Source organism: Haematobia irritans, chromosome 3 (assembly GCF_050003625.1).
Source record: "Haematobia irritans isolate KBUSLIRL chromosome 3, ASM5000362v1, whole genome shotgun sequence".
In the NCBI taxonomy this organism is placed as follows: Eukaryota; Metazoa; Arthropoda; class Insecta; order Diptera; family Muscidae; genus Haematobia; species Haematobia irritans.
The window spans coordinates 57,135,747-57,260,027 of NC_134399.1; the positions used below are offsets into that span (position 1 = coordinate 57,135,747).

Sequence of the window (124,281 nt, forward strand, 5' to 3'; positions counted from 1 at the left end):
TTAAAAAATTCTGTGATATTTTGTCAAATAAATACATTTTATAATTTTTTATCATTTTCAATGGACTCTAACGCTTGTCTGAAACGTTTGACCTCAAATATTTTCAAAAATTCACAATTTTTTCAGATTAGATTTAGTATTTTTTCGACAAATTTTAAGTAATTTGTACCATTTTATGAATTCTTATTCTGTTTTTAACCTATTTGAAACAAAAAAGTTAACATTACCCATTAAAAATATGAAAAAAGCTAATTATAAAAAATTAAATTAACAGAACTTCCTGTGTAGTTAAAATAAAGAACATCACTGGGAGAACATCTTCTTGAAGTGCTTTTAAAGTTGTGCCTTTGGAAGAACTTCCAAATTTTTTTGCTGGGTACCTAGGTTAGGTTAGGTTATGTGGCAGCCCGATGTATCAGGCTCACTTAGACTATTCAGTCCATTGTGATACCACAGTGGTGAACTTCTCTCTTATCACTGAGTGCTGCCCGATTCCATGTTAAGCTCAATGACAAGGGACCTCCTTTTTATAGCCGAGTCCGAACGGCGTTCCACATTCCAGTGAAACCACTTAGAGAAGCTTTGAAACCCTCAGAAATGTCACCAGCATTACTGAGGTGGGATAATCCACCGCTGAAAAATTTCTTGGTGTTCGGTCGTAGCAGGAATCGAACCCACGACCTTGTGTATGCAAGGCGGGCATGCTAACCATTGCACCACGGTGGCTGGGTACCTAAACCTAACTATATATAGGAGTCTTGGATCTACTACAAACTATTTGATCTTTGGTGATATATTCAAGTTATACGTACTCTGAAAACAAAACTTCCGCAGAAGAAAGATTTTGCATTTATCCTGGAATCGTTTTAACGATGCATTTAAGATGGGAAACAGATTTGAATTTATTACCTTTTCTTCTTTCTTTATCATGTTGTAGTGTTAATTATGTTATGTTACAGTAAAAGGCATCTTTAAAATAAACTCTTCACAGACGTCTCCGGGTTTAGCATGAATATAATTCGGAATCAAACTACCAACTTTTCGACTTCGAATTCAATGCTGAATCCCTGGGCACTATTGGGTGATTATTGGAAACAGGGTTCATTTCAATATGTATATTATTTTCTTATTTTGGCAGTAATCACATAGACCCACCCACTCTGAATTGGGGTTTTCTACGGCTATACTTTCAGTGTAGCCACAACAATGGAGATATCCTGGTTCGTGCGGGTGTGTATTTGTGTCTGCTATTTTGTAACAGGATATCAAAGTTTTTGTAACGTTATCTATACCGTTGGCATAATTGAATCAAGAACAATTTTGTTGTCATTTTAAAGTTTTCGATTTGAGACTTAAATTCGGAGATGAAAGAAAAAGTGCCCGAACAGGCAACAGAAACGGAAAAAGTTAATAGTCGCACATGTCAACATCAGTAATATGATACGAAGGTATAATGCGACTTTAAAACAAACAAACAAAAAACTAAAGTACAACGTAACATTCAGGCTTAATGTGGGAGAAAACCTTATCTGTCCAATTCATTTTAAATCTCTGCTCTATGCTGGCATTTCCAATGTACATTTTTATATTTCTTAATTCTTATTTAAGCTAAATTAGAATTTGCAAAAAGTATACTTTCTTTAATTTTGAACTAAATTACCGCAGACAAATATTTGAAATCATTTGAGCACGTAAATTCAATGAAAGAGATACTAATTCGACTACACCATGTAACAACACGCACGAAAAAGCCTTTTTTTCATATGTTTCGGTGTAAAAATTATATGTTTAAAACTCACATTTTTAGCACATTATATTTAAGCAATATATGTTAATATGTTATAACTTATTATGACTGGGACATTAAATAATATAAAGGGTGTTTAATTATTAAAGTAGAAATTTCGTATAAACATGTATATGATACACAAAAAAAATTTGATTCAATCACAAAAATAATTGATTCAATTAAGTTTTTAAATGTAATGTCTTCAAAATGATAGTATCAATCACAGTTTTAATTGGGCATCAAAAACTACTTCATTAAAAAATTAATTGATTTCATTAGCATATTTCAATTAATTTTTTAATTGATTCAATCAAATTTTTAATTGATGTTGATTGCAAACCTTTTTAACTAAAAACGTAACTATTTTTAATCACTATTAGGGCTGTCACCCGGGATAAATCCCGTCCCGAACACAGTGTACGAAAACATCCTAATCTAATCAAAGTCCTTAAATGTTTTGCAGAGTAAGATAGCTAATATATTTGAGTAAGATAGTTTTAATATATTTATACCCACCACCATATAATGGTGACGGGGTTTTCATTCCGTTTGTAACACATCGAAATATCGATTTCCGACTATATAAAGTATATATATTCTTGATCAGGGAGAAATTCTAAGACGATATAAGACGGACATCTGTCTGTCTGGCTGTCTGTCTATTGTAATCACGCTACAATCTTCAATAATGAAGCAATCGTGCTGAAATTTTGCACAAACTCGTCTTTTGTCTGCAGGCAGGTAAGTTCGAAGATCGGCTATATCGGTCCAGGTTTTGATATAGTCCCCATATAAACCGACTTCCGGATTTGGGGGCTATCCAATTTGCCTGAAATTTGAAATCTATAGGTATTTTCGGACCATAAAGAGGTGTGCCAAAAATTGTGAGTATCGGGCCATGTTTTGGTATAGCCCCCATATAGGCCGATCTCCCGATTTTACTTATTGGGCTCTAGAATCCGCAGTTTTTATTCAATTTACCAGAAATTCGAAATCTAGAGGTATTTTAGCACCATAAAGAGGTGAACCAAAAATGGTGAGCATCGGTCCATGTTTTGGTATGGTCCCCATATGTTATAAACCAACCTCCCGATTTGGGGTCTTGGGCTTCTAGAATCCGAAGTTTTTATCCAATTTGTCTGAAATTGGAAATCTAGAGGTATTTTAGAACCGTAAAGAGGTGTACCGAAAATGGTGAGTATCGGTCCATGTTTTGGTATAGCCCCCATATAGACCGATTTCCCGATTTTACTTCTTGGGCTTCTAGAATCTGAAGTTTTTATCTAATTTGCCTGAAATTGGAAATCTAGAGGTATTTTCTGGTCATAAAGAGGTGTGCCGAAAACGGTGAGTATCGGTCCATATTTTAGTATAACCCCCATAAGAACAATTTCCCGATTTAACTCCTTGGGTTTCTATCGTTTCGTTTTTATCGGTCCATTTGGTAATGACTCCATTTAGACCGATTTCACTTGAAAATTGCTTGAAACTCAATGTAAAATTTCCAGATGTTTTTCTCGGGTGAAAATCTACAGATTTAAGATTTCAAATCAAGACGTTATTTTATAATTTTCTTGCACACTTACAAAAGATATTAATGATTCCTCTAAAACTCAAACAATAATGGTTCTTATAAATCCAGAATCTTACATAGTCTTCATAGGTAAAATCTTTAAATTTATCTTCGGGAAGTGTACTGGTTGAACTGCTCTGATTGATCTGTCCTCAAACCCCCTGCAATTTCAAAGGAAAACCTAATATTTAATTCATGGTGGTGGGTATTTAAGATACGGCCCGGCCGAACTTACTGCTGTATATACTTGTTTTGTCTAATTTTGTTTTTACTGAATTGAATTCATATATGGAATGATTTTATTGAACTTTTTTCATTCATTTGGACAAATCTTGCATATTTGTGGTAAATTATTTATTTATATAGGCAGTTTTTTCTTAAATAAAATACACGTTTTATTAATATATTAAATATATTTATTAATAATCAACAGCATCGACTGGCCTTGAAATATTAGTTTATTATTCCACTATTTCAATTTCCATGTAATGTTACCAACTGTAAAACGTAATGATTTTCTTCTTCTTGTTCCTTTCACTTTTAATAAGATGCTGCATAACGATTTTGTCCTCCTTATACAATTTCAATACTTACAAATATAAAAAATCATAAACCAATTTTTTTTTAAAAAGGTTAGCGTCACTGTATGAATGTTACCTGATAACTGAAGATTCCAAAATGAAGTCGAATGAAAGGTTGTTATTCTGTTGCTGTTTTATTTCTTTATACACACCCAGAAAAAAGTGACCCCTTCTTTAAGTTAAAATGAACGCATTGTGAAGAAAGTTGAACTTCGTATAGCGCCAAAGACATTTTTATTTGTTTGAACGATGTGATTTTCGTAGAAATTAGGAATAATGCATTCCATATATTAGTTAACATTTTCCTTTATTTATATACCACTATACTACAGAATGAAAAAATTTAACTAATTTGAATTCATATATGGAATGATTTTATTGAAATTTGTTCATTCATTTCGACAAATCTTACACATTTGTGGTAAAACTTTTACTTCATAATTAGAACTGCTTACCTTCGTTTTTAAATACAATTTTATTTATTTCTATAAGCAATTTTATCTTCAATAAAATACATGTTTTATTAATATATTGAATATATTTATTAAGAATCAACAGCATCGAATCTCTTTGAAATATTAATTTATTATTCCTCTATTTCCAATTTCCGTGTGATATTATCAACTGTAAAACGCACTTTTTCTTCTTCTTGTACTTTTCACTTTTAATAAGTTGCTGCCTAACGATTTTGTCCTCCTTTTACAATTTCAATACCTACAAATATAAAAAATTATAAAACATTTTTGTTGCAAAAGGTTAGCGTCACTGAATATTACCTGATAATTGAAAATTCCAAAATGAAGACAAATGAAAGGGTTGTTATTCTGCTGGTGTTTTCTTTCTTTATACACTATCACGAACATTGATAGATTTATTTAAAAAAACGAAAATTTTTCTCACTAATTTAAAATAACAAATATTTTATATATTTTATTTGTTATTTGTTATATTATTTTACCATATTATTTGTTAACAATCTCTCCGTATACCAAAACAACGCGATTCCAACTAAAAAAACAACCGACACGCAAATATATCGATTACACCCACGCGCAAACACATCGATTATGATGACAGGTATCGATTACAGGTAGACAATAGAAATGTAGGAAAATTTCCTATATTCTAACAAGTGTGTTTCCTTAAGTTTTGAAAGGATTGCATACTTCTTAGTACGAATGAACTAAAATATTTTTCTATGCCAAGTGTTGTTCGTATGTATGAAAAACTTTCTATTATAAAGGAATTCGCAATTATCATTTTATAAGAAATTTTACTAATTTTGAGGAAACTTGGTTTTTGTTCGGTTTTTGTTTATTTTTACGAATGCTTTGTTATCGGTGAATAAAATTTTCTTTTTCAGTAGTAAATTCTTATACCCAGCGAAGAAAATAGTATGAGTAAAATTCCATGCCTTATTCTAGTTAATGAACTAATCCTAACTGCTTACAGTTTAGGATTTTTTACTGAAACGAGTAAATTTTATTATTTTTCACAAAAATTTACCTTAATGGAAATAAAATGGATAAACTATATTGATGAAAATTTTTTCCTTTAGTTTCGAAGGCACTTTTTTCTGGGTGCACCATCACGAACACCGATAGACTTATTGTTTGTTATTTATGTTCAATAATTTTGAAAAAAACGACAAATTTTCTCACCAATTTAAAATAACAAATATTTTATTTGTTTTTTATTATATTATTTTACTATATTATTTTTTAACAATCTCTCTTTATACCATAACGACGCGATTCCAACTAAAAAAAACAACCCTCGCGCAAACATATCGATTACATCTATAACAGGTATCAATTACAGGTAGATAGACTAAATTGATAAAAATTTTTTCCTTTAGTTTATTTATTCAATAAAAAAAGTTATATTTTCTGACTTTAGGTCTTTAGTAAGACACATTTTACAGTTCAAAATTTAATATAGTACAATGTAATGTTGAACATTTTTTCGGAATCTTTCGAGCATATCTGGAATATATGTAAAAAAAAAGAAAAAACAAAAAAAAAATTGGGCGAAGCAGGGACGAACCCACGACCCTTGGCATGCAAGTCGGGCGTAGCAACCACTGCTCCACGGTCCCAAACTAAATGTTTGTTTCTGTTAAATAAACATTGTTTATTAGGTTCGTGGGCGCCGCAAGCTATGCTATATAAATATAACTTATATGGATAATTATCTATTGATGACCATAACAGGTACATAGCTCAGTGGTTAGTGTGTTGGCGTACAAAGTGCATGGTCCGCGGTTCGATTCTCCGTCCAGGCGAAAGGTAAACAAATTTTAAAAATTTATAAAAATCGTATAATTTCTACTACATTCTTGGTATTACAGGAAAAGGGGTTAAGAACTAAAAACCTCGTGGATGTGAGAAAGATGTAAGGGAAAATACAATTAGCAAGAAAACAATGGTTTTTCTCGAGTTAGTCTTTATGAAATTGTTTTTACATCCTGGAAAAGAATAAACGTTTATCACAAAAAGTATATACTTTTCTTCCAAATACACTTCCTTACAGCGAAAAGCAAATGAGAAACGAACTTTGTTTGTCTAAAATTTCGTTTGGGAGGAAAGAATTATTTTTTTTGCGTGTATGTTGCCGAGTACACGTTCGTAATTGCTTATCGACATACATATTTTTGTGTATAAATAAATATTTGAAGTGTAATATGTAGAATACAAATAAAAAAAATATGTTAAACCTCATACATATTACACTTTCAAAATCCACTTTAACTAGATTTCAACTGTCATTTGCCTTATAAAAAAGGGATTTCAAATCCACTTTTAGAAGATTTCGAACCTAATATGAATGGGCTATTATTGTTTGAATTCTTACACAGTTATATTTAAGACATTTTGCTGCAAGCACAAAAATGTTTAGAAACTGAAATAAACTCTTTAGGGTCTTTAAAAAATATATGCTCAGGGTGAAACATAATATGTTTACACTTTTAGCTTTTTTAATTCTTTACTCTTCAGAAAGTTTTTTTTTTAGTTCATAGGTTTTTGTTCGTGGCCTCGATTTTTTGTATTCAAGAGTCGTCTTTGTTATGCTCGGCTTGGTTTTCCTGGATATATTTTCCATAAAATTTGCAATCTTCTGAAGCTCGGTTTATTTTCGTTGTTATTGTGCATCATAATTGACAGGAGTTATCGACATGTTAATATCCTGGTTCTTGTAGCGCATTGTTTTCTATACGGGTATTGTTAACACACATACCCTTAGTTTTCTGGATGTTTATCTCAAGTTTGTCAAGGTCTTCTAATCCCACCTGTTTCTAATTCCCAAAACTGTTTCAAAAGCAAATAATCAGAAATGTTGTTTTTCGAGAAAATAACATGGTTCTTTTCGCTGTAAAAACTTTATTGAATGATAAACGAATATTTACGATATGCAAAAAAATAAAATAAAAACTATAAAAAATACTTTTTTAATTATCTGGCACTAAAGCCAATTTAAGTCTATTTTAGTTCATGGATGTATTATGTTTCGAGACAGTTTCCTTGACATTAATAATGTTTTCCGTAGGTTAAGTAAATTAACTAAAGAAGGGAAAAACATATACACAAATGAACCATAAAGATGTACTAAATTCGTGTCTGCCACAAAATAGTTCAGAATTTCTTAAAATTTGTAAATTTTACCAATAATGTGCACAACTTGAACTTCGTATGGAATAAAGAAATTTTTGCAGTTTTGAACTCCAATTTATTTAAGTCTAATAAACTTGATTTCCGGGGTTTTGTTTTGAAACGTACACGTACAAAAAAAAATCTTTCCTCCCAAACGAAATTTTAGACAAAAAAAAGTTCGTTTCTCATTTGCTTTTCGCTGTAAGGAAGTGTATTTGGAAGAAAAGTATATACTTTTTGTGATAAACGTTTATTCTTTTCCAGGATGTAAAAACAATTTCCTAAAGACAAAATCAAAAAAAAAAAAAAAAAAAAAAAAAAAACATTGTTTTCTTGCTAATTGCATTTTGCCTCACATCCACGAGGTTTTTTAGTTCTTAACACCTTTTCCTGTAATACCAACAATGTAGAAGAAATTATACGATTTTATAAATTTTTAAATTTTTTTTACCTTTCGCCTGGACGGAGAATCGAACCGCGGACCATGCACTTTGTAAGCCAACACACTAACCACTGAGCTAAGTACCTGTTATGGTCATCAATAGATAAATATCCATATAAGTTATATTTATATAGCATAGCTTGCGGCGCCCACGAACCGAATAAACGAAGATTATTTAACAGAAACAAACATTTAGTTTGGCACCGTGGAGCAGTGGTTGCTACGTCCGACTTGCATGCCAAGGGCCGTGGGTTCGATCCCTGCTTCGACCAAAGTTTTTTTTGTTAACATATATTCCAGATATGTTCGGAAGATTCCGAAAAAATGTTCAACATTACATTGTAGTATATTAAATTTTGAACTGTAAAATGTGTCTTATTAAAGACCTAAAGTCAGAAAAGAACAGTGTTTGATATAAACGAAATTGACTGTGTTGTTGTTTCAAAAATAACTTTTTTTATTGAAAAAATAAAAATTTTGTAACAAACGAATTTTTTGGTGATAAAAGCAATTCAAAAAACTCCAACAAAAGCAAAACGTTTTCGGTACACGTTTTCCAAACGTTTTTTTTTTTCTTTGTGTGTATTTTTACTTTACATGCAATTAAATACAATTCAATACAAAATTTTACATACATAAAAATCTCAAGTGGAAATAAGGCACAGTCAACATTTACTGATCCACAAATTTTACGACATTTTTCTTATATTACATATTTTCTTTTCAACAGGATTTCCGTAGTATTGATATATTTAAATAAAATGAAATTAATATCACAAGGAAGTTAAAGTAACAAACAAGTTAAAGTAAAATTGACAGTGCTTTTTCTGTTTATGACTATATAAGGCCAGTGATATCTATTACATATTGTGCTTTTAATAGTTACTCGGTATTTATATGAGTTTTAAAAATAACTATAAACATTATATTGATTGGTGTAATAATGAATAATATCCTTATACTTATAAGTAGGGTTTTCTTTTTCCCGGACTTTTTCCATTCCCGGGAACGCGGGAATTTTTTCGAATTTCCGGGGATCCCGGTCAAAGGGAAACCTGCTTTGATGTGGCATACATTTAGACATTTGAATAAATTAGAAATCGCCTAAAGCTATGGTTATAAGGCGGTACCTGGACAACTAACAATATGTTCTGTTGATCTCTTACATCAGCCATAAATCGTACTAACATGAAATATTTTGTAATACAACAAATTTTTACAACGGTTAAGATAGTATATTTGGGTATAGTTTTCGGAAGCACACTATTAGTATAGAGGGATTTTTTTTTTTGAACATTAAAGAACTGTTTTGAAATGAAAGAAACTTATTTCGATTTCACCTTCCTAAAACGGGGTCACTATGTACACATATTCGGTCAATATTCCCAAAAAGGAAACACTATCGCCTAATACCTCATTCACATTACACTTCCAAAATCCACTTTAAGTAGATTTTAACTGTCATTTGCCTTATAAATAAGGTATTTAAAATCAATTTTTAACAGATTTCGAGCCTAATGTGTATGAGGTATAAGCTTGAAATTAAAATAACTATCTTAATAAAGGTTAGAATTTTCATATTTCATTAAAACATCCTTGCAATAATTATGAAATTTTGAAATCATATAATTGCAAATGTGGGTTACATAAGGTACGGGACATTTTATCCTTATAAAGGTTTACTCAGTCTACCAGTTTACAGATATGCCGGTTTACAGATATATGACGGAATGCCGGTTTACAGATATATGACAATCATAAATTAGGAAGAGCAACCTTCTGTTTAACAATTGGGAGCCCGTTAGAATCTGGGCTAGAACCTACGACTATATATGTCCCACACGCAAAGAAAAAAAAAACGTTTGGAAAATGTGTACCGAAAACGTTTTTCTTTTGTTAGAGTTTTTTGAATTGTTTCGAAAAGTATACACTTTTATCATCCAAAAAAATCGTTTGTTACAAAATGTTTATTTTTTTAATAAAAAATGATATTTTTGAACCATTTCCATTTCGTTTATATCAAACACTGTTCTTTTCTGACTTTAGGTTTTTAATACGACACATTTTACAATTCATAGTAAAAATTTAATATAAGGTCTGTTTTCTTTTTGCACTGGATGCAACATTTGTATGGGCTATCCAGAACATCGTTGCACTGGTGTTCTATCCAGAACATCTCATCAGTGCAATTCGCGCCGATGTTGCCAGATTGTATTTGGATAAAGTGACGCTTCTTCGATTCACAATAGCAATTTATTGTGACTATTTTACCGAAAAAACATGAAATTCAAAGTGATACAGTGTCATAAATAATCGCAGCAGTAAATGTTTATTACTAATTGAAGCATTTCATACATTAAAAATGCAAGATTTCACTTCTTTTCTGTGATTGTTTTTAAACAGCTGATGACAGTGTTGCATATTTTTGGAGATGTCCTGGATAAAAGAGTACTCTGTTTTATTTTAGTCCTTAACGGCGTAGCATGTCCAGTGCTAAAAGAAAACAGCCCTATAGTAGAATGTAATATTGAAATTTTTTGGAATCTTCCGACCATATCTGGAATATATGTAAAAAAAAACTTTGGTCGAAGGAGGGATCGAACCCACGACACTTGGCATGCAAGTCGGACGTAGCAACCACTGATCCACGGTGCCCAACTAAATGTATTTTTCTGTTAAATAAACTTTGTTTAATCGGCTCGTGGGCGCCGCAAGCTATGCTATATAAATATAACTTATATGGGTAATTGTCTATTGATGACAATAACGGCTACATAGCTCAGTGGATAGTGTGTTGGCTTATAAATTGCATGGTCCGCGGTTCGATTCTCCATCCAGACGAAAGGTTAAAAAAAATTTTAAAAATTTTTAAAATCGTATAATTTCTTCTACATTGTTTGTATTACAGAAAAGAACTAAAAAACTTCGTGGAAAGATGTGAGGGAAATGCAATTAGCCAGTCTTTATGAAATTGTTTTTACATCCTGGAAAAGAATAAACGTTTATCCCAAAAAGTATATACTTTTCTTCCAAATACACTTCCTTTCAACGAAAAGCAAATGAGAAACGAACTTTGTTTGTCTAAAATTTCGTTTGAGAGGAAAGAATTATTTTTTTGCGTGCACAAGTCAACTACTACTACTTGGTACCATAGTCATTCACATTATAAAGGGTGATTTGTTAAGAGCTTGATAACTTTTTTTTTAAAAAAAACGCATAAAATTTGCAAAATCTCATCGGTTCTTTATTTGAAACGTTAGATTGGTCCATGACATTTACTTTTTGAAGATAATTTCATTTAAATGTTGACCGCGGCTGCGTCTTAGGTGGTCCATTCGGAAAGTCCAATTTTGGGCAACTTTTTCGAGCATTTCGGCCGGAATAGCCCGAATTTCTTCGGAAATGTTGTCTTCCAAAGCTGGAATAGTTGCTGGCTTATTTCTGTAGACTTTAGACTTGACGTAGCCCCACAAAAAATAGTCTAAAGGCGTCAAATCGCATGATCTTGGTGGCCGGTTGGATTCTGGATTAGAACCCACGACTATGTATGTTTCACAAGGCAACTACTACTTGGTACCATAGTTATTCACATTGCACTTCCAAAAACCACTTTAACTAGATTTCAACTGTCATTTGCCATATAAAACCCTCTATTATATATAAAATATTGTAAAAAAAATCCCGGGAATTCCCGCACTTATTTCGCGGGAAAGCAGGAACGAAAAATAGCAAATTCCCGGGAATTCCCGGTATCCCGTTCCCGGAAAAAACCCCTACTTATAAGGAACCCAGGGTGATTGCAATACACGTAAAATAAATACCTATAGGTCCTGCATATCATAAAGACACTTAATTATTTCTAGACCAAAAGTAAATATTGCATGGCTGTTTACTTTTCTCATTACTTTTTAAAGAGCTCACAACGACAACAAAAAATATTAAGGATAAGCTGAAACCAAGGCCACCCACACATATACACACAGCAAGTCACTCATACATATATACTATATATGGAAACACTTTAGCATTTTGCTTATTGCTAAAACATAATGGGCGTTTTGTAGCTTTTACCATTTTTTCTCCATCACTGGCATTCATTGACTATGGAGGACATATATTTCGACATGATGGAGCGGCTCGTTGAGGACCAACGACGGAAGAAAAAAGGACAGCCGCCATTGTAAAAAAATACATTCGATGGAAGATTTTCTGTTGTCATGGCAAGTGGTAAGGAAAGAAAGATGGGAAAGCAACAAAAAAAAAAAAACGACAAGTGAAAAAAACAAATGTTTTAAAAGATGCTTTTAGCGGTAAATAATGAAAAGTTAAAAAGCCACATCAATCTTATGCACATTGAAACCAAACACGCATACACACTGATACCTACATTTCCTCCTGCCATAAGTACTCTACTAATAGCACACACTTTTACATCAGTACACAAACACACACCGAGATACATTGTCACTCATACATACTTTATTATTTAAAAGTGAATGAGGATATCTATATAAAAAGGTGGGCCGACTTTTAGGGTAAAAATTGCTAAATATTTTATAATCTTACACAGAAAACAAAACGTAGTTAAACTAATAACGATAAATTTAACTTATTTGCATTGCAAAAAGCTATTTGTTTGTAGTTAGATTTTTATTATTTTTTCGAAAATGTCCACAGCTTAATGAAATCATACTTTTTTTTAAGTATGTATAAGCAGTCTGCTAATGTTTTTGGAACAATCTGGTTGGTTCAACAGAAGAAAATAATCGAGAAGGTTCAACGGTTAAAACTAGAAGTGCCCATATGAAATAGGTATGTACTTTTAGTTAATGTGGTATCACAATGGACTGAATAGTCTAAGTGAGCCTGAATCTTAATCGGGCTGCCACTTTAACCTAACCTAAGTATGTCTTAAACATTTTATGAACTAATCATGTGTATAAAGTTCAATGACCGTACACATAAGATCAATATGAACTAAAGCAAACGAAAAATTTTCGTACGATTCCCAAAAATCGTAAGCATGAACTACTGCACGCAAAGAAAAAAAACCTTTGGAAAACGTTTACCGAAAACGTTTTTCTTTTGTTAGAGATTTTTGAATTGCTTCGAAAATTATACACTTTTATCACCAAAAAAAATTCGTTTGGTACAAAATTTTTATTTTTTCAATAAAAAAAATATTTTTGAACCAACAACACAGTCCATTTCGTTTATATCAAACACTGTTCTTTTCTGACTTTAGGTCTTTAATAAGACACATTTTACAGTTCATAGTAAAAATGTAATATAGTAGAATATAATGTTGAACATTTTTTCAGAATCTTCCGACCATATCCGGAATATATGTAAAAAAAAACTTTGGTCTTAGCAGGGATCGAACCCACGACCCTTGGCATGCAAGTCGGACGTAGCAACCACTGCTCCACGGTGCCCAACTAAATGTTTTTTTTCTGTTAAATAAACTTTGTTTAATCGGCTCGTGGGCGCCGCAAGCTATGCTATATAAATATAACTTATATGGGTAATTATCTATTGATGACAATAACGGCTACATAGCTCAGTGGATAGCGTGTTGGCTTACAAATTGCATGGTCCGTGGTTCGATTCTCCGTCCAGGCGAAAGGTAAAAAAAAATTAAAAAATTTATAAAATCGTATAATTTCTTGTACATTGTTTGTATTACAGAAAAAAGTGCTAAGAACTAAAAAACTTCGTGGAAGTGAGAAAGATGTGAGGGAAAATGCAATTAGCCAGAAAAAATTTTTTGAGTTAGTCTTTATGAAATTATTTTTTTACATCCTGGAAAAGAATAAACGTTTATCACAAAAAGTATATACTTTTCTTCCAAATACACTTCCTTTCAACGAAAAGCAAATGAGAAACTAACTTTGTTTGTCTAAAATTTCGTTTGGGAGGAAAGAATTATTTTTTTGCGTGTGTATGGTTAAAATTGTCATGATTTGGCGTCTGTGGCTTTACTCTTAAGCTGAGTACTATGTTCACTTTTCAAGCTGAAAACCAGCTTGTTTTCACGGTTACATTTTTTAATTAATTAATTTAGAAATATAAAATTATTTGCAAACAATTCCTTGGATCTTTTCCATCCTATATTTTGCAAGACTTGATCAATATAATCGTCTTCATAAATATATTTGTACTTTTAATTTAGTGTTTTGGTGAAAAAGCCGAACATAGTACTCACCTTTAGTTAATTTTTTCTTCTATGAGAGGGTGTAATTTCGTTGACTGCACTTAAAAACAGGACATTACATTTTTCTGGTTTTAATAACGTTTTGTGGAAATCTCAAAATGTGGAGTACAATTTAGTCCAATTTTCGCAGTTCATTCTTCCATAAAACAGTTTCTCAAATTCTCAAATATATCGTGCGTGATAAATAAAATAGTTTCGTGAATGTGCGTGAATAAAATTTCTGCAAAATAACACTCACGAAAAAATCAAGATTTAATTCCTACCCTTATGTTAGCTGAAATTAATTTAGCTGTCGAACTATGTTATATTCTATTCATGAATTTTGTTATCTTTGCTCATTCCCGGTTGGAAAATGTCGTGATTATTGTGAATTTGTCGTGAGTCACGTGAATTGTCGTGAATAGTACGTGAATCTTTAAATCAAAATACAATTCGAATACAATAAAAACATGTGTGTAACATAATTTATTGTTATGAAGATACTTACTTATTAGCCTTAACTTTAACATCAAAAACACAATAATAGTTTTACGAAACGTTTTCCAAAATGACTAGAAAACTATTATTTCGGATTTTCATATCCTCGACAAAACAGCGGTTTCAGATTTTTACTTTCTCATCTGTTTTTGTTTTGTTTGACATATTGGAAAATACAATCTCCATTGTGATCAAAATAATTAAATTCAATAAAATGTAATTAGATTAAGTATATCCAATTCAAATTAAAGTCAATAAATATTTTCCATATTTTTGTTTGACTTCATTGTTTATTTTACACAGAAAATAAGTAAACTGCACTGAAAACAAAAGCTTGTCCGCTTTCAAAGATTTAGTTTTTACGCTAATGATTTTGGTATTGATTCTGAGCCAAAGAAGCGGAGAATTGAAGTAAGGGAACCGTTTTAAATGTAAGTTTTGTGTACTTGATATTAAGAAAGAACTTTGAATTCATTCGTTTTTCTGTGCGTTTCTTTGTGTGCACTCAAAGTCTTTTAAAAACATATTAACGACACCTTAAATTTCCAAATTCAGACTCGTCTTCAAGTAGAAATTATGCTATGTTTCAAGTAAAACGCGTTTTTAAAATGAAAAGTTTTGAAAACCATCTCCTATTTTGAATGGCTTTATTGATACAAAAAGTCAACAAAGCTGCAATCTCTTTCAGATGAGATATCCACAGAAAAAAGACCGTAGTTAAAATAATGCTAAATTTAACATTTCTTTTTTATTTTCCCCGAATATTTTCACAGTCTAACGAATTTTCCTTATCCCAAGTATGTCTCAAAAATTGTATGAACTAAACGTGAGTGCACCCAAAGAATTTTCTTCGTAAAAAGAACGAAAAAAATCTTTATGAAAAAGTTTCGTACGATTTATAAAAAAAATGTTCGTACTATTTGCTAAAAAAAAATTTGCCCATAATGCAAAAATGTTTGTTTTAACAATGCATTGTGAAAATCTCAATAAGTTCAATTATAGCTCGAGGTCGTTCACATTTCCCATAAAACAGTTTATTTTTTCTTGTCGAATATAGAGTTCCAGCAAAATAATTTGGAAGTTGCTCCAAACTTTCAAAGCACTTCCCAAAGATGTTTCTTTATTTTAAATACACATGAAGTTCTTTTAATTCAATTTTTTATAACTCGCTTTTTACGTATTTTTAATGGGTAATTTTAATTCTACTTTTTTGTTTCAAATGGGTTAAAAATAGAGTAAGAATTAACAAAATGGTACAAATTATAAAATTTTGTCGAAAAAAAAATGCTAAATCACATCTAGAAAAATTGCGAATTTTTAGAAAATATTTGAGGTCACGTTTCAAATAAGCGTTAGAATGCAAAAATCATAAAACATCAAAATATTACAAAATATTTTAATTCACATACAAAATACTGAATTCAAATCACATCTTAAGAAAAATAATGGACCTCCGTCCTATGACAATCCATGTAAAATTTATCGCTTCTGCACCAATTTTGAACTACTTCCGGATCCAAAAAGAACATTTTCACTACGTTTCTTGGCAACGCTTTTTTTGCTGGGGTGTTGGTGGTTAAAAAAAGAGATTTTATTCAGTTTATTTCTTACACTGAATTCACATTTTGAAGACTCGGATTGTCCTCGCATATGTAATAGGCATGAGCACACAAAGCATTAATTCCATTAAATAATTGACGTTGAAAACAGGACGAAAATGTAAATGGTCACCATAGATCATTACATACAGCCCTTTTTAGTGTGTTAACTTGCTTTATTGGTTTTTATATCGTTAATTGTAAATGTAACAAAGGTTATACCATTTTCAGCTCTGACGCCTGAACAAACTTCGACCCGACGTAATTTATATACATATGTATAATGTTAAGATATATCTGTATACACCGAAAGAATTTTCTTCGTAAAAAGAACGAAAAATTTCGTTAAAAGTACGAAATTTGTCATTGTTTTACAACCAAAGAAACTTTTCATTAAAAGTACGAAATATTTCGTACTTTTTACGAAGAAAAGTTCTTCCAAAATTTTCGTAGTTTGTAAGAAAAAAATTCGTACTTTTTATGAAGAATCTTCGTACTTTTTATGAAAAATCTTCGTACTTTTTATGAAACAATTTCGTTCTTTTTATGAAAATGTTTCGTACTTTTTATGAAAAATTTTCGTAGTTTTTATGAAAAATGTTCGTACTTTTTATGAAAAACTTTCGTACTTTTTTCTGAAAAATGTTCGAACTTTTAGAAAAAAATTTATAGTCGAAAGTGCATTTGGTTGTAGTTGCAAGTGTGAAAAATGATATCACTACTTTACATCTTAAGTTTTTGAATAATTTTTAGTTTTATTGCTTCACTCTTATTCATAGCGCGCTATCACCCAAATGAGAAGTAGCATAGACTTGCATAAAAAAATAGAATAAAGGAATGCACTCAAGCACATTATAAAAGACAATTTAATGCCGCGAACGGAAATTTTACAACTTCAATGAAACTTCTTCGTTATTTCAAAGAAAATGTTTCGTACTTTTTATGAAGAAATTTTAACGCAGAATGTTTCGTAAAATATTCGTAAAAACTTCTTCACAAAATTCATGAAATGTGAAGAAAGTTTCGTTAAAAGTACGAACTTTTTACGAAGAAAAGTTAATGTAGAATGTTTCGTAGAACAGTGACAGTCCATTTTATTGTTCACAAGCTTACAAAAGCATTTTGATCTATTACATTCAGAAATAAAGTTATTCGAGATGGAATTCAAGCGTGATAGTTTGCTTGCGTTGAATTTGACTAGCAAACTACAAGTGGCTATCGCCAGAGTACTCCAGTATTTGAATTGATTAAAAATGGGGACGAAAAAGCGGTAATAATACTAGAAATTACACGAAAAGTGAAGGCCAGATTTGATCTAATAATCGATCGTTGTGGTAGAGAACTCGCTGGTAAGCTGAAAATATCGTGAAACGGATGCAACACATATTGGAGAATTAACTAAAAGCCATTGAAGTTCCAAAAGCGTTTTATCCGATGAGAAGCCATTCCAAATTGAGCAGGTTTTGAACGAGCAAAATATTCGGATTTACTTTCCAAGAGGTCAGCTAAAAATTTACATCTTCTATTGGCCACCAGAACTAAATGTTGTGGACCGCCGCAAAACCCAATGGTCACTCGTCGTTCATATTAATCGACTGTGAGGTCTATACAAATGCAGATTATTATCCGGAAAATGCCCTAAAGATAGTATGAAGACCTGGGGAGTCAGCTCCATCGCACTCAGCACACGTCAACCAGAATGACTTAAAAAAGGAGGTTCCTAACTTCATTTTTACCGCACAATGACCACAAAAAAATTACTAACTCTGTCAAGACGGCGCTTCGCTGGGAATGTGATGGCTTTGTCGGAGGTTTGAAGGCCATAATTTGGCCCAAAGGTAGCCAACTCAAAAAAAAAAATTGTCTCAAAGGTATCAAATTCGAACAAAACTTATTCCAATATCTGGGACAATACTTTTGACAAAAAAAAATTAAATATAACGATTTACTTTGTTGCATTACATTTCAGCCACCCTGTAAATGCGTTCTGTTGTCCTTTTATTTTTTTTGTCTTTCCATGTTGTTTATTAGAAATTTACTTTGGTTGCTTTTTCATTGAGGTTCTTCCTCATTTTTTACAACTATTATTTGCATTTAGCCAACATTTCTGGGTTTCAGCTAACGCTACTGGTCTTGGCTAAAATTAGTCTGTTGGCATTTGCCCTAACCATAAGAGTTGGTTTTGTACGTTGACGTTTATTTTTTATTCAAAATTTCTACTCTGATGTAGCTGTGGCACAAAAGCTGTATTGATATTATCATCAGTAGGTATCTTTAATGTTGTAGCATAGTCCTTCGATTTTTTGTCTTATAACAGTTTTGGTCGGTTTACTGCTTGTTTTGGTCGGTTGCTTTACAATAAAAGGACAAAAGATGGGTTTACATGATGACGATGCTTGGATGCCTCATGCATTAAGTATCCTTGTCCTTGTCTTGAGTTGAAGGATATACAATGCTAAATTTGTGATATGCTCTACTACTTGGAGATCTTTCGATGCAGCAAACAAGTTATATATAGAAAAATATGTAATTAAATTCGAACCAACTAACGTTTAACATTGACATAACGAAATATGTTCACCGAGACCATGAAAATTATCATTAATAATAAAAAAGGCTTTAAGGATTTTGATATTTATTCCGAGCCAAAGATGCGACTTCTTTAAAATAAGCGGCATATCTGCCTTTAAATCTAGGATCAATAAAATTAAAATGGGGATGCAGAATTTCATTTAACGAATTAATAAAGCTATTCACAAATTATAACCGATATTTCAAAGATAAAAATGTTTTCTTAATTCCAATAAAAAACTTTAAACCAAAGATACTAAATCCTCAAAATAAGTCTTAACCTATATTTGAAGCGTTTTTATCTTAAATTTAAAGATTCAACATTTCAGACTATTTAATTTAATTTAATTTAACTTAATTTAGCATGAAGCGTCCAAAGTGTCAATTCAAATGTTTGTGACATGTTCGTAATATGATACCAAGGCATAACATTCAAACTACATCTCGAGATATTCTTTAGTAGTATGAACGAAAAAATAATGAACACAGGTTCAATTCTCACCAGCGTCAAATTTTTATCAAATATTTTTTCAAAATAATGTTTTTTTTTTATGTTCTACATCGCTTTTATTTTGTTTTTATATATTTTCATAGAAATATTCGTTTCGTTTGTCTAAAATTTCCTTCCAGAGGAAAGTATGTTTTCTTTGGATGTGGAAGTGAAAAAGTCAATAAGCACAGGTTCATATTATTTTTTTATTTTTTTTTTTTTGCGACATTTAATTGTCCAAAATTTAAATTTAAACCCAAATAGCTTATTTTCTAAGACTGGTCCATTTTGGTTGGTTAATTGAAAGATCTCTGCACGCAGAGAAGGAATATGATCACCCCAACCATGTTCCAAGAGCAAAATGTTACTTTTTCACGGAAAATATGTAGAATGTTTGCGGAAACCATGTTCTTTTCTCGGAAATTATGTTTTTGGTTTCGGAAAGCATGTTATGTTTGACGAGAAAAGAATATTTTTGCGACAAAAATGCTACATGGTCGCTGTGAAAAAGTAACATGGTGCTCTTGAAACATGTTTGAGGTGATCATATTCCTTCTCTGGGTGTGGAGTAATTATGATTAGTTCCGCGTGCATTACTCAGAAATCATATACTTTTTATGTTATACTCTTTGCCACTCTGTGGAACTCGAAAAAATATCGTCGGTATCGTTGAAAAAATAGTGTCCTTACAGTAATGATATTGGTATTGATTCCGAGCCAAAGATGAGGAGAATTGAAGTAAGGATACCTTAAAGAAACAATTCTCTTCTAAATTTGAGTTTTGTGTACTTGATTCTGGGAAAAAAATTTTAATTTATTCTTTTTTTCTTCATGTGCTATGTTTCAAGCAAAAAACTTCTTTAAAATAAAGTATTGAAAAATTTATACTATAAAGTCGCTTAAATTAAAGATTTTTTTTTTTGAATTATTAAAGCCAAGATGGCTTTAGTCGGACAGCATTTTATATCATGTAAAGTTACCCAGTTTGAAGTCGAATCACTTAACTATATCGACGAAATGAATTCATTGAAAAGTTCGTCGACTTTTGAACAAGGAAAGAAACGTTATATCAGAGAAATGCGTTTTCAATGCAAAGCAAAATTCGAATTTAAGGATTGACCAAAATCAAATTTTTCATTAAAGGCTTTAGGTCCTTACAAAGCTAAAAAGCATTCAAACATAGGAGACGCCTATCAAAACTGTATTTTAAAGACGCGTTCTACTTGAAAAAAATAATAAATTTAAAGAAAATCTTACATTTTTTTGACAGCTGATAAAGTATTGCAGGTTTACTACACAAATTCAAGAAAACGAAACAAGGAAATACGGCATAATCCAGTATATGTTGCAAATTCTCTTGTGGGTTTTGACTAAGTTTTGTTTTTGTTTTACACATTTGCTGTCCTTAGGTGTGTTTTACTAAAAGCTTGTCGTTTTATCGAAGACCACCTAAAGGCGGGTTTGGGAATTAGAGAGTGAAGTACGAAAAAACTTAATTTTAAAGGTGAATTGTGTCCTCGTTCCTTTGGCCTGGAATTAGTACCACAATAATTCAAGAAAAGACAAAATCTTTGGAAGTGGGTTAGCTATTTTCTGAGATCTTCCACATTCCGAAATAATCGTTTAGACTTATGAAGAATACTCATATTAAAATCTTAAATGATAACTTCTACAATTGATTAATCAGTTTGAGGAATCAATGAGTCAAATCGATCGAAAATGTTTGCAAAAACAATTACTGAATACGTCAAGTGTTCACATACTTAATCATTTCCGATGTTTACGCATTGCAATATTGAAAAAGTCTTCGTCAGAAGATACGTTGTCCGGAAATTGTTTTCATTTTTTGTCATTCGATCTCCAATGCTAATTTAAAAAAAATTAGACCTATTCAACAAATAGTGAAAATAATGACGAAATTCAGTATATTTTATTGTAAGGGTAGGATGTCAGTCAAGCCACCAATGAAATTTATAAAGTTTAGCACAACGGTTCTGGAAATTTCGATGTGAATGACGTACATATCTATTGCCACCAGAAATTTATTTTCACAAAGACAAAATACGTAGTTTTTGCTACAATTAATCGCTCTGAACGATTATTAAATGGTTGTGGTAAACATGTCCAAACAGTTGTTTTCTGTTCATTAGTGAGAACTTTCCAGCCAATGAGTTCATAACTTAGAATGTATTTTGTCGCTTACAAAATTGTTTCTTTGTTTTATGTGTATATGACTTTAGCTTCACACAAAAAGTTGAACTTAAACTCAAATTTACAAAAATAGTGTGTCACTTGCGAGAAAGAATTAAAAGAAAAGTCTTTAATGTTATTAGAAGAAAATTCCCCTAAAACGTAATACTTATTTGAGGCAATTGGAGACAATTTATTATGTACATCAACCATTTTCAACCGTCGAACGGAACGGACGTGTTTTTTAATAGCGGACTAACTCATCGTAATAAGTACCTACTACGAATTTCAAGTGTGGTGGAATATTAAGCCACCATGCAGCGAAATTCAAAGACATCCACTGGGTTGCTAACTTCAGGGCCCAGTGGACGGGTATCGACTGGAGTTATAAATTTCCAAGGTAACGGCTTCAAAAGGAGGTAATCCCTCACGAAAGAGATTCAAGGAACGCAGAAATGCTTTGTTTATCCTAAAGAAATTAGGATCAGTCGACCCAAGCACGTTGTCGGCTAAACAAAGCGATTTCTTAAAATGGGCTCAAGGAATTCTTGAGGCTGGAAAAAGGGAACGATCACCGGATGAGCTGCCATCCTCCAAAAGAGATCAACGATCGTTTGCCTCAGTTGCTAAAGACAGCATTGTGATGGCTATCATAAATAAAGGAGCATTGGACGGTATGGTTCCAAAGCAAAAATGGGGGGAAATTGAGAATGCTTTGTCTGGCGTCTACTCACAGGTGCTGGAAAAGTTTCCCGGCCCAGATCCTCGACACCAAAAGGCTGGTTGGAGGTTTCTACTGGTTATTGCGAGAGTCACCGAGATCTCTGAAGAGGACATTCTTGATGACTCGATTAAAACGGCTGATGTGACAGTTGTTTAAAATCTCGATGGTCCTACGGATCCTCCAGATAAATCTTCACCATTGTAAGGCTGCATGTGCTGCCTTAAAAGTTCTCCTGATGAAAGGGGACATAGATGTAGTTCTTATTCAAGAACCATATGTTTATACACGGATGAAAAAGACTGTTTTTCATATGTTTGGCTATAAACATTATATGTTTGGAACACAAATTTTTAAACACAATATTTTTGAGTGCAAGCATATAATGTTCATAAACTAGCATAACATGTTTGGGACATATATGTTAATATGTTAGAACATATTATGTTTGGGACATAAAATGTTTGTAAATATAATATGCTTGGATGCAAACATATATTAACTTAGAAATAGCCTATAAACATATATGTGTTTAGTAGCTTGGAGCGCTATTTAACAGGGAGCGATATTGAATTAAGTTGGTGGTTGTTGCTTGTTATTACAAAATTAACATTTTATTTTTCCTTGGGCAATTGATCAGCTACTTCTTTGATCCTTACAAACTGTGTGGTCCGCTGTTCGAATCCCCGTCCGGCAAAAGGTAAAATTAAAATAAAAAAAATCATAAAATTGAATAATTTCTTCTACAATGTTTTTATTACAGAAAAAGGTGCTAAGAACTAAAAAATCTCTTGGAAGTGAGAAAGATGTCGGGGAATATACAATTGTGCAGAAACAAAATTTTGAGCATTCAGGTTGAAAACCTATGTTGTTAGCACCTATATTAGCTGTTTATTTTCATAATTCATTATGATTGTAAATATATAAATAAATAAATAAAATTTTGAGTACAATATTGTTTGGGAGATTTTTTTTTAAGCATATAATATTTTTGGGTGCAAAATGCTTCCAAACATATTATATGGTCACATAATAACATATTGTTTTTTGGAAGACAACATTATTGAATTTGGATGCAAAAATACAAAATGTTTGGAACTTAGACTACCCAAACATATATTGTTTAGACCAATATGCTTTCAAACATATTATATATTGGTAGAGTTCAAACATATAAATGTTTGGGCAATACCCAAAAATGTATATGCTTGAAGCAAAATATGTTTGGGAGTATATGTTACAGAAGCGATTTTTTGTGAGGGTGTAGAAACAAAATATGCAAGTTATCGAACACGCAGTGGAGAGGATTACTAAGGCCTTCAACATTTCACTGAAAGCTGCCCTAGAGGGAAGCTAAGGGGGAAAAATCGACCACCATGGTGGTCTACGGAGTAAGGTAATATGAGGAAATCGTGCAGGAAGCTCTTTCACAAAGCAAAGTCCACCAGAGCTCCTGTGGATTGGGACGCTTACAAGAAGAGTCTGAGAGGATACAAGCGAGAACTGAGAAAGGCTCAGCATAACTCTTGGAATGTTTACTGCAGCAGTATTGAGAATACGTCCAGGCTTCCAGACTACGGAAGGTGCTGGCATCCACGAACTCCGCTCCAGGTTTCATTAAAACATCGGAGGGCAATTGGACAACGTCCAGTGAGGAGACGCTGGAGGTACTATGGGACACAAATTTTCCCGGAAATCAGACGGTTTAACCATGTACTGGCGGTGCCACAGTGGCTCAGCGATCGTTTCCTATCGATGAAATTGTATCGGAATCTAGAATAAAATGGGCGTTAAATAGCTTTGGATCATTCAAATCCCCGGACCTGAAGGAATTACTCCGGCGGAGTTACAAGCGGTGGCTGACAGAATTATCGCCTGGTTTTCGGCGATATATATAGGATGTATCAACTTAGCATATATTCCAGGAAAGTGGAGGGAAACAAAAGTCGTTTTCATACCTAAAGCGGGAAAAGCCTCTCACTCTAATGGGAAGGATTTCCGACCAATCAGCTTATCATCATTCCTACTTAAGACTCTGGAGAGGATGATAGATATTTATCTTAGAACTAGCGGCGATTCAAGTTTGCTCTTGAAACGACAGCATGCATACTCGAAGGGCAGGTCTACTGAGACCGCATTACATGAACTAGTCAGCTTTATTGAAAGCTCACTATCTGTCAAAGAATACACAATCGTGGTGTTTCTAGACATCGAAGGGGCGTTCAATAACGTCCATCCGAGCTCAATATTAAATGGACTGACAACTCTGAATGTTGATCCATGTATACTTAGGCTGTTAGACGAACTTCTAAAGAAGAGACGCTTTTCAGCCACACTAGGACAAGCAAACATACTAAGGTATGTGAATTGAGGCACTCCTCAAGGAGGAGTTCTATCACCTCTTGTTTGGAATATTGCTATAAACAACCTTCTGGTTTCCCTAGAAAAAGAAAGGATACAAGTGGTGGCATACGCAGATGATGTGGTGCTAGCAGTCAGGGGAAAATTCCCATCAACAGTTAGAGATATTATACTGAGAGCCCTCCGGATGACTGAGAAATGGGCGAGAGATAATGGTCTTGGGGTAAATCCTGCAAAGACAGAACTAGTCATGTGCTGCAAGGATCGCAAAACTCCCACGGTTAGGCCCATTTCCTTAGGGATATTGAAATTCCCTTTAGTGAGTGTGCAAAATACCTTGCCGTTATTTTGGACAGGAAGCTGAACTTTAAGCTTAATATTGAAGAAAGGGCGAGGAAAGCAACGGTAGCTTTATACTCGTGCAAAAAGGCAATAGGGAAAAATGGGGACTAAAACCAAACATTGTGCATTGGCTATACACGGCAGTGGTTAGACCTATAATGCTATAAGGTATTGTAGTCCGGTGGCCGGCACTTCACCAGCCGACAAGTTTAGACAAAGTTCAGCGTATGGCGTGCTTGTGTATCTCAGGTGCATTCAGCAAGACAGGAACAAATTCCCTTAATGTCATACTGCATCTATTGCCTTTAGACATTTTGGCCAAACAGTCAGTTGCAACAACGGCTGTGCGGTTGCGCGAGCTATCGCTGTGGTCGGAAAAAAGCTACGGTCACAGTTCGGTCTTCAAAATAATGCCCAACAGTGAGGCGTGGTGTACACGGACTCCGGGGAATAAAAGATATATAGATTTCTACACTGATGGCTCCAAATTGGACGGACAAGTGGGTTTCGGAGTATATTCTAAAGATCTGGAACTTCGAATAGCGAAAAGATTACCTGATCACTGTAGTGTTTTTCAGGCTGAAATATTAACAATAAGAGAAGTGGTGAATTGGCTGAGAAGTAATGCTCCAAGCAATATTGGCATTAATATATACTCAGACAGTCAACATGGACTCTGTGTTCCTCAACTCGAAAACGACCATAGACTGCCGCAAATCTCTCAATGAGTTGGCTGAGCTGCACAATATTCACCTAACATAATATGGGTGCCTGGCCATAGGAACATACCGGGAAACTGCGAAGCAGATGAGCTAGCAAGGCTAGGAACTACCTTACATATTCCAGGGGAACTGGAATCTGTTGGTATGCCTCTGGCTACCTGCAAGCTCTTACTGCGTGAGAAGACTGTCATGATGGCAAATGTTCGATGGGAAAATTGCAAGGGTTGTAACCAGGTCTGTGGAGTCGGAGTCTGGAGATTTTGCTGGAGTCGGAGCCGGAGTCGTATAAATTTTGCTCGACTCCGACTCCGGCGAAACGAAATGTGAAAAACACTTCATATCTTTTTAACTAAAAAATATTTCGACAAATTAGATTCGATTGCGGTTTTAATCGAACAACGAAAAACGAACTACTGGATATCAGGCCATTCAAAGTGTATTTATATGGGTGAAATTCCATGGTGATATAAAATGTAGGTTAGGTAGGGTCACGGCCTAAGGCAAAAAAAAAAGTTGATGCAGTCACCCCCCAGTTTTGTACCATATTTGAAGACAATTTCAGAACACGAAAACTTTTGTTTTTCCGTGCACCCTACGACCCCCCGAAATACAATTTACTGTGCTGTGTCGTCATTTGAAGTCCGATCGAAAAGAAACGCATATCGTTGTTCATGGTTGATCAGGGGCTATATTTCGTGCATTGGTCATTTTTGACTCCGACGTCAAATTTGATTTTTAATTTTTTTATTTCGCTTCGTATACCCCTATTATGCCCATTTCTTATAACCATTATAAAGATCTTATCAAAATATGAAACTTTTGCTTTGGAAGTATTTAATTATATTCATAAACAAAAAAGTTACAGAGATTTTAAAAAGTCAATAGGTCACCCTACACCATCAAATGGCTTTTGCTGTGTTGTCATGATATCCGATCGAAAGCACATGCACATCGTTATTCATATCTACGAAATTAATTTGAAAGGTATTTAATACACACAAACTGTTTATCTGTAAATTTCTAACCGTATCATTGTATACATACTCGTTGTGTGCACTATGGCATTTTCAGCGTTATGCAAAGTGCATGTGTTTTTGCTAGAACAATTTGAGAACAGTAGGCTCTCAAATTGTTCTAGCAAAAAATCTAACAAACACTTTCGCTACATGATTTCTTAAGTCTGTCCATATTTTTGTGAGAGAAGGCTGTTGATAGTATTTGAAAAAAGTGAAAACAAAATGAAATTCGAAGCTCGGGTTATCGACAAAACTAAATTACCAACAAATCATCAAGTTATTGAATTCCTTTTATATTTAAAGAAAGCAGGTTAAAAATGAATCTACTAGTCATGTTACAGACGATAAACGATTGCGTTATATAATATCCAAAATTAAAAGTCGCCAACAACATAGTAAACTTGATTCTAGACAGGATTTGTTATAAATTAATTCTAAAAAGTTGTTAGCCGCATAATAAAATTGTACAATTAATAAACATGAAATGTACTCAAATCAAATACAAATCTAATCTAATATTTTCTTGTTTAAAGTATTTACTCATGTGACAACATTGCTCACCATTGTGAAGATGACAAGAAAACGCAAAAAAAAATACGGCGTAGTCAGATGTTGAAAGGCAGAAATTTAACCAATGTGTAAGCAGCATAACGATCTTCGTAATTTTCCACAATTCCGTTACCACTTACTTTTATTGTTAGATTGATTGTTAGATTTTAAAACAGTAGGCTCTCAAGTTGTTCAAGCAAAAACACAAGAACTTTGCATAACGCAGAAAATGTCGTAGTGCACACAACGAGTATGTATACAATGATACGGTTAGAAATTTACAGATAAACAGTTTGTGTATATTAAATACCTTTCAAATTAATTTCGTAGATGTGAATAACGATGTGCATGTGGTTTCGATCGGATATCATGACAACACAGCAAAAGCTATTTGATGGTGTAGGGTGACCTATTGACTTTTTAAAATCTCTGTAACATTTTTGTTTATGAATATAATTAAATACTTCCAAAGCAAAAGTTTCATATTTTGATAAGATCTTTATAATGGTTATAAGAAATGGGCATCATAGGGGTATACGAAGCGAAATAAAAAAATTAAAAATCAAATTTGACGTCGGAGTCAAAAATGACCAATGCACGAAATATAGCCCCTGATCAACCATGAACAACGATATGCGTTTCTTTTCGATCGGACTTCAAATGACGACACAGTACAGTAAATTGCATTTCGGGGGGTCGTAGGGTGCACGGAAAAAAAAAAGTTTTAGTGTTCTGAAATTGTCTTCAAATATGCTACAAAACTGGGGGGTGACTGCATGAATTTTTTTTCGCGACCCTATCTAATGTAGGTTTTACTAGAATATGCACTAAAAAAATATTGACGTGATATTAAAGATTACGCAACCTAAATTTTGGGATGCGAAATTTACAAAATATTAAGGACAAATTTCTTTAAAATAATGAAATTTTAATTAAAATGAAGCTTATAATATTTGCTTAAAAAAAATTTTTTTTCATTAAATTTAGGACACAAATTTTGTAAATAAGCGTCCCTCCGTTAAAGTCCCATGTCTTTGAACTAATGCTAATTTTCCTTAAAGTAAAGAAACACATTTTTGATTTAAAGAAATTGAATTGAATTGAATCAATTGAAATATTGAAACCTAAATTTAAGATAAAAACGCTTCAAATATAGGCTAAGACTTAGTTTGAGGATTTAGCATCTTTGGTTTAAAGTTTTTTGGAAATAAGACAATATTTTCTATTTTCTTATTTGGATTTTTAAATTGGCATTTGTTTGTACGTGAGTACCTTTATTAATAAATCGCGAAAATAGAGTGACAATTTTATAAATGAGATCTGTATCCTAATTTTAATTTTATTGGTCCTAGATTTAAAGCCAGATAGGTCGCTAAAAAAATTCCTTATTTTAAAGAAGCTGCATCTTTGGCTTGGAATCAATACCAAAATCCTTAAGGAAAGGTCAAAATCTTTGGATCCAAGTAAACGTTTTTTTGAGTGTGGGCTGAATTGATCAATTGTATAGTCCATTTTTAACATATTAAACTGTGGAATTTTAACCCTATATATGCTCTTGATAATGGTACATTTTTAAGGCAATATAGCGGTAGAACCTAACGTTCTGAATTTTTGGCAGGCATGTCGAGTTCGAAGATGAGTCATACCGGACAATTTTGTAATGTAGCACCTACATATAAACCCATCTCCGATTTGTTTTAAGACATTTTTCTCAGTCTAAAATTTTCATAAGATTTGTCAAAAATTTTGAGTTATTTGAGATCCATAAATAAATGCGGAAATTTCCCGTCGGCCCATATTTTGTGTATGGAGATAATTACTTGAGAAATCTCCGTATACACCCGATGTCCTTGGAAGGTGTAATTTTAAATTAAACCTCTGCCAACGTGCCATATGAGACGGTCTTTTGGGAGAAAGTTTGTTTCATCAAAGCCACTTGAAATTCTTTACAATTTATGGCAGTTTATGTTTGATTTTTATATCCGACACATTACATTTTTTAAAATCTAAACTTTTTATTTGATTAGCTCGACATTTTGATTTTAGTGTATTTTTCGAGGCTAATAAGAAATCCTGGAGTCGGAGTCGAGCATAATTGACTCGACTCCACAGCCCTGGTTGTAACGACACCAAGCAAATATGGCCCCATTTAAACTTAAACCGCACACTAGATATGCTAGTGTTCTCGAGACGCCAGATATCACTCCTGATATCTGCTATAACGGGTCGCTGTCTGATAGGCGAGTTTGCAAAAACTATTGGCGCGAAGTATAATGACTATTGTATGAGCTGTCATGATGCGGAGGAAAAGGAATCAATAAAACAACTATTGTGTGAGCGTCCTGCATTTTGTGTAAGGCGTAAGCAAATTTTAGGAACATATAGCTTTAGATTACTGGCGGATCTGGAAAACGTTAACTTAAGCAGTCTGTTAATGTTTTTTTGAACAATCTGGTTGGTTCAACAGAGAAAAATAATCAAGAAGGTTCAGCGGTTAAAACTAGAAGTATCCATATGTAATAGGTACTTTTAGTTAATGTGGTATCACAATGGACTGAATAGTCTAAGTGAGCCTGAATCTTAATCGGGCTGCCACTTTAACCTAACCTAACCTAACCTATGTACATCAATCGATTTTGTTATTAATTAATTCACCAATGTCAACAGCCGAGCCGCACTGATAAACTAAATCGTTTATATCATTTCATCTATACCTTTTCATTCTATTCCTCATTAATATTTCGACATTGCGAAATATTAATGAGGAATCATTCAATTCTTTGTGAATATTTTAATTATATGGATGATTACACTATTTTCAGTTGGTTCCCTCAATATTTCATAGATTTAAGCACATTTGCTTCATGTATGTCTCCCATGCACTCATGTGCTCCATAATAGAATGTGTGAGAGCGGGCTATGCCCAGGGATCCGGAGCGGTCCATTTTTTCCGCTCCGCTCCCGCTCCGGAGAAAAAAAAACCGCTCCGCTCCTCGCTCCGCTCCGAGAAAAAAAAAATCGCTCCGCTCCACGCTCCGCTCCGCTCCTCTTCGAGAAAATTATAGTACAAACATTGTATTATTTGTTCAATTGAGTTTTATTTTATTTAGAAAAATCGGGCGGTACATATATGGGAGCTACACTCAAAAAAAAGTGAACTCTCTATTTCACTAAAGCCATATTAACTTTATATTAGTTCATAGAATCATTATGTTTGGAAAAAGTTTATTTTAGTCAAATAATTTTTTCCGTATGTTAGTTAATTGAACTAAAAAACGGGAAAAAGTTATACACAAATAAAGCATAAAGATTTCCTAATTTCGTATTTCTTACAAAATAGTTCATTATTTCTTTAAATTTGTAAATTTTACCAAAAATGTGTCCACCATGAACTTCGTATGTCACTAAAGACATTCTTGCAATTTTGAACTCCAAGATTTCTCTTAAAACTACAAAATTTTCTTTAACTACTGAAAAAATTTAGTTATGTCTAATAAATTTTCTTGAATTTGTCGAAAACTATTTACTTATTTTTGCCATATCGGAGTGATGCCAGCGCTTGTAATACCGTTTAGTTAAAAATTTATAAAAAAGTTCCAAATTTTCTAAAATTAATCGAAAGTTGTCTTTCCTGGTGGGTTCACTGTTTTTTCAGTGTATAGCTAAATCTGAACCGATTTCGATGATTTTTTGCACATATAGTTAGTGCTATAGAAGATTACATTTCACCAACTTTGAGTAAGATCGGTTGATAAATAAGGGTTTTATGACCTAATTTGACAAAATCGGGCGATACATATATATGGGACCTATATCTAAATCTGAACCGATTTCGATGAAATTTTCAGACTTAAAGGGTGATACAGAAGATTATTTTGTGCTAAATTTGACGACGATCGGTTAGTAAAAAAAGTGCAACGTGACCCCATTTGTCGAAATCGGGCAATACATATATATGGGAGCTATATCTAAATTTGATCCGATTTCTTCCAAATTCAATAACGTTCGTCCTTGTGCCCAAAAAAACTCCCTGTACCAAATTTCATCAAAATCGGTTAATAATTGCGACCGAAATCCTGTGAACAACAAATACATGGACAGACGGACGGACGCCAAGCGCTAGATCGACTCAGGAGGTGATTCTGAGTCGATCGGTATATATTTTATGGGGTCTAAAATCAATATTTCTTGTAGGCACATTTTTTGACAGATCAAACTTATTATACCCTAACCACTATGTGGTTTAGGGTATAATGACTTTAAAATAATGTGTTGAAATATTTTATTAATTTTGAAGATTTTTTCAGAAATATTAAATCCATTTTGACTTCATTAAAACGAAATTTGCATTCATGTTAGGATACACATTTTTATGTCGAATCACTTAGCTATAAGGACAAACAGACTTCATTGAAAAGTTTAGAGACTTTTAGACAAGGAAAAACTTTTTTTCAGAGAAATACAGTATGTCAAGAAAGTGTTTTGACAATACGATAAAAATTATGTTTTGTTCGAAAATTAAATATAATTTAATTTTAAAAAATATTTTATTATGTATTTTGCAAACTATACATATTTTATTTTTCTCAAAACGAATTAACAACTCGATTTTTACTTCAATTATTTCTGGAATTTGAAATATTTGGCAATGTCAAAAGACTTTCTTGACATACTGTACGTCTTCTATTCTAAGCAAAATTCGTATTCGTTTTTTAAGCATGTGAAATATTTGGCCTCCCGACAATATTCTTTGGGGTGCACCATCTACTATTTAATATGTGATAGAAACCAAATTTATGAAAATGGACCAAAATGGACCAAATTCTGTTTGGTCTGACCATCGGACTAAATTTAAAAATTAGAAATCTTTTGGACCAATTTTGGTCCGATCGGACCAAAACGGCAACGCTGATTGGAATTGAAAGTCTATACACAGAGTAGAAGTAACTACTCTCCGAAAGCTTTTTTGTTTTGCAACAGACGTAGAGAAGAGGTTTTGTTATATTTGTAATGTGTGTGTGTATGTTTATGTTTGCAACAACCTCCATCGACATCAGTCCGTGGTATACCTACGAATATTCTTACTCAGATCTAGTGTTACCTAATTTCGCTTTTTCCCCTTTATTGTATAATAAATGTATATGCGCACATTTTTCAACCAAAATTGAAACTATCCATAATTTTAATTAAATTTTCGAGAACTAATATCAGAAATAAGAGAATGCTAGGATATAGTACAATAGTAAAGCAAATGTAAATGAAAAAAAGCATGCCCGGTTCCAAAGATTTTGTCTTTACTTTAACAGTTTGGGTATTAATTCCGAGCCAAAGAAGCGGAGAATACAAGTAAGGATACTTTAAAGACGTAATTCTCTTTTAAATTTGGGGGTTATGTACTTGCTTCTAGGAAGCAAATGTTAATTTGTATTTTTTTTTAGATTTTTTTTCGTCAGTTGTTATCAAAATCCTTTAAAAACGAGTTAACGAGTTATTTTTTTCCATATTAAGACTCGACTTCCAGTAGAAATTATGCTATGTTTCAAGTAAAAAGCGTCTTTAAAATAAAGTGTTGAAAACATGTCTTATTTTTTAACGATTTTTTACTTTGTAGGCAACATGCAAAAAGGAAACAAATTTAAAGACAATTTTATTAATTTTAAAGAATTTTTCTTAATTATTAAAGTCATGTTGACCTTACCTCAAAAATTGTATCTTTCATGTTATGATACACATTTTTAAGTAAAATCACTTAATTATAAGGACATTACAACTTCATTCAAAAGTTTATTGCCTTTTGGACAAGAAAAAAAACTTTATTTTAGAGAAATGCGTCTTCCATGTTAAGCAAAATTTGCATTCTTATTCTAAGGACATGAAATCTTTGACTTCACGACAATATTTTTTTCAGTGTAGAAAACTAAAAAATTAAATATAAATAAGATCGTTTAATTGCATTTATTTGACGTTCATTACAAACATCTTTGTAGTAATACGGGATGAAATTGATCGAAAGTACTGTTGTTACTTTTACAACACATACTAGATATATATTTTGACATTTGCCGTTTGAAAACAATTACTAAAAAACACGTTGTGTTTTCCCCAATGTACGTACGTACAAAAATACATATCGTACATTTTAAACGTTTACTCACACTACGCTAAGTACTAGCTAAATTTGAAATTACCTACACAGTGTAATTTCAAAGTTACACATTTCACTCAAGTAATATTTTATTCGGAGCGGAGCGGTTTTTCATTTGGAAACCGCTCCGCTCCCGCTCCGCTCCGGATCTTAGAAATGCCGCTCCCGCTCCGCTCCCGCTCCGGCAAAAAAAGGGCTTGCTCCGCTCCGCTCCGCTCCGCTCCGGATCCCTGGCTATGCCTTTCTCTTTCCCACTCTGGAATTTGTATATTTGCCACAAATAAAACAATCATGTCCACCTACATAAAGTCATAGGTATAGTTTTTCTATTTGCATAAAAAAGTAACATTTCTGAAATGTGAGTTTAAGACAAAACTAAAAAAAGTGAGACCATTTATCGTTTTGGTGAATGTGCATCAATACCGTCATTTCTTTAGGCGTCCCTAAATTTTTATATTCGAATTCAACCGAAAAGATAGATACACATTTCTACCATCCACAAAGATGGAATACATGCATATGTATATAGCACGCTTGAATGTATGTGAAAACGTATGTACTCGTCGTACAATCATCATGTCACTATTAACAAACAACAACTCAATGCGGCAGTCAGCAATGAAACACAACAAAACGAATGACAAATTAAGATGGGGTACAAACGACCAAACAAAAAACGACCTCATACACCGATAAAATTGTATTGCAAAACTGTCTTACCATATGCATCCTACCGCCCCCATGCGCACACACACAAAGAAGAACACTCATACTGTGTTACAATAATGGTCTCGTATTGTTTTAAGGATTACATTAAATGCTCTTGCAAAACGTTTTTAGAGTTCCATCATAACCTTACTGCTACCCGCATCTTTCTCTACTCTCATCACTCCAATAGTAGTAAAAACAAAACCCAGCAAATCGGTACTATGACGACAGCGAGTCAAGTGAACTCACTTGCTTTCCTTTCATATCATCTGCAAAATCATCCTGTAGTCAATCAGATAAAGCGATTACACTCCATTATTTCATTACGCATACTCCATATTCTCTTCCAATATTTGGTTTTCTCATTACTGAAGCTGTGCTCCGATTGGTCCGCGGCATACTGTGATGGAAGAATGCGTATGTTAGAGCAGTAAAGCTATAGTCTGATACTGTCAAAGGGACATGAAAAGTACTGTATAAATTAAACCATTTACAGTAGCTCTCAAACTATGAAGTTGATTTCGTAGGGTAAGTGCTATTCAAATATTCCAGAACGAGATCAATATTGTGTTTACAATGACCATACGGCAATGGATATTACAGGAAAATGCTGTGTGGCCTTCGAAGGTGCCGGTTTCGACCATCGGTCAGGATGGCACCATCAAAAATAATTAAAAAAGACTAGAAAATGAAAGGAGATACAACGCTTTTCTAACACCAAAAAATAATCAATAAATACAACTAACCAGCAGCGCACCCAATACATAAAATTAAAAATATAAAATGTTATGCAATCAGTGCTCTGAATCTTTTAAGGGTTTGGTGGAAATCACTAATATAGTAAACACCGGGAGTCCCATGGCGCAATGGTAAGCATAGCCGCCTTGTATACAAGGGGTTGTGGGTTCAATTCCACACAGAAAAATATCACCAAATTATTTTCAATTAAAAAGTTAATTGAAGCAGAACATTTTTTCAATTAAAAAATTAATTGATACAATTAACTATTTAATTAAACTAGAAGCATTAATTAAGACAATTAAGTCAATAATTGCAAATTTTCCAATTTTAATTAAAAAATTAATTGACACAATTAACTTTTTAATCAACCTCGGGAAACTAAGCCATTTTTAAAATTGTTAATTAAAAGATTAAGCGATACAATCAATTTTTAGTCAAAATAAAAACACCAAGTCAGTTGAGAAAATGAGTTTTTCAATCGACATCAATTAAATTTTCTAATTTTCTAATGAAATCAATTAATTTTTTAATCAAATATTTTTTTTTATTCCCAAATAAACTGTGATTAATAGTATCATTTTCTTGATTGAAGACATTTCAATTAAAAAATTAATTGGACCAATTAATTACGTGATTGAATCAGAATTTTGTGTATGCAGTTACGACAGAATACCACATGGGTTTTCACCGTTGGTTGATCCCTACTCAGTAATGCTGGTAACATTTCTGAGTGTGCCAAAGCTTCTCTAAAGTGGTTTCACCGTAATGTGAAACGCCATTCGGATTCGGCTACAAGAATAAGGCCTATTTCCAGTGGGCTTATTATGGAATTGGGGAACATTCATTGATAAAAGGGAAGATCTCCACTTGTCTTATCAGGCTTCTTTTGAATAATCTCCTTTAGGATACTTATTATATATTTGAGTATAAAAAACAATATTTTTATGTATAATAAAAATAAATATTAAATATTGTACAAAACATGTTTTTTCTTCCACATGTCATTTCGTACTAATTAGATTTTGAAGCAGCCTATGTCGAGAGCTATACCCATACCCACCATGTCGTATCTTTGCATTTTGCTCAAAACCTGGCAATGTTCATACGAGTTAGAAGTGTGCACCTGAGTAATATCTTACTCACACTCACGCACGATATTGTTTGGCGTTTAATCTCTGTGGGCGGGATAATTTTCGTGAGGGTATTTTTCCAAATTCGTTAGTCACGCACATTCACGAAGAAAAAATTTTCGTGGCTCACACTCACGCACGACATTTGGTTTGTTAATCACGCACACTCACGCCGATTTGATCAGAGTCACGACTCACGTGTGAGTCACGAAAATTTTCGTGATTCTCGACAATTTCGTGTCACGTGCTCACCTCTAATATGAGCATTTGATACCATGACAAAAAGCGATCTCAAACGAGTTTAAAAAGTTTAACAATTTGGACATTAAACCAGCCTGCATTCATACATAAAAATAGAAAAAAGATAAAGATGGCGACGGAGATATATAACGAAAGAAATTAACGCTCTTCTTGAGAGGCACATTTTTTATGTGGATAAATGAGCAAAATTGAAATTTTGAAATGTTTAAGTATAAATGTTATTCAATTTACACTTACAATTATATATTCGAAGCCTTAAAAAAGATATACCTAGGGTGGAACATAATATGTTTGCACAGTACAAACATTTTTTATTTGCACAAATTCTGAAAATATATCTGCTTGAAGCAGAATATGTTTGGGAATATATGATTTTTTTAGGGTGTAGGAGTTAGGTTCTATGAGTGCTTGAACTGAACAACGAAAACTGAATTAAATGTGTTCCATATTCAACCCATTTAATGATTTTTTCGATTCTATATGGATGGCTGCTATACCCTAAAAGTGATATACTGAGGATGTGTTAAGTAAGTATCCGTCCATTTCTTACATAAATAATATGATTTCGTTTCCAGCATAAACTATCAATACAAAATAAAATTGAATGTACAATTGATAAACATTTACTATTATATTTTATTTAATTTTACATGGACCTAAGTCGTATGGGAAAAGTACTTTGCTACAATAATACACAGAAAAAAATTTCCGTAGTTAAACTAACGCTAAATGTAACTTATTTTTATTGGAAAAAAATTATTTGCTTGTAGTTAAATTTGATTATTTTTATCGAAATTTTCCACAGCTTAATGAAATCTTACTTTTTTATACCCTGCGCCACACTGTGGAACAGGGTATTATAAGTTAGTGCATATGTTTGCAACACCCAGAGGGAGACGAGATAGACACATGGTGTCTTTGCTCAGGGTGGGCTCCTGAGTCGATATAGCCATGTCCGTCTGTCCGTGAACACATTTTTGTAATCAAAGTCTAGGTCGCAGTTTTAGTCCAATCGACTTCAAATTTGGCACAAGTGTGTGTTTTGGCTCAGAATAGAACCCTATTGATTTTGGAAGAAATCGCTTCAGATTTAGATATAGCCCCCATATATATCTTTCGCCCGATATGGACTAATACGGTCCCAGAAGCCAGAGTTTTACCCCAATTTGGTTGAAATTTTGCACTAGGAGTACAATTAGTAGTGTAGTCAAGTGTGCCAAATAATATTGAAATCGGTTCAGATTTAGATATAGCTCCCATATATATCGTTCGCCCGGTTTACACTCTTATGACCACAGTGGCCAATCTTTAATCCGATTTAATTGAAATTTGCACACGGAGTAGAATTAGCATTGTAGCTATGCGTGCCAAATTTGGTTGAAATCGGTTCAGATTTAGATATAGCTCCCATATATATCGTTCGCCCGATTTACACTCTTATGACCACAGTGGCCAATTTTTTGCTCCGATTTAGTTGAAATTTTGCACAGGGAGTAGAATTAGCATTGTAGCTATGCGTGCCAAATTTGGTTGAAATCGGTTCAGATTTAGATATAGCTCCCATATATATGTTTTTCTGATTTCGACAAAAATGGTCAAAATACCAACATTTTCCTTGTAAAATCGCCACTGTTTAGTTGAAAAGTTGTAAAAATGACTCTAATTTTCCTAAACTTCTTTACATATATATCGAGCGATAAATCATAATAAATAAACTTTTGCGAAGTTTCCTTAAAATTGCTTCAGATTTAAATGTTTTCCATATTTTTTTACAAACATTGTGTTCCACCCTAGTGCATTAGCCGACTTAAATTTTTGGTCTATAGATTTGGTAGAAGTCTATCAAATTCTGTCTAGATCGAGTGATATTTAACCCTGGAAAGTCATCCTTATTTTTTGTACACTAACGTCATCCTTCGTCATTTTGACTACGGCTTTTTTCAAGACGCTATAATTTGCATCGTGAGCAAAAATGAGAACCAAAATTGAGTTAATTTCCTAATTCAATTTGTTTTTAATTAGTATAAGACAAAAATTCATAAAATTGTTGTTTTGCTATAACTTAAATTTATCATTTCCCAATCGACCAAAATGCATTTTAAATCGAAAATGAAATTTTGCGTCGTCAAAGGAAGGATGACTGTCCAGGGTTAAATGTATGTATTTGGGACACACCTTTATATATAGCCCCCAACTCATTTGACGGATGTGATATGGTATCAAAAACTTAGATCTGCAAAGTGGTGCAGGGTATAATATAGTCGGCCCCGCCCGACTTTAGACTTTCCTTACTTGTTTAAGTATGCCTCATTTTTTTCTACCAGTGTATGCCTAAGGTGAAACATAATATGTTTTAACAATACAAACAATATTTTGTTTGGACCAACCCTGAAAATATAAATGCTTGAAGCAAAATGTGCAGAAGCGATTTTTTAGGGTCTACCGTGTAACTGATGTAATCCCATATGTATGTCATTGCTTTTCATTAAAACTTGAATTTCTTCATCTATAAATTGATTACAACAATTAATTTTCATTTTTTGATCGTTGAGATTAATGGAAATTCCTAAAATATTAGTACAAGGAAAACTTTAGAAAAATTTCACTGGGAGTTTTCGAAAATCTAACTTCCTCCCATCGAGTTAAACTAGAGACCAACAAAATTACAAAAATTTACTATTTTCTTCCAGGGTGGATAATAGAAAGCTTTTGTATTTTGATGTTTTTTATGTATGCTAATTTAAAGCGACTATAATACTTCTTCTTCTTGCACAATTCTATTACTTTCACTGGTGGACGCAAAAAATTAAAACGAGATACTGACAATTTCCAACTTGGGAAGATACACTCACACACATGCAGAAACACACCAAAAAAATCTTCCAAAAGATACAAAATGTGTATGTATATAATCTCAACCTCCTTTGTTATTATCACGCTGTGAAAACTCGTCGAGTAGAGGGAGGTCGCTGGTTATGTGGAGTAACTAGCTTAGGGGCCCATCCACTCATCCAAGTTTCTGGGTGCGAGGCAACAATCGAAGAAAATTTAAATTGCAAACATGTGGTGGCTGGCTAACTGAACAATACAGAACATTTCTTTGACTGAGATCTATGGGCCGACCTAAGAGACAACCAGAGCATCGTGCCAGCCTGTCAACAAACGGAAAAAGTGTGTCAGACATTTTATATTAACATTCAATGGTATTTTCCGCTTGTCCGCTTGCTTGTGTTGTTTTAAGCAGAAAAAGTCCCCAAACTCACAAAAAATTGCAATATAGACCCAGCCAAGCACCCACATAACATAACCACCGGGTGCCATGCAGAATATAAATTTGACATTTGCTTTTTACTTCTACAAACAGGCATCCTGCACAATGTGCGAATATTGTTCTCTCTCTCGCAGAGAGTAAAATAATGATAAACAAACAAAATATATGCATGGCTAGCAGACAGTTTTCAATCATTTTACAAGGAAGGCAAATAAGAAAAAAAACAGCAAGAAATTGAATATGGGGGCCTGCTGTGTGGGTTTAGTTAAAAGTGTGCTTTTCTATATAGTCTAAATGAAATAGAAAGAGAAAAATTATTTAGTATTTATTTGGATAGAGTCAAAAAGAGATGGCATACATAGCAATGAAATGAGACATTTTGAAAAGCCATTAACAAAACTTCTCTTTATCTCTTTTATTCGTCAAATCTAAATGACACACCCTCTTGCTCTCTCTCTCTCTCTGTTGAAGATTTGAATTATTTTCAACACACATCCCATTCACACCCCATTCACCATTAACGACCCATTCCAATACAACAAAGTGAAACACTAAATGAAATGATGATGATAACCATAAGCAAATCCGGTTGTTACCACCATTAGCCAACAATAAAAACCATAAACTCCGCTGCAAAGTTCTATGCCTTTGGCCTCAGCGAAAGGGAGCAGCGAAGCCAACGCTGACGTCGAATATTGGACATGATCCTTAATTTCGTTATAATTTATATGATTCCCGTTTGCCTGCATATCATTTCAAATCAGATCGGCCACATGTCTATACGCGACAGCATACGTAGCTCATCAACTCACCAACAATAAAAGCAGTTCTTAGACAAACAAAATATTGGCTGTTTCAAGTCTTTGGAGAAAATTAATTATTTTATTTTTCACATTTAATTTTCGGGTATTCCATAGAAATATTATCGTTCGTCCTTGGTCTTTGTATACACATCTGACCGGTTGTCCCTCGGTTTAAGAGTTTTCAAAAGTCTGGCGACGTATACGTTAATGTGTGCGCATACAAACAAAGTCGTTCTGCTCTCCAACAGTCTGTCGTTTTTACAACCAGCAACAATCAACCAAACACCCCAACGAAGTTCTGGGCCACGTCCGATGTTGGCATATGTCGAACTTTTCTCAGTGTTTGTTAGTGTGTGTGTGTGCATGCCAGTGTATATACTTTGATGTTTTTCGAAATATTCCTTTGCCGCAGTCTATCATCATTAGTTGACGCTGGATCGAGTTAAATGAAAAACGCAAATTTCATTATTCGCCAAACAGTCGGTGTCATCGTATTTATTGTTGTTGGTCGTTTTTCCCTTGATTAATATTAACTCTTGGGCCATCGTCACAAGACCACACCACACCTCACCAAGCAAAGCAAATCAAGTCCGTGAGTGAGTCAGGCAGCCTATATTTTATACACCTTGAATATTGTGTGCTTGTTTTCTTAAAAAAAATAATAATAAATTGTTTTGTTGTTCCCAACATACGTAGAATAACTCTTCGACACGCGTCGCTGTTCAAACGCCAACGCGTAAATGCAACTCTGCCAGTGAAAAAAGTTTGTATCGTGCGTACACACCATCAAACGTCGTCGCCTACGGAAATCAAATTTTCAATTATTTGTAAACATTGGAAAGTACCGTTAGAAACAATCGGAAAGAAAGTTTGCGCAAAAAATACTAAACGGGACAACGGGAATAATCAAAACCTATTAAATTAAACCTCTCCACAAAACATACGAATACACTCCAAAAATAATTTGAAAAAAGAAAAGAAATGTGGTGATTGTACAAAAAGAGAAAACAAAAAAAAAATATTTTATAGTGAGAAAAGTGAAGGAAATTAAAATTTTAAAAAAGAATTAAGAAAAAAAGTGTCAATAAGAGCCTATCCGATATCAATAATTTCTATACTCTCTTAAAAATCCATTTGTAACTCGCAAGTTTTACGTTAAGTGTTCCAAACTACTCACTCAATTCACAAGCCAAGTATACTCCAAAAAATCACAACGAAACCCATAGCAGCACCAAACTCTACTATTATTACCGACCTAACGCCACCAGAAAGTGTTAAATTCTTTCCGTTGGATTATCCTGGTGATTTCTTCAAGACGTATATCGATTCGAGATTTTACGCCGGCCACAAATTGGATTTCAAACAACAAAATTGTGCCGGCGGCCCTGGTTCAGGTGGTGGAGTCGTCGGCAATACCAACAGCCATCCATCAGCTACACACTTAACCGCTTCGGCGTCCGCTCCCTTGCATGGGGGTCTAGGTGGGGGCCATCAAACGCATCATTCATTGCTCAATTCACATCATTCCAATTCGGTGGCCACTTTGCAACAACATCAGCAGCAGCACCAACAGCAACATCAGACCACACCATCACCTTCAATTTCCGCCCAAGGTCAATTGCATACACCCAGTGCCGGCGGCGGTGGTGGTGGAGGTGCCCCGAATACATCGCTTAATCCGTCCGCTTCTACAAACGGCGGTAATCCCTCACATTCTGTTAATTCCGCCGGATCCATTGGCAATACGTCTCCCCACTCAGCGGCCGGTGTACATCCTAGTCAAGAAGCACATTCCGCCTCATCTGTGGCCGCAGTTTCTACCTCCCTTAGTGCTCCTTCATTGCCTCACATAGCACCCACGAGTTTGGGTTTAAGCCCCCAATCTTCGGCCGATTCGCAACAATTTAATATATTTCCTGCCATCTTTAGTCGCCAATTGAATTTCTCAGCCGCCGGCGGTTGTGGCCAGAGTAAACTGACCATGGATGAGCTAAGACCGAATCTGGTGGGAGGTCTACTTGGACTACAACAGGGTTTGCTTGAGGACCATGCCGCTAATATGCAGCATGGCGGTGTGCCTCAAGACACCAAATTTATGTCCTTCCAAGATAACCGACTCATGGGCATTAGTTCCTCTCATGAAAATCGCCTGCTGGGTCTAACATCGTCCGTACAAGATAGCCGTTCGCCCGCCATGTCATCCATAGATAAAAATTCCCTCAATCATCAGCGAAAGTGCAGCAGTACGCCCGAAGATTTTAGTTCATTGTATTCGGGATTACCAACACCTGGCATAGACACCTCCTCGCATCATCACACACCCGCTCATACGCCACCAACAAGACTATCGGACCATACGATATCCGGTAATTATGATATTTTGAATCCTTCTTTCATTAACCCACATTACAAATGACAAGGCATTGTATCCTTTGGGTATTTGCAAATCTTTTTCCTATTTTTGTTTTCCAAATGACCACTAGTTTCCAGATTGTGCGTGCCTGAGGTTCCCTATAAAAGTTAATCTTTTCAATGGGATAATTACTTTTGTTTTCCTTCTGAAAAATGATTGTTCTTTTTGTCGTTAGTCCGTATGCACACAGTAACGAACCATTTCATTTTGTAAAGTGCGGACACGCGTCAAGGATTAGGACGAGTCTCAATATTTGTATGACTTTTACCACTCGATTGTTTGTTGTTATTTGACACTTTATTGTTCTACCCCCTTGGAAAAGGTGTAAAATATTTGAAAAACATTAACAATAGCAGCTTAAGTGCTGGCAACTAATCTACATTTACCCTAAAACAAATATACTGAGGAACAAATGAATTTGCAGAAAATATAAAAAGGAAATAAGGACTCGTTGCCAGGACTTTAGCCTATAATATCGAGTAATTTACTTCTTGGGAGTAAGAAAATTTAAAAAATATATATTTCACGATTTCGAGTTGTTATGGATGTTGAAGCAGGCTATGGTTCATGTTTAAAGAGCTAATACTGTTTTAACAAGCAGGAGTCTGGTAATTTCTTATGATATGTTCGTGAGCCCACTTAGACGGTTTTGAAAAATTGGGATTGGTTGATTTGTAATATGCATTCACAGGTACATGTGTTTCTTACTTTAGTAGTAGATATATTAAGTTAATGGATATCTTTCTTCTTAATACGGCTTATGAAGGGATTGGAGGGTGCGAGCTTAGAGCTTTAATTGAAGAATTGCTATCTGCGCGTAGAAGAAGTTTTTCCTTTGGTGGTTTTAAATTTAACTATTGTTCGTTGGATGGATGTAATTTAAGGAAATTTAAGGATACCATTGTCTTCATCTACTACAATAAATGGTATATCCTTGTGATTTGAGTTCATTAATTTGTTCCAAATGAAGTTGCTGGAAATGTGTATTTGAAGAAAGGGGATCTTTCTACCCACGGAGGTAGCATCGAAATTCGTTTAATTAGTTAAGCGTGGTTGTGATTGGATACGCTACTTTTTCAGGCTAATTATATCAATTTATCCGACTTGTTTTCTTTTTAATAATCAACAAATCTTATATAGAAGGGAAATAGTGAACGGATTAATTTTTCTTTTTCTCTAACCCTATGTAAAAAGACATAAATATACGTCTGGAATACAATTATGTAAACATTTTTTGGTCCTCATTAAATCCCTTCCAGTCATGTTCGTTCATATCAACTCATTTATATAATCCCGTTATTCTAATTTTTCTCCACATATGATTTTTAAATCGTTACAGAGTCACTTATGGGGGTATATTTGATATTCTTGCCTATGAACCCATCTACATATTAGAATTCGTGATCGTACGAGAGACTCATTGTGATCAGGTCCTTTTGGTAAGAGATTCGTTCCGGCCGAACATTCGGCGGTACATGCAGAGAAGGAATATGATTACCCCGACATTATGATTACCCGACATATGATTACCCCGACATATTTGGATATTACACAACCAACTTATTTGAATATTGAAAGCATTCTAAGCCTTGCACTGTCAGAACTCATACATCATGTCATTATACTTTGTCCCTATCGTTTTAGCAAAGCCCCTATAAGGCAACTATATTGACATGTTAAGAATATTAGAACATTTGGTACGTGCATTATGTTAGACTCCATATTTCCTATCGCCTGCGGATAGCCAACAAGTTCTTCTGAAGTATTGAAGATAGTTTCCCGTCCTGCGAACTCATTTGGTTTGCAGTACCCTGACATTTTCCTGTGTCTAGGCACCCATGTCATTTGAATTAGAGGTGTGAAATTTTACTCAGACTCACGCACATTTCCGAAGCAAAATGATTATTCACGCACGATACGTGTGGTAGCCACTCACACTTACGCACATTCACGAAATGAAAACCAGTACTCAGGCAGGCTCACCCACGAACTACTTTTAAAGACTCACGCTCACGCACGATTCACGACATTTCACGCGACTCATGACAAATTCATGAGACTCATGACATTTTCCAACCCGGAATGAGCAAAGGTAACAAAATTCATGAATAGAATATAGTTCGACAGCTAAATTAATTTCAGTTAACATACGAGTAAGAATTAAAATCTTGGTTTTTTTCGTGAGCGTGATTTTGTAGAGATTTTATTCACGCACATTCACGAACCGATTTTATTTCTCACGTACGACATATTTGTTTCAGTTCCACTCACGAGAGTTGCCTCAGATTTTGTTTATGACTCACGTGATTCACGCGTGTTACTGTGTTTTGTGTTAATTTATTTATTCATAAGTGGCACGTGGTTTTATGAAAACACAAAAAAGGAAAGTGTAATTGAAAAAATGTACCTGTTTTTTGTTCTGCATTTTGCTATATGGATCATTTATTTTTATTTGCAGTTACATGATGTCTGCGTTTGTACATTTGATGGGCACGATGTAAATATGGAATGATTACTTATTGTTGAAATTGAAATAAAATAGTGTGTGTAAAAATATATGATGTTTGCTTACACGACATTATAAATACAAATAAATAATGAATTAGTTTATAAATAAATAAAAACAAATAAATAAAGTTAATTTTGTGTTTTCTTTTCGCAAGTGGCGTCCTTTTTTCGACGATGAAAAAAGTTTTTTCATAAAGATCAAAACGTTTTAGGTTGTGACCATGTTCTTTTAACTAGAAGAAAACATTTTGAATGAATACCATAACATTTTAAATCGTGACAATTGTCTTTTCATTCAAACAAAATTCTTTTTATCAATATAATAACATTTTAGATGAGGACAATTATATTTTTCTTAGAACCATGTTCACTGAGCCAACATGGTTGCAGGTTAAAATGTTACATAGTCGCCGCAAAAATAGCTCCTATCATATTATTTTGCTCTTCGAATATGATTGTGACAATCATATTTCTTCTCTGCGTGCTAATGGCATTGTAAATCATCTGAATGAAATAGAACATTTTCTCAAAACTAATTTTATAAATATTTTGCTAATTTCCGAAACGCATTTCACAAGTAAGTCATTCTTTAAAGTAAAAGGATATGACATTGTACAAGCGAGTCATCCTGACGATCGACAAAAAATTTCCATGTTTATTTTTTTTTTGTTTTTATTTATTTATAAACTAATTCATTGTTTATTTGTATTTATAATGCCGTTCAAGCAAACATCATATATTTTTACACACTCTTTTTTTCAATTTCAACAATAAGTGATCATTCCATATTTACTGCGTGCCCGTCAAATGTACAAACGCAGACATCATATAACTGCAAATAAAAATAAATGATACCATATAGCAAAATGCAGAACAAAAAACAGGTACATTTTTTTCAATTACACTTTCCTCTTTTGTCTTCACATAAAACCACGTGCCACTTCTGAATAAATAAATTAACACAAAACAGTAAATCCGTATTCTCCGTCCATTCCAAGAAACAATCAACACACGACTTACGCGTAAAATGAAAATCGTGTGTACCTGCTTAATGTTTTTATAAACTTCTTTTCGCTGCAAAAAAGTTAAAAAATTAAATGGTCACGAAAAAAATGTAAATGGTCTTTATGGCCATGTAATGGTTCTAGACATGTCTATACTTAACCTATAAAAATACATTTTTCCCTGTAAAAAAGTAAAAAAATTGAATGGTCAGGTGCATGATTTTCCCGACCATTTAATGGTCTCAAATTCTATTATTTAAATGATAGAACATGTTTGCGGTATTTGAGAACCATTCAAATGCTTATTGCCAACATACATTTTTCTCCGCTCGAAAACTATTTTTACAAAGACAAAATACATGGTTTTCGTGGCAATTACATGCTGTAGATAAGCATTAAATGGATGCGGCAACCATGTCCAAACCTGTTTTTTCTGTGCGTAAGCATTCCATACTGCAATTTTAATGCCTAATTGCATAATTTTGTCATTAACATTGACATCATATTCAATAACGTGTTAGTGTGTTCTATCTGCTTCTCCATCATTACTTCAATTTTTCCTAATAAGTTTGTGATGTCCGGTTGATGACCTTTTAAAGCTTGTGCATATGTAAATTATTATGGTGAGTTATGAAAATGTTCCTGAGTCATGAGTCAGGAGAATTGAAGAGAGCCATGAGATTTGTGATAAACCACGCGAATTAATAAAAAAAATTAAAAAACCCTTGTTTCCTTAAGTGGTATAATACATCATAATACATCAAAATTACATCATTGAATAGACCCATGCCGTGGAGTGCACCAAAACAATATTCTTCGTAAAAAGAACGAAAAATTTCGTTAAAAGTACGAAATTCGTCATTGTTTTAGAACCAAAGAAAGTTTTCATAAAAGCGTTTTTATCTTAAATCTATAGATTCAGTATATCACTTAATTTTTTAAATGCGATTTCTTTAAATCAAAAATGCTATTCATCACTTTAAGGAAAATTTGCCTTACTTCAAAGACCTACGATTTTAACGGAGGTACGAAAATTTGCACGATTTGTGTCTTAAATTTAATGGAAAAGAATCTTTGAAAAAAATATTATAACTTTTCTTTTGATTAAATTCCATTATTTAAAGAAACTTGTCCTTATAATTGTGCAAATTGCGTGTTCTAAATTTTAGGTCGCATAATCTACTACTAAATCAATATTTTTTCAGTGTAGCAAGAATTCTTCACCAAATAATATTTGTGAAATGAGTAAATACTTATGATTAAATGGACAAATTGTATACTTTTACATGAGCGTATCCTATAAGAAAAAATATAAAAGTAATCTCCCTGCAGCGCTTGAACACAGACTATTAGTTGCTACGGTTTGTTCCGCGCTTTTGTCGATTATTATTTGTAAAAAGAACGAAATATTTCGTTAAAAGTACGAAGTTTGTCATTGCTTTACAACCAAAGAAACTTTTCATTAAAAAAAAAACGAAATATTACGTTCTTTTAACGAAATTTGTTCTTCATAATTGTACTTGATTTAAGACTTTCATTCTTTTTCGAAAAAAAATCATACTTGTAATGAAAAAGTTTCATACTTCCAATGATCAGTAACTGCTCTGTTCGTTATTCTGATCAGTTGCAATGTCCATCAATTTCTGATCACGTAATGTTATTTGCGTCCTTTGATATTAGCATTCGGCACATTGAAGAATTTGTTGAATATTATGATTACTAAGGTATTGACTAGGACGGACTACTGCATTACTTGTATGACTTTAATTAGATGGTTTGGATGCTGACTGTGAATGCGCTATTATTTCATCGCTAATATGTGATCTGTTCATGTTTGTTCCGATTGTTAGAAGAAGGATTCGGTACATAGGTGATGACTGGATGAAATCAAATGACATAGTACATGCTAAATTTCTTCGGGATGTAGCATTTTGATCCTTTCAACATGATTCCAGTAGTGTCAAATTGAAAATCTATTGTAGATATCGTAACAGTGATGCGCAGAAATTTTGCTCGTTTAGATTCCAATAGGTTATGGCGTATACTGCGAGGTTCGGGATGTCTAGGTGAGGATGAAATGTTGTATAATGGTGATGTTGACGCTATAAACAATTATTACGTTGATGAGACTTTCACAGATTCAGGTGCTGATGGGTTAACTGACGTCAGTCTATTTACGGATTCGGATGTGTACACTCAAAAAAAAGTGAACCCTCTATTTCACTAAAGCCAATTTAACTTTATTTTAGTTCATGGAATTATTATGTTTGGAGAAAGTTTCCTTTACACTAATAATTTTTTGTGTACGTTAGTTAAATTATCTAAAACCGAGGAAAAAATATACTCAAATGAAGCATAAAGATTAACTAAATTCGTGTCTTCCACAAAATAGTTCAGAATTTCTTTAAATTTGTAAATTTTACCAAAAATGCGCCCACCATGAACTTCGTATGTCACTAAAGACATTCTTGCAATTTTGAACTCCAAGTTTTTCCTTCAAACTATAAAATTTTTTTTAACAAGTGAAAGAATTTAGTTATGTCTAATAAATTTTCTTGAATTTGTCGAAAAGTATTTACTTATTTTTATGACATCGGCGTGATGCCAACGTTTGTAATACTATTTAGTTAACATTTTCTACAAATATTCAAAATTTTCTAAAATTAACCGAAAGTTTTCTTCCTGTTGGGTTCACTGTTTTTTCAGTGTAGGTGTTCAGGATATTGCTATTGCTTTGACTAAGGTGAAATTAAAATCAGTTGGAGTGGATGGCATGTCCATTGAATTATTACGCATTTTATTTCCTTATATATCGGATTTAATCTTGCATTTGGTAAATAGGATTTTGGCAACGTCGACGTTTCCTGCATCATTGAAGACAACCCGTGTGGTACATAAATGTGGAGTGGTATGTGGCCCTGAATTTGCGACCGATTTCTATGCACGGACGAAAAAGACTGTTTTTCATATGTTTAGGTGTAAAAATTATATACTTGCGACACATATGCTAATATGTTAGAACATATTATGATTGGAACATAACATTTATTAACCCTTGTGCACTCCTTGAATAAGTGCCATTTCCACGTGCCTTTGGGTCAATAGGATCCAACATTAAAATGTAAACAAAATTTAATATTAATTCTTGAAAATTTATTTGCTTGCTGCTGTTTTATAGTTTGTATAACAAAAAATATAAGAAAAATAATTATTTTAAAATTAAATAATATTTTAAATTCAGACTTATTTTTTGTGCAATATTATCAAGCAAAATTCATATTCAATACTAATATATACAACATTAGAAATTTGTGTGACATTTTGTACACAATGTGTCCATGTGCTCTTTTGCAAATAAATGGAACCAATTGTTCATGCACAGTAACATTTTCAAGCGGATTGTAAAAAACTTTGTGCTGGTTACTCCCCTTGTCCCAAACGTTTCTTATCGATGATAGTTTGTATCGATGAGGCCTTTCTTCTCTATCAGCTATCAAACCGCAGGCACTTCGATATGCTCGAAAATCGTTTGAGACTCATGGTTGCTCGAAAAATTGGTCTTCCATTTTTTCACTCCACAAGTTAGTGAGGTTTTATCCATGAGACTTATGAACTCCTGCCATTATATGTAATCCAAGATATGCATCCAGTTCCATGATATCAATGTTTTGCGAATCATTAGCAGATAATTCTGCACCTTTTTTATTTGTCATTTCCACAACAATATTTTTTATATTTGGTGATATAAACAAATCGAACGAATTCTTTATATCTGTAACCGTAGATGTTGCTCTCATAGTAGGTCCAGGCTTATTCAATTGAATTTGAGTTTTTGGTAATCTACCTGTTTGGCGTGGTGGGTGTTCTTTGCAAACTACACTTTTGTCCTCAGATAAATATGTAAGAGAACTGCTCAGATCAATATCTAGTGCATCGTCCACCTCCAAATATACAAAGCTATTATTTGATGATAAATATGATTGTTCTTCTACTTCGTTGTCAGGTAAAAAACATCACTATCATCGAAAATGTCAACATCTTCCACATTCATGCTTTGTTGCAACTGAAGATCACTGAGAATCTGGAGCAATTGACTATTGACCAATAGTGTATAGGATTTTTTACAATACTTACTTTTCTCCTTTGTGCCATTATACAAAAATGTGCAATTACGACGTTTTACAAAACGTCAGCTTGATCTCCAAAAACCAAAGTCATTGAAAGAAAATCTTCAAATGAGACAAAATTTCTAGTACCAATTAGTGAAATAGTTTTTCATATACAGAAGGGGAATCCCCGTATTGTATTTTCAGTGAACTCTTTGTGTACAAAGTTGAAGTGTCAATGTGTTACCATATCATAATAAACATATTCCAAAATATTTCTTCGCCAGAACCTTCAAAGGCCTCCACAGTGTGAGTAATACAAATTTGAATGAAAAAATATTTCTTCAATGTGATTTTACTCCTTGTTTGACTGAAATACTTCACCCTCAAAAAAATCGCTTCTGTAACATATACCCCAAACACATGTTGCTTCAAGCATATATAGTTTCAGTATTGGTCCAAACAAAATATTGTTTGTATTGTTCAAACATATTATGTTTCACCTTAGAGCATACACTGGCAGAAAAAAATTTTTAATGAAATTTTCTTTGTGTGGATACATTTTTAAGGCGCCAATTGGTTACTTCCATTATTTTACTTGCAGCATACTCTCTAGGTCTCTATTTCTAAACACATATATAACATATTTATAGGCTATTTCTAAATTAATATATCTTTGCATCTAAGCATATTATATTTACAAACATTTTATGTCCCAAACATGTTATGCTAGTTTATGAACATTATTGTTATGCTTGCACTTAAAAATATTGTGTTGAAAATTTGAGTTCCAAACATATAATGTTTACACCCAAACATATGGAAAACAGTCTTTTTCGTCCGTGTAATTGAATACATATGAATGAAGAAAAGCTCAATTTAGTTATATTAAGTAAGAAAAAAACGGTAAAGTGGCATAAAATATCAAAATACTGCTTGTTGGGTCATATTGACCCAAAGGATCCTACACTCAAAAAAAAGTGAACTCACTATTTCACTAAAGCCAATTTAACTATACTTTAGTTCATGAAATTATTATATTTGGAGAAAGTTTCATTTTCTCTAATAATTTTTTGCGTACGTTAGTTAAATGAACAAAAAGACGGGAAAAAATTATACACAAATGAAGTAAAAAGTTTTACTAAATTCGTACTTCTCAAAAAATAGTTCATTATTTCTTTAAATTTGTAAATTTTACTACAACAGCGTCCATCATGAACTTCGTATGTCACTAAAGACATTCATGCAATTTTTAACTCCAATTTTTTCCTTCAAACTGCAAAATTTTCTTTAAAAAGTGAAAAAAATTATTTATGTCTAATAAATTTTCTTGAATTTGTCGAAAAATATTTACTTATTTTTGTGATATCGGCGTGATGCCTGCGCTTATAATACTGTTTAGTTAAAAATTTCTAAAACTATTCAAAAATTTCTAAAATTAATCAAAAGTTTTCTTCCTGGTGGGTTCACTGTTTTTTCAGTGTATATGCGTGTTAAACGTGTTTTTAAATATAGCGAATTATGGAAATATTCTATTTTTATTATTATCTTCTAAAAACATACATTTCATCTTTGCAATGGATAAATAAAAGTTTCAGATAAATATCGAATAACAAAAGGAATAAAAATTACGTTTTAAAATCAAAGTTTGGTCAAATTGAACCAAAGAGTGCACAAGGGTTAAATATAATATGTGTGTATGCAAACATGTGTTTGGGTTATATGTTACAGAAGCGATTTTTTGATGGTGTAGGCTTTATTCTGCAAATATACATATCTCCCTTTATGGGTAAAGACTAGATTGGTCCGAGTTCTTCTTATGCCACGTGTTCCGTGTGGGCTTGAAGTTGTGCCTGGTGCGTTTGATTACGTCCTGTTGAAGTTGCGGCGGATAGTTAATGATGTTGATCATATAGTATGTTAGGCGTTTCCTACACTGTTAGAAAAATATGTTTTTCATATGTTCCGATGTAAACAAAATGTGTTTCGGGCAGGGCTGTGGAGCCGGAGTCGGAGTCCGAAGATTTTGCTGGAGTCGGAGTCGTAAAAATTTTGCTCGACTCCGGCTAAACCAAATTTTTTCACTTCACATTTTTTGTAACTAAGCAAGTTTTTACGCAAATTAGTTTCCATTGCGTTATTCATTCGATCAATGTACAGCATGATTGTAAATGAAAATAAACTTCCAATTACGGCTATCTTTTTATGTTTCCTAGAATGTTAAACTAGCAGATGGGCTGTATCGATCCATTTTAATGCCAATATCAATTTATTTGAAATATTTCGAACAATCGAAATTATTTTTTTATTTTATTTTAATGCCATATACATATGTGGAATATTGACAGAAAAAATTTTCAAAGTTGTTTTTTATAGAAAGTTTTGTCAAAATGTTATTCCTATAAAAAGTTTTGTCAAAATTTTATTTCTATAGCAAATTTTGTCAAAATGTTATTTCTATAAAAAATTTATTCAAAACTTTATTACTATAGAAATATTTTTTTCTATAGAAAATTTAGTCAAAATTTTATTTCTATAAAAAATTTTGCCAAAATTTTATAGTAATAGATTTTTTATTAGAAAATTTGGTCAAAATTTTATTTCTATAGAAAATTTTGCCAAAATTTTATAGTAATAGATTTTTTTTTATTAGAAAATTTGGTAAAAATTTTATTTCTATAGAAAATTTTGCCAAAATTTTATAGTAATAGATTTTTTTATTAGAAAATTTGGTCAAAATTTTATTTCTGTAAATTTTTTTTTTTCAGAATTTTATTTACTACACCAAAAATTTTGTCTAAAATTGTATTTTTATTGATAAGTTTTTCAAAATTTTATTTCTATAAGAAAAAAATGTCAAATTTTATTTCTATAGCAAATTTTCTCAAATTTTTTTTTTATACTCGTGCTCACTGATACTCACTGCTACAAAAATGCATTCAAAATTTTATTACTATAGAAATATTTTTTCTATATAAAATTTAGTCAAAATTTTATTTCTATAGAAAATTTAGTCAAAATTTTGTTTCTATACAATATTTTGCAAAATTTTATTTCTATTGAAAATTTTACAAAATTTTGTTTGCTACACAATTTTTTTAAATTGTATTTCTATTGATAATTTTTTCAAACTTTTATTTCTATAAAAAATGTTGCCAAATTTTATTCAAAATGTTATTTCTATATATTTGGTCAAAATTTGATTTCTATAGAAAATTTAGTCAAAATTTTGTTTCTGTAGAAAATTTTGCAAAATGTAATTTCTATATAAAATTTTGCAAAATTTTATTTACTAGACAAAAATTTTTCCAAAATTGTATGCTCACTGATACTCACTGCTAAGTCGAAAACTTGGTGAAATGACTCAAATTTTCAAATTTTTCAATGAATGAATCATAAATGCATTTTTGCGAAATTGTCTAAACAATTATAAATATTTCCCAAATATTGCCCGAGATTTTGTAGAAGTCTGATTTGATATTTTATCAAAATGTAGATCTAAATACAAAGTTGTGCAGAGTATATTATAATCGGCCCGCCCGGCTTTAGATTTTCCTTACATTTTTATTTTTTGTTAAAATTGTGTTACGTCCCATAACGTTAGTTTTAAATTTTAAGTACATAGATTTTGTAGAAGTATATACAATTTTGCCTAAATCGATTCAGATTCAAATTCATGCATATGGGAATATAAACCTTTATATAGCTCGCAACAAATTTAAAGAAGAATAATTTTGGTCCACAAATACATATACTGTTAGTATCTTCTCATATTATGATGGGTATTTATATCATTATCTTATTTATTAAACATTGCCCTAAATTTGAAATATAGAGTTCAATTGGCATCTAATGTGAAATTAAGACCTTCTTTGCACACATAAATAAATACGATACTTTATATCGATCCACTTACGGTACCCCCACAATAGAACTACAAATTAGTGGTATTAAAATGAGATTTAGTTATATTACCCGGAGTCGACTCCGGAGTCGGAGTCGACTCCGGGTTATGTTGACTATGATCAACATAACACAGCGAGAGAATCAAAAGAGAGCAATTTCTGTGAAACCCCTTGAATGTTGTTTCGGAAAACTGTTTTATGATAAAGCCAAAAATTTGATGTGCTTAAGTCTAAATATTATTTAATTTGATTATTAGAATGAGTATTCGGAGTAAAGAGAATAGACATTCGGAACTAAGAGAATCGACATTTGAAAAAAAACAGCATGTGTTTTCGCCTTGAGAGCAGCATTTTATGTATTTGTGGACAAAGTTTATAGATTTGAGGAAGATAGGAAATTGGCTTGCGTCATACCAAATGTTGCTTTTACCATGTTAGTTCAATACATGTTTTTAATTTTTTAGTTGTTTTTCGTTTTAATTTTTGAATGAAAAATGTAATTTTCTTTATGAAACAATGTTAGATTTTAAGCAACAACAAAAAAATTACATTTACTTAATATAGTATAAATATAAATGTGTAAATTAAAAAAAAAAAAATTGGCGTTCGGTCGGAGCAGGGATTGAACCCACGACCCTTTGCATGCAAGGCAGGCATGCTAACCACTGCTCCACGTGGCCAACAAATGTATGTTTCTGTTAAATAATGTTATGTTTGCATGGGCTCGTGGGCGCTCCAAACTATGGTATATAAATGTAACTTATAGCAATAATTGTCTACTGGCGACTATAACAGCTACGTGGCCCAGTGGTTCGATTCTCCGTCCAGGCGAAAGGTAAAATTTATAAAATTGAATAAGTTCTTCAACATTATTTGTATTGCAGAAAAAGGTGCCAAGAACTAAAAAATTTCGTGGAAGTGAAAATTATGTGAGGGAATGAGCACAATCTTCTTTGGGGAAATTTTTTCCAAGCATATAATATTTTGGGCTCAAAATGCTTCCAAACATATAATATGTTCACATAAAACAAACATATTAATGTTTCGGCAGTATCCATTACGCATTAGGCACTACGTCCGATTAAGAAATATACAATGTTTAATTTTTCGATGTCTAGTCGTAATACGCAGATAGTAATACCCAGAATTTTTAACTCTAAGCTGAAGCATAGAACATGTTCAGTTTTCAAGTTGAAAACCAGCTTGTTTTCACGGTTACTGTTTTTAATTAATACATTTTGACATATGAAATTATTTGCAATTAATTCCTTAGATCTTTTCCATCCATTATTTGGCAAGACTTGATCAAAATATAATCGTCTTCATAAATATATTTGCACTTTTAATTTAGTGTTTTAGTGAAAAACCGAACATAGTACTCACCTTATGTTCGAGAAGTCATTTTTGGTACGTGTTGGTCGTATATGGAATCAGTTACCTGTGAAGCTCAAGATATTTTCACATACCAACAGCGCGTTTCGTTTGAAGGCTTATAATTAGTTTCCGCAAGGTTGGTCGCATGTTCATACACACAAAAAAAATTTGATATCAATCACGAAAATCGCGAATTCAATCACTTTTTTAATTGAAATGTCTTCAATCACGAAAATGATAGTATCAATCACCCATTTTGATGGAAAACCAACAGGATTTTCAATTAAAAATTTAATTGACTTTTGTCACGGAATCAATTAATTGTGTGATTGAATCAATTAAAAACGTGATTGATTTCTAACATAAAATTCAATCACAGTTTTAATTGAATCAATTAAAATTTTAATTAATTTCGCGACAAAAATCAATCAACTATTTGATTGATTCAATTAAATAATTAATTGAAATTGGCTATAAATTTCAATCAAAAATTTATATATTGCACCCCCAAAATCGTATTTAGTTTTATTTGAAATAAAAGAAAACATGTGTTTCTTATAAAACATATTTAATATTTTATTATTTTTTGAATTATGCAATAGACAAATAAATTTGGTTCTTGTCATTTGTGTTTTGTTCTAACATAACTTACACATACAATTACTATCAATAACAACTATAGGGTGAAAAAATAAACTATATAAATCATTATCTTCCTTATAATAATAACCATATCAGCATGTTCCTTCTAATATGTAGATGCGCCTAGATTTCCAATAAATCAGCAGCCTGTAAGCTAAATTAGTTTTTCTGAAAGTAAACAGAATAATTCGAATTTAATTTTTTTCAATTAAAAGTTCATTTTGTTAAACATTACCTGCATAGAATATCAAGTTCAATTCTTAGTTCCAGGTTGCAGATTTATAATCTTCTTTTGCAGTTGCAGTCTTTTAGCATAAAAAGGTGTATTAAGGAGCTCGGTAATTTAATTTTAGTAACAATTCCTTTCCAAAATTAACACACTCTGAAATCGTCTATTAAAATTTGAACCAATCAAAGACAAAAATAATGGGAAAACAATGTAATATTTGGTATTATATTGATGATACTTTGCAAATCCTGGAAATAGAAAAAAATATAAATGGAAAATACATATGTTTATTATTTTCGGTTATTTTCCATATTTTTAAATCCAAAAGAAAGAACTTTTCGACCATTACATAAGTCAGCTCATTAGTTTATATATCTGATATACTGCTCTCTACTTGGGTTCAAACTGAAAAAGGCAGGTAAAACAAAAATGCAATTTAATGCCAACGCAACTTCAAGGTGAATCTTCCAACAAACCCATACCGCTCTTGGCTTTAAGAAAACTAGGAGTGAAAAAAATTTATAATTTTAAAAGATCAATACGGTACCCACCTTTTGATTGCGAACATATTATTATATGTTATATTTGATAAAATGATGGAGTTGATGGGATCGATTGGTCAATTTCACGAAATAAAATTGGTCACTAAAAGAAATGAATAAAAAATATATTATTTTAGACCGTTTAATGTAAACAGGCTTCAACGGAAACGGTAGTCACATTTCACAATTTCTTACCTTCAATAAACGTAGATTTTTTTCCATTTTTACAATACCACAAAACACGGAAACGGAAAACTTTTCAATCACGTTTGTAATTGAAAATTATTTCCGAATTGATTAACAAATTGATTGAATCAATTAATATTTTAATTGGAAACGTAACAAATATCAATCATTTTTTAATTGTTTTTTTCGGATTTGATTAAATAATTAATTGAATCAATTAACATATTAATTGAATCCGTTTCCAAATTCAATTAAGTGTTCAATTGAAAACATTTTGGTGATAATTTTTTGTGTGTAGAGAGAATGACATGTTGCTAATCTGGACGTACTAATAATATGTGTCTTACTGTTCGAGGTTTATGTTAGGGAAATAAAGAAAAATCAAAAATCTATATTAAATATAATATAATATTTAGTTTTATATTTTTATCATTATATATAAGTTAGATTTTGGGCTATGTTTACCATGTAATGTATTTGTTGGCCTTGTAGGCTTACGTGTTACTAATCAATGAATAAATAAAATAAAAAAATACGATGATCCAAATGAAATATTATTCAATTGAACTATGTAAAAAGCTTTTTAAAGAAATTGTCCCTAAATTAACTAAAATATTGAAACTTTAGATTTAAGATAAAAACGCTTCAAATATAGGCTAAGACTTATTTTGAGGATTTAGCGTCTTTGGAGTTTTTTTTTTTTTTTAATTAAGAAAACATTTTTACTTTGAAGTATCCGTTATAATTTGGATTTTTAAACTGACATTCGTTTGTACGTGAGTACCTTTATTAATAAACCGCGATTGATAAACGAGATCTGTATCCTAATTTTAATTTTATTAGTCCTAGATTTAAAGCCAGATAGGTCACTAAGAAATTTCTTTATTTTAAAGAAGCCGCATATATGGCTCGGGAAGGTCAAAATCTTTGGATCCAAGTAAACTTTTTTTAGTGTGTTTAAACGCTACGATGAATGATTAAAAAGTGCCATCAACAATATTTCTCGACGCTTCCAAAAATTAGCAGTTTCTAAATTATTTTGCACTCTCACACGCAAAGTGAGAACATCAATGTATTTTTTTCTGTTTTCTATCTGGATGCTAAAAATGTATGTGCAGATGTATGTCTGTATGTGCGCAACATTTGTAATAAATCTGATAAAACACTTACGATATTTTGTCAATTGGTGGAATTATTTACCGACCAACAAATTGATAAAATCATAACAATATATTTATTAAAAGAAAAATATTTTTTATCAGAGATATTTACGAAATTTATTTATAAACTACTCGTACATTTTGTAGTTCATATCCCATTTTTTTATCAAATACGAAATCGATAAAGAAATTCAAACTATGAATGCAAAACTTTAAAAAATGTTGAACAATTTTCTTGATAAATATTTGTATCAACAATTAACAAGGCGTATTTTTTCTGTGTATTTAAGCTCAATTTAAACTTTGTACGTATGGAGACTATATTAGATTATGGATCTTTACGAGCTTACGTTTAAGTTGTAAAGGAATCTTAAATTCCTCGGTAAAGTTTTATATCTTTCTGGACCATTTTAGTCCCAATGTTCGAATGTGCGCCAGATGTGGAATAGTGGGATTAAACTGTATGAGAGCTATATCAGAATATCGACCGATATGCGCCACACATGACGGATCAAATTGTGCAAAGACATTACAGCTAGGATTTTTCCCGGACTTTTTCCATTCCCGGGAAAGCAGAATTTTTTTTCGAATTTCCCGGGATCTCGGTCAAAAAGAAACATGCTTCGATGTGGCACATATTTCGATATTTGAATAAATTAGAAATCGCCTAAAGCTACGGTTATAAGGCGCTGTCCGGACAACTAACAATGTACATCTCTTATATAGTGCGATTTTTTTTGTAACATTAAAAATTGTATGGAAATGAAATAAACTTATTTCGATGCCACCATCGTAAAACAGAGTCACTATATACACATGATCGGTCAATATTCCCAGAAGGAATATATAAGGTAAAATGACCCATTGTTTCTTCAAGTTTACTTAGTCTATTGTAATGCCGGTTTACAGAAATATGACGATAAAAAATTAGGAAAAGCAACCTTCTTTTAACCAATTGGGAGGCCGTTAGAATCTGGGCTATAACCCACGACTATATATGTCGGACAAGGCAACTATTACTACTTGGTACCATATTAAAATAGAAGAATGCAATTTCCAACGTAATTGAAGATTTTTACTTAAATTATTTAATTTCATAGATTATTTTATCCAAACAAAAATAGCACAAGCTATTAAATTATGTTTATATACTACAAACATAATTTAATAGCTTGTGCTATTATATAAAATACTGTAAAGAAAACCTGCCGGGAATTCTCGCACTTAATTCCCGGGAAAGCGGGATTTAAAAAAGTCGATTTTCGATTCTGATTTCGACCGCTAAACATAATAATACATTCTATTTTATTTTATTTTTTAATAAAATTACTATTTACAGCAATAAATTACTTTTTAAGACATTTTTCATAGAAATTGGAAATTTGGTCCGCTGGAAGAAATTTTGGTTCGATTTTTGAAACAATCTGGTCCAAAATAAAATTTCGTTGTGGCAGTGCTGCTTGATATCATTCATCAACTCTCTCTCTCTGTCTGTTTTTATTTCTACTTCTTTCTCTTTATTCTCTCTATCTATCCAATTTAGTAACATTATATTTTTGCATTTAAATATATTCCCCCATATGCAATAAAGTTACAGAATACATCAAGCCTACTTTTGCCATATAAATTCATTCGATAAACTGTCAATAAATTGTTTTGCATATGGACATTTGTGTTTAAAAAAATCAGCCCGTAATGCGTGTTCCTCATTCGTTTTTCCAAAACATTTCACCGTTCACACCATAGACCAATTAAAATCATAGACCAAGGAAGGTATAGACATCTCAAGTAAATTCACAGCGCTGTAGTTTGTCTGCACACCGTAGATGGCTCTTTTTCGTCTGCAATTGAGTGATTTTTTAATTTGGCTTTAATTTGGTTTCTTTCGTTTGTTCTTTTGATGAAACACCAAATATTGGAAAAACATGTAAATGTCTATACCTTCCTTGGTGTATGCTCAATTGCGCAGTCAAGTGACTCAATTTCTTTTTGAAAAACGAGAATTACCGTACAAATCAGTGAATTTGCATTACAAAAAAGCTGTGGGTGGATAGGATTTTATAAGCTTTTACAATATTTGATGTTTCGTCAAGAGAACAAAGGAAGGAAAACAAAAATATAGCCAAATTAAAAAATCACTCAATTGGAGACCAAAAAGAGCCCTCTACGGTGTGCAGACAAACTACAGCGCTGTGAATTCAATTGAGATGTCTTATATTTAATTGGTCTATGATTACCGTACAAATCAGCCAATTTGTATTACGAAAAAGGTGTGGATGGATAGAATTTTATATGCTTTTTCAATATTTGGTGTTTCCTCAAGAGAACAAAGGAAAGAAAACACAAATAAAGCCGAATTAAAAAATCACTCATTTGCAGACGAAAAAGAGCCATCTACGGTGTGCAGACAAACCACAGCGCTGTGAATTCACTTTCGTTGTCTATATCTTCCTTGGTCGATGTTCACACCGAGTTGAGATGTTTTAATTTGACGTTGCCATAGAAACTCAAAATTTCTCTAAATTCAATTAACATTTCAAAGGGAAAACATTTTTTAAGTTATTTTCACATCCCTATGTTCTTCAAAGCCTTTGTATTTATATTCGTTTTTTTTTTTCTATGAAATTTATTTTAATAATTTGACATATATTTTGAAAAGAGTATGTTCTAATCAGAGCATATTCCAAATTAGGGCGTGTTTTGGAGGAAAAACATACTTGGTGAGAACGCCATATAACACATTTTGTTTACACCGGGACATTTGGAACAACGTTATTTGCTTTACACGTAGATTAAAAAAATAATAAAAAATCGAGTAGCAGACCCACGATTAACTATTTTTACCAACATCAAAGTCCGGTTAATCAATTTTGACAAATATCAAAAGTTAATTTAACTCAATTCAATTCAAAAGCCTATCAGTTTTATCTAACTATTATAGAAAGTCGGTCCTACATGTTATACTTTTTTCTTTTGCAAAAAGTGTAAAGGGTCGTCACTTATATGGGGGTATTTAAAGAAAGCCATTTGCATTAGAATTAACAGGTGTGAAAAGATGTGTAAGCTAATTGTATTAAAAAATACCTGACCACGTAAATGATTATGAATGGTATGTGCAAAACTTTATTCACTTGTTATTGCACCCAAGGATTAATGGTTCAAAATCAAGGTTAAAAACCTGAATTTTAATGTTATACCGATTAATGAAAATATTTGCATAAATTATCCCAAATTGAATGGAATACTCATGGCTAACACACGCTCAACTGAGACAACATGACACAATATTTTCCATTTTGACCTCTTTGTCATCATCCTTTTATTTAATTTTACTGCTAGCCATCTTTGGAAGACAACCGGGCACATTGTCAACACAATCTTTGCGCAGGACGAGTCCTCAATAATGTTTGTGAGGGTGTGTGTGTGTGTGTGTGTTGCATACACATTACAGACCATAATCTGCCATAGTTAAGAAGGAGAGGATCTGAAAAAATCATTGCTAATGGCGGGCTGCGTGCTACATTTTAAACAGTTAAAAATGATAAGACCAGTGGCGTCAAGACACGTCCTTGTCGTCATCATGAGCTATGCCACCATCATCAACTTGTGGCCGCACTTGAGGTTGCCAAGTCCTAATTATTCATAATATGTCCTTTTTTGGCGTTTTTCTCCAGCATCATTAATACAGTCGGGTCACAAGCTGGAAGCCAGCTAACTTAAATGCCAAATGAATAATAATAAGGTGTATAAAAATATTTAGGTGAAACCAGGTTGCTTGGATCTTGTCTTTGCTGTAGATGATTTATGATTAGGTCTTCATTTATGAAAACAAAAATATGAGGCACACAAACGCCAAGGTCCTTTATTAGAGCATAGAACAACACTCGCAAAAGTCTTGCTCTAGATGATTTTATGGAGCAATTTCACTTTTATTCGAATTTGAATATTTATAAAGGTTGATATCACCCTCATTCCCTTCCTCCCCCATTGTGCTCTTTCTTATATCAAGGACACTCACATCGTTCTGTCGACCTCTTAATCATATTTTCAACTCTTGAACTTAATTTGCTTAATTTCACACCGACTAACCATTCGTTTGTTTTGTTTGTTTGTGTGATCCACAGCGGAAGGAGCGTTTAAGAAACTGAAACCTGAACCAAGCACGGGCCTTTCATCCGTTTCAAGCGGTATTACATCTCCAGGAAGTGGTTTATCATCATTAAGTCACCATACCGGCCATACTCCAACCACAGCATCATGTCCAACGCCAGCGAGACGAAGACATCGAACGACTTTTACACAGGTTAGTACTCTCCTAATCAACTATCCCACAGATTAAGTCCTACAATCAGACATTCATGTATGCAAAAGAGTTTGGATAAATCGTCACGTGTTCTTATTACAGGAAATGACAACTGAAAGTAAGATTCCCTACAAATGTTCTGGATGTCATGTGTAGTGACACAAAGATGTGTATTACCATACGAAAAATTTTTTTGTTGTTAAAAAAATGAATTTTTATAGATACAGGATGGCTGATATGTAATGCAACAAAGTAAAGCGCTATATTTTTTCATTAATTTTATTGTTCAAAAAAGTCGAAAATAGCATCATATTTAAGAATTAGTTTAGATTTGTTCGAATCACACGCTGCACGAAAGTGTCTCTGCGGTATTTCGGTCCATTTTCAGTGTAGTTCCGCTTTTCAGCACCAACTTTAAGGCCTGGTTATGCATCCAAAAACGAGTCGTAAGCGTAGCGTGGCGTGTCAGCTGCTTGTTTTTGATATACGATAGCCCATGGCTGAATAAAGTGGTTGAATCACGATTAAAAAAACAAAAAATGTAATATGTTATTTACAATTTTAAGAAATCAAAATCAGGTGATAAAAGAATCGTATGGCATAATAATTCAAATTTAGAGAAAAGTGAAGTTTCAAATTTAATTGTGTCACCATGTGTGATTGAATTCATCCGAGGAACGCCGATATGAGACAAATAAGACTATAATATCCACCATAATTAAGAATGGAAGTCAGTCAAATGGCTCTTCGCCAGCTATTAACAAAAACAGTTCATGATGCAGTTTAACAACTGATGTGCGTGGTATTTTGGGACTGGGATATGTTATCAAGATACTAAAGTCATCTTCGAATAATTCTCCAGCTATGAATGCGTGAGTTGGTTTTAGATGCAGAGATGAAGACTGCAACCACCATAAACATATGATTTTGACGTCTTAAAATTTTGTCGAATTAAAAAAAGTTGTAATCATATGGGTCCATGATTTAACCTTCTTGTTCAGTCATGCGACAGCCCATACAAACGATTACCCAACGTTTGCACAACGTAAACGTGTCGTAAGATTCAGAAAAAAACTGAAATTTACGTGTTGTTGTGGTATAAGCCAGGGCTGTGGAGTCGAGTTAATTTTGCTCGACTACGGCTCCGACTCCAGCATTTCTTATTAGCCTCGATTCCGACTCCATGTGGTATACCTAAATCTCATTTTAACAGTATTACAATTGTAGTTTTAAGGTGTAGTGTTCCAAAAATAGACCGACTCTATTTTGTCATATGCGTTTATATGTTCAAAAGAACTCTAATTTTAAATTTTGATACGCCTCGACGACAAACCTCAGCATTTTAGGGAAAGAACTCTACATATTAATTTCAGGCCAATAAATTAAAATACGACACAAGACTATATAGAGACCACATCAAAATATGGGTATAACAACAAACTCTAGAATATATATTTATAAAACCACAAAATTTTTAAAAAAATAATTAGGCTTCCAGAAGTTTGAGAAGTAAAATCCTGGTATTGGTCTATATAGGCATTTTGTAAAACATAAATCTATATAAAATAGAAACACTAACAAAAAGATACACAAAAATCAAAATGTCGGGCTAATCAGAGAGAAAGTTTAGATGTTAAAAAATGTAATGTGTCGGATATATAAAACAAACATAAACTGCCAAAAATTAGGACGGGCGGAATTTCAAATAACCACTGCCATACAACAGATGCAGCAATAGCTGTACAGTTATGAATGTTTCTATAGAAGTAAAATTGTGAAACATCGATTTATAAATGGTCTATCAGTTATGAACATTAGAGACCATTAATTTATTGTAAAGAATTTCAAGTGGCTTTGATGAAACAAACTTTCTCTCAAAAGGCTCAGATGGAACGTTGGCAGAAGTTTAATTTAAAATTACAGCTTCTAAGGACATCGGGTGTATAAGGAGATTTCTCAAGTAATTATGCAGGGCTATCTCAAAATCTGGCAAATTTCCGCATTTATTTATGGATCCCAAATAAGTCTAAATTCGAAATTTCTGACAAATCTTAAGAAAAGTTTAAACTGGGAAAATTTTCTTAAAACAAATCGGAAGTTGGGTTTATATGTAGTGCTATATCATAAAATTGTCCGGTATGACCCATCTTCAAACTCGACATGCCTGCCAAAAAAAGAAAAGAACTTTAGGTTCTACTGCTATATTGCCTTAAAATTATACCTTTATCAAGAGACTTTCAATGGCCTGAAATCCAGTACTTCGTTGTTCGATTAAAAACCATAATGGAATCTAATTTGTCGTAATATTTCTTTAGTTACAAAAATATGAAGTGTTTTTCAAATTTTGTTTCGCCGGAGTCGAGCAAAATTTCTACGACTCCGGCTCCGACTCCGACTCCACAGCCCTGGTATAAGCTGATCAAAAAACAAGCGTCATCGATGGAAACGATTAGCGTGAAAATATATTTCATTACAAATGTAGTATTGTGATGTTTTCGGTTAAAATGGACAATGAGAAATTAATATTTTTCGTGAAATTCATTTTAAATGTAAAAAAAGAAAACTTTTTTCTGTCAGTTCTTGGTAGTTTGTTGGTACGTTTTTTTTTTTTCAAGTTGGCTAATCGCCAAAAAATCATACGTTGTCTTTATGTTACGGCTACGCTACATTTTTAGATGCATAACCAGGCCTTTACTCTCCAAAATGCCCCAGACGCAAAAGAAATGAAGCGAGGAATCTCCTTTTTAAACCATTTTTGGTTAACCAGTGCTGGGTCCTGTTGAAATGTCCATTCTGGACAGTCCTGTTGAAATTTCCAAATTGTTCCAAATTTCAAAAATTATGGATTGGAATATAGTTTCAAAAAATAGAAATTATTTATCAATGCCATTTACATTGAAAAAATATTGTCGTGTGGCCAAAAATTTCTTGTAGGAATGCGAATTTTGTTGAGCATAAAAGACGAATTTCTCTAATATAAAGCATTTTTCCCTATCCAAAAGTCGAAGTCGTTTTGTCCACGTAGTTAAATGATTCGACTTAAACCTGGGTATTCTCACATGAAAGAAAATTTTGTTGGATTAAGGTCAACTAGGCTTTAATAATTGCGAAAAATTCTTTGTATCTTGACAACAAAGCATAAAATAGTTCGAAAATAGGAGATGTTTTTCAATACTTTATTTTAAGGACGTTTTTTATTTGAAACATAATATAATTTCTACTTGAAGTCGAATCTTAAGTTGTCGTTAACATGTTTTTAAAGAACTTTCATAGCACCCGAAGGAAAAAAAAACTTATAAGTTGAAACTTGTTTCCTTGAAGCAAGTAAGCAAAACTAAATTTAATTTAAAGGCGATTTCATTAATTTTGAAGAAGTTTTCAGAATTGACCTTAGTCAAACAAAAATATTCTTTCATGTAAAGATACCCATTTTTAAGTCGAATCACTTAACTATAAGGACTACACGACTTCACTGACAAGTTTATCGACTTTTTGACAACGAAAAAACTTTATATAAGGGAAATGTACAAAGTCTATGCTAGGCAAAATTCGCGTTCGTATTTTAAGGACATGAAATCTTTGAGCTCATGACATTATTTTTTCAGTGTACAAAACAATTCACATCTAATTTTTAACTTAGTAATAAATTAATCACTTGAGAATATTAGCTGCACAAATGGGCCACATAATGTCGGGAATCATTGTTAAATGTTTGAATTGAGCTTCGAAATATATGAAAAACTTTGTTCTGGCAGCAAGGGTTAGATAAAAGCACCGTTTTGTCCATATTTCAATAGAAACATGTCGAAAAGAAAAAGCTAAAAATCGCTAAAAGGGTCATGAAAAAAGCTAAATGCATTTTTCCCGCTAAACGACTTTAAAAAGCCATATCTAGGGTGACGGTGGTATACGCTTCTTTGGCTCGAAATCAATCAATCATCAGTGTAAAGACTTAATCTTTGGAGGCAGGCATGCTTTTTTTTGTGTGTAAAGATTTTGTGCACAAAGGAAACTGCCAGAAACCAAAAACCATTCGAAGAATTACCCTTAGTAATACTTACTTGCAGTATTTTTAAATATTTAAGTTGAAGAACTTCGCAATCCGAATACTTCGCACTAGCTGACACCCCACTCAGATTTGGTTATAACATGACTTGACATTCTTAGGGCCAGTTTCTCAATGTCTTGTTATTATTTATCGTGTCGATAAAACAGCTGATCCCATACAAAAATTTTACTAACCGGAGGTCTATCCACCGGTTAAAATTAATCGGAGGATGAGAAACTGGCCATTAGATCATAACGAGTCAAAATTCTACATCTGTTTCCTTCTGATGTGTTTTTTCGTCAAAACCTCCATCATGAAAATATTTGGACAAACACTTGGGGTTTTGAACACGAGCAATTCCTGAAATTTCACACTATTTTGAATCTCTGCATTGGCGGCGTTTGAGCTTTGGTGACCATTACTCAGTTTTGAAAAATATGAACTATTTTGCAAATTTCGAATTGAATAAAATTATGTATTTCATATTTTTTCTTTTTCATTTTTAGTGCAAAAAATAATTAATATAAGAGAAATTTTCTTACCTTTGGTAAAATTTAACTGAAATCATATATTTTTCACTACAGTGGTGTTTTATTCCCTCCCAGTATTTCTGCTATTTGTGAGTGTTTCAGCGAAACGTGAAACGCCCTTAGGGCTCGGCTATAAAAGGGATTGAATCGGGCAACACTCAGTGATAAGAGTGGTATCACAATGAACTGAATAGTACAAGTGAACCCGAAATAACAGGCTTTTTTAACGGGAAAAAAGTTATAATTTTATTAAATGGGATGTACAGTAATACCTCGATTTACGTCGTGATTGGTTCCGGAATCCGCTGTGTCCGAGAATCAAAACAATAATGCATTCAAAATTGAAAAGCTACACACACATAGAAATAAATCAAATGCTAAGCGCGTACAGAGTTAAAAACTGGGAAACCCCTGCTTTTACTTATAATTTAACAACTGAGGCGGCGTAAATCGAATGGCGACGACGTAAATCGAAGTTGGATAGAACACAAAATTTGACGACATAAATCGCGGGATTACTGTAAATATGAAATAAAGTCTTTTATTTGCATGTTGAGAGAACTTGAAAGCCCATTTTAGGACAGATCTAAAAATAACCAACAAAATATTGCAAATATGCGACGGAAATTATTTTAATCTGGGTGAAAGAATTTCCCCTTTAAGTTGGGTACTTTCCAAATCAATTTAAAAATAGATTTTAAACTATATAAAAGTATAGTTTAAAATGTATAAGAATTGTCTCGGTGCATATATTTATCCCTAAAGGTATTATGTTCAGTGAAAAAAGAGATCCTAATTTTAATTTTATAAAACATAGATGTAAAATTCGGTTGCTTCCTTAAAATATGTTTATTTTACATAAGACTCGTGTTTGTCTCGAAATTCAACATTTTTTTTCTTCAAAAACATCAGGCTTCATTGGACGCCATACTCTAATGGATCTATGTTATATGTCAATGTATTCATCCAGATGCTTATATTCACCTTTATTATTATTATTTAATGTTTTCATATGATCTATACTTTAATGACATCTTTAATTCGTTTTCCCTTTTTCAGGAACAATTAGCTGAATTAGAAGCTGCGTTTGCCAAATCGCATTATCCCGATATTTACTGCAGAGAAGAGTTGGCGCGAACGACAAAACTGAATGAGGCGAGAATACAAGTAAGTCGATGAAAGTCATACCAAATAACCTTATTTCTACTTCAAGTTCAGGTTAAAAACAAAAAGTGAAAATCCCCACTACAACTCAAGGTTAATAAAGTCAACATGACAAAGACTTGTTCCACCGATACAAATGGTCGCATTCAAGGATATTGGTTACTTTACTAATGATGGTTGAACTGTAAGCGATTAACAAGCCGATTATGTATCCTTGTTCACGGGGTGTCGCTGTAAAGTGCATGTGTCAACAAAAGGAAACTAAATACCGACAGACGGAAGGACGGATGCTTTTTCAACAACTCCTATTACAAAAAGAATAGAAACAATTCTCAATCGACTTTCACATCCCAGGGGGTTGATCGATGCCATTCATGCATCCATTTTATTATACATTTGCTTGTTCAGTCCATTTACTGATAGTTCTCCAGAGTCCTTGAGTGCCTTGCTTAACGGGGCGTTGTTGTGCTTTTATTTCACAGATTCTTTCATTCATTCATTGGTTACGAATGTGCGCCCATGCTAAAAGTCCCACAGCAGCCAGTAATTAATTTATAGTTTTATCTGGAATTCAAACATACTTTGGCGACAAATAAGCCAACTCTGGCACATACTTATTGTCAGATTAGAATCAAACACTCAACAACACCATAATACACTTGCTGCCCATCTCCTTAGCAATTTTCATCCCTAGCTAACATACATCGACCCTTCTGTGTTTTGCATTACTCTGTATTGCCCGAAGATTATAAGATTGACAATGATGGTTTGCCCTGAACTGGTTGTTTGGTTGGCTTTTGTGGTGTACAATTACATGGATTGTCAATGACTGAATGGGTGGACAAAAGAAAATTTGTCACATTTATAAAAATACAGTGGTTCGCTTGGGATAAAACAATTATGACAATAAATAAAGGTTTGTGGTAAGAATATCTGAAGAGTATAATATTTTTAGTGATATAGGACCCATATTTCTGATAGCGGGTTACTAGGCAACCAGTACACCCAGACCACATAGTAGTTTAAGGTATAAAAATGATTCTCGAGCTCGGTATTTAGTTTACGATCTCAAAATAGTTATCCAATAATATTCGTAAGAATCACACATGGCATCTACACTAAAATAATAGTTTTCTTTTCTGAGGGACGAAATTTTAGACAAGCAAAAAGTTTCGTTAGAACCATATAAAAATATTAGAGACAACCGTTGGGACTCTTATACAATACTTTACAATAAAGCCGAAATGCGTTTATCTAAAATTTCCTTCGGAAGGAAGTATTTTTTCTTTGTGTGTATTACAAAGAACTAGCTTTTAAAGTAACGGTTATCAGATCCAGGAAAAGTCTCATGTCTCGTATGCAGAATGGTTTTAGAACCAGACATTTTTTATCACTACTAAGTATGTTTCACAGTAAAAGATGTTATAACCAAAAACTGTGTTCAGAAGTATAAATTGGACTTGGAACTACAAATTAACCATAAACCTCAATTTAAAGTTAGATATAAAATAATTATTGTCTTGATTTCAGTTTAGAACCGTATGTTGACTAAACTGCAAGAGTAGCTTAACCAAAGAGAAACAGTATACAACAAAAAATACAACAAATAATAATTTTAGATCATCGAAGTTTTTTTATTGGTATAGTTGTCTCTATAAAGACAAATATATCTTAGTTAATTGTACCCGTTGCTACCTTTATCCCCAACGGACTTTGTTTAGCCTTCAGGAACAAACAAAAACTCGTTGGTCTAAAATTTCGTTTCCCAGAAATGTAATTAATTGTTTATGAGAATGTTTGTCAAATTGATTAGGGCATTAGGGAATAAATAAGACTAAATTCGGAGAATTCACTAAACCCACTGTGAATTATACTCAAACCTCCAGAAAAAGGTACAGATAAATATACTATGAATAAGAATTCCAAAAAGCCAATATTTGTTAAAAATAGTTATTAATATGGAGTTTTAAGTAAATGGATTTTTAGAAGGAATTGACGGCTTCGATGTTTATTCCAATCAGATATCAAGCTCTATACAATATTAAGTATTTAAATTCTATGACAAAGGAATGGTAACCTCTTTTATAAGGGGTTCTCTTCAAAAGCAAATAAATCCAAAATTATACACGGACGAAAAAGACTGTCATATGTTTGGTTGTAAAAATTATATGTTTGGAATTCGAATTTTTTAACACAATATTTTTAAGTGCAAGCATACAATGTTCATAAACTAACATAACATGTTTGGGATATATATGTTAATATGTTAGAACATATTATGTTTGGGACATAAAATTCTTGTAAATATACTATGTTTGGATTCAAACATATATTAATTTATAAATAACCTATAAACATATATGTGTTTAGAAAGAGAGACCTAGAAAGTATGCTTAAGGTGAAACATAATATGTTTCAACACTACAAACAATATTTTGTTTGGACCAATCCTGAAAATATATATGCTTGAAGCTAACTGTGTTTGGGGTATATGTTACAGAAGGGTTTTTTGAGGGTGTAGCAAGCGGTGAAACGATTGTCTCCAATATTTATACCCTTCACCACTACTGTGGTACAGGGTATAATAAGTTTGTGCATTTGTATGTAACGCCAAGAAATAGTGGTCATAGACCCATATTTTAGTATACCGATCGGCTTAGAATTAAATTCTGAGTCGATTTAGCGATGTCCGTCTGTTTGTCTATCCGTCCGTCTGTCTGTCTGTATATGTAATTTTGTGCACAAAGTACAGCTCGCAATTTAAGTCCGATCGTCCTCAAATTTGGTATAGGGCCGTTTCTTGGGACAGAGACAATCGCTATTGGTTTTGGAAAAAATCGGTTTAGATTTAAATATAGCTGCCATATATATTTATCCCCGATGTGGTCATAGTTAGCGCGTTTATCAACCGATTCTCTTGAAATACCGTACATCCAAATATTTTATGAATCTCGAAATCTTGCAAGATATCAGCCAAATCGGGTCAGATTTAGATATAGCTCCCATATATATCTTTCGTCCGATTTAGACTCATATGACCACAGAGGCCAAAGTTTACTACCGATCTTCGTGAAATTTTGCACAGAGGGTAGAATTGACATTCACCAATTTGATTGAAATCGGTTCAGATTTAGATATGGCTTCCATATATATCTCCCGTCCGATTTGCACTCATATGACCAGGGGGGGCCAAAGGTATACTCCCATTTACGTGAAATTTCGCATAGATAGCAGAATTATTATTCTAACTATGCATGTCAAATTTAGTGAAAATTGGTTCAGATTGTATATACACGCAAAAAAATAATTCTTTCCTCCCAAACGAAATTTTAGACAAACAAAGTTCGTTTCTCATTTGCTTTTCGTTGAAAGGAAGTGTATTTGGAAGAAAAGTATATATATGATAAACGTTTATTCTTTTCCAGGATGTAAAAACAATTTCATAAAGACTAACTCAAAAATTTTTTTTCTGGCCAATTACATTTTCCCTCACATCTTTCTCACTTCCACGAAGTTTTTTAGTTCTTAGCACCTTTTTCTGTAATACAAACAATGTAGAAGAAATTATACGATTTTATAAATTTAAAATTTTTTTTTTTACCTTTCGCCTGGACGGAGAATCGAACCGCGGACCATGCAATTTGTAAGCCAACACACTATCCACTGAGCTATGTAGCCGTTATTGTCATCAATACCCATATAAGTTATATTTATATAGCATAGCTTGCGGCGCCCACGAGCCGATTAAACAAAGTTTATTTAACAGAAAAATACATTTAGTTGGGCACCGTGGAGCAGTGGTTTCTACGTCCGACTTGCATGCCAAGGGTCGTGGGTTCGATCCCTGCTTCGACCAAAGTTTTTTTTTTTACATATATTCCAGATATGGTCGGAAGATTCCGAAAGAAATGTTCAACATTACATTCTACTATATTAAATTTTTACTATGAACTGTAAAATGTGTCTTATTAAAGACCTAAAGTCAGAAAAGAACAGTGTTTGATATAAACGAAATGGTCTGTGTTGTTGGTTCAAAAATAACTTTTTTTATTGAACAAAAAAAAAATTTTGTAACAAACGAATTTTTTTGGTGATAAAAGTGTATACTTTTCGAAGCAATTCAAAAAAACTCTAACAAAAGAAAAACGTTTTCGGTACACGTTTTCCAAGCGTTTTTTTTCTTTGCGTGTAGCTCCCATATATACGTACACCAGAGTTGGAGAATTATGGTAGACTGTTTCATATTTTAGACCCATTTTCAACGGGATTTTCCTCCAATTGACTGGATAGTTTCCTCAGAGAATACAAATATGGCCAAAATTCTCACACTTTACACAAAATTCTGTGATGATTTCCCCATATCTTAGCCATAGCGAGATCTAACCAATATCCTTGTAAAATCGCCACTGCTGAGTAGCAAAAATTGTAAATATTACTCTAATTGTCCTATATCTCGAATACATATATATCGCCTGAAAAATCATAAATCTTTTTTGTACAATTGCATTAAAATTTCTCTCGCTTCATATTTCCCATATTTTTTACTAACATTGTGTTTCATCCCAGGGCGTTAGCCCTTAATTAAATTTTAATTCTAGAGTTTTTGTAGAAGTACAAAAAATTGTTTCCATTAAAAGTATTTGTACCTGGAAATGCAAACTTTTATATAGCTCCCAGCAAATTTTAAGTAACTGAGATGGTAACACAAATGTTTGTCTACATAGTGGTGAAGGTTATAATATAGTCGGCTCCGCCCGACTTTAGTCTTTACTTACTTGTTTGGAATTAAGAAAACATTTTTGATGTATCCGTTATAATTTGGATTTTTAATTTGACATTTGTTTGTATGTGAGTACTAGGGCTTTACCCCAGGAATTTGCTATTTTTTCGCTCCCGCTTTCCCGGGAATGAAGTGCGGGAATTCCCGGGAAATTTTCTGTACAATATTTTATATATAATAGAGGGCTTTATATGGCACATGGCAGTTGAAATCTAGTTAAAGTGGATTTTGGAAGTGTAATGTGAATGATTGCCTTGTGGGACATGCACATAGTCGTGGGTTCTAGCCCAGATACTAACGGGCTCCTAATTGTTAAAAAGAAGATTGCGCTTCCGAATTTATGATTGTCATATTTCTTTAAACCAACTTTCTGGTAGACTGAGTAAACCTTTATAAACAAAGGGACATTTTAACTTATGTGACACATGTTTGCAATTGCATAATTTCATATTTATTACAAGGATGTTTCCAACCAATATTAGGATAGTTTCTTTAATTTCAAATTTATACCTCATTCACATTAGACGGGAAATCTATTAAAAGTGGATTTTAAATCCCTTATTTAAAAGGCAAATGACAGTTGAAATCTAGTTAAAGTGGATTTTGGAAGTGTAATGTGAATGAGTTAATACATGATAGTGAAATCGAAATAAGTTTCTTTCATTTCCAAACAATTTTTTAATATTACAAAAAAAATCGCACTATATTAATAGTGTTCTTCCGAAAACTATACCGAAAGAAACCATTGTAAAAATTTGTTGTATTACAAAATATTTTGTATTTTAGTATGATTTATTTCAGGCACTCGTAGAGATGTTTGCCGAATATTGAACTACTCTGTCATCTGGTTGAGAGATTGACAGAAGTCAATGGCAGTTTTTGAGTTGGAGGCTACGGAATACAAAAATTTGATTCCATTTGTCTCAACCGGATGGCATAGCAGTTCATTAGCATTGCGGCAATTTATGCATACTACAAGACAAATTTTCGTAATTTGTCTCTAAAATTGAACTAACGAAACAATTTCGTAAATTTAATGTAATTTTTGGAAATGTTTATAAAATTTCTTCTAAATAATAAGATCCTTTTTTTATTACTAGAAAAATGTTGCTTTATCCTTCAAAGAAAATATACCCTCCTTCAGAACAAAGTTTTAGACAAATTAGATTCCCCTTTCTTATAAAGTATTTTCTTTAAGAGCAAATAAACGCAACTTTATAAAAAACGGTGATTCAACGATTTTACTAAAATTTTTGCATATATGCTTTTAAAGAAAAACGTTCTTGGTGTCAGAGTAAAACTTCGCTTCTCTAAAAGATTGTTTATCAGAAAGGAATACTATTCTTTCAATGTATGTTTGATCGAAAATAACTGATACACAACAACACATTCAACACGGTTCATGCCCACAGATATGTGTGGTCCTTTAGAACCACTGTGCAGTGATTAGATTTTCCCAACTTGTTTCATTGATTTCAAGTCGTATCCTTGTTTTGTTTTCAAAACAGATGTACACGTTCTAAGTGCACACCAAACTTCATAGGCATTCTTGTTAAAGTGAAAAAAAAGAAAATATCGTCTCCCAAGCAGTGAAGGACACCAGCCGCAAAAAAGAAAATTGCAATGCATTTGTCCTTCCAAATGGAAACATACATCCAAAAATAACAACAACAAGGCAAATACACTCCGTGCGTGCATAGCAAGTAAATTAAAACGTAATCATAGTGGTTGAGTTGTCAAATTACAGGGGTTGTCACATGATTCGCCTTTTTTGAATCGCCTCCTAGGCCTGTGGTGTACTCTTTTACGTATACGCTAAATCCTTCGCATACGACAATCATTCATTTGAGATGAAATATTTGAACATTTGTTATAAAAATATGTTTTATGCTCATTAAAGATTAATACGGAAACAATGCTTGTGCTGGAAGAAGGGTAGGACTGACAAATTATTTTCAAATATTTTTGCTTAAAAGGGTGTTGACAAAATCATCACTGTATCAGGTTAAGTCCAAATGAATCAATTTGTCAGCGACAATTTGGTCTTGATGTTCCTCTCAAGGGTTTTGGTTGGTTTAGACTGGTTTCATTTTCATATCAGATGGTATATCTGTGATTATGATGTTGTGATAAGATTACACGCATATTTCATAATTACACCCTTTACCGCTGTTGAAATTTCTTAGAAAATAGAGGAATTACTATTGAGTGTAAATGGAGAAGGAAAGATATTAAAGGGGAAAGTGTTTTTTAAATAAAGTATTTCGAATATATTTTTCTTATATCATAGTAATGTTTTCTAACTAACTAACTAACTAGTAATATTTTCACTCAGAAAATAATTGTGTCGGTCATGTTTCAAAAGAAAAAATCAAAACTAGTGCTTCTTGCCACAAGTTGCGAAAGTAATCAGAATCAAAAAATTTACGTTTCGACTTTTCGCTTTTTTCGAAATTTAACGAGTTTTTGGCTTTTCCAAAAACTCGTTTTCTCGCCTTTTTGAAAGTTTTAAAAAGCCGGCCCTCAACATTTGCGAAGTCAACAAATTTTTTGTTGAGTTTCTTTAAAATAATGTATTGAAAAACATCTCCTATTTTAGAACGTTTTTTTGCTTTGTAGTCAAGATGCAAAAAGTCAATAAATCGAAAGACGATTTAATTAATTTTAGTCAAACTAAATTTTCTTTAATGTAATGTTACCTTGTTGTAAGTCGAATCACTTCATTATAAGGACAAAACGTCTTCATTGAAAAGTTTTTGACTTTTGAACAAGGGAACATTTTATATCAGAGAAATACATCTTCTGTGCTAAGCAAAATTTGCATTCGTATTTAAAGGACATTAAATCGACAATATTTTTATCATGAAAGTACTGGTACCATTTACCGTAATTTTAGAATGTTTTATATATACTTCTTTATTAGGTGCCGTAAAACGAAATAAATTATTTTCCAATAAATGGCGTTATTCGACTTTTGAACTATCCCATTTTCCATCCAAATTTGAAATTTCTCTACTTCTTAAAAATCTAAAAGGTGGATTTCGAATTTCGAGACTATTGAAAGGTCGACTTTGGCGTCTCGATTTTCGACCTTTTGAGGAAAATTTAGTGGAAAAAGAATTAAATCGCAATATTAATAAATTCAAATTCGACTATCAACGTTCCATTAGACAATTTTGAATTATATAAAAAGTCGTTTTTAGTACTCATAAAAAGTCGATTTGACTCGATTTTCAATAAAATCATGTTAGACAAAAGATTGAAAAAAACAAAAGTCTACTAATGTTCAATAAAAGATAAAACATTGTAATAATAATCTAAACCAGAAACTTGATATCTGATCATCAGTTTGGGTTTCGCCGAAAACATTCAACAATAGACAAAATTCGTCGGGTCACACAGGCCATTGAAGATGCAGTTGAACATAAGAATTATGTTCAACTATGCTTTTGATGGCACAAGGGCTTGTTACAAAAATTACACACATGTCTTCCAGTCACATACTGTAATATTTTAGAATCCTATTTATCGGAGAGATATTTTCGAGTTAGAGAAAGAGAGTCTTACTCGTGCCTTCTTCCCATAAACTCAGGGGTACCTCAGGGTAGTATACTCGACCCTGTATTATATTTATTATACACTATGGATCTACCAATAAACGAATGTACACACAAAGAAAAAATAAGTGACGTAGCGGTGTCAGAAGTTAGCTAGTACGGATTTTCTAACACCAAGAATTCAAGAATAGAATTTGTAAGTACGTGTGGCTTATATTTATTATTTTTTAAGAAACGTAATACTGAATTCAAGCAACCATACTTAATTCAATGTTTGAAATAACTTGAATGGAGACATTTAATGCTTGTATATTAATCCCGAAGCACTCTTGATTATAATCCGGAAAATACTTCTATTAAGCTTTCTTAATTCTTGCCTTATGGCCGCTCAGTTCTTGATTTACGTTAACCAGTTATCAATTCAATATATGTATTTGGTACTCAATTCAATCCTGAAAATATCTCAAATTTTTCATGGTCAGTCCTTAATTTAAGTATGAAAGGTACTTAAGTTATGCAGATTTGAAGAACGACCTTTTCTAAATTCTATCATTTATCGTACTTTATTTAGGAATACTCAGCACTTAATTCAAGCTAGAATAAAATATATTTTAAGTTTTTATAAGTTTAATTCAATCCGAGAAATTACTTAAATTAAGACTGAATAATTGGAGTATCCAAACCCCATAAATAAAACGCAAAATAATCGGTGGTTCATTCTAAATGTATCCTATATATCATTTTTATTACTCTGTCACTAAGCTCTCTTTTATGAAAATTTTTACAGGAACATAATGCAACATCGGTTTCATAGATTCTTTCAATATGTACATGACACTACATTTTTTCATTGTCTGAAAATATCAATGTTTATAGAATATAAACAATTATTTCACTTATGTTTGAAATGAAAATAAACATTTGAAATTTACGGATAGTTAGTTGACTTGTGGAAGCTTTTTTAGTATTCTGTGAGCGTACAAATGAGAGTAAACTTTATATTTTTTCTCCCTCTTTTTATTTTTTTTTTAACTAAAAACAAGAATGTTTGCACTTCAGTGAGCAATAATTTCTCATTTTTAGCATCCCTAAGCTTGAGTTGGTTAGATGATCTCTTATCAACTTGATTAAAGTACAAAATAGTACAAACGTACTTAAAATTTCAAGTACAAATCTGAGCTAAAATCAATAACTTAAAACTCAATTTAGTTTAGTATTATTTTTTTGTTTGTGATTATGATAGCAGCCTATTATTTCAGCTCACTAAGACTATTCTGTTCTGAGTCTGGGTGATTGAAACTTTGTAAAATGATGAATAGTTCAATACGCCTTGTCACAATTGGAATCCAAGGCATATCAATGACTACAGATATGTTACGTCATGATGTCTCCTCATTTGTAAAGATTACCCCTTTAAAACACTATTTTAAAATATTTTATTATAACGAGAAGCTACTAACCTATGGGATATTAATAAACATTGGAAATTCCTTTTATATGCAATTCATAAAGCTAATATTTAACACAACCGATTTTTTTGAAAGAACGGCTTTAATATAAAGCGGCAAATTGATAAAATTCCTTCTTCTGCTTTGTTAAATAAATATACACATTAAATATATATATATTGCTAAATTGAAGTACATTCACTTGTATGTGTGTGTGTGTTTGTGTTAGAGCTGTGTGTACCGCGATGTATGTGTTCGCGTACCATCAAATGGATCCTTAATTGAGTTACTCCGCCCACATTGCTCGACTTGCCAGGATATGCCAGTCAGGACACTACAGACGTACGGCATCTCATACCAACAAGAGAAACCATCAGAATCACCATTACACACCAACGACCTTACTACGCTCTACCTTACACATACATCGACACACATATGGAGGACAACAAAATGAAACAAATGATAAAGTAAAATAAACATGTTTTTCAAACTCCACCATTACCCATACGGAATACAAACAAATATACACTCACCCGGCCCCACAGAATCAAACAGCCAATGCCTCGTGAATTGTCACCCTCACGATTCACATTTTCACTCTACGTCGTCCTCTGTTCCAGCGCCACTTGTTCTCTATCCACCTTCATTACCATTGGACCTGGCAGAAAAACATTGTCGCGGCTAATGGTGGTGGCTGACGAAATAGCACTTCCATAACGTCCTCGACATAATCAACAACAATAACACCCACCACATAAAATGAACCACCATTTTATCATGCGACAACAGAGATGAAGATGACGATGATGATGGCGCGCACACAAACCTGTCACAGCTAGTACAACATAATGAAGGGAAGTCTTTTCGATTAATAGCCTTGCTGGCCGTATTGCAAAAGATGCCCCAAGAAGATGAGGGGATTAATACACAAAGATGCTTCTTAAGAAGGACAGGGGTTTACGATTGCTCCCAAATACACATAAAATCAAGATACTTGTAAAGGGTGATTCTTTTGAGGTTAGGATTTTCATGCATTAGTATTTGACAGATCACGTGGGATTTCAGACATGGTGTCAAAGAGAAAGATGCTCAGTATGCTTTGACATTTCATCATGAATAGACTTACTAACGAGCAACGCTTGCAAATCATTGAATTTTATTACCAAAATCAGTGGCAGAAAATCCGCTTTTTTATCGACAAATTTTGTTCAGCGATGAGGCTCATTTCTGGTTGAATGGCTACGTAAATAAGCAAAATTGCCGCATTTGGAGTGAAGAGCAACCAGAAGCCGTTCAAGAACTGCCCATGCATCCCGAAAAATGCACTGTTTGGTGTGGTTTGTACGCTGGTGGAATCATTGGACCGTATTTTTTCAAAGATGCTGTTGGACGCAACGTTACGGTGAATGGCGATCGCTATCGTTCGATGCTAACAAACTTTTTGTTGCCAAAAATGGAAGAACTGAACTTGGTTGACATGTGGTTTCAACAAGATGGCGCTACATGCCACACAGCTCGCGATTCTATGGCCATTTTGAGGGAAAACTTCGGAGAACAATTCAACTCAAGAAATGGACCGGTAAGTTGGCCACCAAGATCATGCGATTTGACGCCTTTAGACTATTTTTTGTGGGGCTACGTCAAGTCTAAAGTCTACAGAAATAAGCCAGCAACTATTCCAGCTTTGGAAGACAACATTTCCGAAGAAATTCGGGCTATTCCGGCCGAAATGCTCGAAAAAGTTGCCCAAAATTGGACTTTCCGAATGGACCACCTAAGACGCAGCCGCGGTCAACATTTAAATGAAATTATCTTCAAAAAGTAAATGTCATGGACCAATCTAACGTTTCAAATAAAGAACCGATGAGATTTTGCAAATTTTATGCGTTTTTTTTTTAAAAAAAAAAAGTTATCAAGCTCTTAACAAATCACCCTTTAATAGACGACACTACGCTGAGAAAAAAACAACTCATATCAAGAAAAGTTTATACTTTTTGTGATAAATGTGAAAACCCTAATAGAAAAAAATATTGGCAGTTTTACGACTAATTCCATTTATATACCCTGCGACACACTGTGTAACAGGGTATTATAAGTTAGTGCATATGTTTGCAACACCCAGAAGGAGACGAGATAGACACATGGTGTCTTTGGCAAAAATGCTCAGGGTGGGCTCCTGAGTCGATATAGCCATGTCCGTCTGTCCGTGAACACATTTTTGTAATCAAAGTCTAGGTCGCAGTTTTAGTCCAATCGACTTCAAATTTGGCACAAGTATGTGTTTTGGCTCAGAATATAACCCTATTGATTTTGGAAGAAATCGGTTCAGATTTAGGTATAGCTCCCATATATATTATTTCGCCCGATATGGACTTATATGGCCCCAGAAGCCAGAGTTTTACCCTAATTTGCTTAAAATTTTGCACAAAAAGAACAATTAGTACTATAGTCAAGTGTGCCACATTTTATTTAAATCGGTTCAGATTTAGATATAGCTCCCATATATATCTTTCGCCCGATATGGACTAATACTGTCCCAGAAGCCAGAGTTTTACCCCAATTTGGTTGAAATTTTGCACTAGGAGTACAATTAGTAGTGTAGTCAAGTGTGCCAAATTTTATTGAAATCGGTTCAGATTTAGATATAGCTCCCATATATATCTTTCGCCCGATATGGACTAATACGGTCCCAGAAGCCAGAGTTTTACCCCAATTTGGTTGAAATTTTGCACTAGGAGTACAATTAGTAGTGTAGTCAAGTGTGCCAATTTTTTTAGAAATCGGTTCAGATTTAGATATAGCTCCCATATATATCGTTCGCCCGATTTACACTCATATGACTACAGTGGCCAATCTTTTACTCCGATTTAATTGAAATTTTGCACAGGGAGTCGCCACTGCTTAGTCGAAAAGTTGTAAAAATGACTCTAATTTTCCTAAACTTCTAATACATATATATCGAGCGATAAATCATAAATAAACTTTTGCGAAGTTTCCTTAAAATTGCTTTAGATTTAAATGTTTTCCATATTGTTTTACTAACATTGTGTTCCACCCTAGTGCATTAGCCGACTTAAATTTTGAGTCTATAGATTTTGTAGAAGTCTATCAAATTCTGTCCAGATCGAGTGATATTTAAATGTATGTATTTGGGACAAACCTTTATATATAGCCCCCAACACATTTGATGGATGTGATATGGTATCGAAAATTTAGATCTACAAAGTGGTGCAGGGTATAATATAGTCGGCCCCGCCCGACTTTAGACTTTCCTTACTTGTTTCACATATATGAAATATATATATATATATGTATATATATATATATATATATATATATATATATATATATATATATATATATATATATATATATATATATATATATATATATATATATATAGTGGAAGTGAGAAATATATATATATATATATATATATATATATATATATATATATATATATATATATATATATATATATATATATATATATATATATATATATATATATATATATATATATATATATATATATATATATATATATATATATATATATATATATATTTCTCACTTCCACTTGATTTATTTACACCTCAGCACTCTTTTCTGTAATACAGACAATGCACGCAAAAAAAATAATTCTAAAACTTTAGGCAAACAAATGTCGTTTCCCAGTCGTTTTCGCTGGTAGGAAGTTTGTAAAGGTTATAAAACAATTTCATAAAGACTAATTCAAAAAAATATATTTTAATTTTCCAGCGAATTGTACCTTCTCTCTCATCTTTCTCACTTCCATGAGGTTTATCTAGTTCTTAGCACCTTATACACATAAAAAATATTTTTGTCTTCAATCATGAAATTAATTAACCCAATAATTTTTCAATCACAGAAATAATTGAATATTTTTTTTAATCAATTAAATTTTTAAATGGAAAAATCTTGGTGATATTTTTTCTGTGTACAAATAAAAACAATTATATATATTTTTTTTTTAATTTTACATTTGCCCTGGACCATACAGTTTGTAAGCCAACACACTATCCACTGGGCTACATAGCTGTCATTGACATCATCAGATAATTAACGCTACAGCCATTACCGCACAAGCAACCCATACAGTCTAGCAGTTGTATTTATGAAGCATAGATTGTGGCGCCCGCAATCCGATTTAAAAAAACTTTATTTAAAAGAAATATACCTTTAGATGATTCTTAAAAATACAACTTTTGGTAATGGAAATCATGTAATTTTACATTTATTCAAGAAATGTTTGCTATATTTCGCCATTACATAATACTTATTAACAATTACCATTTAATTAATTATTATATTTTTCTCGGCTGTATTCATGTCCATCACGAGCCTAATTGGATCTCGCGTAAGAACTTCCCCCAAATTAGGGGTTTTTCACGTTTGGGGGATTTTAAAAATATCTATCTACACATTATAAAGTCGAACAATTCTCAACCAAATTCGCGACAATTCTGGTATGACTTTGGAGAAAAAAGATGCGAGAGATAAACCCAAGAACCTAAATATATTGACATTACCTTCACTACCCTTTTCAAATGCTTCTGTTGAAAGGGTACTTTCAATTTTCAACATAGTTAAAAACAAATTAAGAAATCATTACATAAATGTGAACTTCAATAGCTGAAAGTTAAATATTCCTTATATGATGGGCATCATATAATGAAACAACAGTGAACCCGCCAGGAAGAACAATTTTGGTTAAATTTAGAAAATTTAGATTATTTTTAGAAAATTTTAACTAAACAGTATTACAAGCGCTGACATCACGCCGATATCACAGGAATAAGTAAATATTTTTCGACAAATTCAAGAAAATTTATTAGAGTTACTTGTTAAAGAAAAATTTGTAGTTTGAAGGAAAAAATTAGAGTTCAAATTTGCAAGAATGTCTTTAGTGTCATACGAAGTTCAAGATGGGCGCATTTGCAATAAAATTCACAAATTTAAAGAAATAATGAACTATTTTGTGAGAAGTACGAATTTAGTAAATCTTTGTATTTCATATGTGTATAATTTTTTTTTTCATTTTTTAGTTCATTTAACTATATGTGTTTATATTTTCCGAACTCTATTTTTGCTTATTTTTCTACTTTGTAAACCGCACTCAAAAAAAAGTGAGCTCTATATTTTACTAAAGCCAATTTAGCTTTATTTTAGTTCATGTTATTATTATGTTTCGAGAAAGTTTCCTTTAGTCTAATAATTTTTTGCCTACCTTACACTGAAAAAAATATTGCCGTGAGATCATAGATTTCATGTCTTTAAAATACGAATGCAAATTTTGCATAGCACAGAAGACGCATTTCTCTAATATAAAGTTTTTTTTCCTTTTCCTTATAATTAAGTGATTTCACTTCAAAATTGGGTATCATAATATGAAAGAAAATTTTTTTGAGGTAAGGCCAACTTGACTTTAAAATTCAGAAAAAATCTTTAAATTTAATTAAATTGTCTTTACATTTTTGTCTTTTTGCATCTTGACTACAAAGCAAGAAATCGTTCAAATATAGGACACTTTATTTTAAAGACGTTTTTTACTTGAAACATAGCATAATTTCTACTCGAAATCGGGTTTTAATTTAGAAAATAAAGTTGTCGTTAACTCGTTTTTAAAGGACTTTAATAGCATATGAAGAAAACCAGCTGAAATAAAGCGAAAAATTAAAATTTGCTTCCTAGAAGCAAGTACCAAATTTAAAAGAGAATTGTCTTAAAAGTATACTTACTCGTATTCTCCGCTTCTTTGGCTCGGAATCAATACCAACATTTTTAGAGTAAAGACAAAATTTTCGTAAACGGCATGCTTTTTTTCAGTGTAGTTAAATTAACTAAAAAACGGGAAAAATTATACACAAATTATGCAAAAAGATTTACTAAAGTCGTACTTCTCACAAAATAGTTCATTATTTCTTTAAATTTGTAAATTTTACCAAATATGCGTCCATCATGAACTTCGTATGTCACTAAAGACATTCTTGCATTTTTGAACTGCAATTTTTTTCAAACTACAAAATTTTTTTAACAAGTGAAAAAAATTAATTATGTCTAATAAATTTTCTTGAATTTGTCGAAAAATATTTACTTATTTTTGTGATATCGGCGTGATGCTAGCGATTGTAATACTGATTAGTTAAAATTTTCTGAAAATATTCAAAATATTCTCTACAATTAACAAAAAGTTTTCTTCCTGGCGGGTTCACTGTTTTTTCACTGCGCATTTTCACACAAGAAGATTTAAAGAAATTTATAGTGTTCTCTTTTCTAAAAAAAAGTGTTTTTCATTACGTCTGTACGGAATGCACATTTTTAAAATGATGTCAGCAACCTAAAATGCTATCTTTTTATGCGGACAGAAAAGAATTCAAATGAGCAAACAGGACAATCGCAACACTCTCGTTTATCGGCAGTGAAAATGCCTGAAAATGCCCGCAATTTGCCTCTATGCGTTGCACTATTTTCACAATAGCATTCGAAGCTTTTTCGCATTTTTGCCTGTTTTTTTTTTTAGAAAAGAACCTAAAAAGTTCGTTTTCCGGGCAAAATACAAGAAAGTGCGGTTTTTTACAACAAAAGAAAACATTAGTTAGATACTTTCTTAAAAACTATGTACCAAATAAATGATTGGGCAGTACAAAAACCTTGAATAATACATGTGCTTAGCAAAGTTGTCATGCCAATAAAGGGTGATTTGTTAAGAGCTTGATAACTTTTTTTTTAAAAAAAACGCATAAAATTTGCAAAATCTCATCGGTTCTTTATTTGAAACGTTAGATTGGTCCATGACATTTACTTTTTGAAGATAATTTCATTTAAATGTTGACCGCGGCTGCGTCTTAGGTGGTCCATTCGGAAAGTCCAATTTTGGGCAACTTTTTCGAGCATTTCGGCCGGAATAGCCCGAATTTCTTCGGAAATGTTGTCTTCCAAAGCTGGAATAGTTGCTGGCTTATTTCTGTAGACTTTAGACTTGACGTAGCCCCACAAAAAATAGTCTAAAGGCGTCAAATCGCATGATCTTGGTGGCCAACTTACCGGTCCATTTCTTGAGATGAATTGTTCTCCGAAGTTTTCCCTCAAAATGGCCATAGAATCGCGAGCTGTGTGGCATGTAGCGCCATCTTGTTGAAACCACATGTCAACCAAGTTCAGTTCTTCCATTTTTGGCAACAAAAAGTTTGTTAGCATCGAACGATAGCGATCGCCATTCACCGTAACGTTGCGTCCAACAGCATCTTTGAAAAAATACGGTCCAATGATTCCACCAGCGTACAAACCACACCAAACAGTGCATTTTTCGGGATGCATGGGCAGTTCTTGAACGGCTTCTGGTTGCTCTTCACTCCAAATGCGGCAATTTTGCTTATTTACGTAGCCATTCAACCAGAAATGAGCCTCATCGCTGAACAAAATTTGTCGATAAAAAAGCGGATTTTCTGCCAACTTTTCTAGGGCCCATTCACTGAAAATTCGACGTTGTGGCAGATCGTAAGTCTATTCATGATGAAATGTCAAAGCATACTGAGCATCTTTCTCTTTGACACCATGTCTGAAATCCCACGTGATCTGTCAAATACTAATGCATGAAAATCCTAACCTCAAAAGAATCACCCTTTACAAGGATTCTATTAAAAATTTTCTAGAAATTTGAAAACTCGCATTCATGATCGGCCTCCATACGGCGTTCGTTTCTATAATATATGGTCGTCATAATTTTTGAATTTTTTAAAATCTTGATCAGGGTGTAAATGTAAGAAGGGCTAATATACCGGTATGGTACAACATTTTAAAGATACATTAGAAAGAAAAATTTAAGTCGATAGCAAATAAGAATTATTCTTGCCCAACCTTCTTGAATAAAAAGAATAACCTTATTTGTAGCGGATGAAGATGCGCCATAAATGAAATAAGACAAACAAGTAACACAACCATCATTAACCACTCATGTCCTTTGAAGGATAGGATGGGTCGTACGATAGGAGAGAATGGGATGCATTGCTAAATGGAATGTTTGCGTTATTTTCTATTTCCATTTTGTTATTTATTTTTTGTTTTTTTTTTTTTTGCTTAAAGCTTATCAAAGGAAAGTCATAGACCAGGTCTTCATCATTATTCGCCAAGAGCCATCCACCCAAAACACTTCAAACGTTCATATTACAAGGGGATGTACAGAAATATACACATCCATACCCAATGTGGATTTTTTCCTTCATACATAGTTGTAGACAAAGATAATGATGCTGAAATGGAATTGTAAGCACCCCAACTCTAGAGATCCCTTGGTTGGTTGGTTTGTTGTTGCTACGTTATCTTACACCCCAATAACTTTAGCAGTCCCATCTTCTTCTAGTACATCGTCGAGAATCCTTAAGGCATTTCGCCTTCAAATGTCGAAATTATTTTTCTTTTTTCTTCATCCTATTTCGTTTTTTATGTTTCAGACCACCCACACATAAGGCGGTAAGAAGGCTTCACAAAAAAATAGTTATTTAAGCTGTAGCAAAAAACCCTTAAGATTTTCGTCTTCAAAATATATATCCCCATCCTATATTTTCTTAGAAATAATTTCTATATTTTCCTATCCCCTTGTTCATTGTGAACCATGGGTAAGGCAATGGAATTTTTGCAATTATATTGCAAGAATGGAATCAGTTACACTGGTTAAAAGGTCTTCACTACTTCAATGAATTTTCTGTTGAACATCGCAGCTGCGTGAAATATTTAGTACTAATATTTGACCACAGTGAAAAATGTTCTTATTAATATACATGTTCCGGGTTTACGTTCCCTACACTGAAACAATATTATCGTGAGGTCAAAGATAAAAACGTTTTTGAAGAAAAGTATTTAAAAACATCCACCCAGAAATAAGCAAACCCACACGCACAGAAAAAACATATTTGGACATGGTCGTCGCAGCAGTTTAATGCTTATTGTCGCGAAAACCATGTATTTTGTCTTTATAAAAATAATTTTCGAGCGGAGAAAAATATATGTTGGCAATAAGCATTTAAATGGTTCTCAAATGCCGCAAACATGTTCTATTATTTAAATGATAGAATTTGAGACCATTACATGGTCGGGAAAATCATGTAGCTGACCATTCAATTTTTTTACTTTTTTGCAGAGAAAAAAGTATTTTTATAGGTTACGTATAGACATGTCTAGAACCATTACATGGCCATAAAGACCATGTATATTGTTTTCGTGATCATTTAATTTTTTGCAGCGAAAAACATTGAGCATGTACAAACGATTTTTATTTGGCGCGTCAGTCGTGTATAGATTGTTTCTTGGAATGGTCGGAGAATACGGAATTACTGTGTTTTGTGTTAATTTATTTATTCAGACGTCACACGTGGTTTTATGTGAACACCAAAAAAGGAAAGTGTAATTGAAAAAATGTACCTGTTTTTTGTTCTGCATTTTGATATATGTTATAATTTATTTTTATTTGCAGTTACATGATGTCTGCGTTTGTACATTTGGTGGGCACGAAGTAAATATGGAATGATTACTTATTGTTAAAATTGAACCAAAATAGAGTGTGTAAAAATGTGTGATGCTTGCTTGCACGACATTATAAATACAAATAAACAATGAATTAGTTTATAAATAAATAAAAACAAAAAAAATAAAGTGTTTTCTTTTCTCAAGTGGCGTCCTTTTTTCGACGACGAAAAAAAGTTTTTTCATAAAGATCAAAACCTTTTAGGTTGTGACCATGTTCTTTTAACTGGAAGAAAAACATTTTTGACGAATACCATAACATTTTAGATCGTGACCATTGTCTTTTAATGAAAACAAAATTCTTTTTATCAATATAATAACATTTTAGATGAAGACAATTTTATTTTTCTTAGAACCATGTTCACTGAGCCAACATGGTTGCAGGGGAAAATGTTACATGGTCGCCGCAAAAATAGCTCCTATCATATTATTTTGCTCTTCGAATATGATTGTGACAATCATGTTTCTTCTCTGCGTGCAAGTGTAGCTTAACCAACAGAGGAAAAGAATGTTTGTCAAATTTATTTGGGCAAAGCCCTATAGACTGCAAGATGGTTGGATGGACGCACGTTTCGGAATTACCACATTCCTCATCAGCATCCTCTACTTGCAGCAAAACTATCAACCTATTATCAGAATAAATTCAGGCAGTTCATTAAACCCAACAATGAACCACACTTGAACCTTCCGAAAAAAGGTTTTACATGATAGCTGGCTTATGCCGAAATAAAATCGTACAAACATAACTCTTTTCCTTTGCCACCGCCAAATCATCGATTTGAGTGCAGTTGGCTGGGTTTATTTTGAGCGTGCTTCCTCTTTTTTCTTTCATTCGTTTTGTTTTGTTATTGTTGGCTTTGTTCTTTAATTATTGTTGTTGTTTTTTTGATTTCAGCTTAACAATATTTTAGTGATTGCAAACATGATACAAATAAGTTTATAATTTTTGTCAAATTGAAGATAATTTATTAAAAATAACAATTTTTTCTGCAATTTTTGGAAAAATTGGAATTAAAAATTGTTTAAATGTCTTTAGCGCTATATGAAGTTCTAGACAGACACAATTTAAGTAAAATGTACTTATTTGAGAAACTTATGATCTCAGTTTCACCCCATTTGAAGAAAATATGAACTATTTTCATATTGTGTAAAATTGTGTACTTGACTTGTATAAAACTTTTTTCTCATTTTTAGTTCGCGTCAGTAAAGTAAGAAAAGCTAGCTATTTTTGCGGCGACCATGTAACATTTTCACCTGCAACCATGTTGGCTCAGTGAACATGGTTCTAAGAAAAATTTAATTGCCCTCATGTAAAATGTTATTATATTGATAAAAAGATTTTTTTTGCATGAAAAGACAATGGTCACGATTTAAAATGTTATGGTATTCATTCAAAATGTTTTTCTTCTAGTTAAAAGAACATGATCACAACCTAAAATGTTTTGATCTTTATGAAAAAACTTTTTTCATCGTCGAAAAAAGGACGCCACTTGAGAAAAGAAAACACAAAATTAATTTTATTTTTTTGTTTTTATTTATTTATAAACTAATTCATTGTTTATTTGTATTTATAATGCCGTTCAAGCAAACATCATATATTTTTACACACTCTATTTTATTTCAATTTCAACAATAAGTAATTATTCCATATTTACATAGTGCCCATCAAATGTACCAACGCAGACATCATGTAACTGCAAGACCAGGTATATTTTTCAATTACACTTTCCTTTTTTGTCTTCACATAAAACCACGTGCAACTTCTGATAAATTAAATAAATTAACACAAACCAGTAAATCCGTATTCTCCGTCCATTCCAAGAAACAATCAACACACGACTGACGCGCAAAATGAAAATCGTGTGTACCTGCTCAATGTTTTTATAAAATTCTTTTCGCTGCAAAAAAATGTAAATGGTCTTTATGGCCATGTAATGGTTCTAGACATGTCTATACTTAACTTATAAAAATACTTTTTTCCCTGTAAAAAAGTAAAAAATGAATGGTCAGGTACATGATTTTCCCGACCATTTAATGGTCTCAAATTCTATCATTTAAATGATAGAACATGTTTGCGGTATTTGAGAACCATTGAAATGCTTATTGCCACCATACAATTTTCTCCGCTCGAAAACTATTTTTACAAAGACAAATTACATGGTTTTCGCGGCAATTACATGCTCTAGATAAGCATTAAATGGATGCGGCAACCATGTTCAAACATGGTTTTTCTGTGCGTGTACAAAAAAAGTTTATTACCAAAAAGTTACGCTTTTTTTGTTATGTAGCCTGACGAAAATCATCTTTCTACATCAATGTTTTAGAAAGCTATTAACCAGTTTTAATCTTTCCTCATTTTCCCATATCATTTAAGGTTTGGTTTCAAAATCGTCGCGCCAAATATCGCAAACAAGAGAAACAATTACAAAAGGCATTGGCACCATCTGTGATCCCCTCGTGTAATGGTATGATGAGAAATATTCAGGGTTACAGTGTATCTCGTGGCTATCAACCTTACCCACATCACAATTCAATAAATCGTTACCCTCAGGTAAGTACCCCAACATATGAATATTAGGCTTGTTTTCTTCTAGTTCAGAATCCAAAAAAGCTGTTTTTTCACGGTTACCTTTTTTGAATCAATTGATTTATATATATATATATATATATATATATATATATATATATATATATATATATATATATATATATATATATATATATATATATATATATATATATATATATATATATATATATAACTATTTCGCAATAGCCGATGATATTCGCCAATTTGCAATGGTCATTTTTAAATTTATATGGTTTATGTGTTTTTTTAGGATCTGTTTCAAATGGGCGCTTCATCATATCCTGGCATGTCTCAACCATTTTCAATGGCTCATGGAACTAATATGGGCTCCGTTGGTGTTCGTCAAGATTCAATGGGTATGTTGTCAAAAAATTTAAGACTTTACTTTTATTTATATAACATAGATTAGAATTTCAATTCAAAGAGAAATTAAATTATATTCAACAAGTATAAACGGCCGTAAGTTCGGCCAGGCCGAATCTTATGTACCATCCACCATGGATTGCGTAGAAACTTCTACGAAAGACTGTTATACACAATCGAATTACTTGGGTTGTGGTATCTTAAATCGTTTTCTAAATTGTGAGTTAGTCCACACGTGGTATATATTAGACAAAAAGGTATGTAAGTCTACAAATAATTACGAATCGATATGGACTTTTGCACGGTACGTAGGGAGCCAGAATTGAAATATGGGGGTCGTTTATATGGGGGCTATATACAATTATGAACTTGATATGGACCAATTTTTGTGTGATTGGGGATCGATTTATCTGAGGGCTATATATAACTATAGACCGATATGGACCTAGTTAGGCATGGTTGTTAACGGCCATATACTAGCACAATATACCAAATTTCAACTGACTAGGAGGAAATTTACTCCTCCAAGATGCTCCAAAACCAAATCTCGGTATCGGTTTATATGGGGGCTATATATGATTATGGACTGATATGGACCACTTTTGGCATGGTTGTTAAATATCATATACTACCACCACGTACCAAATTTCAACCAGATCGGATGAATTTTGCTTCTCCACAAGGCATCGGAGGTCAAATCTGGGGATCGGTTTATATGGGGGCTATATATAATTATGGGCCGATTTCGACCAATTTTTGCATGGGTATTTGAGGCCATATATTAACACCACGTACCAAATACCAACTGAATCAGATGAATTTTGGTCTTCCGAGAGGCTCCGGAGGTCAAATCTGGCGATCGGTTTATATGGAGCTATATATAATTATGCACCGATGTGGACCAATTTTTGCATGGTCATTAGAGACCATATATTAACGCCATTTACCAAATTTCAACCGGATCGGATGAAATTTGCTTCTCTTAGAGGCTCCGAAAACCAAATCGGGGGATCGGTTTATATGGGGGCTATATATAATTATGGACCGATGTGGACCAATTTTTGCATGGTTGTTAGAGACCATATACTATTACCATGTACCAAATTTCAGCCGGATCGGATGAAATTTGCTTCTCTTAGAGGGTCTGCAAGCCAAATTTGGGGGTCCGTTTATATGGCTATGGCTATACGTAAAAGTGGACCGATATGGCCATCCGACCTACATCAATAACAACTAATTGTGCCAAGTTTCAAGTCGATAGCTTGTTTCTTTCGGAAGTTAGCGTGATTTCAACAGACGGACGGACGGACATGCTCAGATCGACTCAGAATATGCCTAATAATCCCTTTCCGGTAAACTCATAAGCGCATTCTTCGATTCGCCATTTACCAAATTTCAGCCGGATCGGATGAAGTTTGCTTCTCTTAGAGGCTCCGAAAACCAAATCGGGGGATCGGTTTATATGGGGGCTATATATAATTATGGACCGATGTGGACCAATTTTTGCATGGTTGTTAGAGACCATATACTATTACCATGTACCAAATTTCAGCCGGATCGGATGAAATTTGCTTCTCTTAGAGGGCCTGCAAGCCAAATTTGGGGGTCCGTTTATATGGCTATGGCTATACGTAAAAGTGGACCGATATGGCCATCCGACCTACATCAATAACAACTAATTGTGCCAAGTTTCAAGTCGATAGCTTGTTTCTTTCGGAAGTTAGCGTGATTTCAACAGACGGACGGACGGACATGCTCAGATCGACTCAGAATACGCCTAATAATCCCTTTCCGGTAAACTCATAAGCGCATTCTTCAATTCGATCCTCAATCGACTCGAAACGAGTTTGAGGAGTGTTTTTTTTTTTGAGTTTGGGTATAGCTAGAAGTCAACCAGAGCCAAAACAAGGCGATTGAGATGTCTGAGTAACGATATTGGTTGACTTTTTATACCTACCACCATAGAATGGTGATGGGGATATAATAAGTTTGTCATTCCGTTTGTAACACATCGAAGTATAGATTTCAGACTATATAAAGTATATATATTCTTGATCAGGGAGAAATTTTAAGACGATATAAGCATGTCCGTCTTTTGCAATGGCGCTATCGTCCTGAAATTTGGCACAGATTCGTCTTTTGTCTGCACGCAGGCCAAGTTCGAAGGTGGGCTATATCGGTAGAAACCGCAGTTTTTATTCGATTTGCCTAAAATCTAGAAATCTGGAGGTATTTTAGGACCACAAATAGGTGTGCCGAAAATGGTGTGTATCGGTCCATGTTTTGGTGTAGCCCCTTATAGACCGATCTCCCGATTTTACTTCTTGGGCTTCTAGAAACCGTAGTTTTTATCCGATCTGTCTGAGATTTCCAATATTTTAGGACCACAAATAGATGTGCCGAAAATGGTGTGTAAAAGACCGATCTCCCAATTTTACTTCTTGGGCTTCTAGACACCGCAATTTTTATTCGATTTTAAAAATCTAAAGATATTTTGAGTCCATAAAAAGGTGTTCCGAATATGGTGTGGATCGGTCCAAGGTTTAGTTTAGTCTCCCTATCTCGTGATTTGACTTCTTGAGCGTCTAGTCATCCGAACTTTTATCTGATCTGCCTGAAATTCAAAATCGAGATGTATTTTCCACGGTTTGTTATAGTCCTTATATAGCCCGATCTCCCTATTTGACTTCTTAGGTTTCTAAACACCGCAATTGTTATCCGATTTACCTGAAATTAAAAATCTACCAATATTTTGGGTCAACGTTTTTGTATTTATCTCATATAGACCGATCTCCAGATTTGACCTCTTAAGTGTGTAGACATCCCAATTTTTATGAGATTTGCTTTAAATTCAAAATCAGGAGGTCTACACATAATTAAGCCGAATATGGTTGTGAAGAATGCTGACGAAGAGTTTTCTAAGGAAACAATTATATTTTTTGATTCATGGTCCGTATATACTTGTTGATGCATAAAAATCGCCTTGCTCTTTACCCACAGTAGTAATGAAACATAATTCACTTTCCATTTATTGCAATGGTAAGAGATAAGAGAGAAGTTCACCAATGTGGTATCACAATGGACTGAATAGTCAAAGTGAGCCTGATACATCGGGCTGCCACCTAACCTAACCTAACCTAACCTAACCTAACCTATTGCAATGGTATTAAAATTTATAAAAGCATTTAATTTTATTTAACTTAAGTTAATTTAATTAACTTAATTCAATGTAATAAAGTAAACTTAGTTTAACTTAATTTATTTTAATAATTGAATATTTTCACTTTAATTGTTAATAATTGAAAAATTCTCATTTTATATCAATTTTTGTGCATAAGATATTTGTTTAAAAACTTAAACAAATACATTGATCATAGAAAAAATTCTTACAATAAATTTCAATTTTTGTTGTACCTAAAAGTTATATTCTAATAAAGTTTCTTTGCAAATGCTTTTATGTGCATTTCAATCTGGTCTATAGATATAGGAAGTCAACAAAGCTATATTTGTGTGTCGAGAACTATAAATGTTACAAGGGTAGTGTGTTCATCACTGTGGTATCACAATGGACTGAACAGTCGAAGTGAGCCTGTAATATCGGGCTGCCACTATACCTAAACTAACCTAAAGGGTGGTGTGTTTGCTTTCCAACGATTTTCCTAATTAAATGTATTGCAGAAAATAAAAAAGACCTAATTTTGTATGTTAACCAGAAAATTACTCAAATCTCTTATTAGTTTGAGTCTCCATTGAATGGTGTTCGATAACTTGAATGAAAAAAATCATTCCAAATAATCGATGTTTTGTTTGGGAGGTAATAATTATAAATATTTTTGCTGGTGCAATCCTAACGTTGACGTAGCTAAGGGCTGATGGGTGGCTAAGCCACTACAAAAATTTGTCCTATCCAAATCCGCTTCTCGATTATTACAAATTTGACCACACCGGAAAAACAGTGAACCCACGAAGAAAAGTTTTGGTTAATTTTATAAAATTCTGAATATTTTTAGAAAATTTTAACTAAACAGTACTACAAACCCTGAAATCACACCGATATCACAAAAATAAGTTAACATTTTTCGACAAATTTAAGAAAATTTATTAGACGTATTAAATTTTTTTCACTTGATAAAGAAAATTTTGTAGTTTGAAGGAAAACATTGGAGTTCAAAATTGCAAGAATGTCTTTAGTGACATACGAAGTTCATAATGGAAGCATTTGTAATAAAATTTAAAGAAATAATGAACTATTTTGTGAGAAATACGAATTTAGTAAATCTTTATGCTTAATTTGTGTATAATTTTCCCCGTTTTTAGTTCATTTAACTAACGTACGCAAAAAATTACTAGAGTAGAGGAAACATTCTCCAAACATAATAATTCCATGAACTAAAATAGAGTTAAAATAGCTTTAGTGAAACAGAGAGTTCACTTTTTTTTGTTTGAGTGCACACACTGAAAAAACAGTGAACACAACAGGAAGAAATTTTTCTTACAAATGCTGACATAACGCCGATATCCAAAAATAAGTACATATTTTTTGACTAATTCAAGAAAATTTGTTAGCCATAATTACAAATTTTAAGGTAAGTACTATGTTCGGTTTTCGAGTTGAAACCCACTTTATTTTTGCGATAACTTTTTCTTAAATAATCAAAATTATAAATGAAAACAAACTTATTCCTGTAAAGTCTTGCCGAACTCTAGAGTAACAAAAAACTGCGCATCAATTGTGCTAATTTATCTGCTTTATATTGAACTGTTTAAAAAAGTTACCGCGAAAATTTCAAAGCGAACATAGTACTGACCCCTTAAAGGTAAATTTTGTAGTTAGAAGGAAAAACTTGAAGTTCAAATTGCAAGAATGTCTTTAGTGCCATACGAAGTGCAAGACGGGCGCGTTTGTAGTAAAATTTACAGATTTAAAGAAATAATGAACTATTTTGTGGGAAGTACGAATTTAGTAAATCTTTATGTTTCATTTGTGTATATTTTTCACCGTTCGTTTAACTAATGTTCGCGAAAAATTATTATAGTAGAGGTAACTATCTCCAAGCATAATAAAAGTTAAATTGGCTAAAGATTTCACTTTTTTTGAGTGTATGATAATATTAATAGGATACCCTAATATATACATTAGCATAGTGTCTTAAGAAAATCATCTGCACCTACAAGAAAAACTTGAACGTAAAATTGCTGTTTAAGATGCGGAAATTATGCAATTACCTTGATGATGTCGCCGTACTGCTTAGCTATATGGTAAGGTAAATTGTCATATTTCATCATTGGCTATGATGTTGCAATATAGTAGGACATTAACTACCTTCAAAGATATTGCGAATAGATGGATAGACATCTTTAAGGAGCTACTCAAGCTAAGACTCAAAGTCTTTCTGCATGGCATATTACATTCATACATATATATACACAGCCATAAGTACATATAAATGTCCATGTTAGGAAATGTAAGTAGTGTCGGGAATAAATTGATGTAATCAAGAAAAATATACATAAAATGAATATTGAATAAAAAAATAAATTAAAGAATTATAGCCTATAATAGACAGTTAGTATGCCATCAACTAGGTTTGGATTTAGGAAATTTGATTAGATTAACATGTTAATAAAGATTACTTGGATATTTGATTATACGCTATAAATGTTTTCCCTTATTTGTTATTTCCGATTTTTCTTGTTTTTATTTCCAGGCATGTCGCCGGAGGATGAATGGTACAATAAAAGTTTATCGGCGCTTCGCATGAATAGTTCACATCATCCCAATCTCTCCGCCCCGATGTTGCAATACCAGACATAATCGAAGACATTTGACGATTTCTTTTAAAGTGTGAAATATTATGGCAATTTAAAGTCCATTTAAATTTTTTAGACCAAACGGACGGAATAGTGCGATTGAATATTTTACAATTTAAAAGAAGTACGTCAATAATAACCTGCATCATCATCATCTACACTCTCTATATATCTTGCTCTCTAATCAAAGAATGAGTCCACAACCCGAAAAAGTTTTTATTTTTTCTTTTTTTTCAAATACATACACATATAGTACTACTATTACTATATAAATAAAAACTTAGAATTTAAAAATACTCTTAGCCGAACAAATTGTAATGTAATTTTCTCATACCACATCTAACAGAAGAAAATTGTTTCCTACTATATAAGATTACTTTAATAATTGAATACTTTATTTTGTTTAAGGAATATAAACAAATAGGCAACATCATATTTGTACTTGTATTTTTTGTTATGTAAATATTTTAATAGATTACACAGGGTGGAAACGGGTGTGAATGGATATCATATTTCTCAAAAATATCCCCATAATGAAATGAAGTGACTCCTACACCCTCACAAAAAATCGCTTCTGTAACATATACTCCCAAACATATTTTGCTTCAAGCATATACATTTTTGGGTATTGCCCAAACATTTATATGTTTGATCTCTTCCAATATATAATATGTTTGAAAGCATATTGGTCTAAACAATATATGTTTGGGTAGTCTAAGTTTCAAACATTTTGTATTTTTGCATCCAAATTCAATAATGTTGTCTTCCAAAAAACAATATGTTATTATGTGAACATATAATATGTTTGGAAGCATTTTGCACCCAAAAATATTATATGCTTAAACAAAATTCTCCCAAACAATATTGTGCTCAAAATTTTATTTATTTATTTATATATTTACAATCATAATGAATTATGAAAATAAACAGGTAATATAGGTGCTAACAACATAGGTTTTCGACCTGAATGCTCAAAATTTTGTTTCTGCCCAATTGTATATTACCCCACATCTTTCTCACTTCCACGAGATTTTTTAGTTCTTAGCACCTTTTTCTGTAATACAAACATTGTAGAAGAAATTATTCAATTGTATGATTTTTTTTTATTTTAATTTTACCTTTTGCCGGACGGGGATTCGAACAGCGGACCACACAGTTTGTAAGGATCAAAGAAGTAGCTGATCAATTACCCAAGGAAAAATAAAATGTTAATTTTGTAATAACAAGCAACAACCACCAACTTAATTCAATATCGCTCCCTGTTAAATAGCGCTCCAAGCTACTAAACACATATATGTTTATAGGCTATTTCTAAATTAATATATGTTTGCATCCAAACATTTTATATTTACAAACATTTTATGTCCCAAACATAATATGTTCTAACATATTAACATATATGTCCCAAACATGTTATGCTAGTTTATGAACATTATATGCTTGCACTCAAAAATATTGTGTTTAAAAATTTGTGTTCCAAACATATAATGTTTATAGCCAAACATATGAAAAACAGCCTTTTTCATCCGTGTACCTACCTTTTAGCTTGTCGCAAATAGGGAAATACCTATTATTGGAATAATAACGAATCAACTGTGTTATTCAAATGTGGGTTTGGTATTAGAGATCTCCAAAGTATTCACATTATATATAGCTGGATAAATCAGCCAGATGACCATTAAAACTATTGCAGACAAATGATGTTACTGAAAAATCGTCCGCTTAAAATGTTCAGCGTCCAAAAATAAAATTTTTCTCTGAAAACATGTTTGGGGTGATCAAATTTCTTCTCTGTGTGTAGAATTTCGTTCCGGACGAAAGTCTTTTTACTTTGGGTGTATGCGCGCGCAGTTATTGATTTTGCTGCATTACGGAAAAAAAACTGTTTGGATCTCTCCTTCAAGTTTTGAACTCTGAATTCTGCTCCACAATACTGACTTCGATTTTCTTCCGAACTCGAAATTGTCTTCCATGTCCAAACGCACCCTTAATAATAATTTCAAAAAATTTACATCAACTTCGACTATAAAAAAGTCATTAACTAAAATATTTTTTTTTGTCATTTTCATGATTATCAAAAATTCTTCATTGTTTGTAACTTGACTCCAAAGCTAAAAAGCGTTGAAAGAAGACGCCGTTTAGGACTTTTTTGCTGTTAAAACATTCATGAAGGACTTTGATATTGCATGAAAACAAAACTAGACAGAAAAAAATGATTTGGGTCCCAGTATCAAGTATATTTTCAGAATTGGTCCAAACAAAATTTTGTTTGTATTATTCAAACATGTAATGGTTACCCTTGCGTATACACTGGTAGAAAACCTTTTAAAGAAATTTTTGTGTGTGTATACATTTGTAAGGCTCCTAATCTTTCATTTTTTTTACTTCCAGCATACTCTCTTGGTCTCTCTTTCTAAACACATATATGTGTACAGACAATTTCTAAATTAATATATGTTTGCATGCACACATATTATAATCAAAAAAAAAAAAAATAATGTTAAGTCCCAAACATAATATATTTTAACATATTAACATGTACATATGTCGCAAAATTGTTATGCAAGTTTATGCTTGCACTTAAAAATATTGTGCTAAAAATTTGAGTTCCAAACATATAATTTTTACACCCTAACATATAAAAAACATTATTTTTCATCCGTATATTTTAATTGCAAAACTAAACACGTGCAGAATTTTAAAAAATCATAAATACGATCTTTTTAACTGTCAATTTGGTTATACTTGAAAAAAATAGAAGTCAAATATTCCAAATCTTGAAAAAATAACAAATTTTAACTTTGATTATAATCCTTAGCTGTCGTGATATATGTTTATATATACTATTCTTATGGGAAATATGTATGTCGACATACTAATATATCAGATCCCGCTTCACCCTGTCAGTGTATCAAGTAATAAATATGTAAAAATATATAAAATTTCAATTGACCAGTTTGGATAGTACAATATAAAAAAAACTTCAATCTTCATGTTTTTTTTTTTGTCTTTCGTTAGTTTAATAAATATACCTACACAACTGTATATAAAACTACGATTATCAGATCATCGAATCTCACATCCCATCATGATATCAGCGATTGACACATTTTTACATTTGAAGAAAATAATAGCAAACTAAACTAATCTATAGAATTCGTTTAACTCACATAGCTATAATCTACAGTACACAAAACTCTCAATCACAATTGGAATTAGCGGAGCCAAAATTCCGCCCGCAAAGCAATTTTTCACAAAATGGGTGAATTGTTAATAAAACAATAACAAAACCCAACCACATTCTAAAAGAAATAAATAAATGAACTTAAAATAAGAAAACTCTTCATTTGACTACACCGTTCATTTATGTTAAATACGATATATACTCGTACTTCTTACGATTATTTTTTCAGTTTTAGCTAAGCAATGTTTAATGTCAAGTTATTCCATATAAATATAAAACAAATGAAACTCTCTTAGCACTAAATAAATAAAGCAACAGAAAATGCAGTTAAATGACACATATGATATTATCCTATAAATATTTTTAAACTTAAGAATAATAATAATTATAAAAGAAGAAAAAAACATTGATCTTAATTCTAAGTTAGTATGAAGAGAAAATTTCTTCTTAAATATGTGTTGTAATATAGACTAACGTGAAAAAATTTAACTATTAAAAAATATACAAGGAATTAATTCTTGTTTTATTACGCTGGTAAAAGGTAATGTATTTTTGTAGGGAGACACCGTGGTCGTGGGTTCAACCCACTTTTGACCGAACACCATAGGTGTTAACTTGATTGTCCCGGTGTCTATTATATGAAAAACTATTTGCAATAAAATAAACGAAGAGACAACTCATTTCATACAAAGCCGTCATATTTAGGAAACAGAATCTGTTTTCAAAGTATAAGTCATTAGACATTAAAATAAATTAGAATTTTACATTTTTGATTTATTTTTACCTACATTAGCACATAGCATCGCTATTGGAAAATAAATATCGCTGGTACCTTAAAATTAAAACTATCGATAGTTTTGCAGCTCTAATATCGGCACTTTGACTTTAATCGGCAATGTTATTATTAAATTAAAACATATTTTTTGGTTTAAAACAAAAGTTTTTATTTCATATAAAAATACTGAAAATTAACAGGCACAAATACACCCTCAAAAAAATCGCTTCTCTAACATATGTTCCAAACATATTTTGCAGGAAGCATATATATTATTGGATACTGCCGAAACATTAATATGTTTGTTTTATGTGAACATATTGTATGTTTGGAAGCATTTTGAGCCCAAAAATATTATATGTTTGAAAGAATTCTCCCCAAAGAAGATTGTGCTCATTCCCTCACATAATTTTCATTTCCACGAAATTTTTTAGTTCTTGGCACCTTTTTCTGTAATACAAATAATGTTGAAGAAATTATGTATTCAATTTTATAAATTTTTTAAATTTTACCATTCTCCTGGACGGAGAATAGAACCGAGGACCATACAGTTTGTAAGCCATCACACTATCCACTGGGCTACGTAGCTGTTATGGCCATCAATAGACAATTACCGTTATAAGTTATATTTATGTAGCATAGTCTGCAGCGCCCACGAGCCGATGCAAACAAAACATTATTTAACAGAAACATACATGTATTTGCCACGTGGAGCAATGGTTAGCATGTCCGCCTTTCATGCAAAGGGTCGTGGGTTCAATCCCTGCGACCGTACACCAATTTTTGTTTTAATTTATACATTTATATTTATACTATATTAAATTTTTATAATGAAACTTCGAAATGTGGGTTATTAAAGATTTACAGTCAGAAACAGTGCTTGATATAAACGAAATGGACTGAGCTTTTGGATACAATATTATTTTTTTTATTGGAAAAATAACAATTTTGTAATAAAAATTTTTTTTTGGTATAAAAGTTTGAAATTTTGGAAGGAATCCAAAAAGTCTAACAAAAGAAGAACGTGGAGTCGAGTATAAACATACATAAATAATTTTATAATATACACATAAATTTATTTAGGCGTGTACAGTTTTTTACTAGCATTTAACACCATTTTAAATGCATTTAAAACTTATCTGTTTTGTACTTAATTTCATTTTTACCTTTAAGGCCGGTATTAAGTTGGCATTATTGCTCTAAAATGTTTTGCCTTTTACTTTTCTTTAATAATTCATTTTAAAGAAAATAAACTTTTTCAATTGTTGTTGCTGCAAAACTCGAACTTAATGTCCGCTTTTATATTTGAAGGTGCCCGTCAAGTCCTCTTGGACTACGGGGAACTAAACTTTGTTTTTATACATTTTACTGTTTAATTTTTCACTGTTTCCTCCTTTTTTCATTTTACTGTCCCAACTCTAAAACGAGTTAGTGCCCTTTCGTTATTTTTATGAAGATCCCTTTGTAATTTTTGTATATTTTTCACCGTTTCTTGTTAATTTCCTTTGTCTGAATATTTTTGACTTACTCCTCGTACGTTCCGATTTCTTTTAACGAACCAAGAAAAAAATTGTGCCCATAATGCCAAAATGATAAACAAAACACATGTCCACATATACATAAAATGCTGCTCTCAAGGCGAAAGCACATGCTGTTTTTTTCAAATGTATATTCTCTTTACTCCGAATACTCATTCTAATATTCAAATTAAATAATATTTAGACTTAAGCATATCAAATTTTTGGCCTTGTCATAAAACAGTTTTCCGAAACAACATACAAGCGGTTTCACACAACTTGCTCTCTTTTGATTCTCTCGCTGTGTTATGTTGATATCTTTCGTCAGAGTTAGAGTTAGTTTAGAAACATTACATGTTTGCACTTAAATATATTGTGTTTAAAAATTGTGGCCGAAACACATTTTGTTCACTTGTTACACTAAAACACTAATTCAGAGGCTGCAAAAACTACAAAATAAAGGAATGAGAATAATACTAAAAGCAAATACACGCTCACAAAAAATCGCTTCTGTAACATATACTCCCAAACATATTTTGCTTCAAGCATATATATTTTTGGGTATTGCCCAAACATTTATATGTTTGATATCTTCCAATATATAATATGTTTGAAAGCATATTGGTCTAAACAATATATGTTTGGGTAGTCTAAGTTCCAAACATTTTGTAGTTTTGCATCCAAATTCAATAATGTTGTCTTCCAAAAAACAATATGTTATTATGTGAACATATAATATGTTTGGAAGCATTTTGCACCCAAAAATATTATATGCTTAAAAAAATTCTCCCAAACAATATTGTGCTCAAAATTTTATTTATTTTTTTATATATTTACAAGCATAATGAATTATGAAAATAAACAGGTAATATAGGTGCTAACAACATAGGTTTTCGACCTGAATGCTCAAAATTTTGTTTCTGCCCAATTGTATATTACCCCACATCTTTCTCACTTCCACGAGATTTTTTAGTTCTTAGCACCTTTTTCTGTAATACAAACATTGTAGAAGAAATTATTCAATTGTATGATTTTTTTTATTTTAATTTTACCTTTTGCCGGACGGGGATTCGAACAGCGGACCACACAGTTTGTAAGGATCAAAGAAGTAGCTGATCAATTGCCCAAGGAAAAATAAAATGTTAATTTTGTAATAACAAGCAACAACCACCAACTTAATTCAATATCGCTCCCTGTTAAATAGCGCTCCAAGCTACTAAACACATATATGTTTATAGGCTATTTCTAAATTAATATATGTTTGCATCCAAGCATATTATATTTACAAACACTTTATGTCCCAAACATAATATGTTCTAACATATTAACATATATGTCCCAAACATGTTATGCTAGTTTATGAACATTATATGCTTGCACTCAAAAATATTGTGTTCCAAACATATAATGTTTATAGCCAAACATATGAAAAACAGTCTTTTTCATCCGTGTAGATACACAAACATAAAGTGGATGCTGAATACACTACAATGGCTGGATCTTAACCAAAGACTTCAATTTAACACACTAATATTTATACAAAAAATTCGAAATGGAAACACACCACAATACCTTTCAGAACAAATTCAATACGTCCCGGAGGCACAACCCTAAATGTTACGAAATAACACAATTTTAGGCTGAGAAGACTGGAAACCGAAAAAAGCAAAGATCACTATTTTACAAAGGGCTACAATTATATAATAGTATACTACACCCAAAAAAAAGTGACCCCTTCCTTAAGTTAAAATGAGCTCATTGTGAAGAAAATTGAACTTCGCCAGACATTTTTATTTGTTTGAATGATGTGATTTTCGTAGAAATTAGGTAGAATGCATTCCATATATTAGTTAACATTTTCCTATATTTATGTACCACAATACTACAGAATGAAAAAATTTAACTGAATTGAATTCATATATGGAATGATTTTATTGAACTTTTTTCATTCATTTGGACAAATCTTACATATTTGTGGTAAATCTTTTACTTCAAATTTAGATCTGCTTACCTTCGTTTTTTAAATACAATTTTATGTATTTATATAAGCAATTTTTTCTTCAATAAAAGACATATTTTATTAATATATTAAATACATTTATTTAGAATCAACAGCATCGACTGGCCTTGAAATATTAAAACACATTTTTTTCTTCTTCTAGTACCTTTCACTTTGAATAAGTTGCTGCCTAGCAATTTTGTCCACCTTTTACAATTTCAATACCTACAAATATAAACAAAAAAATCCCAAACCATTTTTTTCACAAAAGGCTAGCGTCACTGAATATTACCTCATAATTGAAGATTCCAAAATGAAGTCGAAAGAAGGGGTTGTTATTCTGCTGGTGTTTTCTTTTTTTATAAACCAATTTTCAAAAAACGAACATTTTCTCACTAATTTAAAATAACAAATATTTTATTTGTTTTTTATTATATTATTTTACAATATTATTTTTTAACAATCTCTCCGTATACCATAACAACGCGATTCCAACTAAAAAAACAACCCACGCGCAAACACGTCGATTACATCGATGACAGGTATCGATTCCAGGTAGATAAAAGAAATGTAGCAAATTTTCCTATATTCTAACAAGTGTGTTTCCTTAAGTTTTGAAAGGATTGAATACTTCTTGGTACGAATGAACTAAAATATTTTTCTATGCCAAATGTTATTCGTATGTATGATAAGCTTTCTATAATAAAGGAAGTCAGAATTATCATTTTATAAGAAATCTTTCTAAATTTGAGGAAACTTGGTTTTAGTTCGGTTTTTGTTTATTTTTACGAACGCTTTGTTATCAGTGAATAATATTTTCTTTTTCAGTAGTAAATTCTTATACCCAGCGAAGAAAACAGTATTAGTAAAATGCCATGCCTTATTCTAGTTAATGAACTATTCCTAACTGCTTTCAGTTTAGGATTTTTTTAATGGAACAAGTAAATTTTATTATTTCACACAAAATTTTACTGAATGGAAATAAAATGGCTAAACTAAATTGTTGACATTTTTTCCTTTAGTTTCGAAGACACTTTTTTCTGGGTGTAGAGTTCTAAATTCGAGTTTCAAATTCCTAGTTTTAGCCTGACTCCGTGCTTAAAATTTTAAGTACGAAAATACTAAGTTATACTCATATAAGGTACAGAGTGTGCTTATTTGTGCAATTCAAGTACCTAAAGTTTGATCGATACTCTCATAGATTTTCAACCCACGAAAATTGTTTTTTTCTTACATGTAACATACAGAGAAAATTTCAATTTAACATAATGTTTGACTTTTACTGTTAGTGTTGTTGGTTGGATTGCATTTCGTTTGCTATCTTAAGCCGATTATGGCTTAAAATAAGAAAACTTTAACTTGATATTCTGTTATGAGTGATAGCAAATCAGTATAAAGGTTTTTGGTTTAAGTGTGTTCGCATGTATGAAGCATTGTGAGCGTGTAAAGTTGGATTCGAGATTGTGTTTCTTTGCTTCGCTTGCATTTTGTTTGCGAAATTCTTTTAGTATTATTGTGTGTTTTGACCATAATTGACAGTGAATATTTATTGTCTCCTCACAAGGAAGATAAATTAATAAATATTTAAAAAATAGAAGTGGAGGCAGCATACAATATTTAAATGGTAAGTAATATTAAAATTTATTATTTTAAAACGTGTATTTCTATATATTGCATGGAATTTACATTGATTGTGCATATGTACATCTTTACATTTAAGAGACGACGGCGCAGCTCCTCTAAAAGTTCAACAACCGAATTATTAGAGGTCTTAGAAAGTGAAAATTCGTCCCCTCAGTTTTAAAGGAGCGTGAATGGATTGGGCCGACGTATGTGTAAGTAGAGGCAAACTTACTATTTAAGGCGACAAGATCTTCAAAAGATGAATTCCGCTGATTTTCTTGCTTCCTGGTCCAAATTTTCTCATACTGCTGCTGACTTGGTAAATAAAAATACATATATAATTTTATATTTTGTATTATATTTTTATTATTTTTTATATATTTTTTTAATAACATAATTTATTTTGTAACTACTTTTCACCTAGGTGTATTATATGTATTCTGCATTGTTCTATTTTACGTATTTTTTTTTTATTAAAAATGTATGTAATGATATAAACAAATAATAATAATAAATTTGAAAAATATATGAACCAATTTTTGTTTATGGGTACATGGTTAATACAAATCATACTAAATTCAAGCGCATATAGTATAACATCGAATACGGTTCGGGATTAGATCAAGAATAAAAAAGATTGATCCAAGCCTTGATTCCTCTTAAAACAAGTTCGTTTTGGCTCAAGTTAAGCGTTAAATGCGGATTGAATCAATTACAGTTTAGGATTCAATAGAGCTTCACTAGGCTTGATTCAAGCACTTCCCGTACTTAAAGGAAGCACAAACACGATTGACAATTTCTAAAATTAAGAAATCTGTACTTAATATTTTCGGGATTAATTTAAGAATTTTGTACTTGGATTTAGAAAAACCGTACTTACCGTACTTTTGACACCGCTACGGCTTGAATCAAGTAAACTTTTCTCTATTAGTTTTTTTTTTTGGTGTAGAAAACAATCAGCTGATTTTTTTTTATTTCTGACTCAATTCGACGCGAGAAAAATGTGGATATATATCCAAGATCAGTAAAAACTTCGAAAACTATAAAAATGGCGACGACGCTGAGATCAATGACACAAGGATCATCGTAAAGAAAACAATCAGCTGATGTCCAAAACTGAATTTTATTTACACTAGTTTACACTGAAAATGTACACTTGATGAGAGTCGACTTTTCTTATGTATCACTCCACTTAACTTTTCACAGATCCAATTATAAACTTAATACCTCTCAATTAAGTACCAACAACAATGTAATCGGACATTTTTAACTCGAGATATAATTTGTTTAGTGAAAAAAGAGCGAAAACTAAAAATAACGGGATATCTCAAAAACTGTTCCATAATTTGTTTTTTTTTTAATTTTTTCGAATTCAGCAGATCAAAATACAGAAAAGTTGCCTCTCATCAAGTGTACATGAATTTTGTTTTTCTTTTGTAAACTAGTGTTATTTGCGTTTAAAATACTTTAAAATATCTCAAAGACTGTTCCATAATTTTTTTTTAATTTTTTCGGATTCAGCAGATCAAAATACATAAAAGTTGCCTCTCATCAAGTGTACATGAATTTTGTTTTTCTTTTGTAAACTAGTGTTATTTGCGTTTAAAATACTGTTTGTTTATAACCCAATTTTGAATTGCAGGACAAGTTTGGAGGTAAATAAAATAAAACATTGACCTTGAAGGGTTTCTACACCCAAAACATTTTGTTACTCATAATAGCAATAATGTTTGCTAAAACAGCAGTTTTTGTTTGCTGAAAAAGGGACAGCAGTAGCATGTAGTTGTTCCAGCAAACATGAAATAGCTAACATTTTTACTGCTATAACAACTACAAATGTTTGTTGTCCCAGCAACAAAATTTGTCGTTTTTTAGGATATGTTGAAATGAAACCCGTAAATCATTTAATACTATAACTTTTACATTTATTAAATAAATTGTAAATTGTTCAATGCATTATTCCAAACATTTACTGCTTGTTTTAAACCATAAATGCTACGTTTGAGTTTACAAACAAAATTTGGTTCTTTTTTATCAAATTTTTATCAAGTTTTTTATCTCCATATAATCTATCTCCTTCTGCATTGCAGTTACCCATTTATCTTTCGATAATTTCTTTTTGACTAATAACACATCCTGAGAACTTCGTTGGAGGAATTTTGTTTGATGCATTTACTTCGTTTGTTGAAGATTCATTAAATTTTACAAATTTATAATCTCTGCTTATACCCTGCCACCACGTCGAAACAATCCAAAACTCGTCGGAAAAGCTCCGTCACTACTGAGAAGTTGTACCACGCCAAGTTACTACAAAAAAGTTTCGCATGAGTGCAATTATTATAAATATAGAACGACGCCAATAAGAGCCCCTTCACACAATCAGAAAAAGTGAATTTTAAGATAGGCAATAATTATCCAGTAAAAACTAGAAAGAGAGCAAAAGTGAATTTGCTTAAAATTAGCTCTTTGCTTAAAAGTGCTGAAAAGTGCGCGAATGCAATCCAGTAACTATTTGTATATTACAAATTTGAGCTTCAAAAACATTAAACGTTTTCAGTTTTTTTTTAGCTTCCAGTATAAGCGGAACATGTACATTTTACTTGTGTATTGTTGTTATCAAATACTCTAGCAAAAACTTGCAATTTCTCAATCTGATAATTGTCAAATGTTGTCTCACGCTCCCTTTTGCCGGCTTTTTGGCGTATAGTAAAAAATGTGATAATTATCAAAAATGATTGGGTTCTCGAACGGAGCTAATAACACTAAATAAACATGCTATCAAAGTAAGGCCAAAAGCAAAGTAGTTGGAAATTGGCAGAAACTCTGTTTTTTTTTATTTTAATGGAAATATAGCTGCGCTGCTCCCTTTGTAGCCGCAATTCAATAACATATGGGGGAGGTAAAAATAATTTTTATTTTATTTTAATTGTACAGTTTTCTTTTCTATGATGTAAATATCTGAAAAACCAATCACTTTGTTCCACTTGGAAAGTCGAAAATTTTTCACCCTATACCTTTCATATAGGGGTTTTTTCCCGGGAACGGGATCCCGGGAATTCCCGGAAAATTGCTATTTTTTCGCTCCCGCTTTCCCGGGAACGAAGTGCGGGAATTCCCGGGAAATTTTCTTTACAATATTTTATGTATAATAGAGGGTTTTATATGGCAAATGACAGTTCAAATCTAGTTAAAGTGGATTTTGGAAGTGTAATGTGAATAACTATGGTACCAAGTCGTAGTAGTTGCCTTGTGAAACATACATAGTCGTGGGTTCTAATCCAGAATCCAAACGGCTTCCAATTGTTAAAAAGAAGTTTGCACTTCCTAATTTATGAATGTCATATTTCTCCAATTAATGAATTATTGACAGAAACGAGCTAGAGCTCTTTGTAAACCGACATTCCGATAGACTGGAAGACTGAGTAAACCTTTAAAAACAACGGGACATTTTACCTTATGTAACTCACGTTGGCAATTGCATAGTTTCAAAATTTCATAATTATTGCAAGGATGTTTTTTTATGAAATAAGAAAATTCCAACCTTTTTTTAAGATAGTTACTTTAATTTCAAATTTATTCCTTATACACATTAGGGTTGAAATCTATTAAAATTGGGGTTTAAAGCATACGACAACTGAAATCTAGTTAAAGTGTATTTTGGAAGTGTAATGTGAATGTCGTATTACATGGTAGTGTTTCCCTTTTGGGAATATTGGCTGCACATGTGCATTTATTGACCCGTTTAACGATGGTGAAATCGAAATAAGTTTCTTTCATCAGTGTTACAAAAAATCCCACTATATTAATAGTGTTCTTCCGAAAACTATACTGAAAGAGACTGCCTTAACCATTGTCAAAATGTTTTGTATTAAAAAATATTTCATAGTTTAGTATAATTTATGGCTGATATAAGAGAACAACATAATATATATTGTTAGTTATCCAGAGAGCGCCTTATAACCGTAGCTTTAGGCGATTTCTAATTTATTCAAATGTCTAAATGTATTCCACATCAAAGCAGGTTTCCCTTTGACCGGGATCCCGGGAAATTCGAAAAAAATTCCCGCTTTCCCGGGAATGCAAAAAGTCCGGGAAAAAGAAAACCCTACTTTCACAATTTTAAGCGTAATAACTATGTTTTCAGCACTTTATTTTCGTTTTTATTTAAATAAATTATAATAAGCTAGTTGATTGGCGTTTCACAAAATATAAAATGGCTCTTCTAACAATAGTAATATCAAAATACTTTCAGGTACATTTTGCACTTTTTGATATGCTTCCCCCATCACAGTTGACGATTGTAAAGGGTGATTTGTTAAGAGCTTGATAACTTTTTTAAAAAAAAAAACGCATAAAATTTGCAAAATCTCATCGGTTCTTTATTTGAAACGTTAGATTGGTCCATGACATTTACTTTTTGAAGATAATTTCATTTAAATGTTGACCGCGGCTGCGTCTTAGGTGGTCCATTCGGAAAGTCCAATTTTGGGCAACTTTTTCGAGCATTTCGGCCGGAATAGCCCGAATTTCTTCGGAAATGTTGTCTTCCAAAGCTGGAATAGTTGCTGGCTTATTTCTGTAGACTTTAGACTTGACGTAGCCCCACAAAAAATAGTCTAAAGGCGTCAAATCGCATGATCTTGGTGGCCAACTTACCGGTCCATTTCTTGAGATGAATTGTTCTCCGAAGTTTTCCCTCAAAATGGCCATAGAATCGCGAGCTGTGTGGCATGTAGCGCCATCTTGTTGAAACCACATGTCAACCAAGTTCAGTTCTTCCATTTTTGGCAACAAAAAGTTTGTTAGCATCGAACGATAGCGATCGCCATTCACCGTAACGTTGCGTCCAACAGCATCTTTGAAAAAATACGGTCCAATGATTCCACCAGCGTACAAACCACACCAAACAGTGCATTTTTCGGGATGCATGGGCAGTTCTTGAACGGCTTCTGGTTGCTCTTCACTCCAAATGCGGCAATTTTGCTTATTTACGTAGCCGTTCAACCAGAAATGAGCCTCATCGCTGAACAAAATTTGTCGATAAAAAAGCGGATTTTCTGCCAACTTTTCTAGGGCCCATTCACTGAAAATTCGACGTTGTGGCAGATCGTTCGGCTATTCATGATGAAATGTCAAAGCATACTGAGCATCTTTCTCTTTGACACCATGTCTGAAATCCCACGTGATCTGTCAAATACTAATGCATGAAAATCCTAACCTCAAAAGAATCACCCTTTAGTAGTGACATTTACGAGTCTGTGGTAGCGATGAGGATGAAATGTAACTTTGAAATGCTGGCAGGGTATTGGTGACAAAAAACGACACCACACTCATAGAAAAAAGTCTGTTGTTAATACCAAACGCTGTCTGCTGTTTTTCAGCAAACAAAATGCTGCTGTTTTAGCAGTTTTTTGCTAAAACAGCAAACATACTGCAGGAAAGTCAGTTGTTTGCTGAAATTTTCTGCTGATCCGAATAAAATTATAAATTCACTCCGGTCAAATGGGCAATAGTCAAATGGTACACATTATATAACATCAAAAATTAAAAACAATTCGTATTTTTTGATTATGCAATAACATTTGTGAACAAACTATCATTTTTAGTAATTTACATTTTCTTAATTAAATGGGATTTGTATACGCTTAACTTCTATGAATATGTGGCTAACATAAATATTTGTCCCGAACGACAAATCTAACATGTCAATGTCTTCGATAGTTGATATATGGTTGTTCTACAATTTTAACAAAACAGCCGCAGAAAAACTCAACTTGATGATGATCTTCTATAAGGACTCTATATTTTTGTAAAGTATTTTCCAATAAGAGCTTGTTTTAATTTAATGTTTTGAGATAAATGTTCGAATGTTTATTTCATAATAAAGCGAAAAGTATGCAGTTGATACTGAAAAGATATTTCAACCAAATATATTCATGTGAATTCTATCGTTGAGGATGTGATTCAACGCTGGGTTTATAGCATTCTTTCATCCGACAGGAAGGTTTTAAAATCGCAATATCTTGGTGGCTTATTATGATTGCCAAGCTTGGAAACGTTTCCTGCAAAAGAGTTGCTTGTGTGACACGTAACTGTTAAAAGTTGGTGTTGTCCAGTTCAACACCAACCAGCTCCAACCATAAAACAAGTTCATTTGTGAAAAATCTAGTAACTCCGCAAGGCCACTAATCAAACTAAACAGTCGTGCATTGAGAGTAGAGGACCCTCATTTTTTTCATTTTGACATATACGCCGAGGTGGAAATGAGCCTCCTTTGTTGTTTGTTATAGTTATTGCTAGAAAAGTACGCGAACAGACCTATTGTTGGATTTGACAAATGTCAACGTCGATATGTCAAACGCCAAGAATCACTTTTAAACGATAACACGAGACAAGCCGGGAAAATGGAAAAATTATTTTGTGTTTTTTTGGAATATATTTTCCAAATTTTTTTAAATTATATTTGGCAAGTATTGTATTGTATAATATCGTATTCCTTTTAAAGTCCTTTTGTTTTTAATAATTTGTTTTAATAATTTTTAGATTGGAAAATTACTATTATACATTGATATATGGGAGCAACCGTCGTATATGGATTCATACCCGCTGTGCAGACAAACGGTTATGGACTCAATCCTAGTTTCGACCAAACACCATAAAGTTTTGTAATGCTGGTAACATTTCTGAGTGTTTCAAAGCTACTCTAAAATTTTCATCGCAATGGGAAAGTATGTTCAGGCTCGGCTATAAGAAGGGGATTCCTTGTCTTTGAGCTTCCTACATGGAATCGGGTGGCACTCAGTGACAAGAAAGAAGTTTAACACTGCTGTATCATAATGGACTAAATAGTCAAAGGGAAACTGAAATAACGGGCTGCCACTATAGCTATAGGAAATGTCAATAGTGAAACAGTACTGACTTACTATTGACCAAATATACCCCAGACAATGTAAAATTCTATTGACATTTAACATGTACTTGTCATTGAGAATGAACTACTGACACAAGAACTACTGACTGGTACTTTTGGAACCATATGGAGGCATTGGAACCACTGAATCAGTAGTCCATTGTCACCATTTTGTCAACACTTTTTTACCAAATAAAAAGGCGTAAAATTAAAATTAAAATCATATTTATTATGTATATTTAATTAAATTAAAGAAAAATTCAGTCTTTTTCATGGGCAAATCAGCTAACTCAAAATCTTCAAAAGTTTCACAATTTTCTTCTTGCAGCACAAAATCACTGACAGTGCTCTCTCTAGAAATTAACTCCTCTTCAGCATTTGCTCTATCCTTGTGCAATTTTAATTGCTTTTTCACAAGTCTATTGTAATTTCTTATATTCATTTTTGAATTCACTTATAAAACTCACTTTTCTTTTTAAACTACTGTCCAATTATTGCGATACCACGTGTTTTCACAACCAAAAAAAGCGAAATAATGAAAAGGAAGAAGAAGCATTGACTCCCATTTGTCATAAATTTCTCTACACATCAAAGCCTGTAGACAAATTGTTGACAATGTCACCATAACAAAGCGAAACAATGAAAATGTAGAAGAAGCATTAACGCTCATTTGGCATTCATTTCTCAACACATTAAAGCCAGAGAAATATTTGTAGACAAGCTGTAGACAAATTATCGACAATGTCACCATAATAGTTGACAAAAGTGGTGACATAGAGACACATGTCCCCAGACTTCCTACAGTGTAACCTAAACTGTATCCGAATGTATCACAATTGGCAAAGTTCACCTTAAATGTGAGTATTAAAACCAGGATAACATTACAACGTTGCTATTTTAGCTAAATAATGCCACGGCCTTAAGCGAATAATGTATGCTTTTAGTATGAATCAATTTGATAACAATTTTTGTTATGTTTCTGAGATATCCTTATAAAAATATAAGGATATCTCATAAACTGCTTTATTAAAAATTTTAACCTCTATTTTCGAATTCAGGAGATGAAAATACATAAAAAGCAAACTCTCATCAAATGTAAATTTTAGTGTAAACTAGTGTAATTACTAAATCCTGGACAACAATCCAACTCAACTTCCAATACTTTGATGGAATTCAATTTATTTCACACATTTAATAAATGTAGAAGTTATAGTATTAAATGTTTTACGTGTTTCATTTCAACATATCGTTAAAAAACGACAAATTTTGTTGCTGGGACAACAAACATTTGTAGTTGTTATAGCAGTAAAAATGTTAGCTATTTCAACTAACGTAGTTTGCTACTTTAGCAGCGATGTTTGTCAAAAACACGTTTGCTAATTCAGCAGCATTGTTGTTTTTGTTGTTTCATCATTTTGTTCTATGCTTGTGTAGTTCAGCTGGTAGCCAGATCAAGGAACTCTGCGACAAGGATGGGATGTGTCCAGAGCAGAGAATGAAGCCGACCCATTTTTGTCGGCGGCGGCTAACACTAAATGTTTGCCTCCGGCGGCGGCGGCTTGACGGCTAAGCCGATAAAAAATTGTCTGTTCGGCGGCGCAAAATTATCTATTATAAAATCAATTTGAAGTTTTCCCAATTGTAATGTGATTAGTTGTACAACCAATCTTACAATCAAATTTACATTTCATTCAAATTTTTTGAGCTAAATTTTTGTAAAACTATTATAGCAACTTGATACTAATTGATTAAAAGTGGAAAGTTCAAAATTTTGGCAAAAACTATAACAAATATTATTAAATTTTTCTGATATAAATCAATATTTTAGATTAATTGGCGGCTAAATTTGAGTCGAGATGAGTCGACATATTCGGCGGCGGCGTCGACTGCTAAAAACGGGTCGGCGACGGCTAAAATCGGCGGCGCGACTCGGCGGCTTCATTCTCTGGTCCAGAGTGATCTGGTAGTGAGACGGGTAGGCTTAGCTGAGCAAGCAAAAAGGTGACAGTGTCATGTGGCCCTTGATTACAGATGGGACACACGTCAGCTACGCTGTTATCAATCACTGATAAGTATGAATTGAGGCGGCTGCGCTTCGCTGATCTTAGTTGGGCCAAAACTTAGTTGGGTGTGCCGTGGGAGGTCTCTCTCCTCCGGTCGGACTCCGAGAACAGGATTAACCTTGGAGCCACAGTGGTGCAATGGTTAGCAAGGTCGTGGGTTCGATTACTGCTTCGACCGAACACTAAACATGGAATCGGGCAGCACTTAGTGATAAGAGAGAAGTTCACCAATGTGGTATTACAATGGACTGAATAGTATAAGTGAGCCTGATACATCGGGCTGCCACCTAACCTAACCTTGTAGCTTCTCACCGATTCAGCTACAGTATCCTCATGAATCCTGTTCAGACCTGTCTGGTATGCTGCCTGATCTAGAGACTCTCTTTTGTAACGCTGGATCTCGGGCTCTAGAAGGTGAAGATCAACCCTTACATTCCTGGGTGGAGGTTGTCTATCCACAAGATGGTAATTGGGATGACAACTTCGATGGCACCCCAAGAGGTACTGCTTTGACAACATGTAATTGTGTCGACGCACTGGGATGATCTTGGTCTCCGCATAAAGGTGATCCAGGGGTGTACTGCGGAGACATCTTGTTGCGGTTCTAAGGGCAGCGTTCTCACAGGCCTGTATGTTATTCCACTCCGTATCGCTCGTTTGAGGTGTCCACAATGGCGCTGCATAGTTTACCACTGACCGGTCAATTGCCTTATATGTAGTTAACACCCCAAGTGCTGCCGGCAAGCGACTTGAGGACCTTGTTTCTACCGCGGAGCTTATCACAAATTGCTGTGGGCGGACGACTTAAAAAGGCTGTCGTGACCCCGAGAATCTTGGGGTAATTTGTTGTCGGAATTGTTTCGCCATCGACTCTGACATTCAACTGCCTGCGTACTTCCGCCGTCCATGTAGTGAATAGTGTGGCTGAGGATTTGGTGGAAGATATCCTCAAATTTCTTGCAGTGAAATAACTGGTAAGATCAGCGAGGTAGACATTCAATCGATCGCAAATGTCATCAACAATGGGCCCGGATGCTATGATTGTGCAATCGTCTGCATATGGCACAATCTCGACGACGTCAGGAGTGGGTGGAATCGAGGACAGGTAGAGGTTAAACAGTGCCGGAGATATCACCCTCCCTGGGGAATTCCCTGTTTAACTCTACGGGGTTTTGACTTCTTGTCCCTGAATTCCACGTACGACTGGCGTCCACACGTATAATTCAGCACCCAACGCTTCGTTCCTGCCGGTAGGGACGTATTCTCGATGTCCTCGAATAATGTGGCATGGTTGACCGTATCGAACGCTTTCGATAGGTCAAGCGCCACGAAGACCGTCCTATGACATGGCTTGGGCGGATTAAGTCCCCTATTGGTATGTGTCGAAATGGCATGTAAGGCTGTCGTCGTACTGTGTACCTTACGGAATCTATGTTGATGGTGGGCAGCTGGAAAATTCTCCACAAGGCTGGGGAAGAGTAGTGCCTCAAGTGTCTTGGCCACTGGCGAGAGAAGGGATATCGGTCTGTACGATTCGCCTTTACTCGAATCTTTCCCTGGCTTCAGTAGTGGAATCACTCTTCCCATCTTACAGATATCGGGTATAATGAATGATTCCAAGTACAAATTGAGGAGTCTGGTCAGGTACTCAACTCCCAGTATTCCCAGATGCTTCAGCATTAGCATTGAAATTCCGTCGGGGCCCAGCTCCCTAGATGGTTTTGCGCTGTTGATTACATCCGTAACTTCGGCTGTGGTAAATTGTGGTGTGTTGTCGGCTCGAAGACCACGTATGCGACGAGTGGCTCTCCTTTTCGCTCTATCACTCTCGGGATGCTCGACAAACTGTCGGTTGAAGTATTTTACGCATCTCTTCGGATCAGTCACGTCGCCAAAGGTGACTGAAATCCCATCATCCCTTGTTGCGGGATTCGAGAGGGCTCTCACTGTTGACCACAATTTACCAGTTCCTGTGCCTAAGTTACATTGCTTCGGGTGCTCTGACCAAGTGTTTCGCTTGTGCTTGTCGACTATCTTACTAATCTCTAGATTTAGTTCTCCGATTCTAGGATCAGCAGGGTTAGCACGACGGCGTTCATCTGCGAGTCCCGCCGCTTCGGCTGGGAAGTTGGGCCTCACTTGGGCAATTCGATGATGTCCCGGAACGCCCTCTGGGCAACATGAACATGAGAGGGGGACGGGAGCTCACAGAAGCGGCGATCGGTGTATTCTCTGAAGCCTTCCCAGTTGGCTTTCTTTTGATTGATAAACGTCCGGCATTCAGAGGTTATGAAATCGGAGGGTCGGTTAATGGTGAGGTGGTCCGATCCCAATGAAATGACGGGTTGCCAGGAAACGTCTTTTATCAGACCAGGCGACGCTAAAGATAAATCTGGCAAAGTGCTGCAGTCACCCATAATTCTCGTGGGGACCTCTTCGTTCACCGTGCAAAATGTGGAGCCATCTATCTGCTCTGCCAAATCTATGCCTCTCTGGTCATTACCTAGGAGTCATTACCTACACACAAAAAATTATCACCAACATTTTTTCAATTAAACACTTAATTGAATTTGGAAACGGATTCAATTAATATGTTAATTGATTCAATTAATTATTTAATCAAATCCGAATAAAACCCAATTAAAAAAATGATTGATATTTGTTACGTTTCCAATTAAAACATTAATTGATTCAATCAATTTGTTAATCAATTCGGAAATAATTTTCAATTACAAACGTGATTGAAATTTTGTCCGTTTCCAATTACACATGTGATTGATCCAATCACTTTTGTGATTGAAATTGAATAATTTTGAGCAATGGAAAGAACGAAAAGAGAACAAGAGAATGGGTATTTATTCAACATTGTATGATGGAGAGATCAGTCTGTAGAAGTAACTTATAACGAACGGTTGGGTTTTTGTTTTTCGCGTAAATTGAAAAACATGATTGGCGACATTCTGTCTGCTGCATTGAAAATGTGTACATAAATATTTTGAACGCAACAACAAATCATAGCAAAGGGTTGAAATAAATAAAGTGTGCAACAACAAATGGCCACGTGGTAAAGGTTTGAAAACGCATTTGAAATTACCTGTGTTTGTGTTTTGTGGTATTGTAAAAATGGAAAACAATCTACGTTTATTGAAGGTAAGAAATTGTGAAATGTGAATACCGTTTTCCATTGAAGCCTGTTTACATTAAACGGACTAAAATAATATATTTTTTATTCATTTCTTTTAGTAACCAATTTTATTTCGTGAAATTGACCAATCAATCCCATCATTTTATCAAATATGTAAGAATATGTTTGCAACAAAAAAGTGGGTACCGTATTGATCTTTTAAAATTATAATTTTTTTTCACTCCTAGTTTTCTTAAAACCAAGAGCGGTATGGGTTTGTTGGAAGATTCACCTTGAAGTTGCGAAGTGGCGTTGGCATTAAATTGTATTTTTGTTTTACCTGCCTTTTTCAGTTTGAACCCAAGTAGAGAGCAGTATATCTGATATATAAACTAATGAGCTGAATTATGTAATGGTAAAAAAGTTCTTTCTTTTGGATTTAAAAATATGAAAAATATCCGAAAATAATAAAAAATATGTATTTCCCATTTATATATTTTTTGCAAAGTATCATCAATATAATACCAAATATTACATTGCTTTCCCATTATTTTTGTCTATGATTGGTTCAAATTTTAATAGACGATTTCAATGTGCGGAAATTTTGGAAAGGAATTGTTACTAAAATTAAATTACCGAGCTCCTTAATACACCTTTTTATGCTAAAAGACTACAACTGCAAAAGAAGATTATAAATATGCAACCTGGAACTAAGAATTGAACTTGATATTCTATGCAGGTAATGTTTAACAAAATTAACTTTTAATTTAACAAAATTAAATTCGAATTATTCTGTTTACTTTCAGAAAAACTAATTTAGCTTACAGGCTGCTGATTTATTGGAAATCTAGGCGCATCTACATATTAGAAGGACCATGCTAACATGGTTATTATTATAAGGAAGATAATGATTTATATAATTTATGTAATTGTATTTGTAAGTTATGTTAGAACAGACCACAAATGACAAGAACCAAATTTATTTGTCTATTGCATAATTCAAAAAATAATAAAATATTAAATATGTTTTATAAGAAACACATATTTTCTTTTATTTCAAATAAAATTAAATACGATTTTGGGGTCGCAATATATAAATTTTTTGATTGAAATTTATAGCCAATTTCAATTAATTATTTAATTGAATGAATCAAATAGTTGATTGATTTTTGTCGCGAAATTAATTAAAATTTTAATTGATTCAATTAAAACTATGATTGAATTTTATGTTAAAAATCAATCACGTTTTTAATTGATTCAATCACACAATTAATTGATTCCGTGACAAAAGTCAATTACATTTTTAATTGAAAATCGTGTTGGTTTTCAATCAAAATGGGTGATTGATACTATCATTTTCGTGATTGAAGACATTTCAATTAAAAAAATGATTGAAACCGCGATTTTCGTGATTGAAATCAAAAAAATTTTTTTTGTGTGTAGCGAAGGCTCCCTGGGATGCACCTTCTCCAACACAAAAAGACGGACGAAACAGCACGTACACTAATGTGGTAGTCGCTGGCCAATGCATGGGGTCCATCGGGTCAATCCGGTAAACAGAACCCACTGCCGTGGGTTTGCATTTGTTTGCTATTGTAGCTGTACAAAATGATTGCTGTTTCAACTAACGAATGTTTGCTGAAACAACAACATGCTACTGCTGTCCCTTTTTCAGCAAACAAAAACTGCTGTTTTAGCAAACATTTTTGCTATTATGTTTAACAAAATTTTTTTGGTGCAGGAGGAATACAGATTTTCGTCGATAGCGACGAACGGAATACCAATTAGTGGCGACAGACGAAAAGCGACAGCGAGGCAGACTTCAAGAATAAGAGTGAATATAATCACATAAAATAAAATACTAAGGACAAACAAGATTCAAGAAATGTACAACAAGGTATATTTTCTACAAAAATACGCGACATTGCAGCGGAAATCATTGTTATTGTTTGAGTTGAGCTTTGAAATATGTGGAAAACTTTATTCTACCAGCAATGCACTATGGGCGGAAATTAAAATTTAATTAAATTTGCGGCAACAATTATTTACAATCAATTTAGTATCACCAAACATGGTATATCGATATATCTTATCATAATCAAATGTTACCAACAAAAAGGGAGTCAATCCCCCTTATTCCAGGTGCGTTACTATAGAGGGGTCGAAATGGTAAGTCCACTTGGAGTACTGTAGAAAATACTCTTAGATGGAGTTTAATTTATACTTGCTTATTTTCCTTATTAAAAAAGCGCCTTATCCCCAGAACTTGATGTAAATAGTATGAACTAGTTGTCATTTTATTAAATAAATTTTATTAATTAAAATTAAACAAATATTAACCATCAAAATAACTTTCTTCAGTATCTAACTCTAATTCCGTCCGTCTGTGTTTGTTGTTCGCAGGATTCCGGTCGCAATTATTAACCGATTTTGATAAAATTTGGTACAACGTGTTTTCTTGGTCAAAGAACAAACACTGTTGAATTTGGGAAAAATTGGATCAAAGTTAGATATAGTCCCCATATACATGTATCGCCCGATTTCGACAAATGAGACCATACTGCGCTTATTTACTACCCGATTGTCTTCAAATTTAACACAAAGTAATATTTTATAGTACCCTTAAAGTGTGCAAAATTTCATCAAATTTGGTTCAGATTTAGATATAGCTCCCATATATATGTATCACCTGATTTTCTCAAATTTGACTATAAAACCCTTACATTTATTTTAGTATGGGCAAGTTTGGGCAGACAAGCCTTACAGTACGTAAAAGTATAATTTCTCACGAACAATTATAAGCAACAATTTTTATTAACAATCGTTAACATTTCTAGTTCTATTCTTCGCAAATATACGTATGTACTAAAATTTTCACATATAAACAGCATTTTTGAATCCACAAATTCAAGTTCAAAACCAAAAATATTTTTTAAAATGTTTACAACATTTTGCACTACTAAACCTTCTCTTAGAATCTACATTTAAAAATTTTCTTTATTCACTTGTGTTGCGAAAAAAAAAAAATTAAGCACGAAATTTTTCAATTTTTGCTCTCCTTGATTGCACGCAACTTGCATAAATTTTGGTAAACATTGGCAACCTTTTTCTCCTGAACAGGGTTGCCAAGTTTTAAATTAACTTTCGATTTGTACTTTCCAAGATATTCTATAGTAATTTCAATTGGAACATCCAATAATTTGTCATTTTGAAAATTTGACTTTTTGCCGCTGTTTTGCGATTTCCGCCCATAGTGCAATGGTTAGATAAAAACACATTTATGTCCATATTTCAATAGAAAAATGTCGAAAAAAATTCTAAAAAAAATGCCATAGAAAAAAAAAACAAAAAAGCTAAATGCATTTTCCCCGCTAAACGATTTCAAAAAAAAATAGATCTAGCGGGAAAAACCCCAAATTGGCAACGGTGGTCGTGAGGCCAAAGATTTCATGCGACTTTTGCTTAGCATAAAGGACGCATTTCCTTGTCCAAAAGTCAATAAACTTTTCAATGTAGTCGTTTTGTCTCTATAGTTAAGGGGTTCGACCTTAAAAAGGGTTTACATGAGAGAAAATTTTGTTTGACTAAAGGTGGGTATTAAGTTCGAGTTTAGCCGCTAAAATCGTTATTTTTTCACCATTACTTTTCTTTAATAATCTATTTTAAGGAATACAAACTTTGTGAAAAGTTGCTTTGGGCTTTTCCTCATCAAGTTATAATAAAATTTGCAACAAATATGTATAATTTTATGCCTTTTTTACTGATTTTGTTTTCACTTTAGCGGCAAAACTCGAACTTAGTAGTCACCTTAAGGTTTACATGTCTTTAATAAATCTGAAAAATTCTTCAAAATTAATGAAATCGTCTTTAAATTCGTTGACTTTTTGGATCTTGACTACAAAATCAAGCGTTCAAAAATAGGAAATGTTTTTCAACAAAAAATTTTTTTCGCTTCTGAATTTGAAAATTTAAGTTGTCGTTGACACGTTTTTAAAGGACATCGATAAAAATCTGAAAAAATGATTTTTAATTTGGTTCCCGACTGAAGTGCGCTAAACTTAAATTTAAAAGAGAAAAACTCAATGGAATCTAATTGATCTTTAGATTTACATCGTCGTAAAAATCCAATAAAATCTATTGCAAATGTAATTTATGAATTTCCATCCAAAACTGCGAATTATTGTGTATTCTATGCTTCTATGAATAAACAAAAACAAATAATTTTTTGAAGCATACATTTTTCTCCCGACGGCGACAACTCTTAACGCATCTTATTATATTTGATTGACTCTTGCGTGTGACGCTTTGCAATTCTGTGATAAAAATATTGTTTTAATTCGTCTTATCTGGTTCAAAAATGTGTTCGTTTTTATTTAAAATTTAGGCATTATCATATTCATACATACACTGAAAAACAAGCATGTCCGGTTCCAAAGATTTTGTCTTTACTTTAACAATTTTGGTATTGATTCCGAGCCAAAGAAGCGGAGAATACAAGTAAGGATACGTTTAAGACAAAATTCTCTTTTAAATTTGGGTTTTGTGTACTTTCTTCTAGGAAGCAAATTTAAATTTTTCGTTTTTTTCAACTTTTTTCGTCATATGCTATCAAAATGCTATAAAAACGAGTTAACGACAACTTTCCAAATTCAGACCCGACTTTCAGTAGAAGTTATGCTTTGTTTCAAATAAAAACGTCTTTAAAATAAAGTGTTGAAAAACATGTCCTATTTTTGGCGATTTTTTGCTTTGTAGTCAAGATGCACAAAGACAACAAATTTAAAGACAATTTCATTAAAGATTTTTTCTGAATTTTAAAGATTTTTTCTGAATTTTAAAGTCAAGTTGGCCTTACCTCAAAAAATGTTTCTTTCATATTATGATACCCATTTTTAAGTCAAATCACTTAATTATAAGGACAATATGACTTCATTCAAAAGTTTATCGACTTTCGAACAAGGAAAAAAACTTTATATTGGAGAAATGCGTCTTCTAATGCTAAGCTAAATTTACATTCGTATTCTAAGGACATGAAATCTTTGGCCTCACCAATATTTTTTTCAGTGTAGTTTTGGAAAATTAAGAGGGGAATTTAAAGCAAAATGGCTTAAAGCCCAAAGAAAACCCAAAGATTTTATGAAAAATAATCATTCATGGATCACGGGATATTTTTCGATACCGAGTGCTGTTAGCTGTGCTGGGCGCCCAGTTAAACGTTTCGAAGAGTCCTCCGCAAGAACCCAAAGGCGCAAAACAGAGGTTGCAGCCACGCAACTCAAGTTGGGTACAGACGGAAAGAGAAATGTTGCTGAAATACTGAAAAACATAACTTCGTCGCCAAATCGCGCACACAAATATAAAGTGGCTTACCAACAGAGTCAATCTAACTCGAAATGCACGGGACGGTTTCCAGTATTAATTATTAATATTTATATGTTTGTTGAAGGCAATCTTACACGAAAACAGTACGAGGTAGTTAGGATGGGCCACGGTAAGTACTACCCTTGCTACAGCTATCTCCAAGAGGCTAAGAAAGATTGTTACCCTCCACCGGGGGCTTTCAAAATTACTGCTACCTGTGCTGAGATAAGATTACAGGATCTTTTGAACCACACGTCCGCTCGACTTCTGCAGTATCTTCAAGAAGTACTTGAATCCTTAGAAGAGAGTGAGATTTCGAGTTTGCGGCTTATTTATAAATGGGGTTGTGATGGGTCCAATCAATCTGAATACAAGCAAGCTTTTGAAAACGATGCCGATTCGGACGCTTATATTTTTCAAAGTTTTTCAAAGGAGTTTGAATTAAATGGAATTACAATTAGTGTGCATCATACATTTGCAAGAAAACTTCGAAAGATTTTAATTTTTTGGACAAAATTGGTGAAATTGATGAACGTTTGGTCTTTCAACACTTCACGCTCGAATTCGGTTCTTTGAGGGTATTTTGCATTTGTCCCATAAACTTCCTCTGAAGAAATGGCACACCCTCAAAAAAAATCGCCTCTCTAACATATGTTCCAAACATATTTTGCAGGAAGCACATATATTATTGGATACTGCCGAAACATTAATATGTTTGTTTTATGTGAACATATAATATGTTTGGAAGCATTTTGAGCCCAAAAATATTATATGCTTGGAAGAATTTTCCCCAAAGAAGATTGTGCTCATTCCCTAACATAATTTTCACTTCCACGAAATTTTTTAGTTCTTGACACCTTTTTCTGTAATACAAATAATGTTGAAGAAATTATTCAATTTTATAATTTTTTTAAATTTTACCTTTCGCCTGGACGGAGAATCGAACCGAGGACCATACAGTTTGTAAGCCAACACACTACCACTGAGCTACGTAGCTGTTATAGTCACCAGTAGACAATTATCGTTATAAGTTACATTTATATAGCATAGTTTGCAGCGCCCACGAGCCCATGCAAACAACATTATTTAACAGAAACAAACATGTGTTGGCAACGTGGAGCAGTGGTTAGCATGTCTGCCGTACATGCAAAGGGTCGTGGGTTCAATCCCT

The 124,281-nt window shown here is 32.8% G+C and overlaps 1 protein-coding gene and 1 long non-coding RNA gene across 2 annotated transcripts; both read left to right on the forward strand.

The window, feature by feature from the left end:
- The first annotated feature begins 26,215 nt into the window (after positions 1-26,215).
- On the forward strand, positions 26,216-27,763 carry LOC142229798 (uncharacterized). Its single transcript, XR_012720493.1, has 2 exons — positions 26,216-27,536; positions 27,617-27,763. It is a non-coding gene; the product is annotated as an uncharacterized LOC142229798 (long non-coding RNA).
- A 14,563-nt stretch (positions 27,764-42,326) lies between these two features.
- On the forward strand, positions 42,327-96,745 carry LOC142230125 (homeobox protein unc-42). Its single transcript, XM_075300759.1, has 6 exons — positions 42,327-42,711; positions 62,539-62,717; positions 68,355-68,462; positions 90,165-90,341; positions 90,631-90,736; positions 96,452-96,745. The coding sequence occupies exons 1-6, from the start codon at positions 42,327-42,329 to the stop codon at positions 96,556-96,558; spliced, it is 1,062 nt and encodes a 353-aa protein (XP_075156874.1). The 3' UTR covers positions 96,559-96,745.
- The last annotated feature ends 27,536 nt before the right edge of the window (positions 96,746-124,281 follow it).

What these genes read in the sequence shown, in the direction of transcription:
- LOC142230125 (XM_075300759.1), top strand. Translation starts at nt 42,327, where the DNA reads ATGGATGAGCTAAGACCGAATCTGGTGGGAGGTCTACTTGGACTACAA. An exon ending in ATCGGACCATACGATATCCG is followed by an intron (nt 42,712 to 62,538) that starts GTAATTATGATA and finishes TGTGATCCACAG; the next exon opens with CGGAAGGAGCGTTTAAGAAA. An exon ending in CAATAAATCGTTACCCTCAG is followed by an intron (nt 90,342 to 90,630) that starts GTAAGTACCCCA and finishes GTGTTTTTTTAG; the next exon opens with GATCTGTTTCAAATGGGCGC.